General features: G+C 44.0%; 4 protein-coding genes across 4 annotated transcripts; 1 reads left to right on the top strand and 3 right to left on the bottom strand.

Moving 5' to 3' along the window:
* Window positions 1-16,912: 16,912 nt before the first annotated feature.
* BSX (brain specific homeobox) lies at window positions 16,913-18,589 on the top strand. Its single transcript, XM_005142761.2, has 3 exons — window positions 16,913-17,177; window positions 18,031-18,227; window positions 18,344-18,589. Exons 1-3 carry the CDS (start codon window positions 16,913-16,915, stop codon window positions 18,587-18,589), a joined length of 708 nt encoding a protein of 235 aa, XP_005142818.1.
* A 6,431-nt stretch (window positions 18,590-25,020) lies between these two features.
* On the bottom strand, window positions 25,021-39,475 carry JHY (junctional cadherin complex regulator). Its single transcript, XM_034069616.1, has 8 exons — window positions 39,424-39,475; window positions 35,850-36,316; window positions 32,312-32,422; window positions 30,143-30,756; window positions 29,490-29,775; window positions 27,603-27,683; window positions 26,497-26,622; window positions 25,021-25,233 (listed from the first exon to the last, which is right to left on the bottom strand). The coding sequence occupies exons 1-8, from the start codon at window positions 39,473-39,475 to the stop codon at window positions 25,021-25,023; spliced, it is 1,950 nt and encodes a 649-aa protein (XP_033925507.1).
* Window positions 39,476-40,615: 1,140 nt separating this feature from the next.
* On the bottom strand, window positions 40,616-49,680 carry CRTAM (cytotoxic and regulatory T cell molecule). Its single transcript, XM_005142778.4, has 10 exons — window positions 49,632-49,680; window positions 47,747-47,893; window positions 45,966-46,118; window positions 45,641-45,772; window positions 43,191-43,361; window positions 42,691-42,807; window positions 41,938-42,009; window positions 41,434-41,580; window positions 41,016-41,099; window positions 40,616-40,718 (listed from the first exon to the last, which is right to left on the bottom strand). The coding sequence occupies exons 1-10, from the start codon at window positions 49,678-49,680 to the stop codon at window positions 40,630-40,632; spliced, it is 1,161 nt and encodes a 386-aa protein (XP_005142835.3). The 3' UTR covers window positions 40,616-40,629.
* A 1,596-nt stretch (window positions 49,681-51,276) lies between these two features.
* UBASH3B (ubiquitin associated and SH3 domain containing B) lies at window positions 51,277-112,639 on the bottom strand. Its single transcript, XM_005142762.3, has 14 exons — window positions 112,425-112,639; window positions 71,022-71,075; window positions 70,281-70,467; window positions 69,642-69,840; window positions 67,400-67,569; window positions 65,791-65,999; window positions 63,167-63,302; window positions 62,664-62,784; window positions 61,791-61,913; window positions 60,013-60,105; window positions 59,253-59,397; window positions 58,047-58,153; window positions 57,030-57,139; window positions 51,277-56,224 (listed from the first exon to the last, which is right to left on the bottom strand). Exons 1-14 carry the CDS (start codon window positions 112,586-112,588, stop codon window positions 56,087-56,089), a joined length of 1,956 nt encoding a protein of 651 aa, XP_005142819.2. The 5' UTR covers window positions 112,589-112,639; the 3' UTR covers window positions 51,277-56,086.
* Between the last annotated feature and the right edge of the window lie 20,515 nt (window positions 112,640-133,154).

Here is a 133,154-nt window from a genome sequence, read left to right as displayed (position 1 = left end):
CACACTGCACAGGCTGTTACCAAGGCAGGGATTAGCTTAAGGGTTTGGTTTACAAGCTCAGAAACCTGCTTGGACACTGCTGACTCCTTTTGGGGTGTCCTCATCAAGGAGAATTAAATCTTCTTTTCCTTTTCCATGTGTTCTGGTGTCTGTTTTCAGAGATAAAGAGCACTGTGGCTGTTTAATAGAACAGGCAAGGAATATGTAGGTTTGCCCCTGTAAAAACTCCTGCTTTGGAGTATTACCAAATTCCTCTGTGTGTTTGTGTGTGAGAGAGATGCAGAATGCATTTAGGTTTTGATAACACAGGGATAGAGATATGCAGCTTAAGTTTGGGCTTGAAGGAGGTTGGTCCTGCACTCAGTGACTGCTACTGAGGGAGGGCAACCTGTGTGTGCCCTTGGAGTCAGACATGGTTTATTTCCTATACATACTGCAGAATGCAAAGGGAAGGAGCTTTGAAGATGCTGTCACAGTTTATTGAAGAAGAAAGCATTACTGAGGAACAGTTTGTTGGGGTTAAACATTCATGTTTTGCAAGTAAACCCAGGTTTATAATCCACAATAGAATTAAGGATCATTAACCAAGCTGTGCTTGACTTTCCTCCCTTGGAGAAGAGGGAACTCCTTAACCCCAACAGGTGCAAAGGTGCTGTTAACTCTTCCAATTAATCCTTAGGGACCCACACACAGGAATAAAGGGTAAATACACCTCAGGAAAAGCAAGGGCTGGGTGGTCAGTGCTGGGTATCAACAGCTGGTTGTAAGGCAAGGACATGAATCAAGACTGTGATTTATAGGGCTTGCTGTAAAGGCAAAATGCAGCTAACCCAGGCGAGCACGCAGCCTGCTCACACTGAGCCTCAGTGCTTGTCTCCTGTCTCTGGTCAAGTGCCTGTTTTTTCATCACACGATTGACTTTGTGGCTGCTTTTTTCAGGCTGAAAGACAGGAGCACTTGCTGGAGGAGGCAGTCAATGCAGAGGTCCTGGGGCCTTGAGAAAGGAAGGATTAATAGGTTTGCTGCCTTTGAGCTGTGCACCCAGTAAAGGCTTTTACTAGCAGCAAGGCAGCCGGGTCCTCAACCTCAGATCAGCAATGCCTTCAAGGCCGTTTCTGCTAGGATAATACAACCTGTGGTAGGGAGATGCACAGGCAGATGTGGTACAGGCTGGTTTATGAGCTTTTGCAGAAGACAGGGCAAACCTTTGGCCATATCTACCTGTATTTCGTGTATCATGGGGAATTCTTTGCCATTTAGAAGCAGCAACAGCACCTAAGCCTGGTTACATCCAATCGCTTCTGGATTGATCAATAACACTGCTTTTAGTTAGCAGGCAAATGGGTCCTCAGCAGCCCTCTGCTCAGCCCTCCTCGTGCTTCTTACGCTCTTCTTCCACTATCCCACATCATCATCATCACCCTTTTCTATGTTTCAGCAGTGCCAAATTCTATTGTTGGGAATGATTTCCCACTGGGCAGTAGTTTATTTCTGTCATCAAATCTCTGATGAAATCTTTAGACATGAAATATTTAGCCCGATACCAGCAAACTGCACATAGTGTTAACGTGTCACAGGCTGCCTGGAGACAGCATTAGGCTGTAATTTGAAAGTGAGTGAAGTGATAATGCCATGCGCACCGCTTTTGTGAGCGTGCATTAATGCATCTTTTGCCAGGGCTACTCATTGACAGCAAATCGACTCCCACTAATAGTATATGGGAGGGTGGCAAAATTGGGGGTGATGCAGAAAATAAAGCATATTGACCAGCCAACTGCAGTGCCTCGGTAGCCTTTAATCTATTATTGCCCTTGATGGGGATGTTTTAATGCAGCTTTACTGTCAATTGCATTTATAGTCGCGCACTCTGCCTGCTGGGGAGCACTGTGAAAATGGCAGAACTTGGATCATGCTGTTGCTTAGAGCTCATAGTTATTGATTATGGCCGAGCTCAGGAGTCTGGGTTATAATTGTTTCATTAAACCATTTAATGGTTATCAAATATGAACCCTTGTACCGTTCCATTTAGGAAATGTAGCAAGCTTTAAGTTTTATTGCTAATCCATGTTGATCTTATTTTCCTTAAATTGGCTGATGCTCCCAAGTGGTCGCTGTTCCCGTGCCTAAGCTCTCTTGTGTATTGATCCCGGGAGAGCTGCTCTCTCATGGCACAAGTAGATGGGTCTATATGTGAGTGAACCTGCCTTAACAGGTCATCCCAAATGATAACTGGATGCCTGGTCCCCTCTCTGAGCTGTTTTTGCTATGGTGGAGTCACTCCCAGACTGCCCTGGTTGGAAAAGACACCCAGTTTATAGACGACCTTTTGTGCTTCAGTTTCCCATTTGATCAATTTGGAGTTTAGGAAGTGCAAGAACCAGTTATTATGACCAAAATCTTCCCCTTATTCAAAGTCAGGCTGTCAATGCCTGTAAAGGAGGCAGGAAATTCCTCTTCCAGAGTGGTCTTGATGGGTTTTAAAGAGAATGAGAACAACCACATTGTTTTTCTCATATAAACCACAGTATGACTGCATCCCACTTGGTCCCAAGTGTTTGAGGCACACTTAAAAGCATGATAGGCAAAACACAGTCTGTTGCTGCATCTTCTGACGCAGAGCATTTGACTCTCTTCCCTGGGTATGTTATCCTTGACATGGCAGCTTAGAGCATCTCATGTTAGAGGATAGCACAGGGGCATGGCAGAAACAAGGTGGTTTTGGGGGGCTGCTCTTGGTTCTTGAGCCTCTAGAGGTGCAAGAGCTCTTCTTGGATGTTCCTAAATTCCTCCTTATGTCACCTTTCCTCCTTGTGAGCAGCAGATGAAGTCAGGGTTCAGTCTTGTCACTGAAAAGCCCCATAAGAACCAATGGAACTGCAGGACTCTCATCGGCTGCCCCAGGACCCCCTCCTGCCCTCTCTCACACCCTGATGCCTTTCAAACAGCACCCAGACCTCCCGATTGATACATGGATAAAACCAGACAAGCCCCACACTGGGGAGGCTTTGAGGAAGTATCTGGGCATGCATTTGTATTCTGGCTCCATTGAAAGCCTCTAGTCATTGGCACCTTTTCATTAAAACCCTGGATGCTCTGGAAAAGCTGTATCTTAATTTGAACAAACTGATTCCTTTCTTCCATGGGCAGGCGATGGAGTTTCTGCAGAGTCCGTTATCAGTATTCTGTGCTGCCTTCTGGCAGCTGCTCATTTTATGTTGCCTCAACCTATGCTGACCTCATTTCCTAGCACAGAGCAGAGAAGGATTTGGTAAAAATTAGTTATATTAGTAGCTCCCGATACAGCCAGTTTATTTGTGATATGACAAATATTTCAGCCATTAGGATCTTTCCATCTCTTAGCAGCTTAAATGCACTCACTTATATTCCAAATCACTGCTTAATTTAAAAGCCTATTTGTCTAGATTGTTGCAGGCATGAAAAAAGATGCAGAACACTTACCCTTTCAAATAGGCCTGTAGCACAACTGGAGTTGTGCCTGTGATTGGATCTCTCGCTCCATAACTTTACACTCACAGACTAATCACTTAGTGCACAGCAGAAGCACAGCAATTCCACGGAGGAAGAGCGGGCGCGATGCTGAGGATGCAGAGGGTGGATTGCTGCATCCTCCCCTCCGTGTAGTGATTCATGGCTGTGCCTCAGTTTCCCCATGGAAGGTGTTGCTGGCTTTTTGGAGCTGCTCTGTCACCCATTGGTTTGGGAATACTCTATGTGTTAGTACCAGACAATCACTGCAGGGTTAGGGAAGGGCAGGAAGGGTACAAAGCTACCTTATAGTTGGTCAAGCAGGCAGCAGATAGGTGTTGCTTCAATGCTTACATGTTTCCTGTGACCCGAACACATAAACTCACAGCAATGCCTAATGTCTTCAACCTCGCTGGCCTCTTAATCTGACAGTTCAGGAAGGATGGAACCTGTGGATGGATGGAACCACAAGAGAGATGCTGAGATGCTCCATCCCCAGTTTTGTGCCTCCTTGAACTCCTCCTAGCATCCAGCCAGCCCATTTCCCTTTGACCCTTAGATGATGAGTCTATTTGCAAGGAAGAAGGGATCCACGTGTTAACCCAGCTAATATCTACCTCCAGGGCTCCACATAGGGAGCAGCTTCCAAGCCTGTTATTCCTTCCCCTGGTTTTCCATAGCCTCCTCCCAGGTAGGTAACTGGTGTTTCTGGATCACACCTTGCAGCTTTGCAGGGCAAACAGTGCTAGATTTGATGGAGCACAGAGCAATGGAAAGCAAAGGAATTCACCAGCTCTAAAAGGCAACTGCTGAAAGTGTTATTTGCTTAGGAGGGAAGGAGTTTTGCTCGCAGGGTTAGTCCCTTGGGTTCACAGGCATTGCCTGCTGCTGGTGGTTTTGCACAGCATCCTTTATGGTAATTCTGCACAGCATCCTCTATAGTGGTGAAGAAGGAAAGGGATTTAAAGGTAAGACGTTGCTCATGTGCAAGCTCTGGTTTTGACTGTGTGAGCTGGGATGTTTGACATCTCTGAAGATAAGCTCTCTCTCAATGTCTGCTTTTACGGAACATTATGGCAGAGGCTTCTGACTAATTTCCCCAAGGCAACTGAGTCTTGATAAACTCCTGCATCCTTCACAAGTAAGGAGTTATGATGGAGGCATATTTAATTGCTTATCAAGGCCTCACACAACCAGAGGGAACTGTAATTCCTTGCTTAGTTTCACTATTCAACTTGCAAGACTCTAGGAGTTCCAATGCTGATGGAAGTGTATCGATTTTCCTCTATATTGAATGCTTCCAAAAAGCAAACCTCAACAAAAAGACCCAACCCAGCTCCCGGGATGCAAGTCCCATGGTTCCAATTAAAATCACCTGTTAACTTAAAAAGGTCTCTTTTAAAAAGGGTTTAAAAGATTTTCATTTAATTGATTCCATGTAAAATGCCCTTTACAATTACCACTATAAACTACTTGTTTCCCACCGAGTAAGACCCAATTTGAGATGTTTATCAAGACTTTGCACTCTTTCCACACTCCATACTGAGTTCTTAAATTCCTTATTGACAGCTTGCATCTGTCAGCAATGGATATTTTTAGTTGGTTGCAAGAAAGCTTTTAAAAGGCTGTAATGGCTTGATTTTGTCTCTGTGGTCTCAAGCGATAAATCAGCTCTGAATGGCCTCATAAGTGTGGGCAGTGCTGGGTGCCCTTTATTTCAGAGCAGTAAAATGATGTGATTTAACAAATTTCTTCTTTCCTTCCTCTGAGTATTCCCATAAAGGAGATGTTGGTTGGTGCAAAGATCACATCCCCTCCCTTTTGTTCTCTTTTTTGTGTGTGTCTTACTATAAACTTCATGTTTCAAGGCCAGGATGGATGGAGTCTTGGGTGGCATGGTTTAGTGTGAGGCATCCCTGCCTATGGCAGGGGGGTTAGAACTAGATTAACTTAAGGTCCTTTCCACCCTAACTATTCTATGGCTCTGTGATTCTCCACAACTGATAAACAGTGCAGCACTGATTTGGTTCTGCTGAAGCTTTGATTGTGGGGCTTATGTAGAACTTTATCCTTAAAAGGCTGACAATCCCCCCCACAATATGAGACAAGCGTTCTTTTATTAGGAGACAGCAGTTTGTTGTTGGAGCACTGGTGATCTGAGATTAAACTCTGGCTCCTCTCTGCCCTCCAAAAAGACCATGTTAGTGCTGCTCAGCAGTAATGCCACTATTTCTCTTCAATAAAATACACTTAGATTCACCTCGCACGCTTAAACCCAGCCCATCTCTCTGACCCAGCTTTACTGCTAATAAGAAAGCCTCATAAATTACCCCAATTACAGTTTCACAGACACAGAGTTTGTTTCCACACTTGCAATCAAAACTCTATCTGGCGCAGGGGAGAGATGTTAGCTTACAGCCCCTGCCACAGCCATCCTCATTACAAAGCACAACAGGTTAAAGTGGGCAGCACAAAGGTGATAAATAGAGGTGTAATTATGGGTTATTGTAGGAACTTAATTAGGATAGCTGCAATTAGCCTATTTTTCCCGATCTTCATTTAGCAGCTAACAAAATCAAATGGAAAATATTCTAATTTAAAAGGCCTTCTCGACATGGAGTTACTAGAAGAGACTTAATTACTCATTGATAACTATGAGGTGGAGGAGAAATCACTTCTTTTGTGCCAGTAGTAATAAAAGCAAGGCTGTTAGCCACATAAATCATATCCATCAGGTTTAACCCTGGAATTCAGGTTTCAATCCATGTACAAAGCCGGAAGTCACCTTCACTTTTGTGAAGCTTAACCTGGAAAACAGCATCTAAACTTCCAGGGAAAGGTCTTGTTTCTGTTTTCTGGGCCTGGGGAAGGCTGAGCAGCACTGAGGAGAGCAGGGGGTCTTGGTGCCAGCAGGCATCTCCCATCTGCTTGGTGTTCGGAGGCTGCTTAGGGAGCATCTGAATAGGTTTAACACCAGGGATTGAAGCTGAGTCTTACCAAGGAAAAGGGCAAGTTTTAGGAGGCAGGTTTATAGGTGGAGGTTCAAAGGGGCATGGAGAGGAGTTGTTCTCAGTTCAGGTGCTCTAATTCAGTCTTTCTTCTGTTTCTATTGCAATATCTGTGCCCTCAGAGACTCCTTATAGTTCTGGAAGTGCCCTGGAACCAGTGGTAGGCTGGTATGGTAATGACAGCATGAAAAGCCCACTTGTGTGGGATATCCATCCTCTGGACGAGGAAAAACTGCCAGTATGCTTAGTTTCCTTAAGGTTAAATAAAATACCCAACTCCCTGATCCCTGCTGGTGTGATGGGAGCAGGCACAACCCACACTGAACATAGCAGGTTTTGGGGTGTTTAAAGAGCCCCCTCCTGCTAACATCCCTGTGGATTAGGTTGCTCATTTACTGGGCTTGAAAACATTTCCCTGTTCACAAGCTAAACAGATGAGACTCTAAGATTCCTCTCTTTCTTGTTCATTTAGGGGTGAAAAATTGCCAGCAAGAATTCAATTAGCATCATATCTGCTTAACCCAGGCTGGGCTGAGCGCCTTCCTATACCCATACTTCCACTGCATCGTCTTCACAATAGCAGCATCTGCTTTATTATGAGTTGCCTAATTGATTCTGACATGCTCAGTTATTATATGTTAACAATGTCCTCCAGGGTGAATAGTTAGAGGGGAAGGGAGGGGCAATCACAAAGATGTTTTTCTTCTGTTTCTTGGGCCTCCTTTCAGCATTAAAAGCTGTGGCTGACCTATTGCATTGCCTTATTCAAAGGAAGGTCCCTAACTTCTGGACCTAACTTGCAAATGCTGGTGGCAAATTTCCCCCTGGAAGCTTGGTTTTCCTTTTCCATTAGGTTCTAAATGGTGTGCAATGGGCTGACATGTATGGAAATTAAAGCCACCTTTATCATTTTTCCTCTATAGTGTATGTGACAAGCTTGACCAGGCTGGCAGAAAAAGGCAGTCTCCAGCTCAGCAAAAGCAGTTAGAAAACCCAGACAGCATCTGAAGCTCTCAAAGCACTCTACACAAAATTCAAAGCTATCACTGCTTTGGAGAGGGCATGAGGCCAGCAGATATTGCTATTCTGTGGGAACAGTAAACGTATCCCGACTTTTCCTTCTAAGAAAATAGGAGTTGCTGTGTGCTGAGGAGTGAAACTTGTGGTTAGGATGGGATTGCTGATAGAGAGCATCTAAACATCATGGTGATTATGGGAGCAGGAATTGGAGAGGAGTTCAGACCCATCCCTTTCCAAGTGGGAAGTGTAGGTATGTTTGGAGCAGGGAGATGGATGAGGAGAGCTCTTGAGCTGGCTGCTGGTCCTACTTAGTACAAAGCTATTTGCAAGGCAGTGTCGTTATCCTAATCTTTGCCGGTCTTATAATGTGATTTGATTTAGACTTGCACTATAATTTCTGTCTTCATTTATAACTGCTGCAGAGACACCCTTGTAAATCATGTTAGACCCTTCCATCCTTCACAGGACTCAGACCAAAGCTTACGCAGGGTTGCTTGCTCCAATGCCTAAGCCAGAAATGATATTGAAGCCCAATGCTCATGAAGCTGCCTTGTTTGAGCACCTCCTTGTCCCCTGGGGATGTAACAACTGTCCACCATCATGGCCTAAGACTACATGGGATGAAGACAGCAAGCTGCCACCATCCTCTTCAGCGTGCTCACTGCTAGGTAAGATCCGTTAGAGGCTTTTAAAAGGTGCTAGTTCTCTCCCACAGCTTAGGGTGGAAAGTGAAGGAAATGGGACTGGGCTTTGCTGCAGCCCTGCAGGATGTGCTAGAAGTGACTCTTGACTCTTGTGTGTTTCCCCATTGAGCTGGGAGCTGTGTTCGAATCCACTGCTCATTACAGGCACTGCCAATTGATGCTGTGTATTGACCAGGCCCTTCACATCACCGCGATGGGAAGTGGCTTGAATTTTGTCAGAGTAACTTATTAGGGAGCATTAATAAGACTTGTTACCCTAATTGAAACAAATACTTCAATAAAAATCAAGGCTTCAGACATTAATGGATGTGCGTGTGGGAGAGGGAAGAGCACAGGAGTAACCAGGCTTCCTGTCCTTTTAGGATTGGATAGCAATAACCTAACCACGACGACAGCTAAATTAGAGAAGATGGCTTTCCATAATTTCTCCAAACAATCACTTAATGGGAGCGGTATAATTCCACGAAATAGGTGAATGGAGCACTGATCCATTTTATGGAACCATCAATAAACTAAACCTTGCCTGCTTTTAAGATTAAACTGAAAAAAAGGGGGAAAAAAAGAGGGGAAAAAAGCCTACGAGCAGGGAAGGGAGAAAAAAGAGTATTTATCTTTACACATAAAATTTGTGTGCTAGTAAAGTGCAGGCAGTGACAGGAATTTCAATTATTTAATCAAAAAGAAAATGAAAGTGGCTTTAAGTGTTGTGATTTGAGCCAGTGAAATCTAATGTGGGCTCACATTGAATATGAGGAAAATGGGAAGAAAATTAAAGCTGCTCCTACTTAAATCATGTGGTTACAAATGGTAAATTAGTTTCTCGATGTTTTCATTTAAGTGTTTAAGTGGAAGGTTTTATTCTTAATGTAGTGTTGTGACTCAGAATAAAAACCTTATCTGTCTCTATAGCTTTTTTGCTTCCCCCCTCCGTGCTGCTGCCTTAGAAGGCAAAAGGGGGAAAAGCTGCAGCAATATTAGACTGCTTTTGTTAAAATTGGGAGGCAATATGCTTTCACCACAAGCTCATTAAGGTAATAGATGAATAATGTCTATTAAAAATGCACTAGGCTAAATGAATTTAATGTGTGTTGGGAGGGAAATTGCATTTGCCAGAGGATACAAACTGGAAAATTCTCCTTTTTGCACTTGCTTGGAGACTCAAGTACTGATCTCGGTTGGAAATGCACAGACGAGCACACACACAAGTGTGCACACACACGTCTCCTATTGGGACCCTGTGAGAAAGATGGTTATGATATTCTAAGACACCCCCTCAGTTTTGAGGCTCTTTTGTATGATATGTTGTTTCCTGTAATTGTGCTGCTGTTTTCCTCTGTTCAAGCTTATGGCTCTTGACCTGTTGGACTTGTAGGTTTAATTTCCCATCTATAACAACAAACAGCAAGTTAGTTTGCAAAGATGGCTGTAGGCTGCAGGATGCCAAGGACTGATCCCCCCTCCCTAAAGTCAAAAGAAAACTAAAGCACATTTTGGCATTGAATAAATCCTTTCTTTGCATTGGTGAGCCCAGTGATTCCATTGCATTGATCATTTCTAACATCAGCTTTGGAAAGCGGATAGTGTATTTATGAACTAGGAAGCTCCAGAACTCCTTATTAAGATAAGGAAGCTAAATCCAGAGCAAAATAGAATCAAACTTGTGTGCCCTGTAAGAATCAGTCTGTGCAGTTTTCCATCATGCTTCTCCTAAAAGAAATGCCAAACTATATGTAATGATTTATCTGCAAATGAGGGGGAGGTGGTCCTTGGAAAACTCAACATACAGAAGTCTTTTTCTTATCCAGAATGCATATATCCCATATAGAAAACTCTTTAGCATGCACACAAGGTGCAAAACTGATCCCATAGTCCAGTTATGTCTGTCAGGAAGTTACTGCTCCTCTTAGAAGCACTGATAGACTCCAACAATTAATTAAAGATGATCCTATAGTGCTGTACAATTGATGGAATAGTCCCTGGCCGTACATCCCCAGCCTCTCTTTCTCCAGTAACTGAAGAGGGAGCCTGTTAGCTGCTTTAGGTGCCCACACTGCCAGCAGGGAATGGCTGGAAGGGGATCTCTGCTTGCTTTCAGCATGAAAACCCATGGTCAGCTTTTCAGCTGCATTTCTCTTACCGGCTGCTGAAACTGTTCCAATTGCTGTAGCATCCTCCTGTGGGCTAACTCCTGTGCTTTTGCTACACCAGACCCTAAAGAAGCAATGGGGTTTTGGGGGAGCGAGGGTTCAGTGTGGTTCCTCCAGCCTCACACTGTAATAATGAAGTCCCTTATGAGACATTTTGAGAAAGTGCATGTTTGGGACTGCTAATTGTCCAGCCAATGTGACTGAAATGGGCTGCCCTGCTACAACCTTACCATGGTAAGGGGAAAAAGGAGAGTTAGAAAGGGCTGTGCAAACCTCAGGGTCTTTCATGTTAAAATGAGATACCAGAAAGAGCAAGGAATAGCTGGACTGAACCAAAGCTGTGGCTGCCCCATCCCTGGCAGTGTTCAAGGCCAGGCTGGAGCAAGCTGCTCTAATGGAAGGTGTCCCTGCCCGTGGCAGGGCATTGGAACCGGAGGAGCTTTCAGGTCCCTTCCAAGTCAAACCAATCTAGGATTCTGTAATCATCCAAATATTAACTTACTAATTTATTATGAGGCGTCTGCCTGAATTACTTGTTTCAGATGACCCAGCACACCTTAACATCTCCATTTAAAAATAACATTGACAAATGTGACGTGTTTTTAACACTGGACAATATTCTCTTGCATCAGATCACCATTTGAATACCTCATCCTTGGAAACGTACAAAATAGCATTTCCAAATGTAATTTCCACTTTTAAGGCATTATTTGAAGATGCATTTGTGAGATGTTGACTGGATTCTATCTGTTTTCCCCCAGATCTGTCATCCACTTCTGGAGTGCTTAAAATAAAGTGCACAGATACAGAGTAAGCTGAAACAGTCAAGAAGCTATATAATACAGAAATGTTTTGAGTAAAGCGTGTTACTCAGATCTTTCTAAAGTACATTTCTCTCTTTATTCTGAAGGCCACAGCACAGGCAACTCTGACTAATGCAAGTAATGGAACCAATCTCTTCCTTTGATCATCAAAAAGGTTATCTTTTAGTAAACTAGGTCCAACTAGTTTTGCAATCATGTTTGGAGCAAACATGAAAGGAAAAGGTTTAATTATCTTTCACTAAAGAATGATTCCTCCTTTAACAAAATAATCAGCTAAGACAGCATCACTTTGGGACCGTCACTGTGCATGTGGCACACGTGGAGTGAGAGGTGGGTGTACACATTTGTGTACATCCTCAATCTCAGTGTAAGAGGATATAACAATTTGCGTGTAAGGCAGGATGTTGAGACTTGTTCTGAGTGGTTTATAAAGCTACTCTAGTAGAAATTGACCTTTTAATTGAGGGCTGAATGATATTTACAACAGCTTAGTGTAGAGTTTGTAAATACTCACAGATCTTCAGTCATAATATAAATAGAGACAAATGGAGAAGCTTGCTAGAGATAGGAGAAAAGTGGCTCATTCACCTTATTTCTAAGCATTTATTTCTTATGTACATATTGTGATGTTCCAAATATAATATAAAGAGTTAGAAGACTGGTACTCTTATTGCACAGGCTCCCTAGGTTCAATGTCTTATCTGAGTTCAATACAGGAGCTACTGGCTGAAACTCTGACTTGTGTGATTCAGAGGGTGAGACTGGGTGTCATAATAGCTTCCCCTGACCTTGGAATGCATCATTTGTGTGGTTTTTACTTTTAAAGCCTCCAAATGAGACACTTTAAAGCTGGAAAGTAAAGAGAATGATTGAAAAGCAGCAAAGTATTTGTGTCATTTAGATATATATGAGCCACTGGCTTTTGTACAAGTTACTTCTGTTTTCTGCCAATACTATATTCAAAGTATTCCTCTAAGTAGAAAAGGCATATGGGGTTTTCAAGAGGAATGTGGAGCTGCAGAAAGAGTATGAGAAATAATCAAAGGAAAAAGACAAAGAACGGTAGGAAAACAATGGGAGTAAAATAAAGGTTGAATGGATGAGACAAGGGGATTATCCTGCCCCGAAGGTTAAAAACAAGGATGTACAAGGTTCATATGTCATGAAATTAGGGAAACAAGGGAGGTTCTGAGTCATTAAAGCAAAAAAGTGAATCAAACTGTTGGGTAGTGCGGGTGATTGTAACACAGCTGGAATGAAAGGAAGCGAATAAGCATTAAAGTGCAGAAGGCAGCAGCAAAGCAGTGGCTGAGGCAGCAAGAATGGATTTTTCTGAGAGCAAAGGATTAGCAGAGATCCCAAAGTACAGATGGTCTTGGGTGAAATAATCACCTTCGCCTCAAGGGAGTAAGCAAGGCCCATGGGCTGGTCACAGGATGAGGGGGAATGGATATGTAACCAAATGAAGAGTAATTGAAAGCAGGTCCCAGAGAAACTTCTAAGCCTCCCTCCCCATTTCTGACTCATTCAAAAGGAAGAAAGCAGGAATAATCTGGCTGTGTGTTGGAGCAGCACAGATAACCCTGCTGAAGTTGGAAACACATAGTAGGTAACTAGAAAGATCCGAGGTCTTAAAAGAGTCGCTATCTTAGGGGAAGCTTTTAGACCAAACTTATAGATATTAACACATTCATTCTCTCTTTGCCAGGACCCTCCCTTCAGAAATTCTCAGCATTATCAGCTAATGAGGCAAAATTTCAGTACAGAGATAACCTTCTGGATTTAGGAATGAAGCCCCTGAGCCCATGCATGGGGAGATGGGTTTGGGAGCCGTGTGAGGGATATACAGTCTAAGCTCTTACTCTTTAAATATTGATGCCATATCTGGTTTTATCCCTGACATTCTTGCTGTTATTGGTAATGATACAAGCCTCAAAAGTACTTTCCTGTGTCAATCACTTCTTAATGTGGTTCCCTTGCATCAGCAACGCTCCCATCTTCCCCTGGGCTTTTCACCTAGAACTGTAGCCCTGAAATTGCAGTGATGTTTGTGGTAGATTCAGTGACTGTCAGAATAACACAGACCCAGCTTTTAACCACTGTCTTGGAATACAACCAACTGACTGATTACTGCTCTCTTTCACATTCTGACTTCTCTTCATCTCAGCTACAAATGATGGCGAATGCCAGTCCATAGGCTACCATTTTTGGCAGCAAAAGCCAAGGGGTGGCAGTTAATGAGCTTTGGAAGACCTGGATGGATCTTCTGGTGCTGCCATCAACCCTGGTTAGGAGGTAAACTCCTCTTTGATACTTTCTTTCCCCTCCCACCTTCTCACAGCCCATCCTGAAACAACCTGCTAAGTGCTGTAATAGGCACCCTGTCCACTGAGTCCTCCTTGACACTGAGCTGGTGGCAAGGCATGCTTGCTAACACTGAAACGCCAGTAAAGGCTTCTAGTGCAGACCTCAGTCGCAAAGGGGCTTCCCACCACTGCCTTGATGTTATGTCAGCTAAGCTGAGCTTATAGAATCTGTCATCATGAGCACAGCATCCCTGCTCCCAGGAGCCATGATTTTCTGTACTGGGAGACCTGCAGAGAAATGGGAGATGTGGGCAAAGGGAGTTGGGAAGGGGCTGCAGTGAAAGACATGAGTGTTTTTATCTCTGGGCAAAGGCACCCTGTTCCTTCAGGGTGGGAAGTGGTTTTGCCTGAAGCATCATGCATGGAACATTCTCCATTAAGCCATGCTTTGTGTTCAAAAGACCTCTCTCTATGTTATGTGTGTGGCTACTCAAACTGAGCTCTTCAGACCTCTTTCCTGCAGCCAGGCTCCCATTTTGATCATATCGAGGCTGTCTGGTTTTAATTTAACCCTTCCTTTTTGAGTGGATTTGTCTTGAAAGGCATGAAAAGGCTGGGCTCCCAAGATACCTTACCTCTTCAAGAGCCACGGGAAGGTAAGTGCATGTATTTTTAAACTGCACCAAATTTATCCTTAATGCAACACGCTGAAATAAAGTCTCTAACATCAGTGGAGCTGCACCAAGCTTTTAAATGACCCCCTCGGTTTTAAGTCAAATAAATTTCTGGTTTCGTGGGCAAAATTCTCCTGTAATACCTTCAAATGATCTTAAGTGTGCCAGTAATGACAACCAGTGGTTATGTAAGCAAAGCACACGTGTATTATGTGTGTTATTAAATCGTTAAAGGGGGTGTGTGTCTATACATATAGGTGGGTTATGCGTGCCTCTGTTATGCTACCAGCAAAGTGAATAAAGCTCTTTCAGCCATTAGAAATAATGTATATTATTAAAGGGATGAGAAACTAACTCCATTGTAGTGTGGCTACCTGGGTTCACAGACATGTGCCCCTGCAGGAGCCCTGTCTGGGATTCCAGGCTGAGACATTATGCAGTCCCACAATGTGTTTGAGGGAGGATGCGAGAGTGCAGCATCAATGGGTAATTCTGCTGCCCCCTCCATAGGAAGGGAAACACACAGTGAGTAAAGCAGCCAAACCTGCTGCTTCTCCCTGCCTTGCACTGAGCCCAGTCCATCCTGTTCTCCCACCCTTAGTTCATCTTCAACCCAGGTTTGGGGAAGTTTCTGCCAAATCTGGGTAAAAGTGGTGGGACTGCCTCAAACGGGGACCTTGCTCCGTTGAAAGGTTACCAAGGTTTTATTTGAAGACCTGACTCACCCGTGTATTTGGCAGCAAATGGAATTGTTACATAGAAGTACCTATGTGTGCATGTGTTTGGCCAGCCAGTAAAAAGGGCTAATCCTGGGACTGAGTGCAGCCAGGGTTGAGAGTGTTTTAGGGTCCCACTGCAGTGGGAGTCCCTCTGAACGCGGCTTTCAGGCAGGTAAGCTCTTGTCTGAGTCCTGAAGCCCAATCTGGCTGAAGTAACATGTCTTTAAGCTTTCAGATCTCCTTTAAATACATATATATACACACCCAATGATGAGTAAAGCCCCAGCCCCCCCGGAGAAGCAATCTCAGCTGATGAAATGGCCAGTCAAGCAGCTTACATGCCCCTGGCAGCACTGCCTCCATTAACAAGTTGGGTATTAGACCCATTTCATCATTGTTAATTCATTTGCTGTACTCATTTGCTCCTCACAGAAAGTTGTTAGCCTGTTGCATTTTTAACACCCCCGGGCCAAAATCCCGGCTGATGCTGCAATGGGCGTTTTGGGAGGGTATCCTGCAACAGGTTTGTTACTGGCTTTCAACTTTAGTGTTCTTTCCTGGAGAAAAATAGGGAATTGTGTGGCAACACAAGGAGAGGCAGCAAGCTCCATCCCTCCCGCAGCGCTCCTGCCTCTGTGGCACCCGCGGATATGTGTGTATATATATATATATATATATATATATATATACATATATATGTGTATATACGCGTGGAACCGAAGCGGCTGTAGCACTCACTGCCTTTATATAAAGGCTCCCGTGGCTTCCCCCGGTGAGACGTGGAGCGGGCGGCAGCGCTGGAAAAGCCGAGTTGCACCTTCATTAAAGCCGGACGATTGCCATTTCTATTCTTTTAAAGGTTTCCCCCCATCTATTTGCTATTTACCAGCTCATCCATATGGAAGACATGGCTTACACCTCCCTGAGAACTGTACTTTTAGGACTAATTGATTCTGGTAATTAATTTGTTCTACCTGCTGGATCAGATGGAAATGCTGTCCATGTGCCCAAGGATTAGCACTTGCCTTTCTAACATCTTTCTTAATTATCTAATAGCATGGGTTGCGCGAATTCTGCCTCTATTAGGACACTTTTACTATTAACGGTAGTGATTGGAATTGTGATGGCAACTCGATTTCAACAAATTAGAGCTTAAAATCGGGAGATGAAGGAGAAGCGCCTTCTTTTAATTTCCCTGAGTTTAACATCAATAATTAGAGCAATTTTCTGCGATGCGCACCGAAATTATCCCGGCTATGATGTGGCGTATCACCCTCATTTTAGCAAATTGACTCCGGGGAAATAAATGTTACAGATTACGGGGGGGGAGGGGAATAGAAGACAAACAGAACAGGAGAGTTAGCACAACACTGAGTGGGGAATGGACGGGAACAAAACCCCAGCGGGGTAATAACTTGAGCGGAAGGAACAAACTGCAAGGGACAAATTAGGAGAGGAGCGTGGGGCAGCTCATCAAAGCGCAGTGATTTATTCCCCCCCCCCCCCCCCCCCCAGGTTTTTGCCTTCATATGAGGATAAAACACTTGTGTTTGGGAAAAGCTCCGACCCCACCGCTCGCCCCGTTGCGCTGCGCTTCGGGGCTGAGGTGCGGTGCGCAGGGCGCAAGCTGCGCGCCCCCCCCATCACCACCCCAAGCGGCTCCGCACCCCCTGCGCGGTTTGGGTGGCCCTGCGGGCCTGTTCCCCCCGCCCGGCCGATGGCGATTGGTTCGCCGGAGACCCCCCTTTCTCCTGCGCCTCAAAGGCGCGCATCTCCCCGCACAGCCCGAGCCTGCCCGCTGCGCATCCCCCGGTTCTTCCCTTCACTTCTGGCTGGGGGGGGTATTTATTTGTAATTATTATTATTGATATTTATTTTTTCTCCCTTTATTAACAAATAATTTATTAATTATTATAATTCTTTCTATTTATCACCCCCGGCCCCGCGGCTCCTTCGCCCCTTGCATCGCTCTTTCTCAGCCCGCCTCGCTCCCTTCCCTGCTGCCCAAGGGGACCACAACCGAAATGAACCTCAACTTCACCTCGCCAGTGCATCCCGTCTCCGCGCCCAGGCCCACATCCTTCTTCATAGAGGACATCCTGCTGCACAAGCCCAAACCCTTGCGGGAGGTGCCCCCCGAGCACTTCCCCGGCTCCTTGGCCTCTCGCGTCCCCCTCTTGGACTATGGGTACCCCCTGATGCCAACCCCGACCCTCCTGGCGCCTCACCCGCACCCTGCGCTGCACAAGCCGGAGCATCACCATCACCCCTATTTCCTCACCACCTCGGGTAAGTGCAGCCCTTCGTGGGAAGGAACCTGAGGAGGTTGTGGCCAGGCGGAGCCGGGTGGGGAAGAGAGGCCGCAGCCCCGGACGGGACAAGCCCGTCAGTGCAACTTTCTGCATCCTTCAGCTGGATCCGGGCTGCGGTTTCGCGTTCCGTTATCAGGGAAAGGAGCGCACCGAGCTGCAGGTTGCCATCCATCCAATTGCCCGATATCTCGAGGGTCTCCTTCTCTTTCCCTTTATATCCTATTTATTACTTTTAATTACTTTTATTTTCGGACGATAACATCTCTTTTTCCTTGCGTTATCCCTCCAGACAGTGCCCCAGCTTTGATTTTTCCACCTCCAGCAGCACCGCTAAGGATGCTCTGGCTCCGCATCCCCTGCCCGGCCGGAACCGGGGGCTTTGCCACTCTTCCCCAGGCTCTGAAAGGAAGGAAGGAAGGAATTAATCTCTCCTCCAAAGTTTCTCACTGGGCATCCCAAGTGAGATGCGAAGTTGTGCAGCAGTGGAGCCGGGAGGACCGTTCTCTTCCCAGCCTTTTCCAGCGCTGCCCTCGGTTTTCCTACTTTCTTTTCGTTGTGGTTTGATTGCCAGGAGAGTGAAGGATTCCCTGTCCGGGCTGACCGCTCCGGTTCTGTTTAAGACAGCACTGCCCAGACTGCCTTTGTTTTGCTTGGGGAGGGTTCAGCAGGGGCGAAAAGCTTTGGTTTTAGTGCAAGAAAATGCCCCCAATCAATAAAACGCCCTTAAAAACGATATAAACGAATAAGTCATTAAAAGCTAAGGGAGGCAGGGGGAGAGCCCAGCACCGGGAGCCGCATCCCACCCGCATCTCTGCCGTGTGTCCCTGCAGGAATGCCCGTGCCAGCCCTCTTCCAGCCCCACGCTCACGCCGAGCTGCCAGGCAAGCATTGCCGTCGCCGCAAAGCCCGCACCGTCTTCTCCGACTCGCAGCTCTCCGGCTTGGAGAAGAGGTTTGAGATCCAGCGATACCTCTCCACGCCCGAGCGGGTGGAGCTGGCCACGGCACTCAGCCTCTCCGAGACCCAGGTACCGGTGGAGGGACTGGCATCTGCCTCCTTCCTGTCTCCCATGTAGCATCCTCACCTTTTCCTTCTCGTTTCTATTTATCGTTATTATTTTCCCCCTCCTGATGCTCTCTCCAGGTGAAAACGTGGTTCCAGAACCGGCGGATGAAGCACAAAAAGCAGCTGCGGAAAACCCAGGAGGATCCCAAGCACCTGGGAAGCGAGGAGAACCGGGAGCAGAGCTCCCCCGAACCCGAGCTGCCAGAGGCGGCCGGCACCGAGCCCCGCAAGGGTCCTCCAGGCCCATTCCTGCTCCAGGACCCTGAGGATGAGGTGGACATCCTGGAGGAGGGAGACCTCTGCGCCGGTCCCCATCGCCTCTAGTTGTGCAGGGGCCCGGGGTGGCTTTGCCCCGGCCCGGCAAAGGGCTTTGCCCCTATCTCCTAGCCCTGAGCAGTGCCAGAGGGGAGGGGATCACGTTTTGGGGAGGAGGTGGTGATGCGGGAGGAGGCAGTAATGCTCCGCGGTACCGTCGCCTGCCCCTCGGCATCACCCCGACAAGTCTAGTGAGGGAGAGCGGAATAAGGCGAGTTCCCGTTTAAATTTCCCCTTTTCCCTATGAAATCTGGGACTTCTCTCCGTTCCTCCAACTTTCCTCGGTTTTGAAATAAATGTGCACCCGTGGCAGCGTGTTGTGGTTACTGGGAGCGGTGGGCAGGTCGGGGTTATCCCGGCTTTATCCCGGGCACAGCTTCCAGGACACGAGCATCCTCCAAAAAAACCCCAAAACCCTAAAAGAAAACAATGATAGAAAAGCCCTCAAAAGAAACAGGTAAGACAAAAACTACCGTTTGTTTAATTCCGATATAGGGAGGGGAAAGGGGGAGCACCACGAATAACTCGATGATTGCTCGGAGCAGACGCAGTCCCAGCGAGCAAAAGGGAACCGCTTGGAGAACCACCTGCACCGGTGATTCCAGCCTGATTCCTTCTCGGCTTCCAGGTGCGAATCACTGTCCGGATACTCCTCTTTTCCTCCCAAAGATGCCCCAGAGCTGCGTTTGGTTCCTGTTTTCCCCCTGCCTGCGTTTGCCCTGAGCTCTGTCTTGCAGCCGCCGCTTTGCCTTTATCTTCCTGCCAGGGAAATGCTTTTAATTTCCAGGTAAATTAAGATATTTAAACTGTTATTTATTCCCCCCTCTTCTCCCCCCTCTGGTGAGCTGCTGGTTTGGGAGCGAGGCGGAGGCTCCTCATTTCCAACGGGAAAACTGGGTTTTTCCTCGGGTAAATCCTGGAGGAGAGGCTGTGCTTGCTCAGACGTTGGCTCTGCAGCCCCTGCTGCACCAGCAACCCGGTGGCTTGTCGGTGTCTCCTTAGGTTATTTAATCTTGTTTTCCTACCTTTATGTTAAATTTGGCGTCATGAGCACTTTCGGTGCTGGTTTTGGATTATGGGATATGCGGTTTTGTGAGGAAAAAACAGTTTAATATATAAAATACAGGTTATTGTCATGTGTAAGTTTGCTTCCTTTTCGTGGGTTTCCCTTTATGCTTTTTACCCGTGAAATAATAAACATCACACCTTAGGAAGGGAAAAATACCAAATACCCAACTGTCTGCCCATCAAATGGCTGGTTATCTTTTACATGGTCTTTAGAATTACTTCCAGAACAAGCATTTTAATCATAAAACTTTGTAAAACGCCACCCATCTCCCTAGAAATGATAATTCAGAAGGCAAAGCAACCGATTTCCCCCTAAAACCTTGGTGGGGTTTGAAGCGTGGTAGAGAGCTAAGCGCAGGGTGCAGCAGGACATTTCACACTGCTGCCTGGAAATGCTTCTCTTCTCTCTCCCCTTCTCTCATCACCTACTCGGGAGGTGATGGAAACTGTCTGGAAACCCTTTCAATTCGATGCCATCCTTCACCTGCATCCGTACTCAACCACCCAACACGTATTTGGTTCATTTTGCTCTATCAGCCTCCTGCTGATCTCATGTTTCATCAGGAACTATTAAAAGTGATATAAAAGAGAAGCTCTAACATGATATTTAGTGATGTTTTCTTTCTGACCATGTCTAAAGCTGCTGTTCATGGCATGGTATCAATATCCATCTCAGGGCAGATAGCGCTCTGCTGCTGGGGTCCTTTGGTAATAGGGTTGGGCAGCAAGGTATTTAGAGAAATCCCTTTATTTTAGTGAAAGGGAACATTAGGAGCAAGTGTAAAGATGTAATAATCTAAAACAATTGCACCTGAATGAAAAGGGAGATTAAAAATCCTGTTTCATTACATTGGTGTGTGTGATTTCATTTTACTTGTGTAAAGAATTGCTTGTTCTCTCTATTATTAAAGGCAAAGGTTTGTAAAACCACTTTGTTGGAAAGAACTCAAAGAAAAGAAGGCAGGAGAAAGTAAAAAGTAGAAGATTAAGTGAGAGAAGTTTTAGGGCAGAGATGTGTAAAAGCAACTTTTCCCTCTGTGCATTTACACCTCTCTTTGGCAAGGCATCTAGTGGATGTAATGAAAGTAGTGGTGTCAGCTTGTGGGCACTGCCAGGCTCTGCCCTCCCAACACTGCTCGAGGTGTGTGATCAAATGCTGTGTAACCAGGTAGGTCCCACCTCACCAAACACCCACAGAGTCAATGCTCATCTCCTCTGCAGTAGCAGGGCCTGGGGCATCTGCACATTGATGGTGTTTACAGTCTGATGGGGGTTCCCAAGGAGGGAAGGATCCTGGGATTCAGGTGTAGGCACGTCCAGGAACCAGGTCTGCAGCACAGAGTGCCCCAGTGCAGGCAGTGCTGCAGATGGGAGTGAATGAGGTCAGGACAGGTAAAACCCACAGGTATCCTCACCTCAGTCCCCTGGGCAGGGCTGGATTCATGGGACTCCTTTATCAGTGAGGTTCCTCTGAGGCACAGAGGTGTGACAAAGATCCCATTCTCCTTTCTGCCACCAGCATTATCACACTCAGGATGTGCCAGGACTATGAGGAAGGGTCAGAGTATGACTCAGATAACACTTAAGTCTCCTGCCTCTCCCCTGCCGCTACAGGAACTTTCTTCTTCACAAAGGATTGATGCTGGTCAATGAAATCAAATCAAATCCACCCTCTCTGTACATCCAGGCACCTTGGCTAACATTTAAGATTCCAAGCATGTTTGAAATGAAAGCCACTGATGGCTAGCAACCTCAGCAACAAATACATACAGAATGTGAACCATGCAACCAGAGGCAAGGACACTGCGGTGGTATGCACCGAGCCTTGCAGTTAATGGGAGAAGGCTTTGGGAACAGGCTGCTTATCCCAGAAAGTCTGATCTTGTTAGATCTGCTATGACTGCTGGAACAAGCCCTTCAGTGCTCCTATGGCACACAGAAAACTACCCCCATGGTACTACCTGCAGCACTCTGTGCTCCTGATTATGCAAAGCTCTTGCTGAGCTGCAGGGTGCTTCTTTAGCATGTGCTCTATCCAGGTTTTGGGCTCAGCATCACTTCTGTTCAGAGCAGGCTCTTCTGTAAGGCAGGCTGCTCTAACTCACCCTCACCAGCTGTCACAGTGGAGGCTCACTGCCTTTCTCCATCACTGTGGTTTTGTCCATCTAGAACTCTTTCTCACACCACACAGGCAGTCACCAGAGTTGGTCCTTTCTTCACATGTCTGCTTATTCTCATGCAAAGGGCACTTAGGTTTGGGCAACATGCAAAATAATGATAATTAAAAAAGGCATATTCTTTCTGCTGTTATAATTTAATGTAGAACTGGTTCTTGATGCTAATGGTCAAATGCTTGGCTCTTTGGACATTACAGCTTGTTCATGCCTATCTGAAGGATTCAATGACTGTAGGAGTTAGACATCATTTCGTCTAGTTTACAGTCCTCATCTTTGCCAGTTTGTATTTAGAGATGTAATGATGGAACATAGTTGATTTAATGTTTTTAACTGTTAAACCAATGTTTCTGTCAGTCAGCAGCCTATAAGCCAGATGTTCATACCTTTTGTGAGATGATTGTGGGAAGCCAATGTCAGTTATCTTGGAAAGAAATGTGATGGTGATTTCATTGCAGCATCATTGCTCCTAAGTAGAAGTGAAGGTGGATTCAGCTTCTATCCTTCCTGAACCTAAAATATCAAGAAGTGGCAGTAGAAAGAGCCTGGCAAGTAAATGCTGAGTTCTATTGGGTAGCGTACACAATTCCTGCCCCTGTGAAGGCAGCCTGTGCTCATGGTAACACTGTGATAGCTGGAGCCCTGGGACTACATCAGGCAGGTTCTACTCCAGCTCAATCTCTCCCTGAATACTTAATGCAAAATTCAAGGCCTATTTCTTATTTAAATTCCTTGCCTTCCTAATTTGAAAGACATTAAGTTTTGGCCTTTGCTTTTAAGCAGATGGATGCTCATCATTTACTTGTATGGTCCCTTTTTGTGCCACCGTATCTGTTAGGTGCCGGGGAAATTTGCATTAGTATTGAGGCAGATCAAAAGATTTTCTTTTGACATATGCTGCAAATAATGTCCTTTTTTTTCTGGGAGGAAAAAAGAGACTCCAAACCAAACCAGTCCTTTCCAAGCGCTCTGTGACATGATCACAATCTGTGCTCATAGAAAAACACCTATAACCCCCCCCGATGCAGCATCATATACGTGGCTTCTAGTTAGCGTGGGGTTAGTATTTGAATGTTCCCTAAAAGTTCATTGTCTATTAAAACCCCCCAAATGGAACACATCACCCAGCCAGAAAGATCACCCTCATTTCTGGGAGCTCTAAGAGCTAGTAGGATGACAGAGAGGAAGGTGATCAATTAAGACATTAAGCATTTTGCACCACATGGACGCATCTGCATGTCAGCCAAATAATAAGGCCATCAGCTCATTTTCAGGGGGCTGTTGCCTACTTCAACTCAATCCTCAGATCAAAGAGAAAATGTCTGCTTGCATTTTCTAATCAGAAAAGGGATGCTAATTTAGGTTCCTTAATGTGTGGTGATAAGAGACTTCTTCAATTAACTGAATTCTATAGCTCAGAAAATAAAAACAGGGGGATACAAAGGGAGTCAGGCTGGAAAGGCAGAAGTTCTCATTAAATCAAAGGTCCAATATTCATTACCTCCAGCATCTGGGGCTAAACACTAAACATGGAGATCATCAAAGGGGGTTTAATGGGTTAAATTGAGAATATAATCTAATTAAAATATTAGATACAAGTAAATAGCTCTTTGATATTCATCTGAAGGTTTCATTAAAATAGGTACTTGAGGTTTGTATTAAAGGGGGATTATCACTTTTAAGCAGAAACAACAAGTTGAGGTTCCCTAATAAGAAATGCTTCAAAGTGTAACCATTTGGTTAAAAATATAAAAGTAGAAAAGCAGCAACTGGCAGAGCATGGTACCATTTACCCAGCCTCGCCTGATGGATCATACCACAGGCATGCACATTCTACAGCAAGGGGGCAAATGCTGTTCCCAAAGGCAAGCAGAAAGCAGGCTGAGGCAGAGGACAGCTTTGTTCCAGAAGCTGCAGTGGCCATTTGAAGATGTCTATGGCTACACTTCTATATGCTTCTTCCATCAGATTTCCCCCAAAGCTTATGTATGTGACAAACTTGTGCCTGCAAAGTCTAATGGTCTCTGGGGTGGGTGAGGAGGGCTTGAAGGAAAGGAACATGTCTGTTTCCCATCATGGAGAGGTGCAGGATATTGGTCACTTCGACTGGAGACCCTAACACAGGCTGAGGCATCCTGAGGGCTATAGGATCTAGATGAATTTCCCCCAGGACTCTCTAAAATGAAAGGTATATATAAGACTTTTCCAGCAATATATTTCATACCTCCAATGCCTTGACTTCACTGTACAACTACTGTAAAATCATCTTTCTGGTGAGACATCCAGCCCAGGTTAACCCAGCAATGTGTTAAGTCTTAACGCATTTCGAGCTTTTACCTTTAACTAAAAGTGCACCTAGAAAGAGAGAAAGCCATTTCACAGATATTCCCTCTTTTATTCCCCACCTTTCCTTTCCATTGTGAGCCTCCTTCAGGGAGACCCAAACCCTTTTTTCCTCCCAAAGACTAATTCTCTCTCCTCCCATTCAAAAGGGGACTTAATAAATTGGATAAAGCAATTACATATAACCACGAGGTTGTTGGGGTTTTCATGTGTGTTTGCTCTTTTTCTTTCTCTTTAGCCTATTTGCTAAGATTTTAGTGTGTTTTCTTCAAAATTCCCTTGCTCTAATCACATTTCACATGTTGACTTAATTCATCACTTACTAAGTTAAAGAAATGGAAGCATCCTAAGAAACCCATCTGTTTGTTGTTATTTTGATAGATTTAATCTGTTCAAAGCTGTTTCCTCTCAAACATGTAGCTCTCAATTACCCTTAGTTACTCAATGTATATTCCAAATGCTTCTGGCTAATAGCAGATTGTCTGCATCATCAGCCAGGGCTTCTTTTGAATTCTCTTGCCCCACATGAAGCTTCAAAACCTGGGTCTTGCTGTGACAGCTATTCACTAACAGAGTAACAGTTGAATAATGAGTATTGTTTCATTACCCACTGCTATGTTTGGTGCACTTCAAGAACAGAAACATTGCTGGTAGTAAAATCATCAAGTGAAACTGATGTTTATTTGTAATGCTTTGTAGATATGCCCATATGTTTGAAATGCCTAAAAATGCTCCAGCTGTGACAAGCCAACAGGTGATTAGTCTGCAAGAATGGAATGGGAAATCACATGTGATGCTCATAGTTCATAACTAAATGGTTAAGACATCTTAGCCTTGAAGATATCCTGAGTAATGTCAAAACACTTGTAAGATACGAAGGTTTTTGAAAGCAGCTACAACTTGCTTCTCCTTCTGGTGTCTGTCCTGCAAAGTTTCCAAGGATGCAATTTGAGGCAGAATGTCTCCATTTAAAGTCTGTGGCAGAACTCTTTCTTCTTTCACCTTTTCAGCTGATGGTTTTGTTGTGAAAGTCTTTGGTCTAGGAATCTTCTTAGCATATTCCAGTGCCTAAAACCAAGAAAAATGGGGTAATTGATTAAGAGAAAACCTGACCAATACTTCCAAGAAAACACAGGTATTTCTTTATCGAGTTAAGTTATTAGTTCTCCTATTTCCCAGGCTTGTTTCTGCCAATGTTCAATACTAGATGTTTCAGTAGCTACTGCAAGAAACCTCTGGAGTGGGCAAATCACCACCTCAGGGTGATTTTCTTTCTGACACCACTGGAGAATACCTTAAATACTGGAACAGTGTGTTTTGTGTAAAACCAGATACCTGTAAGAGGGTCAAATAGCACAGAGTGATGCATGCAACTGGAAGGCAAGGGAATGGGAACAGTACTACAGACATCCCGAAACTGGGAGCACCCTGGTTTAACCTGGGACACCTAAAGAATTTCAAACCCCACATAAGTGGTTTATGTGAGGCTTGGAAATGAATGCAAGTAACTTAGGGATTAAACTGATATTAAATGCCAACACTTGTTTCCTGGAGCCTGCAGTTCTCCTTCATCACTGTGGAGGAATAGCTGTTAGCATGCAGGTGAGCTCCTGCAGGACTGATGGATATATACTATTTCCAGAGCTTTATTATTTCCTGCAATATAGAAAAGGTGCTGCCTTTGCTTGTTTACGTGTGCCACTGTCATGTAGTCAGTTGTTGCTCATTTGGGCTATTTTTGAAGGCAGGTGAAGGCTAAAGTGATGTTGTATGGGCTTGAAAAATAAGACCAATTACTGTAGCTATGCAACTGAAGTGAAAAGAGTTTGTGAGTGAGACTGACAGGCAGGTGGATAATAGACTAACAAGAGGATATCTGTGGTCCATTAGAAGAGTGCACTCTGCAGTAGTGAGGCCTCTACTGCTGATGTGAAGCAGAGCATGTGCTGCACTGGGTAATGTTCCTAGGAGGGTCCCACTTGCCTTTGTTCCCACCCTTTCCCCAGGAAACCATCACTGGCTGTTTAAGCCACATTGAGTGCTGGTAGCTGGATGGAGTACTGCTCTTGTTCCATTTGGTGCACCCTCATGAAGAGCAAGGCAGATGCATGGACTGGAGACTGCTGTTGGCAAAGAAATCAGCAATGACCTCTACAGCCATAACAGAATAGATGAGCACTTACCAGGATCCCGTAATTCCTTAGATTCTTTTAAAAGGAAGATCAAAATGGAGAAACCCTATTAGCCTACAGTGAGTTAAAATGATGCTTTAAATCCACGCAAAGCCCCGAATCTCTCCCTGCATGCATTTTAAAGGGGCTCTGTTCTTACCTTCTGTCTTGACACTGAAGTTACGCCCTGGGGTTTTGTAGGTAACCTCGGAACTGAAGCAATGCTTTTCATGTTGCGTTCCTTAATCTGCTTTGCATATTCCTTTTGTTGCTTCAACTTCTCTTTCTGACAAAGGCAAAAGGTATATGGTTAATGAAATATCTCCCTGGATCCATGAATGAGACACTTTCCCACCAGAGTCTTCCATTTACACCTCTGTTGCTGTTTAACCTGGCTATGTTATTGACCATTTCTCAGCAGAACACAACAGGAAGCCCTGATAAATGGCACAGCTTTCTTAGTCACTCTTCGTTTTTAAGAGCTTTTCCTTGGACCATATTGAGGATAGAGCTCAACAGAATTCTGACTGGTTTAAACATTCTTTATTCTGAATGTTTAAATCTATCTGTTCACTTCTAAAATGGCTGTGCTAATTTCTGCCAGGTTTGCAATGACTTTTGCAAGGAAGAAGAAAATACAGGGGCAGTTACTCCAAAGGGATGGTAATTTTACCATTGTGCCTACCTACTGTCCTACAATGTCTCTATAAAGAATGCCATATAAAGCACCTCTCGTTACATTAATAGCATCTCAAAGCATGCAGGATGGAGTCTGCAGCACCTTAGATATATAGCTGTTACCAGATCCTCATTACCCCCAGAGAACAGGCCAAGAGATACCAATTGTTCAGGTACTTCTTCTGAGCAATCTGTTTCCATTTCAATAGGGCCATGCACATCCAGCTATTTCATTCTTGCCTTTACATAACTTCTTTTACCTCCACTTTGAAGGTTAGGCAAACCTGCTACATTGGGAATGAGGCTGCAATTAAGCCACATGAATGTATAAGTTACTCATGCAATTAGCCCTATTGAATCTTGTCAGCTACTCACTGTTTCTGGAACTACAAAATTAAAGGGTTAAAATGATCCACAATCCCGTTGTCTTTCCTCCTATCCAAATCTCCCTTTAGGATCTCAAGCTAAACCTACAGTTAAGGCCATGAAGTACCCAACAAACATAAGTTGCTTCTCAGCAGAGATTTCTTTGCCATTCTCCTCTATTTACACAACTGAAAAGCAGATCATATAATAGGGACTGCTTACTTTCTCTTTGATTGCTTCATAGTCAGGTCCAAGGCCTCCAAGCTTCACATTCAGGTTTATGTAGGCTTTTGAGGTGCATGGCTAAAAAACCAAAGAGCAGTTGTAGGTTTTCCATTATGTGGTTTCACAGCAGCATAATTAAAGCAAGGTTTGTAGTGGACACCCAAGATAACAGCAGGATGCAACTTGTAGTCTCAGTCTTACCTCTGACGTGTCTCATTTTAAGGATTGTAAATGACCAAATGATTGAGTTAATTGCACAAGCTAAATTACACTGTATTTCCTTTGAATCTAGGTGGGTAATTGCCAATCATCCAAATCAAAGAGCAATACTTTCTCAGTCAAGAAGATGATCTTTTACGAGCTTTATTTTTAAACAGCTTGAAGTGACCCATTTGACTGTTATTAGAGTGAAACTGCAAAGAAACTGTCACAAAGAAAAGCAGATAAAAGTACCCAATTTGGGTAATAATAATTAGGCAGTTGTTATTAGTGATAGTAACCCTTCTTCGTTCTCCAAACTGCAATAGGAAATTGTTCACTGGGAGTTGAAAAATACATGCCTTGCACCACAGCAAAAGCTTTACAAGTGCATAGGGAAGACTGAAGGTGAGTGATAGGTGATGCTATTTCAGTACTTCATGACATTCCAATAAGGACCCCAATACTTCTAGAATGTTTTTAATCTCTTTCAAATACACTAGGTTAACTTTTAGAAGTGGACTTGAAAACTTGACAGTGGAAACTGCTTGTGACCAGCTCTGTAGTAATTTCAATCCCAGAGTAATGCAGAAACAGCAAGAAATCTATATACAAATAAAATGTGCATTTCTTTGAAGGGCAAGTTAAACTCAGCTGCAGAGATGCACTATCTGATGTTGGTTTTGGTGTCTATTATTGATACATTTACGCATAACTCCTAAGGTAGTGGGAAGTGTTAATCACAAAAATCAGGGTTTTCTCACTTCATGCAATGACCATGAATTCATTTGTTCATTAGGAAAAGCTGGATATTTCTGTGAGCAGAAACAGCCTTACTCTTGTAGCATTCCCCACATACAAAGCGTGAGAAAGCTACTGAAAATACAGGACAGAAACAATGGTTTGAACAGAAAGGGAAGGAAATCTGCCCTTCAGTTACTATCATAATCCAGCTAATTCTTCTCAAAAGCATTCAAGCAGCAATACACAACCTGCCTCCTAGATGAAACACATGAGTAATTATTCCAGCTTAGTTTGTCTGCCCTGAGACTTGGGGCTAACTTCTTAAACATTTAATTTGTCCTGGACACAGGGATATCTTTATGCTGTTCCGCTGTGTCTGTGTTAACCGGTTGCTGAATGAAACTGGACACACAGAAAAGACAAAAAGAACCAAGTTTTAATAAGGACCAAAATGGGATCATCAGGAGACTTGTAATAATGTTTATGCCGTTAGCTTTACAAATCCTCTAAGTTTGTTGTTGTTCACTTTGATTCCCTTGGAAACCAGGAGATTTGAGCTGGATAGCAAATGAGCGTGACCAGGATAATGGTTTGCTCAGATCTGAGGCCTGGCTACCTGCTGCTTTATATAAATAGCTTTATTCTAAATCATTTTATCACTGGATAACTTAAAGGACAAACACTGCTCTGTGTGTTCTTAGAGCTAATCAAGACTGCAAGTGACATAGGGAGAAGTGGTGGTAAACTGCCTTGCTCTTTAGACTAAAATGATTTTAGTGTCTGTTTCCACCTTTGCTCTTTGCATTTTAACGTGTGCTTTCTGTAACATGAAGTATTTCTCAGTCCCCATTCCTTTTTAAGGTTTTTGGGTTATTAAAGACAAAATTCAATCAGAGGGGAAATAGCAACGTAAAACCATCCAATCAACACCTATTTGCTCACCTTCTTGCTGACTTTAGGCTGGTTTTGCTTTTCTATCTGCATGATGTATACTTCTGAGTTGCTCTGGGGTTTTTTCACTTGATTTCCTTTAACACTCTCTGGATTTACCTCTGAAACACTTTCTACCTGTGGGTTTATGGGTGGAAGTAGCCTGAAGAAGTGCCTGTCAGCTGAATGGACGTCTGTCAAATGAGTATCTCCTTGGTGATATCGCTCCATCGTTGGTGCAAACTGGGAGGTTGTACAAGGGCCTGTTGGTGAACTGTGAATAGAAGATTGAGGCAGCCTAAAAATAGAGAAGGGGATGAATAAGAATCTTTATCTTTTATAGCAGGTAGCTCAACCAGCAATCTGTGCATGGAATGATCCTTGTATTCTGGGAACATGATGGTGTGGAAAGATGGGTATTCCATAACGATTGACAGTGCCTAATGGGATGACATCTTTTGACAAGGGCATGTAGGGATAGGACAAGGGGCAATGGCTTTAAACTGATGTAAGGGAGGTTTAAATTAGATGTTAGGAAGAAGTTCTTCCCTGTATGATTTTGTACTTTGGCCTTTAAAATATTTACTTGTCCATTTCTACTTTTTCTGGACATCATAGTGTTCTAACAATACTGTTTCAACACTTACATCCTTACCCTAAACTACTGATAACAGTTCTGATACCTTTTATCCACACAAATGTGTCTTTTGCAATCCTGAAGTGACTCTTGATCCTTCACCAATTCTTGAAAATTTGCATTAAATGTAGATGGAATGTTCCTCTGATTTGGATGTGCCTGACCATTGGTACTATTACCTCTTGCAAACAGCTGCACAGTGTTGTGTAGATGTTGCTGGCCTCGTGGAAGCCCATTTGGACAATTATGCTGATATTTCCAGCTCTCCTTACTGGTATAGGCTGGAGATATAACCTCTGCTGGGTTAAATGTATGTGATTTTGGAGGAAAAGGATGGGTAAAGGTGGTAATATCCCGATTGACAAGATGTCTTGAACTTGGGGAATTATTTAAGCAAGTATCTGAATTTGCTGCTGTATTAGTGCCAGGGCCAACAGAAGGACTTGGATGCAGTGCGCTGCTGTTGTCTTGCTGCACTGCCTGTGTGGGAGAAGTCTGAGATCCTGGTGTTTGGTGGTGCAAAGGCCTCAGTTCTGCTGGTCTTCCTGGCTGCTGCTGGCTGTCATTCCTTGGGATAGCTCTCTCTTTGAGTCTCTGGTTGGATTTGATGTTATTTCTCTGGCAGGACTTAAGTGGGTGAATCTAAAACAAGTTATCAGAAGTGGGGTGAATTTCAGTGGTTGCTATTTCATATGCTCATTAAGATCAACAGTAGACAAGTATAGTGGTAAATTTGCCTGTCACAATACCTTTCATGTAGCTGTATCTTAAGCCTCATCAAAATTAACTGATTACATGCTGTTTTGACTAGATTACATCATGTTCTATGATTTTCACTCCAGACAACATTCTTATTTTAAACAGACTGACGTCAGTGATTGAAATGATTTCATTTCTAAACCAAAACCTCCTCCCTGCACTGTATCCTGCCAAACATTAGCCAAATGGTAAGAAACAACATCAGCATTTAAACACACCAGGACTACTGTTTAGAGCTAAACTGACATACTCTAAGCCTGGAGTTTAAAATCTGCCATGTTCCAATTACAGCATCAGGTGTTGCCCATTTTGAGGAAAGACAGCTTTCCTTCTAGGGAACATACAAATCCATTCTGAGTCCATTTAATCTTTGTCAGTGCTAAAATCCTCCGTTTCATCCTCCTGTCTCTCTCTAGGGTTCTTTTGTTAGCAACACTTGCAATCACTACATAGCATATGCACTCAGAATAACTACTTAATGGTAGTATTAAATCCACATACAGACCACAATGTTTTGGTGAAAGCCAAAAAAAGCACTGGGGAATCCTGACTCCTGGTGCCAGGATGATGCTTTGTTATCTCGACCTCTGCTGTACTGATTAATGTTCTGGCATACTGTGCCCCTAGTCAAAAGCATCAACTGCTGCCAGACTGGGAACAGGCCAGTGTTTTCTCATTCAAACAGAATGAGCAGCCCTGTAAAACACCCTCCTCGTTCTAAATACCACATATAAAGCACATCTCTCAGTGGACAACAGCATAAAGTCATGTTTGTTCTTTATAGAATTGCAGCTTCCAGTCTTAGAGGAATTTAAGCAGTCTGCCTGTTTTAATTCAAACACTTGTAATACAGAGACAGTAACTAGGTTTTCCAGTAATAATCCCAGTTGGCTTGCAGGTCTGGTTCTGAAGTTCTTGGTTTTTCATCACTGATGATAAACTGGTCTCTTTTATTGCTCTGAAGACTACTCCACTGCATTGATTTGCAAGCACACCTATAGACTTATGCATACAGAGGAGGTCAGTGGAACTTTGCCTGCAGGTAACATTTGCTGTTTTCTGGTATCTCCTTTATGGACATGGAGATTTAAGGGGACAATTAATGCAGCAGTGGTTAAGTTCTAGCCCAGAATCCTCACAAACCCTCAAACACAACCAGGTACTAGTTTGTGTGTTTATATCATTATCAACCAAGTAATGTTGTAAATAGGTAAAAGTCTTTGAGCTCCAAATACCTTGGAATTTGAGCTCTATTTTGTCTTTAAATAATTCAATATATAAAGCAGCATATACATTAGATTTTGGTGATCGCCTACTGATATATATCTAAGGATTTATTGTCAGTAATCGATACTTTGAATTTAATGAGATTACAGCTTTAAATATTCAAACTTCAATGCTTCTACATGTATATTATCATGTTACATCAAAACAGAACCTTGGGATGCTGTGCTTTCAGGTACCATTTGTCTTCAGGCTTGATTTTCACAGTCTGGAATGGTAGGACTCTCTTAAGTGGTTCCTCATCAACAGCTTTAGGATCTGCAACCTGAAAACCCAAGAATGTTTATGGCCACAGCCCAACCAGATGAAAGGATTTAAAAGTCTTGGGGAAAGAATGAGGAATAATTTGCCTCCTATTAAAACCAAAATGCCAAAGTTAGGCAGTATAGAATAGAAAAGAAGAAAATGAAAGGCAGAAAGGGAAAAAAGGAAGCAAAACCCCAGTAAACAGTGATGTGGTAGCAGGGAATGTTCATTCTACTTCTAAAAAGAACAGAGAAAAATATGATTGCAGGAAGTATGAGCACAGAAACCTACGTGTAACTATCAAGATTCTGGGCTTCTTCATTTATAAGAGATGATGGAAAGATGGGTGGATGTTCCTAGTAACAGAAAAGCGACCAGACAGTCATCATGGTCCAAGCAATCAGCCAGTATATGAAGATATTGATGGACGATATATGCCATAGCAAGCTCTTGAGCAATGGTCATGTATAAAAAGATGACAAAACATAGTAATGTAGGAAGAAAAGTGCAAGGAATAGCTGCACAAATGCAACATCTAATACAGATAGCCTGGCAATGATATCAAACAGCCTGTGCACAATAGCAAGCCCATAAACAAGAAGGACACCTTCACGTGGCCACAGTGGTGACAGCACAATGGCTGGAAATCAAATCTGAGCCATTTTGGAGGGTGGCTGCTGGCACTACAGATTTCAAAGCCAAGCAATACCCTTATAAATACAGCCATAATGAAAGTTTTTGCTGAAAGCATCAAACTTTTGACTCCAATCTATAAAATTCCAGGAAAAAACAATGGTTTCTTTTTATTTATTATTTTTTTTATTTATACCTGTGTTGTCTAATTACTATAGCAGGTATGACCTCAATTTACTGTGCAATCTCATCATAAAGAGTCTACTAGTTAGCTAACTATGTGCTGGACTCATGCTTGTGGTGTAGAGTGCATGGCTGTAGAGTGACACTGGCTAACATGGGAGAACTTGTACTGAGAACATATCTGTGGCCAAGAGACTTAGTAAGTGAAATCATAGTGGTGAAATCAGTGTGAAGGAAGTGTTAAACCCTTCTGGGAAGCTGAATCTCTCAACTTTAGGGGTGAGAGATTAGGACAACAAGGAGAAGGTATTTAGGGTTTATTGCTGAGTTTTCTTGTTGCTCCAAATGGCAATGCAGGTTCTATTGGTTGTGACCAGAAAAGTTCACAGATTAAAAGTTACCACACAGCTTTCCTGAACCTGTGGATAGATAGAGCTTTGCAGGCAGTAGGATGTTTTTGGTGGAACCAACTGACTCACTGGACTGATAGTTTACTAGGCAGGTAAAGCATACTTCTACATTATCTCTTTGAAAGAGGAACAGGACACAACCTCTGCCAGCATTTTTTGTGAACTATTCTATTAATACCAATCAAATTGAGAAAATGATCAAATGAAATTGCATTTTGAGAATCATAAGCTGTGTAATGCCTATTCTGTTAAATTGAGGCCCATAATTGCTTCTCTACTGAAAAGATACAACAAAGACAGCAATCATGGCATGTCATTATCCCAGACTAGAAAACCAGCCTTTGCAGTGAGGACTTCAAAGGCTTGTGGTTCTCGAATTGCATTTGGCTGCTATTGTTGAAGCGCAGGCAATCTTGATTAGGTGTTTACACTGAGGTAAGGCGCAGTGCACAGAGAGTCTGAGTGCCTTGGTCTAGAGCCATTAAAAAATTGTACATTATGTTCCTTGCTTTGAAGTAAGGGGCTTGTAGGTAGGAAAGCAACTCATATTGAGTACAGCTGAGCTAGACTGGGCCACTGCTTCTGTCTCTTTCTTTCCCTCTCCCTCTCTCTCTCAAAGAAACTCATCATCAGGTTCTTAAAGAATCAGGCAACACTGCAAAGAACTTGATGCTTTATAAAATGCTATATGAATTAGGAAATACACAGATCAACACACATTTGTGGTATGTTTTGGTACATACATCCTGCTGTCTGTATGCACAAGGATTACAGCTGTAATTTTGGCAAGAATAAGGGTGTAATGTTATGTCAGTTGGAGAAAGATGCATGCAAAGTACTTATTTCACTGTAAACACTACTTTTGCTCTGATCAACAAGATGCTTCCATCAGGCTTTTTTGCACCCCTTCCAACAGGATGGAGCAATGGATGTCTCAGTTAGGAATGAGAAATAAGTACTTCTTCCTATTCCTATCCACAGCAATTACAACAGTAGCTGACAGCAGTCAGGGATGCTGTTGTGGGTGTAAGAAGGAAAGAAACACCTTTCTACACGCATGCTGCCTGGCTCCTGCTGTCACAGCTCTGCTGCCCCTGTGGCTACTTCACCAAGGTAATCTTAGAATATAGTCCTGATTTTAACATGCTTCTTTTTGGTATTACATATCTTCAAACAGTGTCTACACAATCGAGTCGTGATCCCTGGCTCCAATACTTACATAGAAATAATCTCCAGAATTCCCCAAATAGTAAACATAATCATATCAACACTGCTTTAATCAGCATCAATCTATACTAATTATTTTTACCATCCTCCAAATTAGAACTGAAAAAAACCCAAGTGCTCTTAATAGCTCTGCTAGAAAAAAAGCTTGTCCACCCTAACGCTCATTGTAATGTAGTCAGCAGATGCCCTCTAATATTGTGTCAACTGTTCATTAGCCTTGGAAAGCAGCAGTGTCACTTGAAGCAGAAAGTCTCTATAGTTTTGCAAGTTAAGATATGCTACAACTCGTGGAGTCATTCAGTGACTCCCACCTTCTCATTATGCATAATAAGTAGCAAGTAAAAGCAACAAACTCATGTATAATCGTTCATTAGGAACTGTAATTACATTTCCACTTAATCCTTAATAGAAGTTGTCTGACATTTTGCAGTCAATCATAAGAAAGCTAGGCTCTTCAAGTCTAAGGGCTGTACACGACTTGTATCTGTTGATTTCAAATATAAGGCTTGGCTTGGCTGAGAAAGCAAGTAAGGGGTTGTCTGACCACACAGATCCAACAGGTATTGAATATTCCTGCATATGTGATCCTAAAAGACAGTGATAAGCAAGAATGTGCATGGCCTTTGAAAGCAGTGTGACCACAGAGTTGTTTCTGGTTCTTAACTCATTTGTAACTCTTTTGTTATGACCAGTGTGGGTGGAAAACCACTGATACATGACAGACCACCTCTGCAACATGCTTCATGGTCAAGAATATATGCATCTTAAGCAGGCTTGTACCAAGGCCATCACTGGAGTTGTGAGTAATCGAGGACTTGTCGATTATTCCATTCAGGATGAACAAGAGCCTCACTGGAAGTCCTAAGTTATCAGTTGCATGATAGGTTGTAAATCTACTTAATTCCCCTATAAACCTGATCATGCAGGTATTCTCTTTTAACACTAGACAGTCCTCCGTTTATACCAGTTATAAACCATGTAAAAGTTACCTACCTGCTTTTGAAGAGCTTCTTGCTTTTTGGTGTGCAGCTGAAGATAGGAATCAATCTCTGGACGTAATCCTAAAGTCCGTTTATTTCTTGCCACAAAGTCTTTTTTGGCTCTTTGTGGTTGATCTTCTTGGATCTGAAGAGGAAAATCACCTCCATGTATCCTGGAACTACCTTCACAATGACAGTTTTCTGCTGGTTTCTTCCCTTTGGTATGCAGCCTAAAGGGTTCATTGCTGACCACAGCATTTGGTTCATGAAAGCTTAGTGATTTTGTACCAAATTCTGACAATGAATCCTCTGACTTTGCCTCCTGTTGATTCTTGTCTTCTTTGAAATGGAGGTAAAATGGTTCTTGTATAAAGTCCATACTGCTTCCTTCAGCAACGTGACAAGTGTGAATTACACCCTTTGTGTTCTTCCAGTTAGAATTGTATTGGGCTGAGATACGTGTCCACAGGCCACTGCTTCCTATGTAAAAAAGACGCACAAATTTATTTATGTATAAATTGCATCAACTCTATATTATTTCAGGGTGCAATTTGAGCCAACAAATGTCCTGCAAATATGGTCAGATGAATGCTTTCAGTGCACACAGCATGGTGAGTGCTGGGAGGAGGTTGGAACAGTTCTATCCAAAGATTCTTTAGCAGAAAACTAGGTAGGACCTCCTCTTCAGTTTGAATTTGAATGATAAATTGGCCCAACATTACAATCTTTATCCTGAATTCAGCACAAATAAATGAGAGAATCAGTTAAAAGATGAAATGACATTGTGCTGCTTCTGTTGTTTCCTTTAAAATGATTTAGCCTTCAAAAGAATGAGTATCTGTTGCTCATTCGTCAAGGATTCTGCTGTGGGAAATAAAAGTGGTATTTATTGTCTATTATTTATTACTTATAAGCTTATTATTATTTATTATTGGTAAAAGTGATATACTCCTGATAAAATCACTCTCTCAAATGTCAGTTTGAGACTTTTTAAGCAACAAAAGCCTCCAGCTCTGGGTTTTTATTCTATTCTGACTCCCATAAAACATCAAGATGTTTCAGTAAGGAAACTCTCTATGAAAGACTTAAAGTAACTTCTCATTTAGAAGCAGACTGTAATTGAGATATATATATACATATATATATATATACAAATTGGCTTCCGGAAGATGTGCAGGCAATGGCAGGAGTAAGGAGCATGGGAGGAAAAGAGCTTTTAACACTGTTTTTCCTTAACTGGACTTGCTATATAGCTCTGGTTTCTTGGGCACTGACAAACGGTGAGCCCTTCAGAGTGACATTTATAGGCACTGAAACCTGGTTGACTCTTTAGACCCTGTTAAAAGAAATGTACTGACCTGCTGGATTTTCCAAACTGTGGCATAGTTAATGATGTTAACATTTCCATAAATCATTAATTCATCCTTTCTGAATTAGTTACATGCTTATGCCCACATTTCAAGTGGCTTCTAATAATACAACAATCTGTTTCTCTAGCAATGCTTTTCATTTCAGGCAAGCATTAGTGCTGTGGTATACTCTAAACTGGAGATTAGATGGTTTACACTGGTGAAAACATTATTATTCCTAGTTGTCATGCACCACAGGTAAAGAGAAATAGGTGACCATATTTTGAAATGAGTACAGAAGTATGTGATATAATTGCAATGATTCAAGTAACAGTATAATGCTAAAGAGTTCTATTGTGTTGAAATGTGTGCACAGCAGCTCAATTGTATTATGCAGGCCAGGTCACCGCATGGGAACAAAATGAGTGTGAAGAGCTCCTTCATCTCTAATCATCTGCACACAAAAAGTGCACCTTTTATTCCTCCCCCGAACTTGATATAAAGGTTAGATGGACTCTGTCCTCATGAACAAAAGTGTTGTATGTAGACAACAGATGCAGCGGTTCCTCTTCAAATTCCGAGGTTAGTAATGGATGTAGAGAGGGGGTTTCATATGTATATGCTGTGATATTTGCTCCAGTTAATGGACTGTATTTGAGTACTTACTAGGCTAAGTTCAAACAAAATAAAATCAAATTTCCATTTAATGAAGAGCCTCACATTCAGCATAGTATTCAGTCAAAAAATGACTAAAAATTAGAGCATGTTTCTAGCACAATTAACATCATTTGCACTCACAATAAAATATTCAATAACTGGCCATTTTGCCTGTTGAGGAGGTGAATAAAAGCATGCTATTAATCATTTAGCCTTCATTTGTTTGCCATTTTATTTTAAGTAGACAATTAAATTGAAACTGCGCATTATTATTACTTCAGGTTTAATTTAATCCCTTTAAACTTGAGAATTATTCCCAATTTATTCAGTGTTAAACATTTTATGCATATGACAGCAAATTGAATTGTATTTGATGTACTGAACGAGCATTTTCTAAACCATGTTTAAAGGTGACAGTAACCCTGGAAATGTTCAGTTTAGATTTACACAGCTATAAGGACAAACTGCACTCGTGCAACCCACCCATTTTTGCCTAAGAGGAAGTGGCTCAGTTTGCTCAGCACAGGTCTTTCTATATGGAAAGAGAAGAGGATGTGTTGGTGCTGGTTCTTGATTTCTTTATTGGCAAAGCCTGCCAAAGCCTGCTGGGTGTTCTGGAAAGCAGAAAGGAGACTCTCATTTGTTGCTCTAAGTTAGTAACAAGGATTCTATACAGCAAATGCATCACTTCTTGCTATAAAATCTACCTTAAACCATTAGTGGTAACAAAGCTAATTGAGTATGAACAGCTTATGAAAAAGAAAATGAAACAACACAATTTTAGCTGAAAAATAGAGGTGAATGGAATTTTACATGTTCTTATTTGACTTTACACCACCTCTGACATGTAAGCTATCAGCAAGAAAGTGTGTGACAGCAAAAACACACTTTCTTCTTAAATCAGGAAGAGAGCATTTAGATGCATTTGATTGCATTTAGATGTTCCCAAGTCATCTGCCCCTCTAGACACTTAGAAGACAGTGTAGGAACGTGTGTGTGACACTGCCACAGTGAGTGGCAGTGATTTGAGAGGAAACATACACTAGTTGGTTTCAGTGCTTACAGTGAATTTCAGTGCTTACAGTGGGGTGTACACGGATGGGACCCATCCCTTCCAAGCTACAGGGTGAGCTTCACTTTAGTACATGGGTGACTGTTAAGGTATGGAAATGCAGAATATGATTTCTAACTTTTCAGGGTGTTTTATCACATGAATTTACTGTCTGGAGGCCTTTTACACCTGGGTGGACACCTGTATCTACTGCTCCCATCACGGATCAGAGGTGGGAGATGGCACACACCGTGCAGCCCAAGAGGAAAGCCCAGCACCAGCAAAGAACCTTGTGTTTGAACTGCCTCTCCCTGAGCAGTATCCACATCCTGCCATGAGCCCTAGCCCTGATGCTCTCTCCGGCCTGAAGGCAGACCTGCTGCCCCCTCTCCGAGGCTTTGCCCCCCCCAGTTCCCTCACCCTAATACCATCTCCCCAGTCCCCTCCAGTTCCCTCTCCCCAATCCCATTATCCTTATAGGTCTCGGCTCTGCCCCAGGACCCTGTCCCTAAGCGCGGCCCGATGCCTACCGCTCCGTCGCGTCTCGCCGTTGCCATGGCCACGCCGGAGGACGCGCAGCATCCACCAACAGCGAGGGAGGAGGAGGGGGGAGCTGCAGGACAAAGCCACTTTAAAGTGATATGAGATTTATTATATCATATATAATAGCAGCCACTTCAAGGGCATGTATTTAATTCAGTGTCCAAAACCGTCTTCAGCTTCTGCTTACAGTGAGAAATAATCATTTCTAGTGAAGAAAATAAACACATCTGTCTGCTGTAATGTAAATTCTCTTTATTTCAGTTCAGTTTTATCTTTCCCACATAGAAAAGGTTCCCGGTGATGGCACAGTGGGACTGTGCAGATGTAAAGTCTCATTGATTCTCCTAGATTGCCTGCTGGTAAGCAAGTGACTGTCCCTGGATGTGGGGAGTCCTGTATGTAATATCACCTTCATGTTTGATAATCCACTTCTGAAAACTTCCATAGTCTCAGTGACACCCCTGGAAGTTTAGGTGATGTGGGAGTACAAATGTAGTACCCAGATGTTCTGGTTTCAGAGCCCCTTGCAGACTCGTGCTGATGCAGTCTGGCATGGCACAGAGTGATGCTATCATTGTACAGGTGAGAAACCAAAGCAGGAGTTCTAGCAAGGGGGAACAACCTTGGGGTATTTAACTCTTTGGACACCAGGATGCTTTCCTCCTTGGTTAAATACAGCTGGATCTCCAGGTTTGGGGTGAAAATAAGACAATACAAGTCCCAGTAGGTCTGCAGCTCCCAGGGTTTCCTGCTCAGTCCCATGCTTGCAGAGTTACATGAATGTCTTCATATCCTGCAGTCCTGGGAATACCTGCATGTTCCTTTGCCAAAACCCTCAATGCTGGTACGATCTGAGACTGGATTGATGAGCTGGTTATTGAATGGTTATTTAATGGTTATTTATTATGAGTGGTTATTTAAATCCTTTGAGGACTACAGATAAATCACCGTCTTCATGGCTAATAGGTTTCTAGGACCACCCCAGTCCTATCTGCCTGCCCCACCATTTAAAGGAAAGCAGTCCCAGGTGGCTTTTGGGTTGAGGGTAGCTGTTTGTAGTTCTGCTCCTTGAAATCATATTGGTACTTGAATGCTGTAATATGAAGATCAGGAAACACTGGTGTTTCTGCACACTGTACAGATTTACTATTGCTATACATCTGTTTCCTTTCCACATCCAAACAGTTTCTCATTTATTGCAATAGTTTTGTCTCAGGATTCTTCTGCATTGTTTCCACATATCCTGCTGTTACATATTGCATGTTGGACTTCTGATTGACACCTGAAAGATAAACACACATTTATTACTGATTTTGTAAAGGGGGGTTTGTGAACCTGTTGGAAATACATATGAATTAGTGTTATAGAGCAATAAAAGATGACATGCATCTCTAGACATTGTTAGGGCATCCATCGCAATGAAGACTGGGAAGCATGAGGTGATCTGCTGCAGGTTACATGATACTCAAGGCACTATTTTGCACTAGAAGTGGTTTAAATGTCTTGCATGTGTATTCTTACATATGTTCAGTTGCAATGCTCTAACAGGAATTAGTTTACATCGGTTAAAGCTCATTACCGTGTTCGTTCTTCTCATGGCCTGGACTGTCTTCATTAGATTTGGATTTATAACTCTCCAAAGTCTGGTCTGAAACATCATTTTCTGCACAGAAAACAAATGTAATTAAGATAGTGAGATTTTCCCATGACCATTGCTGACTGTCTGCATTGAGCATAGAGAATCTGAGAGACTAGTTATAAAAATGGGGCTTTAATCCTGTTTACCATCTAAGAAACATCCTGAAGACAACAATCTCATGGGTTTTTTTTGTGACACCTCGTGCAGTGGCCTGAGGCCATCGATTACAGGGACTGTTCAACTGTTGTTTGCAGTAAGTCATGGTCACTGTCTATGGGAGGAAGACATTTAACTGTGACAGTCTCCTCAGCTCTCCAACCCTGATGAATTAAGCAGCTTGAACAGGACCATCACCCACCTCTCTTCCACACTCCATGAGCTTTCTTCAGCTTCCTCACAAAAAGCAGGACAATGATGAGCAGCATGAAAATCAGAGCAGCCACCAAGATGGGCAGCAAGAGGTTTGTCTCTTTCTTTTCCATGCCTTCAGATTTCACATCTCTGTCTGTAAGAGGGGAAGGTATTTGTGTTGTTAAGTGGCTTCCTGTGAGTCTAAGCGTTATGAACAGCAAATCCTCAGTGTCTCCCACATTGTTGAACTCAATGGTTTCCATTTCCAGCCAAAGTAAAACAAAGCTGAGCTCTGACTCTTTGGTCATTTGGGGGGTTTCCCTGCCCATCAGTTTGTTCTCCTGCTTGCAAAACCAGGAATGAGCATGTATCCTTTGCCTTAAAGTAGATTTAAACTGGTTTTTTGGTATTCATATCCCTGACTACCCTTTTACTGACTTCATAGCTCCCAGTGGTGCAGTCACCCCATCCTTTGCCACCACCACCCATGCCTGACAGTGGGAAGTCATACCACTGGGGACATGGGAACTCGATGAACCAGCCAATCCTTCCTTTCCTGCTGCAGCTGGTGTAACCTCAGACCCTGCACAAACACAGAGGTGAGCTCTGGCTTCCTTGCACGCACAGAAAACACATCCTTGGGTAATGGAACTCGATGTGTAAAACTAAAGTGTCTACCAAAACTTGACATTCATAAGAGATTTCTTCATTCTCAAGACCTATTGAAGCATCCAACCTCCCTTTCTAAGTATGTTTATCAACATATATATGATCTGTTTACCAGATTGTAGCCATTCTCTAGTGTTTGTAATCACTGATGTAGCACTTTGAAACAAATACAAACAAAGAGTCCTTGCAATGCTAACACAACCAATTGATTTTCTCTGCAGGGCCTGTCACACAGTGTCCACCTCGGTGGGTTTTGGCCAAGCGATTGGGGCAGTGGAGCTCTTAATTCAGCTGGAAACAGTTCACTGACTGGTTCACAACCTGAACCGTTGTTGCACAGTGCCATCTAGTGCAGCCGTCCAGAGGAAGCCCAGCCTGGCCTCACACCATGCTGCAATAGTGGCCCATTTGGCTGCTGCTGCTGTTCTGCATCTAGCAACAGAGATTTTGCTTCCATAAAACTGAGTTCTCCTCGCACAAGCCAGAAACGCTGTGATTTATGTTATGTGCTTGTTTGTAACGATGAATGTAACGCTGTTCTTGGTAGCATTTCTGTCCTGGTTTGGTAACTTGATGTAACTAAGAGTAAACTTACAAGTAGATGTGACGTCTGGTTGGAGGGTTTGCTGGGTTGGTGTTGCTGCTGAGCTGGGAACTAGTGGATCCTCTGGTATTGCAGAAGTGATGGTTGGTTGGTCAGATCCTAAAGGAACTTGCCCAAACACAAGACAAACCTCATAAGACACACTTTGCAACTGAATTGATGCTTGAAACCACGACAGATTGGTGCTTAAACCGTGACAAAAATGAAACCTGCCCTGTATGCTCTGTGCTCTGGGCTGTTTGGGTTATCCCACTGGTTAGACTTCCAGTCCTACCCTCCCACCTTCAGCTTCCCTGTCCGCTGAATGTATTTAACACTATGAACAGAGGGAAGACCTAGGCATGAATTAAGAAGAGGCCAGGCAGCTAAAGCCTACCTGTAGTTTGCTCATTCTCAGAGACACGTGCATCCACCTCTGGGTTAGATGGTGCCGGATTTGAGAGTCCAGAGTGGTAAAATGGGATAAAGACTGCTGCAGGAGCCTGCAGTACCTGTCCTAGCAAGGTCCTCAAACTGGAAAGATGTCATCAGCTTCTCTTCTCTTAGTGCTTGGTGGTGAATGATGCAGCTGGCTGTTGAATTGGGCCCATAAGCAAGGACTGTCAGCGTGCTGCTTGTGGTCCATTTCTTCCCATCAGCTTCTAACTTGTGCTTAGTGTCACCTATATACCCATTGGAAGAAAACATTTAAGTGCTTTCTAGTCAAGAGCAATTGAAAGAAAAACCTTCCAGACACAATCTGCATTACTTTGCTGTGCTAAAGCAGCACCTGGGCACAAGTGGTTCATTGTGTAAATGGATTAAATGGGGCCCAAAGGCAGCAAGGTCATGTTTTCTGCCTCCTCACCGTTAAAGTGCAGACCTCACTGCCTCTGCTGGGTTTCACAACTGATGTGGGGAAATTCGCCTGCATTGCGATGTCCAGACACTAAACACCAACTTTTGGCCCTTCTCAAATGGGATGAATTGCTCTGCTCTGTGCCACAGCCTGTGAGGAGCCTCAGAGCAAGGACCTGCTGTTTTCCAACATGACTGAAATCTACCAAAGTTCTGGCTCTGCTATGGAATAACCAAAAGCATTGAATTTGTGTCTTAAAAGCTGTGCATTTGCTACCCCAAACACAAAAAGCAGTTGTGCAATATTTGTGCATACTGACCAACACAAAGGGAAATTGCCTGTGAGATTTTCCTGTTCATAATGTAGAGGTTCTCTGGAAACAAACTGATGTTTTCTCCTGATCTGTTACCCTTGGCAATAGATTATTGGTAAGCCCAACTTTATAAATGACAGAAATTCATTGTTTCCAGTTTAGCCTTCACAGGTAATTTGCTGTATCACATAACCTGCTATTTCTCAACCCTTTCCCCCATCCCCAGCAGGGTCATGTAAGAGCTCAAACGGATTTCAAAGTGATTTTGTTAGGAAGGAAAGAGTCTTTGCCAGCAACAGCTCAGTAATTACAGCTGGGTTGCCCCTGCTGAGCCCTGGTGGAACCGAGAAGCTGCCAGTAATTAAGGTGTATTAGCTATTTAGTGACTGATATAAATATTTGCAGTAAATGATTAAAGCTGGGAATGGGATGGGAAGGAAAGGGATAAAAGGGGTGGTTCTCAGTCACTCAAAAAGGAAAGGTACACATGGAATGTTTGAGAGGCAGTGATTTAGGATGGGTCGCTCCCACTTGACTGGGTTAGTGCTACAGGGCAAGCAGAAGATGAAGGTAAGTAGGTTTTTGTTAATAGAAGTGGACAAAAGCATGTTTGGCTTTATGTGTTCTGGGAGGTTTCTCATGTGTTTCTTACAAATAACATACTTTGTCAGGCCAGGACTGAGGGGGTTTCAAGTTTAAGGAAACCCAGCTCTTCCCAAACACATGCAGGAGTTTAGAACTTGCTTTTCCAAGCCCTATACACTGTTCCAGGGCACCTTTTCCCCTGCAGTCACAGATAGCTTTCTGCCCTGGCTTTTATGTGGCTCACTTACCAGCTGCACTGCTTCCCCTTAATACAGCTCCTTTAAGCACAGGGCTTTATGTGGTTGCAGTAATGCCTGTGGATCTGGCAACATGGGTTTATTCTTTAGTCTTGATTTCTAGCTATATTCAAGCCAGCACACTTCTCTGCTGTTTTCTAGAGTTCTTAGTTAAAACAAGCTGACTGGGGGTGTGGGGGAAGATTACAGGTTAAGCTTTGAACATGTTGCTTGATGATGCAAAACACAATTAAGAGCTGGTTACTATGTGAAAGTATGTTGCATTTAGGGGTATTTTCCTCATGCTTTGATACAGATGTGCATTTCCTCTCTGCTCTGCTACAGGTAGCTAATAAGATAGCTAGTACTAGAACACGGCCATTGGAACAGCTACTGATATAGCACATGAGTTAATTTGAGCTATGTGGTGACTTTGTTCCTCCTCACGTGTGTCCATCCAGCCACATGCAGACCTCTCACTGGGGCAGTGTTGTAGGGTGGTGTGGGCTCCTGTTTCCTGAGCTCTCTTCCTCTGTCTGCTAGTGGCTTCGAGCAGATTAATATGAGAGAGGCTGATAGTGTGTGTGTGAGCTGCTCAGCAAGGCAGCTTACAACATGGAAAGAGTTAAAATGGGTTTGTTAACTGACTTTATATCCAGGCTTTGGAAATTGTGCTTCCAGAGTTTGAGTTTCCCTTTATTCCACTGGAATATGACTCCTGACTTTCAAGGGGTTTTGGTACCAAGTGTTACTGTTCTGCACTGAGTGTGAGCAAAGCAGATGAGCTGTCTCTCTTGCACAAACACTAGAATCCAGTGCTGGGTTTTCTCCCAGCCTGCACCATGAGGCCAGGTTGTACTCAGTGAGTGATGGTCCCAGAAGGTGTTTTATCCTCCAGTATGTTCAATCAAGCCCAAGACTGATAAGAAGGAATTATTAGTAATCAGTCCCTGGTCCTTTAATGCTTACCAGGGAGTTCTATCCCGTTGTCCAACAGCCAGGTGATCCGGGCCTGTGGTTTGCATCCTTGGGTATAGCAAGACAGTATAACACTTCTTTCTGTGTCTCTGGATACTTCCAGTACTGGATTAGAAGGAGCAGCTGCAACAATAAGATTTTGAATCAGATATAGAGCATCTTTCTACTGGGTTTTATGACTGGCTGCATACATAGCATTGTTGGGGGGGGGACTGAAGTAGGACCAGGATTATGTTGTGTAAAGCACCATACAATTGCATATAAAAAAGTGGGTCTGGAGTTGAGAAGCTGGGACAAAGTGGGTGAAAGAACTTACCTAATACCTTAACAGTCTTGTTCTTGCTTTTGAAGGGGATGCCATAGTAGAAGCATTTATATACACCTTCATCATGCACTGTTACATTAGACAGTTGGATGGATAATTCATCCTTTGAATAATGGATAAGTTTGTATCTCTGATCTCTTAAAGCTGTAAGGAAAATAAAAGCCAGTGTGCTATGTGTGTAGGTACAGAAAAGGAAGACAGATAATCAAAGCATTAATGAATGAGGACCATTTTCTGTCTGGCGTTTTTTAACCCATCAGCATTTGACATAAAGGAGCAGTTCCAGCATGAAGCATTCCTTGCTGGTGCTGCACTAGTACTTAGGCAGCAGGAAACTGAAGAAAGGAGGGTGTGATGCCAACAGAAATATGCCATTCTCTTTCTTGCTTTTATTTTGAAGTGGATCTTAATCCAAAGCAATTTGGGTTCTTTACATCTCTAGATAGATAAATATAAGCAAACATTGTGGGGTGAGGACATGATGTGTGGTCAGAAAACTAGTATGATCTTTGAATATAGAACATGGATACATGAACTGAGGAGCTTTCCCTTCCTCATTCTCCAAGCCTTTATTTGGTCTTGATAAAAATCACTTCCCTCTTTGGGTGCATTTTGTGATGTGTAAGTGAACACTGTGGCCAGCACACACCTCTTATTAACTGCTTAATAACTGGCTGGTTTGCTTCCCTTGTATTAGTTTAATTGCCCTGATTTTGACAACGGTGTCTCCTAGGATGTTTGCATTCTGCTGTGCAATCCCCTTTCTCTTTCTTGACTTCTTGTTTTGCTTCATGGATGTCCCATGCGAGTCCTCAGGCATTAAGTCACATGGACTTTTCTGACAATCACAGCACAGAAAGTGTAACTTTCTGCCCTTAAACTGAACTGAAACTGGGCTTGTGTACCAGCCTTTAGGGAGAAAAGACTTCAAAAGCTCTCTTTTTATTCTAAAGCTGGGGTCTTGTAAAAATGTGGAGTTGGGAGAAAATCCCAACAGTGTTATAATGTATTGAAGTGATTAAATACGAAGGATTTTGATATCACCCTAAGGCTTGTAGGTAGCTGGTAATATATTTAGCTTCAATAAGACTGGAGGGAACTGATTTGTGAAGTGGTTTATTGGAGAAGCAATGTGACCAGCACCGCAGTGGTAATTCAGAATGAAAGTGTCTATGCACAGTGTAAATTCTGGCCTCTCTGTAAATGAAGACTGTTTTCTTTTGTATTGCAAAAGGAATATATTCAGTGTGCCTGACTTGGGTCCAAACGCTTTGCGAACTGTAGTCCTTGTGGATGTTATATCATGTGTTCAACTGTGGACCAACAGGCGGAGAGATACAGATAGAGACATAAGGTGTAGGGAGTGGAAGGGAACACAGTAATTCTAACTTTGGCTTTATCAGTGCATTTTAGAAATCACTGCTTGTTTCCTAAACATTTCCTCTCGATGTACTACATCAAATCCCCTGACGAGCAGGAGAGTACCCAGGGCTTTCAGGCATGTCCATCCCTGTCTCTCTTGTAAGGTAACAGTGTGTTTTTGTGCTAATGCCTTGGTGCTGGTGGTAACTACAGCTCATTGCTAAAAGCTCTAGTGCCAGAGCACTCTTGTGAGGGTTTCCATTTCATCAGCTTCCTGCCACAAAGGGGCTGAATGTAAAACCAGTGTTGGGTAGGAGGTGAGTCAGACTGGCCATGGTAGGAGCTGGAAAGCCCTATGAGTGACCCTCCAGCCCCATGTGGAAAGTGTTGCACTTGCTTTTCACACTTACCCCGCTGGGTGTTGAGGAAAATGGCAAACCCATGAGGGTTTAACCACTGCCGGGCAGACCCATCGTCACTGCTGAGGGTGCAATGGAGATTCAGGTCCTCTCCTTCCTTTAGGGTTATGGTTTCACCTCCAGCTTCTGGAAAATCCCCTGTCAGAGATGAGGTGGGGGGTAAGGGAACAAGTATTGAAATGTGACATGAAGTAAAGCAGCTGTTTCACACACAGTATTATGTCAACTTTCCTTCTTGCAAGGGTGTAAAGGTTCTTCTTGCCAGTATCATTGTACTGATATAAATAAATGACAGTCATTAGGCAGGTCATCACAGCCACTGGGTGAGACTTGTACCAAAGGTTGTGATCTTTACCTGCTAGCACAGCCATGTTTAGTTGTTAGATGTTAATTCCATGAGTCAATGAAGAATTGATAGCAGACCCATTTAAGGCATATTCTGCCTGTATGTTAACACAAACGTTATTACTCATTATTCCATGCTCTATTCTGGAGCTGTTAAACCTGATTTACAAGCATGTGTGACTGAGCAGTGATGGTCTAGTGTGAAGCATCCCTGCCCATGGTAGGGGTGTGGTGACTAGGTGATCTTAAGGTCCTTTTTAACCCAAGTCATTCTATGATTCTATGGTCAGCACCTCTGAAAAATGAGGCTGTCATTGTGATGCTGCAACTGCTTTGAGCAAGCTATCATAGGGTATTCTTGCTGGACTGAATTCTTTATCACTAAAATCAGAGGGAGGACTTGTCTCCCTGTAAGACAGTATTTCCCCATAAGGACCTGTTGCCATGCCTCACCCTGTAGTTGTGCAAGCATGACAAGAACTGATTTACCATCACATATGGCTCATCAGTGACTTTGGTTTCTCTTTGTTCTTGATTCCACCTCCATTTCCGAGGGTTAGTGTCTCACCTTGTTTCTCAGGGCTTGCCCTGTGTGTGGGTTGTTTGCAGAGGAGCAGTAGAAAAGGCAAAGCTCCTTGCATGGGTTCCATTTGTGAAGGCCTGTGCCATGAGGTGCATGTTGGTAAGGTAGTAGAGAGCCTTGCCTGTGGTTATCCATGGGGCCCTTTTATAGTGATGGTTTCCTGTCACTAACAGCAGTGTGGGGTCTTTCAAGTCACAGCTTCTGAGGTGAGAGCAGTAAGACTGAACAAGAAAAAGAGGGGGTGTTTCTTGCCTTTCTAAAGCAGAGAAAAGCAGCCCCCAGAACCAGCATATACGTAGCTTCCATGGGCTGGAAGGGACCTTAAAGATCCAGTCCTGTTGCAGTTTAGATGCTGAAATTTGATGTGGCAAAAAGTCAGGAGTGAAATCTGCAAGGATCCTGAGCTTTAGATACCCATCTTGCTGCTTTCCTTACTGAAATCTTTCCCTGTTCGACATGGTCAGATATTATCCTCTCACTCTCCTGTGTGTGAAGGACAGGAGATTAGTAAAGGAGGCAAAAGCTACATCCTCTAGTAAGGAGATTGAGTATTTAAAGGGTTTTCAGTTTTCCAAGTACTTTGCAAGTGCATTTGAGATTGCTCTAACTTCTTGCAGTAGTCTCTCTTTACACAATACATGAGCAAAGGCAGACACAGACATCCATGTCATGGAAAGCAAGCAGTGCTCCACTGTTCAAACTTAAGGTCTTTGCCACATCAAGTATGCAGTAAGCTGTTAGGAGGCAAATCACTCTCATTGACACTGGGTTTAGGAGTCAGCTGGAATTCAGTGCTTTGGAAATAGGGTGACAATCTGGCATTGTCAGCAAGAACACAGCAGCAGCAAAGCTGCCTTGCACACGATGTGCTGGAACCCTGGAAATGGAGTTCTCCCAGCTGGACTGCTGGCAAAGGGGAGATGGGTTAAGCCAATGCATATTGCTTACCTTGCATCAGGAACAGAGCTGTGATGTGCAGCAGGCTGGTGAGAGTCATGCTGTGGTGTGGGCTGACTTCCTCTCTCTGCCGGGGCTGCAGTGTGCAGCAGGTCTCTTTTCAGCATGGGGGGAGCAGATTTACCATGACTTCATCATGGGGTCTCTGCCTCCTTTCCTTCTCTCTGCTGTTCCACTCTCCTCTCCCCCATCCCACGTTTCCTACGTGTTGGTGACTGCTGAGAACCTGGTGAGCTCACAGGTCCCTAAAATGAAACTGGTGGGTGACAGCCCCAAGGGTACATAGCACTGCACCTCTTCCAGCTCTCTCTTGATCAACACCCATACAGGGAACAGGGGGAGAAATGTACACGTAAGGGTAGCAGATAAAGGTTAAGAGAAACATGGGCCTATGGGTGTACTGTGTGCAGGGTCTAATTCTGAGGATGGCAGAGACACTGCTGTTGTGTAGTGATTGCTTGAAGACCCATCAGTTTAAATCCCTTGGAAAAGACTTGTGTGTTGCTCTGCATCTTGTACTGCCACAGACAGGGGAGGTTTGTTTTGCTCTGATTGCAGGGACCCTGGCAAAGCAGATAACAGAGGCAGATAATCATCTGTGTGTGGTTTGTGGCTTTCCAGGGAATGATGAGTGCTGGTGAGGTGGCTGTGAAAGGTTTGCTGAGCACCAAAGCACAGGGAGGAGGGACGACTGCATCAAGGAGGTCCCAGAGGATATGGGGCCGAATCTGGTTTCCCATGTCCCCTTACAGGTCCGACTATAGGGACATAGCAAAGCTTTTTGTGTCTCTTGGTGTGTGATGTCCAGTAACATCACAGGGTTTATCCAAGTGTACTGTAGGCAGAGCCTTGTTTCATGATGTAGCCATGTGTAGCTGCTTTCCAATAAGGTATTGGCAGATCCTCTAATTCTATTAGTGTGCATTTTATTGATAATAGCTGTGGTTTTTATGTTAATGATAATATAATCAGTTTAATGGGGAAACAGAGCCGTAGGCCATGAAATTTAATGTGCACACTTGGTCTGAAAAGGAAGTCTCCCTGGCTGATGAAACTCCTGCTGGATTTATAAAGCTCATACCACAAAAGATACGTGGATATGTGTTGTAAAGGTAAGCACTGCTTCGGTTTAAAAGCTGTGCTTCCAGTTCCACACGTCTAAACCTGACAGTAAAGGGGAAAAGAGCCCTCAAGCAGCAGCAGCGCTGAAGTCGCACCTAACCCATAGGGAAAGCCGGACTTGAGATGGTTTTGTGCCATCTGCTGACGAATAAATGAACTTCATCTCCCGTGGTCAGGGAGTGTAATCCAGCTCAAATTCCCCTTTCTCCTTGATGCTTCTGAGGCTTATACGCATCCAGGCTGGCATCCCGAAGGGGCATGTGGCGAGGGCAGCATTGCAACCCCAACTGAGAACCAGCCCTGACTCCTGTTTCTAAGTTCCAGTTTAGCTGTTCTCACCCAGCACAGATGGTTTTCCTACCTCCATCCTGCTGGAGCCACTGATAACACGGCTCTGAGGTAGCCCTTCATCAAAGGTATATTCACTCTGCCAAAATCCAACAGGCTTGGGAGGCACATTCAAACAGAGGAGCAAGCTTGGCATCTTTGTCAAATCATCTCTGACACATATGTGTCCGACTTCAGAGAGATCCATTTAATGTCATAAGCAAATTAAAATGCAGTGGTTGTTGTAACAGTTGTTAACACTCGAAACTGAGATTTAAAAACAACCAACCCCTTCCCCAAAATAAAAAAATACAGATGTCACAGGTAATTACAGCGATTTTTGGCAATACCATTATTGTCTCTTGAAACGGCAAACATTATTTCTCAAATAAATACAATCTGCTCACACGTACAAAAACATAAGAAACAGATGAGACATCAGGTTTAAGATGGAGGAGAAAAGAAGTATCTGTCGATAACATCGAGTTTGAGGAGATGTCCACAGAGAGAATCTGCAGAAAACACATCTGAATGGGAAGTAATTTTGTTATGAAGGATGTATGGTTCATGACTATTCCCCAGGGAACCAATGTGTGAGGAAGTGGTGAGAAGTAAGTAGAGTAATTTAGAGTGTATGCAGCCAATTCCAGCTACTGCTTTTGTGTTGTTCGGTCATTCACTGTTTCAAGCACGTCTGCTGCCACTATAACTTCGTGTATAGCTTTGATGCTCAAGTAATTCCCTCTATGCTTAGGCCTTTTTAAAAACAAAGGACAAAATAAACCTATTAAAGCTTCCTTTCTATATATTTCAGTCCATTTTCAGTTGTGGAGCAGTGCAAGCTAACTTCCAGCTCCAGGTTTGAATGAGGGTTAGTCAGCTACAGCTTAACTCAAGTATCTCTCTTTGACATGAATATGAATATAACCAGACACTAAATCTTGCCCTGCTTCTGCATGCATTTCTTAAATCAGAACTGGAAGGGCTCAGCCCTGTGTATGAGCCTTCAAATCCCTCGTTCAGTCAATGGCAAAGGAGAAGCCTTTGCACAGTTTCATCCCAAGCTTGAGGGAATAGTGAGGAATCTTCCTCTTTGTTTCCCTGGGCTCTGGATCATGGATCAGGCATTTGTAAGGACCCACATGACCCAGAGAGAAGTTTACAACCCTCACATCCAGTGCAGTGCACAGGAGCTAAGTGAAGAGGCTCTTTGTTACAGTGCTGAACCCAACCACCTCCCCATCCTCTTCTGACTCTGTATCCAAGAGCTGCACATTAACGAAGACTATGGCACCCACATCCCTGAGATATTGCTACCTGAGGGGCTCAGGGCTGCAGACTGAATAGAATATGCTTGGAAATAGTGCTTTAGCATCCCTTCTACTCTCGGTTTTGCACAATTACAGCTTGCTTTGCCCTAATTCCTGCAGAATTCTCGTAAACAGCCACTTGTTTGTAAGTTATCACTTTCATAGTAAGGTTGGCACTGGAAGCTAACCCCAGAGGAGAGGAGGGGGTTCCTACCATCAGCTGCCTTCTGACGGAGTGCAAAAGGAACTATGGTTTTTGTGAAGTTATGGCCTGGATCCTCAGTTTGTATAAAGCAGCAAAGCTCTGTTGATTTGAGTATGCAGTGTCAATATACCCTCATAGAGAGCCTGGCTCTTAAAATACTTAAATCAGAGGATTTAAGTATTTGGCTGTCACTGCCACTGTGCTAAATGTAAGGGAAATACACAAAACTTTAGATGTGGCATCTGCATTAAGGTACCCCCGGGCAGAGTCAAGCTTTGTGGGATCAAACCTGACCTATTTTAAACACTGGGTTAGACCTTCTGATGCTGCACATCATCCCGTTGTCTGCTCCTGCGCTACAATGGGATGCTACACTTTGGTTCTCCTGTTTTTCTAGCCCACCCCTTAAGTTGCAGTTTATGAAAATACTGGATGAGCAATTTGAAGCTTTTTATTCCTTAATGGGAAGAGAGGGGAAAATCTGGGAATTATTTGCCTCCTGTACCCTAATGAAACTCCTGGGGTCTGATGAAGCTCACAGTGAAGGCAAGGAATAGACTTGCATGCACTTTAGATAGATTCAAGGCTAAAGTTCTTCTGGGACAAAACACTGAAGTGACATTAAATACACATTAATGAGCAGCAATGGAGTGAAAGTGAAGCAGCAATTGTTTTGTATTCTTAAAATCTTGATGAAAAATGAGAAACGAACACCTTTTTCTTTTGCTGCAATGAGCCATATTGACATGGGACTACTCAACACACTACTCCTGTGAGAAATCAAAATGCTACAAGAAAATAAGGTTTCTTCTGAGATTCTTGACACCTGAAAAATCTAGTTTGAGATGAGACTACAATTGTCAAAATACTTTCTCAAACATCCAAAAATATATATATATATTTTAAGAGAGTATTTTAACATCTACCTTCTCAAACAGAACATTCTTTCCTACCTTACTTGCTATATGCAAAGATCAGCTAGTACAATATTCAAATTGTGCATTCAGGTTATGTTCCATCTCTGTTTCATGCTCCTGTCTAAATGAACTCCTTATAATGCTGTTTAACTGCAGCAGGACCTGAGCAGCCTCTCCTGTTTTGTATAGGCAGTATTTGTTGCCTCAAATAACATCTTCCTGGCCCAAAGCATGAAAGGAAAAGCAGTGCAGAGGATTACACATGCATCAGGAACCAAATTAGTTCTTGGTGTGATTGTCATCACTACTACTTAGTTTTACACCCTTTGCAAAACTTGCAGTGAGTAAGCATGGAGGAAAGGCTCCTCAGAACGCCTGTACACAGCCAAAAATAGCTTAAATTATAGTTAAAAACTAACGTGACAGCAGCATAACTGCATGGGAGCAGTTTCTTCTGTCATTTCCTAAGTTATCTCCCTGACTTTTCAGTATACATCCCTGGTATAGCAATGCACTTACGAATGGCCTACTGTGTATTACATAGTCATAAAGGTATAAACAATGGATTATTGTTACAGCTCATGGCACTGTACATATTGCACAGGATGAGCGCTCAGCTAACCCAGAATCCGGTGTCATCTCCCTGGCAAACTCAGTAAAACCAGAGACAAAGCTGAGCTAAACCCTTTTCAGCACGGTTACATTGCAATTGCTGAGGGGTTTGCCTCACTGAAGAAGGAATTGCAGTTTAGCACTTCCTATTTGTTCTGACTGCTGAAAGTGCAGCTCGGTCGTATCCTGCTGAAGCAACACAAAGCGAGCTTTCATTTTGCTATGAATAATAAGCCATTGTCAGAGCTGGCCGGTATAAACTTCTGTGCCACACAAACCTTTCAAATGAGAAGCCTAATACTTCTTGCAATGGAAAAGCTGGACAGAAGAGAGGTACCTAGGATGGTGGAATTTCTTTCGTGGTACTTCTGAACTTGCCTTTGATGCCAGTTATGGGAATACTCAGACTTACGGCCCAAATCAAGCAAGCAGTATGCCTAAAGCTCTTTCATCCCCATTTAAACACATTTTTAAGTACCTTCTGAGAGCAAGTCTACATGGATAAGACCTGCAGAAAAGTCTGCAGGAACTTTTGGACCCAAAGTTGATGACTTCAGATAATATTAATCTAGAAGAAATCTGCTTTGAAGCCAGTTTACACTCATAGCTGCCCACTGTGTTGGATTTTGCATTCTCCTGTGAAGCAGTTGGTATTGGCATCTTGTAGGCTGTTGTACTAAGAGGACATCTCTTGTGATTGCAAAGAGTTTAGGTACAGATGGAAACCCTTCTCTTTCCCTTCTCCCCAAATCCTACCCCTTGCTCTACTGGATAAGCAGCATCTTAATAGGCCAAAGCACATTGCTCCTGTATTTAAGCATACTGATTTTTCAGCTCTGCTTTGTCTTTATGACTTTATAACTTAGGAGTTAAGGGAAAGAAACCAAAGTGTGCAGCAGAGGCTGATTTCAGCATCTTTCCTATTTCATCATTACCTCCTGAAGAAAGCTGCTTACTGCAGAACCTCACCAGGCCTGACAGAGAAGCTCACAAGGGACAGAAAGCCACCACTGTAAATGACCAGCATAAAATCTCAGTATAAAAGGGAAAACCCTTTCCCAAGGTCTTCTGAAGGGAATTTAAATGACAAGAACAATGAGGCTGGCCCCATGCACAAGGGTGGATTTCAATAACCTAAATAATAAGAGAAAAACCCCAATAACAACTATCCAGATCCTTCAGGTTTGGTTGGAAAAGGCTTATTTCATCTCCACTTAAAACAGACTGCTCCCTGTCTTGGTTCACAATGGTGCTGTCTTTTGATGTGCAAACTTCACCTGTAACTGATGTGGAATCCTGAATTCTCTTCTGATGTGGATCAGCATCAATCAGTCCTTGCATCCACAGTGCGCCCGACATGCCAGCTAACACAGTGCTCAAACAGAGGGGAGGAATAATCTGTTTCTGCCTGCAGAGGCAATGCTGGACTCTCATTTCTAGCTGGTGGTGATACACTTTATGGAAGGTGCTGAGAATCTGTGGGCTAGGATTAAAGGGGGTGTCAACACATCATCCTGAACACGCCTGCTAATGCTCTGCAAATGTAGTAGTGAAACAAACCCCCAGCATCCTGAATGCTCAACTCTTACATAGTGCTAGTTGTTTCTAACGTGGTGCAGAAGGCAGTGATAGTTACTGGTATTGTTAGAGCTCCATTCAAAGTGGGAAATCTACCTGAGCTACTGACTAAACAGAGACTCCCTGATGTGCAAGAGCTTCAATCTGCACTTTGTTTTTTAGCCTCAAATCACTCCCTTTTGTATTTGCCTAGTTGTAGTATGTGAGAATTCTTGCATGACTGTGGCTGGGTGAGATGTGTTATAACAGCTGTTTGTGTGATCCACTGAACATATTATGACTGGCTGTTCCCCACTTTGTCAATAAACACAAGAAAGAAGAGCATTCTCCAACGCTTAGAAGGATGATGGGTTTTCCTTGCTCATGTAGCTTTGACTATTCTTGTAGTAAGGTTTCTCTCCAGTTAAAGCCTCCAGTTGGTCCGTGTGTAAGAGGGAGGATGGGGGGGTCTGTAAGCTGCCAAACACCTGTATCTCCCAGTTCTTCACAGGAACAAAACCCCAAGTATGGAATCTGTGTAAAGAGAGATGGAAATAAGGCATTGAGCAGGGATTGATCTGGGCAAGGAGGAAGATCCCCTAAGTGCTGATGTCCTGCTGTGCTCCTGAAGCATTTCACTGCCTTCTCTCTCTTTCCCTCTCCCCAAAGCCTATTGTAAAAGGTCTGCCAGCTAGACTTCATGCGCTATTCTATGTGTAAAACACTAAGAAAGACAGATTACACCTTTGTAACATAGCTTAAATATGCACCAGTTCAAATCAAAGATGCCCTGTTGGCTGACATGGTCTAAACCCTGAAGGCCAGGACAGTTTATGGGGGAGATATATGAATGTACTTATGAGTACCCCAGAGAGCATCTGCAAGGCTGGCAGTGAACACTGCCACCTCCTTAGCCAGTGCTGGAGTAAAGGAATGAAGGTGGAAAACCTCACTATAATTTTCATTCCTTTTCTCTAATGGCTAACAGCTCTTCAGAGCACATGGAGAAGGGGAAGTGCTATAGGGCAGAATCATCCTGTTAACTGCGGTTAGTGTGTTTTCGGCACTGGAGGGCACTGTGGGAGTCTGTACAGCTCCAAGCAGAGTCACTGCAAGCTCATTTGTAGGTGGGCATCTGATCCCATGCTCCAGAAGGGACAGGTTCCGAGAAGCCTTTTAAACCAATGTGCTTTACTCTCCTGACTTCCGAAGTGGACAAAGCTCAGTAAGGGGTGGAACAACCAGACGAGGGGAACACAGTGTCCTCTGCCTGCTTAAACAGACTGCAAATGCTTCCTCTTTGTAAAGCCAGCAAGCTTTACTCCCCGGTGGTCATTACCTTTCGGACCATCTGTACAAAGTCCTTGGAGTTCTGTGGCGAGAGCCCTTGGAGCTGGCAGGTACAAGCCTCCAGGGAGGACGCATGTGCCACTATCAGGATGTTATTTCCTGGAACAGAGTGAGAAACGCAGGCTGAGGAGGGAGAAGGAGCCAGCTTTTAAGGACTGGTGCCCAGGATCAAGCAGCCCATTTAAAATGTTTGAAAATGGATGAATTAATGATATCACAGCAATTAAACCATGTGTAATAGGAGAAAAAAGCTTGATTTATTGACATACTTGGAGCACTTCTCAATTTTCAGGGTAATGGTTACCTTGGTTTGAAATCTTAGTTCCTGAAGGAAACAGGAATTCCAATGAGATTTCAGCTGTCTTGTGAACCAGCTGCTTTTTTCCTTCCCCAAAATGAATTCTGATCAAAGCAAGCACTTTAATTTCAGTTGCTGGTTTTCCACAGTGACACCTTTAGGTTTCCACTTCCAGGATCCTTTACAACCAATGCCACACTGTGTTATCAGGTCTGTGTGCAAGCTATTAGAAGCTTGTAAGGTAGAGGCAGATCAGTGAAATAGCAGAATCACCAGGACTTAGAAACATCCTTTTCCTTATTATGAATGAAAAATAAAAGCTAGGGTTTTTTTTAGTGCAAGAACTGCTCTATAGTATCAATGGGCAATGTATTTCAGAGCTCAGACAGGGGATGGAATATGCCCCATCTGATGCTGGTGATAGACAGCAGAGTGCAAAGGCTTATTCATTGCCTTGAGAGACAGCTTGCATTGGGTACGGATCCCTCTTCTGCTACTGCCATAAAGTTTATGGACCTTTCTCATAAGCTGAGCATGTCTGGACTCGTAGTTCTGATGCATACAGAAGTTTCTCATGTTTCTGGGAGAGGGGATGAGAGATGCTGGTATGGGGATGTACCTCCTTGAAGAGGGAAAGACTGGTCAGGAATACTGGCATTCACATCCCAAAGAACCTGTCTTGTTTTTCACCCCAATGGTAGCACTCACCTTTGCCTTTACATTCACTGATGATTTCTTTAGTTACTTGGTAGCTTCTACTTATGTATGTATCATAAGATTCGGAAACCACTAACTTGCTGACAGGAATATGAGGTCTGTGAGCAGAAAAAGAAGTACAGTAAATTGGAAGAAGTGATCAAGGTTTAAGTGCAAACTATGATTCACCTGTGCATTAAGTGCAAGCTAAGTGTCTGTTTCTTTAAATTCACCATATCTCCAGAACTGAGCCTCATGTCAGGACCACTGTGATGATTTTTATACTTCAAGATCAAGATGTTTGCCTTTCCTCTGCATAAAGATATTTCAGTTAGGTGGGAACAATAACTGCTTCCTTTACTGTGGACCAGTTCATGTTGGCAGCAGAGGGCATGCTGGTTATACTTGCATTACTTCTGCAATGGTTCTGCTTAGAGGGAAAGGTAGATGCTGGCTCTCTTCACTGCTTATGCTTTGATGGTGAAGGGCAGAGGCAAACTGCTGCTTTGGCCATCTGGAAAGCTGCATTGCTGGGAAATGCCTGGAATTAGACAGCCTCCTCCCAGGCCAGGAGGTTCAGTGAATTGCCTGGCAATTGTACCAGCTGGAATAGGTGATGTGCACAGAGAAACAAGGGATAGGAAGCAGAAGGCTGTGTTTTCCTGCTGTGGTGGAAGGAAAAGGCCTAGCTTTTCTCTCCATCCAGTGATCTGACATTGATCTGCAGGAATTACCCTTGCTGAGAGGAGCAAGGGACTGGGCTGTCTCCCAGTCCCCACCTAAGCAGTGGCCACAGAAGAGCTGGCTCTTTTCTTGTGCTGAGAATATTCATGATGGGCTTCCCAGAAGGCATGTGTTTACTGAAGCAGAGCCTCCTGTGGTCCAGCTGCTCTGCTGAGTGTTAGCCACATGATACCCTTTCAGGGATAAATACAGTGTAGGGACTTCTATTTAGATACCCTCTTAGCATTGGAATTTCAGCTGCAGACACAATGCAAGTGGTTTATGCTATAATTAGTCATAAAAAAAACTGTATTTTTATTTTCTTTACATTTTCCCTTTTTTTTCTTAATGTTTCAACTGCTTATTCTCAAAAAACTTTATTCTAGGAGCCTCAGCAGCTCTTCCAGTCACTGCTTCAGTTCAAAATCTCAGCAGAGCACTTAAAATACAAAGGCCAAAAGCAATGCAAGACCCTCTCACCCCCCTTTCTGCTACCTGTAGGTTGTATCAACGCTTAGAGTAGCTGCAGCTAAATCCACAGGGGGTATCCAGGCAGGTAGCGTGTTCCCAGAGACCCACTTGGTCCATTCAAACAAGCCTGGCTCTATTCGGATTTTCAGGTTGTTCTCTTGTTGCATACCTGGAAAAGGGAGAAAGGAGACCAGGTGTCAATGAAAGCAGCAGGATTTTGCACCTTTAATACTCCAGTCTGATTGTAAATTAATTTCTTTTCTTATGTAGTCAGTTGATTAATAGTTCATGTGAAAGATAAAGTATTTAATAGAAGTACTTGGCATATGATATGCCAGGGAGTTTAAAGCTATGGCCTGCAGCTACATGCGATATATTGACTGTATTTTGGAGCTGGTTTTCAATCATTTCCAGTGCCAGGGCATCTCTTAGGGAAACACTATTTCCCTTCCTAGTTTCTACAGTAAATTACTGTGGGTAGCAAGTTTTTAGAGGTAGCAATTGTGAGAGCATGAAGCAATGAGCCCCTTCAGGAGCCTGAGCAGGCAAGGGCACAATAAACCCAACCCTGACCACTGGCTTAAGCACTTATCACATCATGCAGTTAGAAAAGGGTTCCTTATGGGCAGTGTTGCTCTATTTTAAACTATACTCCCTTGGAAATAATCCTCACCCTAAGTTATTATTGACCTTGGTATCTCTTGCCAGGCTCCCTTTTATATTTGGCATTGTTTTCCATAGAAAGTGAGGAGAACGTAGCCTTTCCTGCTCATTGGGTTCTTACCTTTCAGGATATTGTGTGCTGTCTGTACACACCGTAAGGATGGGGAGCTGTAGATGTAGTCTACAATGGTATTAGTTTCTAGCAAGGCTTCACCTGCAAGCAAGTTGCGACACCCATAAATAAAACCAGACAAATGGCATTGTAACAGCAGCACACAGGGTATGTGCCACAGCTTCCCAGCTGCACTGCTTGTGTTTTGGGAAATATGTGTACCCATCACGTTTTATTTCAGTGTAGGGCACTGTGATGTGCACAGCTGTGGAACCAGGATTCATTTTCCTATGTGTGTCATAACCAGTATGCAAAGAAATCACAGCAGCTCTTGCACAGTTTCTGCTTCTCTTGCATTTAGCCAAGAAGAAAATGGTGTGGTGAGAAACTGAAGAGCTTGAATTTAATTTCGTTTCATTTATAAGCTGTAAATCAGAATGATTCAAATTAACTCAAACCCAACTTGATTCAATTGGCTCGATTCTTCGCTAGTATAAATTACCATTTCATTACACAGGTGGAAGATCACTGAAAATGAGATAAAAATCAACTCCACTACTGGGGTTATTAATATTCCTGCAATGACTAAGGGAACCAAATGAGAACAGGAACCTGTTCAACATTGCACAGACTTGTAGTAAGAAGGAGTTATAGTTTTATTATATTAGAAGAGGCAGGACAAAGAAGTGGGAGCAAGAAGGGGTTGTTAACCTTGGCTTCATCTGTTTAACGATGGCTGTAACCATGTCAAACCAATCCATAAATCTCTTGAGAGAAGTGGGGCAATTTAGGAGGAGAGGCACCTCTAACAGCCCTCCCTTATGGGGAAGCTGCTCATTTGCTTTAGTCATCAGAGGAATTACAGCTCCAGCAACCCTCAAGGTCGAGTCTGTGCCACGGCAGCGGCTGCCTGCAGATGGCTGGCATGCAGGTCGGTGCTGCCTGGATCACGTATGCAGTTACGTACTCAGACCCATTTATACCAGCAAAGTGTGCTGTGATTGCTCCCAGATCTGCCTTCTGTTATGTGCAGGCTGCGAACCCTGATGCCATGTGGCCGGGAGTCTGAGCATCCTGCTGTTGTACACTGATTTATTTCTGTTTAAAAAGCAAGTATAATTTTAGCTGCCCTAGTTTCAATGTGACCAACACCAAGTACTGTAAAGGATTTGAATCTGAGAAGATGCTAAGTACTGCTCAGTGAAGTTCATGTCTCCTTTAATCACAATGCTCAGTATGTGCTCTTTGACTACCAAATGCTTTTTTATCTGTACTCAGACCAACAGGCTCAGAAATCAGGGACAAGGATGGTGAGGTGGGAGAACAGTGGAAATAATTCAGACTGTGTTTTTGCCATACAATCATAAAGCCAGGCTGATAAAAGTGTACTGGTGTAGCAAACTGCAGGTCAGAATTCAGGCTTTTCAAAGTCAAGGAAGAAGCATCTTTTGCATGAGGTGACCATCATACTGCTGCATTTCTCACCAGCATTGGCAATAACAGCATCTTCCACTGTGGCACGTTTACAGGGTGGTAGCAAGTGCTCTGCAACTGCACTGCTGATGGCTCTGATTTCATACCCTGTCCCAGATTTTGTGCTTAGTTTTTGCTTCAGCTGAAGGAGACAAAGTTCCCTTTAATGAAAGAAGGGGCTTGCTGGGGAAGGTGAAGGAAAATAGCAAAGGTTCTTGACACATCTAAACCCCATTAGCACAGGGTATTCACTTTATTGCTGCCTTGCACTGTCTCTGTTCTGTGGATGCTTTTGTCTGCTGAGGACCACTTACCAACAAGCCTTGCCTGTGTACAGCCCAGCACGGTGATGGGTGCATCCTTCTCATAGTCCCTGAACCCACCGCTCCTTTGAGGTAAGCTGTGGGGCATGTTCAGGTTACTGCGCATGTACCTTCCTGTGCAGGAAACATTAGAGGCGGTTGCTGGAATTAACTTGATCAGAGAGAGGCAGAGAGCATCACGCCTGTTTCTACTCTTACCACAACATCTGCACCTCATAGGTGCTGCCTAGACCTGGCTATGGAGCAGGTTTTCCCATGTAAAGCTACCAGGAATCTGACAAAGTGCAGTTAAGCAGCTGGATCAGTTCAAAGTCAAGCAGAGAGCTTGGCTAGTGGTTGTAAAGTTATCTTTAGATTTCCCCGAAGGAGAATGATCTCTATCCCACAACAAAAGAAACCTCAAATGTTACACTTGCACAGGAGGCTAAAACATCAGAGCTCTTCAAGCATAATTTAGAAAGAGGATAGCTCTAAATCATCCTTTTTTCCATCAAAAATAGAATAAATAAAAAGACTTTGACAACTTTCCCATCAGCTCTAATGCCAACAGAGCCTGAAGTTACACTCTGTTAACTGCAGTCTGAAACTCAAGCATATAACTGGGTTGCAAACTCCACTTTATGCCCCAGAGACACCCTGACCTGTACGTGTGGTGCTGTAACTCTCACTCGGGACTGAGAGCCAGCTGTGCCAAACGTTTCCCTGCTGGTAGGAAATGTTTGCACTGGGTACTGACTACAAACATCATTACTTCACTTCCAAATGAAAACACTCTCTGATGATGTTACTTTATTGTAAACCTTCCACCATGCTCCTTCCTTCATCTAAGCCTAGAGCTTGAGAGACCCATGAGAGCCAGCTCACCTTTGGCATCAAAGCACTGTGACAGCCAGTACTTCCCAAAGACGACATCCATCCTTTCCCCATGTCTGCAGACAAACAGGCAGCGTTTCTGAGGCCCTGGCTGGCTGGTTATTCTCAGGGGCTGGAAGAAAAATGACAGGATGCTTGACCTTCATCAAGGTGCAAGGGGTTTTCTGAGCTCTGATTTATTAACAGGAGTCCAAACCAGGCACCTTTTGCTTTACCTTAGTGCAAATGCACAGGAAACTCTTCAGTTGGTAAATTGAGGCTGGTATAAAACTGCTGCAGTGAGCAGAGGATGGGGCCCTGCTGCCCCATGCTAAAAGCAGGTTTGGGGACACTGATGTCTTCTGTGGTTATGGTGTTATCCAAAAGCTTGTAGAGAACTTTAACTTGTACCTCCTGATTCAGGCAATGAAAGGAGACCATGCTGGGGAAAATCCAGTTGCTGGAAACTTGTCCCTAAAGCTGTGTGTGATCTATGTGTGTATGTGGGTCCCTACCTGCACATTCTGGCAGATGATAGTGAGTGGCCCCGTGTCCCCAGGTCCTTGATCTTCCTGCTGTCTTCTTTCCAGAGCTCCATCAGTGAAGGCTTGGAGGGATGGGGAAGATGTAGTATTCAGAATTGAGTAGGACCTGCCAAAGATAGGAAGATGTTGGCTTTGGGAATGCTCTGGACTGCAAGTCCTGAGGCTGCACTAAGTACATATCTGTAGTCTTCAGGAACTGCTGATCATTACTGTAGTCATGTTACTACATTATTACTTGTACGTTAGTGCTGCCTAGAGGGCACCTTGCTAGATGATATACACACATGAAGAGAAAGAAAGGAAAGGGAAGAAAGAAAGGAAGAAAGAAAGAAAGAAAGGAAGAAAGAAAGGAAGAAGAATGTATATGGTCATTTGCTCTGACAGAAATAGTTTCAGTGCCTTAAATATGTCACAAGTTGCTTCCTGACTAGCACCTAGTTAGGATGAAATCTCATAGGGTTTTCATCGCTGTTAAAATAACACCAGTGGAACAAAAATGGGTCATCTGCATTTTTGTTAAGAACTGATTTTCTGTGGCATCATATCATTTGAACCAGTTTAAGGAAGGAAAAAAAGATACTACACTGTTTGTGGTCCCTTATCTGGTGGAATTAGGAGGTGAGGATGAGACTGAGGTGCCAGCTTATTTGGTCAGGTGAAGATACAGGTTTCCAACCTATAGCACTGATCAGAGATCAAGTGTTTCTCCTCTCTGTTACTAGCAGGTCCAGCCCTTGGCATGAGAAGAAATCATGCAGGGATGTGCCACTTATGCTAGCAAAGAACTGTAATTTAGGTGTATAGAAAATCCTTGGGGTCTGCAGAATTGAAGTGATATCATTCCTATTTTTAGTCAACACAGAAAGGGTTCAGACCTGAAGTCTCTCAAGACACAACCTGGTTTCATGGGCAGTAACTGCCTTGAAGGCAAAGCCTCTTCTGCCCTGTTAAATCAAGCTTGTCTTGGTGTGGCAGCCTGTTGTTCTGCAGCTGAGGTACTGCCCTTCTTGTTGTATGTTTGTACAGTGCTGGCCAGAAGGTCTGTGTGCCTGGCAGAGCTCTTGAAGCAATAGTTGGTCATAAAGCCACGTCCTGCAAAGGCCACGGTTCAGCTTTTGCCTCACTCGAGCAGTGCAACAGGGCAACCTTTCCATGGTGAAACATGCAGAACCAGCTAAGTTTTCTGTGTAGGGATTTTGTATCCTCAGATCAAGATGCACGGTACAGGCAAGGTGCTGCAGCCCAGAGTGAGCTGGGGTTTTGTGATGGTCTCAGTAATGCATGATTTTCACTTGCAAGAAAGCAGTCTCTATGATTAGGAGGGAAAGCTCCATGGCTGTTATTTCTCTCTGTTTCATCCTCTGCAGGGAGGAAATGGGACATGTTTGCGTGCACAGAGGCAGCACAAACCGGCCCCTGGGATCACAGCATCACTTACAGACAGCACCTTCAGTCCCAACACTATGAGTTGGGTATATCTCCTGCAGCAAGGTGGTTCTGCAGTCCTGGTGAGTACTGCCATGCTTACTTTCATGCTATGTGCCATTCTTCTCTTACCACAAGGATCCTATTGTGACTATCATGGTCTAGAGAGCAGCATTGCTTAGGTTCTCCTTAGCTTGCTATATTGTTTTGACTACATGACATTCCATAATCTAGTGTTCCCTGCAGGAAGTCATTGTGTAAAATGAGGCTGTTTCCGGGTACGTAATAATGTTTTTGATAAATGCTCCATATTGCATGTTCCAGTTGGTGATTTATAGGCTTTAGCAGTTAATCAGGGAAGGGGCATTTCCTTTCTGTGGCTGTCTGGAGGCAGAGGTGTTGGAGTTACAAAACATTTGGCTTTCCTTGTAGTTGCTGTTGCAATAGTAATTCTTTCCCATGCTAATCCCTAGGCCTCAAAACTGTCCCAGGCACTGTGAGAAACAATGCACTAGAGCAGGCTGCTGCAGTATATGTGGTCCTATGACCAATCTGGATGGCAAATGATAGGGGAAGAAAGGATGCTCTTGCTGGATTTCATAAGGAGGGTCTCGATCAACTCCTGTCTTCACACAAATACTCTGATTTACTTTATTTATACATCTTGATTTTAATTTCTTTATGCCCTGGCTATTGGAGGCCTTTCCTTACTCAAAAGGTGAGGTTTGCATTCTCACTGCAGCCAATGGCAGGCTTCTCTAATCTTTCTAAGTATCTTAAGAAACATTGTTGACCCCAAGTCCTTTTCTCCCAGGGAATTATACATAGGAGATCTTGCTTCTCAATTTAATGCTCAGATCTAAGCCTTCCTGATCCTAGTCCCACCACAGAGGTGTCTATAAGGCAGTGGCTCTACCACGGCCATCTGCTAACCAGCAGCAGTGATCCCATGAGTTGCTGTAATATCTTAGCTAAATAAATCACATTGTCCTCTAATCCCATGCACAGGGATAGCATCTGCTCTTCCTTTGCTTATGAGATGGGGCTTTGCGTGCCAGTTTGTTTCCCCCAAGTGACCTCTTCAGCATCTTCACTTACCCAGGTGAAATCACAGCTGCTGTGATTTCCTTTTGGCAGCAATGGAAACAGGACTGAGCAGCTTTACCTACCCATGAAACACCCAGGTCCCACATTCATCCGCCTTCGTGATGTAGTTCTCAGGCAGTAGCCCAGAGCAGCCAGTTGCAAGGGAGATGCCATAAATCCAGCCCTCACTTGTACTGGTTTGTTCCACTGGGGACATGAAAATGAAATCCCCTGGAACCAGCTCCAGTTCGTCATCGTTTTGGGGGGTGTAAGGATAGATCACTTGCAGAGTCTGGGGGAGAAACAGAAATGAATGAAAGGATGGTAATGGAAGAGAACCTTTAGCTGTACGGGGCAGGAACACTCCTAGACTGGATGTTTAACCTTAGCAAGGTGTGAAGAGCTCTCCCTGTAATGCATTACGTTGTCTCTGGCCAAGCCTAACTTCTGCAACAGCCTCACTCCAAGAAAACCCATATGTGCTGAGTGCCTCTGATCTAATGGTGTCAGCCCATTTGCTCACCAGTCCTCCTCTACACTATTTGTGGCATTTTTCAAAGGAGGATGGAAACTAGTCACTGTCACCTGATAGCACAAGGCCAGAGCTTTCACACATGGCTGCCTGAAGCTAGATATGCAAAGACATGAGCTGGTTTTCATCAGCAGCTCCCTTTGCAATTAGTGATAGTGTTGACTACTTGCACCTTCTAAAGGACAAGATGACACTTTGGATAGGAAAGGAGGCTGTCAGGCATGGGGAGCATAGGCTGGGCCAGAACACTGTGCATGAAAGACTTCAGCTCTCCAGAAGCTTTGGCATCTGTTTGTGTGTCTGATTGTGGACAATGTGCTTTGGTGGGATAATCACCTCAACCTTTAGAGTCTGGTTATCTGCCTGAGCCTCAGCAGGCACCTTCTGGACGTTCCCTCCTCCAGAAGCTGATTCATCTCATCCTGAGATAGACATCTTAGATGGGTCAGATGATTCACTTTCTGGAGGTGCTTGTTTCTCTGCATAGAGCCTCAGTGCAAAGGGAGCCTCAGACTTAAAGGTCTAACTTGGGGATATTCACAGGAATGGGAGGTGAATCTCCTGTGTGGTTTCTCTATGCCCAAGATCCCAGTTTATGAAATGGCAATAATGTTTATTTTGTTGGAAAACATTATTAAGAAAACTATATTAAGACACTTGGATACTGCAGTTACAGAATACATCAGAGTAATTGAAGTATGCAGGCCATAAACATGATGAAACTAAATGCTGTGATTAGTGATAATGTCAAGTCTGTACAGGAGAAATGGGTAGTGGTCAGTTTAACACACCAGCCTGATTCTTGAGAGATCAGACCAGCTTACACTGAGCTTAACAGGACAGTCATTGTTAGAATTAATGAATCCAGCAGGACATTGCTCCTGCAAGAAGCAAGAAAGGCGGTGGGTGAAACAGCAAGTCTAGACAGTATGAATAAACAGCAAAAGAAAAGGCAAGATGGTCTAAGATGACTGGTAGGATGTGGGAGTTCTATATTCTGGGTGTCCTTGTGGGACAGGCAACTCCTTAATGCCTATCTAGTCTGCATTGGGTATTTGTACATGGGGATGCTCATTCAGCCTGCAGCTTGTGAGCCCTCTTTAGCTGCACAGGTCTGCTGGGTGCTTTTGTGGGGACTGAAACGAGCCCCATTGATTTACCTCGTGGTTAACAAAGCGTATGTCTCGAGAGAATATCGCGGCGACCCAGTCACAACCCAGCTTGACGTCAATGTTCTGAGCTAGCTTCTCCAGCGTAGGCAGGTGGCTGGTCTGGAAGTGATAGGCCAGTGTCACATGGAGCTGCTTCTTGTGGGGCTCCACATGGACATCTGCAACAGGGAGATGCTGGTTAACAAGGGCTGTGGAGATTAGCAGCTGTTGGAAGGTGTAAGGGTGTCTATCGCCTCTGAACAGGGGCTGGGAGCCCAACTATTAAAAGACAGCTCAAGTGGAGCAAATTTAGGGCTGCTGCTGAAAAGGCTTTGGGGAAGTCAGACCTGATGCACCTTGGATCACATTGTGAGACATTTGGGGGCTGATTCAGGTCTGATTCACATCTGGGTGGTAGAAGAGGCGTCGTTGCCTACCTGTCATTTGCATTCAGAAAGCAAAGGCTTGGATGGTGTGGTAACAGTTATTGCCATTCTGACCCAGGGAGGGGGGTTCTGCCAAGAAAGACACTTTTCCAAGGAAAGGTGTCACCTTTGTCATTAGCACCTTCCCAGAAGAAGCCAGGTTTTTACTCCCCCTCCTTTTGTTCTACAGCTACAATTATAAATCCATGGGATTTACAGTTGCAAGTTGATTACATCTTTTCCCTAGATGTTAACTGGATTGCCAGTTTACCCACTGAGGGTGAGGTATTCCAGAACTGTGGAAACAGACATTGATATGATAATGATCCTGCAGAAAAAGAGCCTGTATTAGGAAAAGATTCTAGAAAGCAAAAAGGTGAAAGGACGTGAAACACTGGCACTCCTCCAGTCAGTGTGGAAATCATGGCATGCATTATTTGCATGTAATTAATTCTTGCTTATTCAACCAAAAATTGCTATTAAATTTGAGTGATTATTCAGTCAAAATTGCAGCTATTCAGAGGCTTGGCTCCAAGTGCCAGCCAGGGGTAGCTGGGTGAGCTCATCCATCTCTTTTATTTTGATCAGAGGGAAAAAATATGCTCTGGATCTTTGAAAAAGCTCTGGAGACTTTAATGTGATAACCTGACCAAGCTGTGGACTGCAATGCAGCAATCGGCTTCCCCTATGAAAGAGCCAATTTGGTCTGAATTGGAGCAATTGCAGGGGCAGACACATGATGGAAGCCACTGAGGCTTCCTTCTCCTGGGTCAGTGTCGTTGTGGAAAGAACTACCCCTTTTGACTGTGCTGGTTTGGATGGGAACACTTGTACCATGCTCATGTGGCTGCAGCAGTCTTTGTTGCTGCCTGATGTCTCTGTGCCTGTTGCTGCTTTTCCAAATGTGCATTTGTAAGGAACCAGCTCTTTTCTCCCTCTTCTAAAGGGAAAATAACTTCTAGGTCACTGTCAGGTGAAAGTATTTCAGATGTGTGGTGAACCTATGACATGTCTGTTTCTCTTCCTCTGAACCAGAGGCAGGGACCTGCAGATGTTTGCATGGTGTTATGGGCTGCCTGTCGAGCATGGAAGGGACTTGGAAGTTGGCATATGTTGATGCATTTAAACGCCAGAATAAGCCTGTGGTAATGAAGGACTAAACTGCTTGTGTTGTGACTAGTCCAGGCTGAACACTATAGTGATGGAAGGTGGGAGGATTAGTCAGGGAGCTATTACAGTGCTTCAATACAGTTGTGACTTCCAAGTCTAGAGGTAATCTGTGGACTTCCAGAGAGCCTGTTCAGCAGTGGAGGCCATTAGAACACAGGATGCTCTGGTTATTTCCATCCTCCCAGCTCCTGATGGGTTCCCCCCTCTAGGAATAGTAGAGGATGAGGCGATGGAGCCAGAGTTGTTACTACTGGGATTTGAAAAGGGCCACTGGGGTCTTCCCTTTACACCTCAGAAAAGCAGTGAACAAACAGAGCCTTTACATAGCTGAGGAAAGTTCTGTGGCAGAGGCTTGAGCGGCGCAGGAAATGCTCAGCCTTGCAGACAAAGCATCTATCTGAAAGGTTAAGGAACCACCAAATGTCAGCTTCCCTTTCAGGAGATAACACTTGAGACCAAGTGTGAGGTGATCTTTCAACTGAAAAAGCACTGAAACCCAAAGCACCAGGGGGGTGTTCCTCTGGGGCTCAGCCTTCAGGCCACTTGCATATATCAGATCAGCTTTAGGAGCTTTGTTTCTTCCCACCATCAGACTGAAAATGCCCAATCCTTGATCCTGAGAGTGAGCTCTTTGTTGCCACCACATAGTCACTCACCTGCTTTAGAAGCAGCCTCTGCAGCAAAGTCTGCAGCAAACTTCTTGAGCACCTCTGCACTTTCTTCCTTGACAAAAAGCCCGATGAAGTTTGAGGATGTATAGAGCTCCAGAGGCAGAGGGGCAGGGAATTTGCATTTCCATCGCATCACGGTGGCCTGCAGAGCTTCAGTGAGAGCATCGACCTTGCTGTCCTCACACTGCCAAAGGAAGCAGGACAAGCTCTGTAGTGCACTCAGGGGAGGGGAAGGACTTGGATGGTCTACCCCTGCTATAATGCAGTGAGGGAAAACCATAGGGTCATAGAAAAAGGCATGTTTAGAAATCCTCTGCCTCTCCCATGTAATCAAAGCAGGATCAGCTATCCCCAAATACCTTCCCTAACCTCACCCCATCTACTTTCACATTAGTGATGACTGGAGATGATGAAAATCTTCTCTTCTGCTGCTGCTCTTCCCAGAAAACAACCCTTTTAAAAGCCAATTACCTCCCCAACAAGCCCAGGCATCATCAGCTCTGGGAACAACCCCCCAGCTCCCAAGCACAAACCCTTCTGCAGTGACTGAATGCAGCCTGAGCCTGGCAAGGGCTGCTCATGAATGCATGCATAAAGGCAACGGAAAGAGGAGCTGTGCTTTACCATAAAGAACTGGCAAAGGGTGATATGTGGGAAAATGTTGTGAGCTTTGTTCTTCCCACAGATCTGCTTTGACTGCTGCCAGAACTCAGACAGCTTCTGAGCCAGGGGCCCGGTGGGGCGCAGGTAGAGGACGTACTCCCGAGGCAGGGTGTCATCGAGGAATGGGTCACCCACATGGGAAAACAGCCTGAGAGGGAGAAAAGTGTTAGATTGAGAGATAAAGACTCTGTTTTCCCTCCAGCAAAACCAGCTTCCCATGTCCTCAATTCCATCTGTTCTCCCCTTATGGGATAAATCAGCTCCAGCAGGTCAGGCAGAGAGGTGCACTGTCTCACTTGCAGCCTATTACCACTGCTAAGTAATACAGAAAATAGGTTTTTACTTTCAGACTGAGGCTCTGAAGATCTAACCTGGGTCACTGCTTCTGCCTTTCGGTGTCTAAAACACAGGGAAGAGAGCACTAGAAATTGCTCAACATCTTTGAAAAGGCAGCTCTCACTTTCCTATTTAGGTGCTAGGGTACAGAGAGTAGTGGTTCCTTTCCCTCATTCTTCTTGCTATTACTCGAGATCACACTCTCAAACAAGGCTTGTTTCTGGACTGCTTATTTATAACACTTAATGTCTCCCTCCTTTCTCTAGTGCCCCTGTTTAAACATTCCACATTCTTATGGCTGAAACCCTAAACATAAAATTCACTAATTCCTTTGACTCTCTATAACATTTACTACTTCATACCAACCAGTCGCAAGCTGCTTGTACACTTCTTCCTCCTGTCGATGCCAGTGCTTTTTGTCTGGAGAGAGAGCAAAAAGAAGAGTGTTTCAGTGATGCTGGTTATATGGCTGTAGTCACATCCACTGCTGGAACCTGGGTCCTTGCTGGGGAAGGATGTGTTTAGGAACCTGTGGGACATGCTTTGCAGGATTGATTCTCTCAGCCCTGGGGCTTTCAGATGTGCTGTCAAGGGGCAAAGTCATGCAGCATGTTCAAAAGATGAGATAGAGACTTCTGGGCTTTCCCTGCTTGGCCCTGGTGTACTTCTGGGTGGTGAAGCTCCGACTATTGGCGTTTAATGACCTCTTTGCTCAGCATGAAATTCGCATGTTTGGGTCAAGTGCAAACATTGCAGTAAAACTGAGGACAGGAAAGAATCAGCTGCCACCAGAGGGCACAAACCTGATTTCTCTCAGGTTACAATAACCTGCAGTCAGTTGCTAGCTCCCTACACTGAAAGGGCTCTTTTGCTTATTTCCCTTTATTATGCCCATAAATCCCTTTTCACTCCAGCTGAGAAGACCCAAGTCTTCTGCTCAGCAAGTTTTCCAGTTGCAGAACAAACCTGCTCAGTGCTGTTTAACTTGTAGCTATGGAATAGTGTTTTCCAGAGGCTTGGCATCAGCATTGAAACGCAGCTGTGGCTCAGCTCAGCTTTGGAACACTAGAGACTGCCAAAATGGAATTCACCCAGAATCCAAATGGCATAAATATTTAGCACAACTTATGAATGAAGGAGGCAGAAAAGGATAGAAACATTAGGGTCATGGGGCAGGAGTCATGGCCTCAGTTGGGTGTCAGGAGGCAATTCCCCATGAATAGGCAATTTCAGAGCTTCCTACTTAAGGGATGAAGGGCAGTATGGCTTTCAAGAAGTGCTAGAATACAACCAGTTGTATTCTTCTGTTGCTAATTTGGCCAAAGAAGCTGACTTCCTTTTGCTCTGTGGGTTATAAACTGTGTCTCAAAGCTGCCTGATGTTAGTGACAGCAAATCTGACTGAGGACAGCAGAACTGCCAGTTTACACCATCCGGCCTCGACTTGTAACCTAATCTTACTAAATATGGTATGTTACAGCTCGATAATAGTGTAGAAGACCTGCTGACATCTTTAAGTTAGGGTGAACATGCCGGACCAAAGGGGTAGGATCAATGTTCTATGCACCCTGTGTTATTTGCTGCAAGAAGATGCTGCTGGTTGGTTATAGGAAGCGTGTCCAAGTGAGGGAAAGGGGTCAGGACTCCAGGGTCCAACATGTGGCTCTAGGATTAGGGCAGCCAGGACCCTCCAGCATTGCCTATTTGTACCCATAGTGCTGTGTAGGATGTTCGCTGTGCTTGTGTCACCTGTTCTGTGTGCAATGATGACTTCGAAAGCACTGATAACCATGCAGGAATCCTCAGTGTTACCCACCAGCTCGTAGACACATGTTGTTGACTCAGCTGTGTTTCAGCTCTGCCCTTGGCTTCCCCACCCCTTGAATATACATATTTTTGTTCATTTTGAGAGTTAAGAGGAAGGCAGAAAGATAATGCTGCAAAAAAAGGGCTGTGTTGCAAATGTGTGATTATGAAAATACTTCCTCCTGAAGCATTTTTCTGCCCTTATCTGCCAGCATTCATTTGAGCTCAGCAGTGTGCTTGTTCCAGCACCTGCCTTCTGGAAGGATGGATCTTGTGCGGTCAGCATCGTAGTTTGGCCTGTTCTATCTCGCTGACCTTTCCCTAGTCTGGCTTAGATGCCTTATGCAAAACAGCTTCTGCTTTGCTTTGAGAAGTAGTGAAGAGCAAAGAGCTCTCCCCTTGCACAGGCTGGGAACCTTCCACTGAGGCTGCTCCTTGAGCAGAGCAATGGCTGGCTGTGGATTTTCCCTACCCCGGTTCCATTCTCCACTTCTGTTCTGTTGCCTTTGCTCATTCACATCCCCTTTTGCCTGGGTTGTTTATGCAACTAAACTGTGACTCTCCTGACCATCCTTCTTGAAGTGCATCTGTCTGAGGCAGTGCATTACAAACACCCTCTCAGTAAAGCTCTGCCTTGGAAATGAGCAGTTTCTCCTGCTGCAAAGTGAGGGCAGACAAGCTGCCTCTCTCCTCATCTACTGTCTCCAGACCCCAGAGCAGCTCTCGGAAGGAGTCATGCACAATCAAATAGGACAGACGGTTCTGCCACCCACCCCTGTTGACTTGTTTGTTTAATGAATTGATGTTTCCTTGGAACAAACAGCACAATAGAGCTCTGCTGGAACCAACTGCAGCTCTTTCTCTGCTGCCTGTGTGCTCCTGGGACCCCAAAGGGTGTTAGAAAACATGAGGCTGGGCCCCACACGCATTTGCTTGATTTCAGAAGGTGCCTATCTCTTCCATGGGGACAATAAACTCCCTTTTCAATTTAGCTTTCAGTGCAAGGAGGAAATACTGCATTAAACAAACAAAAGCCGGAGTGTATTTTTATCATGGGACCTGAAGCTGAGAGACTGTTATTTGTTTCTTATTAATTCAGTGCTGGGAATGGTGATGATGACTGATAGCCTCTGCTTAGTCACATAACAGGGCATGTACTCCATCCCTCCCTAATGCCCTCCTCTGTAGGCACCAGGCAGAACATGGGGAGGACTCATCCCCAGATGCTCCAGCTCATAGAAGAACTCTGTGAAAGTTGAGTGCTCAAAACTAATCACAGCTACGTTTGGTCGCTTACAGAAGTGGCCTGATTTTCACAGCTGCTGAGTGCAGTGGGAGCTGGAAGTCATATTCTGGCCCTGAGAAAATCAGGTCACTTAATTAGGTGACTAGCTATAGCTGAGGTGCTCAGATTTACCCATGCTGGGTAGCAGGCATTGGCTGTGGTATTGTAGCTGGTGGTAAGAAGTGGTTTTGGGATGCAGATGCACCAGGAAAGGGAAAAATAAGCCAGAATCTAAGTTACTTTTCATAATCTGTCAAACTGATGTTATACAGCAACCATTTCTGGCTATGCAACAATTGCAGCTGGATTCAGATATGAGGTGAAGAGCTTTGTGCAGCATTACTTGTCCCTCAAACCACCCAATTCCTCCATCTCTTTAAGTTCTGCTGTCTCACTCAACAGTGCACAGCAACACATAATAGCAATTTTGAACAGGCATCAAGGGAGATGCTAAGTCCAAGTGCAGGTCTGAAGATGGAGGGTTTAGGGAAAGGGAAAGAAGATCTTAACATCAGTGTATCCAAAACCACTGCAGGTATTTTAGCCACCACAAAGAATCAGATGCTTTTGGTTCTTCAACCTCAACCTTCACATTCTTCAATGTCAGTTCCCAAGGAAAGTCTTCCCCCACTGAATCACTGGTTAAACAGTACCTATATACTGCCAGGAAGTGTCCCAGCTAAACAGTTGACCTCTTAGCCTGAAACATTACAGCAGAAAGGTGCTGCTGCCCTGGCATACATATTAGTGTGTAAATGGTGCCCATTTTAACCCCAGCCTGCTTAATGGAAAAGCACACAGCTCTGCATGCTACAGAACTTAACTCATTACTGTCAAAGGATTTTTGGCTTCCTGCATTTTCAGGGTAGGAAAGAAAAAGCCAACAGGGTTAAGTTGGAAACAGGTATCAATAAACATAAAGTATAATGGCAAAATCCCATTTACTTCAGAGGAAATTACTGTAATGGGGAATGATGCATTGACCATAAAGAGAACCTTCAGTCTCAGAAGCACCACACAGAAATCCTTCCTCTGTGAGTGCTCAGCTTTCTTATTCTAGTCCAGCTTAAGAAAGGAGGGGGTTTATGGCTGCCAGTGGTGCTGTAGTGCGTGGGATAATGAACTGCCATGTGGAAAGTTAATGCAAACAGCAAAAGCATAAGGGACAGTGGTGAGCTATTCGGAGATACTTCTTTATCTGCTCCTGCATTATACTTTTTCACTGGAAAGATATGCAAAGTTTGGGGTGTTGATGCCCACAGCAGAGATCGGCTGTGTGGAAGGTGCTGTGGATGGGGAAGATGAGTGAGCTTGTGCAGTGTGGCCATACAGGGTCCTGAGTGTCCATTACAGAGGTAGGTACGGAGATGTTCAAGCCTGGAGCTGGCCTTTCAGGCACATACAGAACAGAGACCACTGCAGGCAGCCTCCTCCTCACACATTCAAATACACCAAGGCTGAGTCACAGAGCTGGTCTGTACCCTCGAGTCCAGACAGCTTGTTTGTTCTCCAGAAGCAATGTCCAATCCATATAAAATTGGCCCCTCTGGCTGCTGCTTAGGACTGAGTTTCCCAGTTTCCATTGGCTCTCCCTTTGCTATAATAAGCAGATTCAAACCCTGCCGTAGGCAGAGCTGACCTGTCTCTGTTGTAAGGGAGCTTGCTCTGCTGCGTGTTGCTGCTCACAGAGGCAGCAGAAAACACTAACTGAGCCTCCACCTCAGATCCACCTACGAGTTGTCTGCCTACAGAGGCACCGAGGGATTTGTGAATGAGCAATGGAAGGATGGAGGCAGCCTGTAAAAGAAAGGGAGTGACTAAATCTTCCCTTTCACTATGTGCCCCAAGCTTAGACAAACTTCTTATCCGTGAACAAAACCCCTCGGAGGGATGAATTCATCATTTCAGTCTCTGGCCCATAAAATATTTAGCTGTGTAAATAAAGATTTTTGGGAAGATGATGGAAGTGTTTGGCTCCCCTCATCGCTGGGTTCAGTTCGAAGGGCTGCCTGACATGATAAGATAGGAATTATGGATCATAATTGATGCCAAATGAGTTTGCAAGAAGAATGCTGCCAAATAGGACTTTTTTCTTAGGATTATAAACTAGGCACCTTTATTTTTGCTTGTATGCGTGTATAAAATATGTATTTATGGAAACATAATAAAATAGAGATATGTATAGGGAAGAAGCTAGAAATCCTTTACAAACAGTACAAATCCTAGCTTTATGTGAGATGTGTTTCCAAATGTTTGTGATTCCAAATGTATGTGTTTCCAACAGTCCCTTGCCCATCAAAGTGACCTTTACATATTCCTTAGTTTTTGCAGTTTATACCCTTCACAGTACAATAGTGGAAAGGTATCTATTTTGGGCTTTCAATAAACAATTGCACATTGAAGACCAATTTTGCAAGCAAAATTCCTGTTCTTCTAGTTTAATTCTTTGATGTAGGAAAAGATACCCAAATTCCAGATAACCGACCATGTATCCCAGAGATAGCATGTTCTACACACATAAATGGCCACAGTGAGATGTTCTTTCCAACTGGTTTTTGATGTGGGTTATTCGCTTGTGTTCCTCTGAACTCTAAACATGCAAAATTCAATTGGTCACCCAGAATCATATGATACCATTTCTGTTCTTATTTGGGTGACCTTACTTCTATAAATAGGGACAGGACAGGAAGATAGCACTAGGGATCAAGTTCCTGTTTAGGGCAGGGGGTTGTGTGGGTTCCCTTTCTGCAGTTTGTTCATGAATAGCAAAAGCAACCTGGGTGTTTTTGAGAGACAGAAAAGATGCTGCCACAAGTGCATGGCTGAAGACTTCATTTTCCTTCCCTTCACTGAGCTTTGGCTCAATCCTTCAAGCATTACCTCAGCTTATGGTTGGTTTCTGTGCTTGATGGTGGACATAAAGTCCTCCTCACGTTTAACTGAGTGACTCTAATAGCAGTCACATCCTCCACGCAACGCGAGTTCATTGCTATACACAGAGATCTCCTGAGGAACATGCCGTTCAGTACAACATCCCCAATTTAGGTCAGTGAATGCTATAAGCAGATCTCAGCTATGTTCAGACTCAGGTCTTGTTTGATATACAGGAACTTTCAGAATACAGGGAGCTGCCTGGCTGCACAGTGGCTACGGAGACTGCAAGACTTCAAACTGTGCTATATCCTGTAGGTCACATAAATGTTTATAGAAGATGCCTGCCTGAATGAGAGGGGCTCGGAAGTTCTCTTCCTCCTCCTTCCCTAGGGGTGGCTGCTTACTCTCAGCTACTGAATACCAAGCTCTGGTAATAGGAAAGAGAGAGAAAAGGGAAGCACCATCAGCAGTAAGTTTGGGAGATGCGCTGCTATGTGTTTCTGGTTTCCATAACTTAAAATGCTCATTTTTTGAGGCCGGTCCAACTGGCAAACTGCAGCCTGGCCACATGATGATCATTTTTAAGTGCAAAGAGTGAGGGTTTGGGCATGTCTCTTTTACGTTTTGTTTTGGTTTAATAAAGTTATGTAAGATTCCAAAGGCAGATTTCCTCCCCTTCTTTAGAACATGTGCACTAAGCCATTCCCCTAATCCTGTGCTTGTTAAAGCAAAAGAAGAGGGAAGTACAGACTCATAAAAGTCTGGGATAAAGGCAGGAATGTAGCAGCCATTTACCATTTTTAAAGCGATACACAGTTTTAAAAGGAAACAGGATATTGTTTTCTCTAGAACAATAACAGTACAGCTTTTTATGTGGCATGGGCTTAGATGTCAAAGTCCTGATCCCGCAGTTGCCAACCAGTCCAAGAGGTCCCCGTGTGATGGAGGCGGAATGAGGTGCAGGTATTTTGGCTGATTTGAATTGGTCACACACACATCAACATTCCCCTGTCCTTTTATTCCGCCCTTCAGTTTGAGATGCACAAACTCGCTATTAGTTATGCTTACTAGTGACTTCCTACTTCACTTCCTTAAGCTTTTCTCCTTATGTGTGAATCTAGAAGGGCTCAAACACAAAGCAGCAGTCTGAAAATAACACAGGTCCTGAAGCTGGAGATTGAAGAAAATGATGACTCACAATTCCCTAATAAAATCATTAGGAGCTGGCAGCACCTCAGCTGGCTGATTCACAGAGGTTGGAACTTTGAGGCACAGCAATCACTGGGAAAGGGTGACAGGTAATTGCTGCTGTTCAAGGGTTTGCAGGATGCTGAATATTAGTGGAATAGTCAACTAGAGGTAATACAAAATCAAATAGAAGGTGATTATAACTGGGGCACATTCAACAGAGTCTTGTCCCCTTCAAATGCCTAATTTTAATATTAGCCAGAATGCTGCAGAATGACCAAGATATCCTTATTCATATAGCGCAGTGCAGGAGAGCAGGAGCTTTCATCCCAATACTATTAATACATTTTTAGCTAACCAGGAAGACAATGTCTTTGCAAAGAGCCAAGTTAGAGGTTGAAGTATGCTCAAATGTACCATCTGGAGTTTCAGTGATAGCCAGAAAAGGAAGCAGTTGTCATGCTGATTGGAAATAAATAAGTTCCCTTGCAGCATTTGAGTTAAATTCCATCCTTTCTGCTTCCTAATTGCTCTTCATCCTATACAGCAATGAGCTGGGATAGAATAGAGACTTGCTGCATCTCTGTTGTCCGTATGAAGGTCCTTGTATCACTGGGGCCTCTTTCCCCCATCATGATCTACCCCACATCTTGCCAGAGCAGGAAGCTGGGCCAGGTGGCTGCTGATGGCACGTGGTGCCCAGTGAGTGCTGCTCGACACGTGAATCCCAGTTGTCTCGCTGCCACTTGATGAGCACCTGCCTCTCCATCTGCCACCTTGCCCCTTATGCCCAGTGGCACAGCTTGTCTTTGGTACCTGCAGTGCCCAGCTTCGTAGCACCAGGACCTGCTGCTGAACACTTAGCAATAGGCACAGCAATGGAGCACACCCCAGTTCAGAGAGGGTGAGATGGGAGGTGGAGAGACAGTCATGCAGGTCATGGAAGAGGGCATGGGTTTGCTATGGATGCTCTGCCTGGCTCGGGGCACCCTGGAGAGACAAGCCCCTGGTACCTTAAGGCAGCCTCACTTTACCTCTGTATGTAGAATTTTTCAGTATCATGCAGATCTTTGGGAAGAAGGGCAGTAAAAAAAGCCACAATTGCACTTTAAAGTGCCGGTGTTAACATTTTCCAGCTTCTAGGGGTTTCAAAACAGGAAGTTTGGGGGTGGTGCAGTTGCACAATTTGCCAGAAAGCTGCTGTTCTGTGAAGCTGGTGACAGTGGGCTCTATGAGAGCCCTGCAAGGCCCTCATTTTCTGGGACTAATTCTCAGTGCGATGTGAGGAGGTTTTGATGCTTGGCTCCTATTAGTAGGATTTGTGTGGTTTTACCTCCTTTTGACCTTGCCTTGCTCTCCAGAGACAGAGTGAACCTTAGAGCTAAGGGGAACTTTTCCCAGCCCGAAAGAGAGGAAGCTGGTAGAGGTAGACCAACATCAACATGGTATAGCTAAAGACTGAAACCAAAGCATTGAGCTACTTGGTTTGGATCTTGTGATGAAACTTGTGATGCAAACTTCCTTCTAGCTTAGACTCAGGTCTTTGTATCAGGGACATCCTCAGAGGAAGAATTTGAATGTTGCCTGAACTTGCTCTGACTTGACAGCAATGAGACTGGGACTATACTATCCACTTACATGCAGACCACAAGAACCCATGAAGTTCAACAAGGGTGAAGCATCAGGTTAGGGCCTGCATAGCCAAACCCCATTCACTGTTTCAGGCCCTTTCCCACTCCATAGGGAAGGGACTATATCACAACCAAATCCCACTGTGGGCTCCAAGGTAGGGCTTCATGGGCTTATCTGGAATTTAATATTAAAGTTGGTCAGTGCATGAGATGGAGTAACTTTCTACCAAGAGGGAATGTGATAGTTAATATCAAAGCAGTGGTATTTTGTGGTTAGTCTGCATATCTGTTTGCCAAAGATGGAAGCATTAAGATGTCTTGAGAGCTGGACTCTGCTAGCTTAGTTTGGTATTCTCTGCACCTTATTTTCTTCTAAAGTAGTTATTTTCTCTTCATTATGGGCAATTTCTGTTCGTTGTGAGGAATTTTACACATTGTATGTACAAACGGACTCACAACTTTGCTGAAAAGGCAAACCCCAGAGCTGGAAAATGGGAAGTGGATGCCTAGTGAGAAGCTAACCATGACCTCACACCTAAAATAGACTCACACAAAGCAACGAGAAGGAAGTCTAAGAAATTAAGGAAGGTGGAAGGAAGAAGGGTGGGGTGCTGAGATAGTTGGGTTAAAGGCAACAAGCGATGCTCAAAATAGCCCTCTGCACTAGACAGCTCTGTTCAGGAAATTTGTTAAGCTTGCTGTTTTCAGTAACACAAGTATTTCAAAGAAGTATTCCTTGCTTATTGCTTCTTGCCATCTAGGCAGGACCACATTATGTTATATTGGTATGGGAGACCTGGGCAAGTGCTGCAGGAAAAGGAGGTTTAATGCAGTGCATGATGAGGCACACTTGCTACTGACTCAAGCCCCCCAAATAGTCTTGGGGTTGAGACTGCCCTGGTACTAGAAGCTCCGTATTGGAGTGACAAGTCACACAAAGGTCTCAGCCTCTTGCCTGAACAGTGTGGTTAAGCCAGTAAGCTAAAGGTAATGTCAAAGTTTCCATTGGGGTAAATAAGAAGTTAGCAACCTGTGGTCTGAATTTCAGCTTTGGGTAACTATATTTGCTCTCCTTCAGATTGCTTTGTAGTCCTCAGCTGATACCTGCCTCTGCTAGCTGTAGGGAGCTGTCTAAAGTAATCCTGCAGAGCAGGACATCAGGAAAACTGCAGTCAAATGGAGCTGTCACAGAAACTTTGGGAGGAGGTTTTTAGGTTAGCTCAGCTTTTGCTCAGCATCTTCTACTTCTTGTTGCAAATGTGGATGCTTTTGAGAGTCCTGTACGCAAAGTAAGGTGGGATATCCAAACTGGAACCAAGTATTGCTGCATTACTATCTGTCCTTTACCAGCCTTAAGCAGCAGAAGCTATAAAAACACACAGTACAATTATTGCACTGTTATAACATGAATGAGAAGCCATAAACTCTTGGCCAGATTTTAATATCAGATTATGTATTTAAATGACCTTGTAGAGTCTGGTTAAGTAATCTGGAAGTGGTACATGAGGTCTAGCCAAGAGTCTCCAAAGAGACTTAACCATAGAAGGGTTAAAAAAAAAGCCACATTAAATATGTTTGAAGTCTAAAAGGGAACAGGAAATGAAGAATTGTGATAAACTGAGAAACAATGAGATAAAGAATGATCCAAGAATGTAATGAGAACCTATTTCCCTGTGTACTTTCCTGATTTTCTTATGGCCTGTCAGTTTGAACTGTATAGTCCTTGCTCCTGTGACTGATCATATTCTTGAATAATATGTAAAGGAAATGGAAAGGCCTTAATGAGACCTGGTTTTAGTAATTATCCCTACACCACAGAGTACTTACGCATATGTTTAACTTCAAGCATATACTTATAGATGTGCATGAAGATCATAGACACAGCCTGGCTTTTCCTCTGCCTCCTCTATTCATACACTTGGCCAATATGACTGGTGGTGTTTTGTGATCGCTTGGATAGCTATATAGTGGGAGATTTGGGGCTTCCCTTTAGTTTGAGTTTTGACCATAAGGATTCTCAGATGTGTTTTCTGAGCATGAAATGTTTCTTGTCATGATTTATAATTTTCCAGTCACCAAAGGCAGCTAGCACCTCTCCTTAGCACTTTACCAGAAGCATCTCCCATGTGGAGGCATGCTTCATCCCATTGCCAGGGTTGTGTAGGAGGCCAACTCTTGGAAGCTTGCCTTGAAGACCTTGTTATCCAGATTGATCTTTTCAGGCAGGTATTGTTAGACAGACAGACACACATACACATTAGCATCACCTCATTTCCATAGCATAGCTCTCCCCCGCGCTGGAGTGAAGTACTGCTGTGGGGGTGTACTTCTAAAATTACTCACCATGCAAGTCTTTTACAACTGATGCCCATCTTACCCGCCTTGTATTGTGTGTCTGATCATCTTGCAGCATGCTAAGGAATGCATTTCTTTCCTTAAATGCAGAAGGAACGGTAACAATCTTTCCATCACGCTGACAAAGCAGTGTCCTGTGCTGTGTGTCACTGATCCATTTCAGCTCTTGCTAGGCAGGCAGCTGTCACTAACAGCAGCATTAGCAAGTGCAGCACGTCAGTGGTGCTACCCACTTGCAGCGCTGATACTGCACAAGAATAGCTGTGCTTGCAGTGAGACCCCCTCCCTCTTACCCCATCCACGTGGGCTCTTGGGAGATGAGATAAGAAAGAGCTATAAATTAAATGACTGACACATGCTTTGTGTGGATAAGGGTTGGTTATAGAGTCCTTTTGGTTTTTAAAGACTATTTTGGTATGGTAGAGGACCTAGATTGACATGAGCTTCTTTCTTGGTAAATATTTAAGAGCTGCCTTGTGAAAAGTGGCCAAGAAAGGAGAATACTGGGTATCAGTTAAGTATTTGCAGTAAATTTTAGAGACTAATAGCAAGGCATGTATGCAAACTGTGCATATAAGTGTGCTGTACAAGGTGAGAGAGCCCTTCTGGAGTCCATTATTCCATTCTTCCAAAAGGCAAGCTTGTGCCAGTGTGTTTAACAGGAATAGAAAGCTGCAGCCCTGCTTTATCCCTGTCCAGTATTGCATCCAGAGTCACTGCCCATCTGAGCTGCTGCCCTACAGTCTGCAGCCAGAGTCAGCTGCAGGCTTGGCATCACCAAACCAGGAGACAGGCTTAGAGACCCTCAGATTAAAGCAAAAAATAGGAGTTGAGGGTATCCTGGGAACACATTTCAAGCTCTTCTCTGCAGTCAGGCCTTCCTTTAATGTAGTTCTCAAAGGAGCTGAGGCTCACAGGACTGTGCTGCGTGCATGAGTGTGTCTGCAAGCCTCTAACTTCCTACAGTAACTTCTGAACCTACTAGTATATTTAAACCCAGCGTGACAGAGAAGTAGAGCTATCAAGGGTATTTCATGTATTGCAGCTTCTGTGAAAATAGGCTCTTGGATAGCCATAAGTAACCTTAGGAGTGCACCAGCTGGAAAAGATGTGCTTTTGTGCAGACATTGAAGCATGAGCAAGATGAGGACTGTACAAGAGTTCAGATCTGAAAGTGCATCAACTATTCCAATACCACTGCCACTGTTGCAGATATATTGGGAAAGCTTTTCAGAAATCACTATCCCAGGAAAGCCAGAAGAGCAGAATGTGAGCTCCAACGATACACACGGGGCTGGGGGATCCCACAGCTACACGGACCTGGAGGAAGTCAACACATATTGCAGGGTAATGGCCTCCCAGCTGCAGATCTGCAGCTCCTGTGCTCCCAATGCTGAAGGCTGCTGTACCCTTTCCTTGGTCCTTCCCTGTTCTCTGACCCAGCTGCTCCTGGTGGCCTCTCACTGCTCCTCATGGGAAGCATGGATAAGGAGGTTCCATGAAACGGGAATGTACATGCATTGGTTTTCTCTGCCTCCCCATGTCCCTCTCATCTGTGGCAACGCATGATATCAGGCCATAGCTGAAAACAGGCCTTTCTTGGTGCTTTCCTTCTTGGCCCTTCTGCAGTTTAGCATTTAATGCTTTATCTCTGCAAAGCACATTGGCAAACAGGTTTCTATATAGGGTGTGATACATTGCACAAAGTGAGGCTGAAGTGAGTATCAGGGAAAACTCTTGGTATGATACAGACCTCAGCACCATGTTTTGCTGCTCAACACTTACTCTGTCCTGCACTAAGGTTTTGGGATGTTTACGGATGCTAAGCCCATTGGTGCATAGGTTCCTGTGTGGAGACTAAGCTGCATAGGAATTACTCCAACCTGCAAGACAGAGAAACGTGCAGGGTGCTAAGCAGCATGGAAACCATGCGGTTTCCAGAAGAGCTCAGCATTAGCCTAATTTTGCTCCCAGTGGTATTGAGTGAGGCAGAATTAGGCTAGAGCTGAGCTTCTCAAAGCTGTATCCTATCTTGCTCCTGTCGTAGTTGTCTAAAAATAAGGAGTCCAATTAAATCAACAGCAGTACAAAGTATGAGGGAATGTATAATTAATTAAAGAAATCAAAGGCTGTCTTACAGCACTGATCAGCATTTAGTAATCCTGCCACCAGCTCTCACTCTTCATTCTTCCTTTTTAATCAGTGATTATTGTTGTATCTCCATACATTACGATCACATATTCTGGTAGTGTTTCAATACTGCATTCGCTGGGAGCAGTAAACCCCATCACAGGAGGAAAAGGAGAAACCCCATTAAAAAAGGAATGAAGAAAAGAGCTCCAGCCCTTGTCCTCACACTGAACTGGAGCCCTGATATTGGTGAAGGATTTGCTCACTGTGATAGTCAAGACCTTCTTTTGCAACACAACCCTGATGAGAAACTAAAGCCTGAGAGAGAGAAAATTGCTTGTCCAAAGTAATCTCTCAGGGCTATTTCTCTCCCTATTACAGTTGTTCTCTATCTAGCACTCTCTAAACCAAAAATGGGGTGTTTTGAACTACCAAGAGAGCCTAAGGCAGCCACCTGTGTGCACAGGGCTTTATCACCTCCCAAACAAGTGTTTCACACTTACTCTTCCAGTGCAGTGTGAAGGGAGCTGGAGAGGATGTGTTCTTCTCAGTTACCTTGGCAGGCAACCCCAGAAACTGTGCTGTATTCATGGCAAATCTGCAGTTACTCCATCTGGGTCGCCAGGAGTGTAATCTGGCTTATATTGAGTGCCAGCTGTTAGTGGGAAACAGCAAGACAACATGGAAGGAGAATCCATACAATCCCATTTTGGTGGCTCTTTATTGGTTTATACCTAGATTTCTCCACCTTTCCTTTGTCTAGTTGAATTTCAGGTTGAATCTGTTCATTTGTGGCAGTAAATGAGGACAGTTAAAAAATCTCCTGATATGGCAGGAGTATAAGGATGGAATTTTACCTCAGGGAGAGGTTGATGGGGATTTGCTGCAGAAAACCAGCCATGGTGGCACCATTGTGGGTCCTTCCAGTGCAGTGGTGATGGCATCCTTCACTTTAAATACAGTTATTCATACTGCAGGTACCTGCATCTAGACTTGTCTTTGCAGTCAGTGCAAGCACTAGTAGGGGATGTTTACTTTTGGCAAGGGTAGGCATATAAAATAGGCCAGATGACTCATGGTCTATAAGTGCCTGTTTCTCCCCATTGCCTGGAAAAAGAGTGAGACAACTAGTCCAGACATGGGCATCACCTATTGACATGTAAGGTTCTATGAAAGTACTCCTGCCCTTTCTTTTCTCTGTCTCCTATTGATGTGCTCTACTCTTTTCTATTGTATGCTTAGATCACAAATTCCCCTCGGCACTGCAACCTCCTGTGTGACATCAGTGTGATGGTATCTCAGCATCTTTCAGCAGTACCGTCACAAAAATAACAGCACAACACTTTCCAGTTAGAATATACCAACAGGCAAAAAAATCAAGCAGACTATCCATAGTGTGATCTCTATGCTCTTAAAACTGTGGAGGGGTAAGATCTTTCACCTTAAGCCCTGTAAGCAGCTTTTACATATGACTCACAGTTTCTTTATCCTCAACTAAATACCCCTTGTAAGAAGCCTGATAGAAATTATTAGTAAAAGGTCACCCATCTGTAGGTTTCAGTGAAGTTTAGCAGGAACTTAGATTCCTGCTGCAGATTGGTGTAGAACAGCTCAAAGAGGACTAAAAGGGATAGCATTCGTGCAAGGATTTCAAAGTGATGGCTTTACTTCTTGTATGTGTACAGATGTCTGCCCTGGGCTATAGTATAGTGGTATGTCTGTTAAACAGAAGGGATTCTGTTCAGTTTGAAGTATAACTTCAGATAGGTCCTGCAGTGTTGATTTGCAGCATCCTTTTTGGATATCCAATCATGTAAGAAGGAAGAGTTCAGTACTGACAACCTGGCTGACTTGTCTATTACTGTTTAGTGTATTTCTGATGGATCATCCCAACAGATAAGTCTTTCAGATAGATTCAGGATTCCAGGATACAGCCCTACTGCTGCTAGATTTAAATATAGAGATCTCTACCAGGGTTGGTTTCTTATATAGGGAAGAGTAATTTTGACTCCTTTGCTGTCTGGGCACTCATTTCCAGTTACAGGCTGCTGTTCTGAACTATGCATTTGAAGTTATTTTAGACATGCATTCCTCCCCTGAAGTTGCATCTCTCCCTTTTTGATGCATAATTTAGCTTTTAGCCTCTTATAAATTACATGCCTAAAGAACTGCTGATGCTTCTGGGCAAAACCAACAATAATAAAACTGCACAAAGTATTCTTTGTGCAGACTGTTCTGGATATAAGTACATTTATGCTTCTCTGAGATTTCCCTATTTCTGTCTCTCAGATGTTTACATGAATACAGGACTTCTATTGTTTGGTAATTCACCAGTACCAAGGGGATGGCATGAATTCCTGCTGCTTATCATCCATGTAATGAAACCACAGTTCTTTGTGGTACCTTCATGGATGGATGGATGGACTATGGGTGGAGCAGAGATTAGAAGCAGCTTTTTTCCTAATGGAGGAGCTTCTTCATTTCAGGAAAGTGAGGCCAAGGAGAACTCAGGGAGAAACATGACTATAAAAGTTGTGAGGGGGCTTGGGGAGCTAGATTGACTGCTGGATTTGGTTCTGTTTTGCTGCTTGATGTTGACAAATCTATTTATTTCTAGGTGCATTTTAGACTGTGCCCAAAATAGAGGTAGTGAGGTCTCTGGCTGCTGCTGCTGCTCTAAGTTACCATAGATTTCTTCCAAAATCTGCTGAAGCCCACAGAAGAAAATCCCTTACAAAAGCCTTTGGGGCATCTATCTGAATTGGCCTGACTCTTTCAGGACTGGCCAAAGGATTGTTTTATGTGTGTGCTCCATTTCAACACAGAGGGGAGGGATCTGCTTCTCTGCATTTGGTTTTATCATCTGTAAGATGGAGGAGGGTTTTGCAAGCTGTGGGCTGCACAAGGCAGTGTGAATTGGACAATGCATCGCAAATGCCACTCACTGAGGTCCAGCATCTCAATGGGAACCTGAACACAATCACCTTGATTTTCAGAGAAGTGGCTCTGAGGATCATCAGGCACTCAGTGTGTTTGTCAAACCAGGTTGCTTTTGTTTTCCTTTGTAAGGATCTTGCTTTTTAACTTAACAAATCCAAGTCTGAATGTCTTTGGCACTAATATTTCTAATTAAAGGTGTAGGCATTTTGGATAAGATCCCACAATATTTGAAATGCCTCTGCTCCCTACTGAACTTGGCTTAAAATTAGTAATACCAAGTCCAGAGTTAATTAAAACCACAGAATACAAACCTTCTGTTGGAAAAACAACTAGAAGGACTAGAGCGAGAAGATGGCTCTGCATTGTGTGCAATAGCTTATTGTAACTGAGTTCATCCATGCTGCTCTGCAGGCTAAAAGAATTAATATAAATTGCCTGAAGATATCAATCCAAATAAAATTGAGATACAGAGGGGGATGGGAAGAAAGGTTAAAATGAGATGTTTTTCTAAGGATTGGAGTCAACATCAGCAGGTTTTTAAGTGTGTAATTTATAGGGGAAGTGACTCAAATGAAATGATGCACTTAAAAAAATCAGCGAAGTGTTGAGGGCATAATAACCTTTGAATAATTTTCAAAGCCCTTTCATATTCATACTGTTTGAGTTCCTCAATCCCATAATTTTACTTCCTTTTGTTTTTTAATGGCACAGCTCCTAATATCAAGTCATTATTTCAGAATCAATGAGTTTCATTAGAAAAAGTAAAGTCAATCTATACCCTTCCTGGCTGGCAAGAAAAGCTTAAAAATCAAGTTTTAATGTTCTGGTTACTAAATCTCACTGCATTTATGTCCATTTCATGAGCTTCTGTCCAGTTTTGCAGTCCTCTATTGGAGTAGGTGCAAGATGGAGAGGAGGTCAGAAGCTCAATTCTTCCATTGATCAAACTCTGTGGCAGTTCCCCACAGGAATTACTAATATATGGCTGTTGAAAAGAGCTGAAAATGTTCTGATTTCCAACTCGGATTTATTTTTAGGGAGCGGATTTTCCGATGAAAATGGAAAATTCTGATGTTCTTCTACTGAATATTTCAGCCTTTCCTTGCCTTTGTAATAGGACTTATCTTTTGGTAGAGGTTTCTATAGGGTCACCTGGAGGCAGGCTGATGTTGTTATCCTCCAGACTATCTCTGGTGGAAGAAAGGTAATGCCACTGGATAACCTCCCTTCTGCCTTTGACCCAAGGATTTTAAACACCCTTCACAAAGGGCCTGGAACTTGCTTCAGAAGGAGTCAAACAATAACCTTTCAATGGATTCCATCACTTCCGTAATAAACAAAACAGGATTCCCTTTCAAGCTTATCTGTATGCCAAGTTCTGTGGTTACAGCACAATAGCTGTATTGTTCTGGTATGCTGCAGGCTAAAATGTATTTTGGTAACTGCTGCTCTTTATAACACAATTGTCTGATGACAGTTATTCTAGCAAACCATTAACTCCTTCAGTCAGAGAGGACCTCTTCCAAGCAGGCTGGATAAGCCTCAAGAAGTCGATTTCTCCCACTGAGCATTGAATAGAACAGAAAGTAACATAAACCTGGGACTCTCAATATTAGATAACATGTAAATTATGGTGACTCATGCTGGAAAATCATAGACAAAAATTGCACAAAGACTTATTTAACCACCATCTTATGATTTATCTTTTTTTCCTCCTGTACACGGGTGTGTGAGATATACTCACATATACTTCAGAATAATGCTACTATTCACACATCCCCCCAGCCTGAAGCTGTCTTGGAAGATATGAGATATAATATACATATATATATATATATTATATATATATGAATATATACCTCACATTCCCTACTGAGCATGAATGAGCCCTGAAGCAGTTTAAATCACTGGTACATTTGTGACAACGCTAATCCCCACAGTTAAACGCTCATGACAAAGCTTGCTGGTCTTTTCTCAGGTACCTGCTTGCTAATGGAATATCCCCATTTCACAGACACAGGGATAAAACAAGAAGCTATTGGTGATCCTAAGCAGCGTGAAGACCAGGGACAGATTCAAGGTGATGGTTTTCCAGGCTTCCCTCCTGTAGTTTAGTTCAAACTACAAGAACCACACAAGCCTCCAAGAGCTGCTTGGAATAAAGGCCAGAATAGGCAGAATATCTGCTCTTTATAGCAGGAAACACTGAGAATAAGGTGTTTTTTTTTCAGTGTGTGTGTGGTATTTTTGTAACTCAAGCTCCATCACAGTCACATTCTGAAAACAAACCAAAAAGAAGAGCTAAATACATTCACATGAGTTGGAGACCAACTCCAGCACTGACTGAGAGTTTAAGCATAGGAGATATTCATTTCTCCTGAATTAGTAAAGCCTATGCTAACACCCTAAGGAGAATGCCAGTAAGGAGAGAGAAAATAGCTTGGTAAAAACAACAGAGAAAGGTTTTCATTTCTGAAGGACACAAGTTCATCAGTAAGTGCTAGAAACCATGTGTCTGGATTCCTAGAGAAAGGCTGAAGGAGTGCATTACACTGTAGAGAAGGACTTTCCGTATTATTCATCCTGCCCATCTCCCAGACAGCACAGAATTGTTCCTGGTAGCATCGTCTCATCTGTTTTCTTCACTTCAGTATTCAGAGGCTTGAGTAACAAGGCTGGCCAGCCTCACAATTAGAAATGTTCTTCCTAATATTGCTGTAATTTGTCTTTGCTTATTTTCATGCATTAGCTTTTATGAACTTCAGGAGGCAACCTTAATAGCATTCCCTTCTGGCTGCTTAAGGAAGGAGGGCTTTTTTCGCATGGATTGAAAGCAGGGTTTGAAGCCAGGGTCCTCAGAGCCAGAGCTTTGGCAGTCACATCAAGGGAGTGTGTGTCCGCTAACTGGGAACAGCACTGTCAGTCCTATGTACCAACTGCTTCCCCAGTGCATGATGCTCCAGCAAGGACACAAGATTCATATCCCTATCACTCAGCCAATGTACATTTTATTCCCTCCATTCATTCACTACAGCTGCTCTCTGAATTTCCTTGCTCTGTCAATAGCTCACTGCTGTAGGTACTTCAGCAGAACAGTCTTTGATGATTTACTTCCCATGCATTCCGAGATGGGAATTTACAGGCAGTCTGGAGCTTCCTAAATCAACCTTCACTTTAAAATCACCTTGCTTTGCGAAGCTCTAAATTGCTTAACTTCTTTAGCCCCCTCTGAAAGCTGCCTGAAAGACTTCCTTAGTCAGAGCTATAACATCCATCCTCTCCGTGCTGAAAAGCAGCCCAGCGTGGGGTCAGTAACTTGCAGAGGGAAATAAACAGCATTATACATACATAGGACATTACAAGGGTTAATGCTTCTGTCTTTCTAGGAGGCTGTGTGGGTGGACAGGGTGCAGTCCTGCACTCCCAAACCCATCTCTGTACAGTTCTTCCCTATTTTCATTGCATTTCCCCTGTCTGCATTCACATGCTGTTACCTCTCTGTTATTTAGGTGGAGCTTTTTGTAGTAAAGAGCATCGATATATGTATAAACAGTGCTTACTAGCCTGTGACCTTGATGTCAGAAGGAGGCTTTTTGGTTCTACCAGCATATGCATTATTAATGTAAATATCATAATGAGTTGTGAGGAAACAGAGTTTTCTTCCCTTGGACTGTGGTATATAAAGGTCTGTGAAGACAGATCAAGCAGCTTCACTTGTATTTGCTGTGTCTCAGCTAGAGTGCCTTAAAAATGCTGGCATATTCAAAACGTCAATGGATTTTCCTATTAACTCCAGAAATGGCTTTTTGAATGGTGAGCATTTTTCATATGCAATCAACAAAACCTGATTGTGGTCGTGCTGTGTGGGCACTAGCAGGCTGTGGAGAAAGAAAGAGTATGTTATGCTCAGCTTAGGTTTGAGGGAGGCAACTCATAAACAAATACACATGAAGAGCCATGCACAGCAATGGTATCTTCAGCTTTGAAGTGGCTGTCAGGGATGTGTCTGTTCTCAGTGAATGAGGCTGGGTGGTTGCTTCTCAATCCAGGTCTCAGCCAACTGCAGCTGTATTTTTGGATCCCATAGGAACCTTCCTGATAAGGTTTTTCACAGAGTCATTGCTCTTTTCATCTTGTAGCATTGCTATTTTCCACATTCTCTCTGAAAGTAAATCCTATTCATATTAAACTGAGGCAAAGCTACATATGCTTTTTCTTTGCTTGTTTAAAAGAGTTGTCAAATTGTCTGCTAAGAATTTTTCCTAACACTTTTACTTGCCAACAATAAGAGGAAATAGAAGGCAAAGAAGTGTGGCAAAATGGAGAAGGTCAGTATTGAGGTCTGTGTAATTTACTCTGTCTCCTGCAACAGCAGTCTTTGTACCTGGGTACTGCAGTGATTAAATGTGTGATAGATGAGGGGAGAAATAGGCACTGATGCTTGGGTTCATTAAGGAACATTGTCAGGGCTGTAATTCAGGCTTAGGAATGACTTCTGAGTTTGAGCTGTAGACAGATAAAGATGCATGGAAAAAGCCACTAGGATCCCATGGATACGATATGTTTTCATGCTAAAATAAGAAGTATAGAGGCCAAGAGTCTGTCAAACCTTCTGAAGCATGGAGGGTCCTTCCTGTCACCAAAGGGACAGTGAGAAGCTGCTCAGGTATTGTTGTAAACTGATGTTATGAAGGTACTGATAAAACAGGAATTAGAATAAGCTGCCACAACCCCCCAGAAAGTTTGATCAAAGCCAGCTCAATTGTCTGTATTACACAGAGAAGCTTAAAAGACAAGAAAACCCCAAGCTTGTGCAAAGGAAGGGAGAAATGTAAAGGCTAAAGGCTGCTCTAACCACTAAGTATCAACTTCATTGCCCACCCACCTCCCACACAGAGCTAGAAATAACTTTAAATAATTTATTTAAGTGTGTCTCTATTGCAGTTACATATTTAATGACTTAAAGGGACAGTGTTGCACTTAGGAATAGGTTTGGATTGTCCATAATTTGAAGGTAAGCATTAGTCCTGCACCCTATTTTCCAAGAGTTTCAGAATGCTTTACAGCACAGTGGATCGAGCTCTACGTTGCCATCACAGGCAGTCATTACCCTTATTAACAGAGAGAGAACCACGGCACGAATAGGTTTAGTAGCTAAACTTCAAACACGGTAATTCAGTGAGAGAACAAGGAACAAGCTAATTCCCCTGTCCTGCTTGCTGAATGTTAGAAGAAAAAGAATATATCTCATATTTCTTCTGTTCCCCATTGATTTCCTGCCTCAAGAATTGTCTTTTCATAGATAACATGTTCAGGGACTTAAGGACAAAAAGTTGAGCAGGAATGTTAGTAACAGCATGATGGGGACATAAACTATAAAGGAAGAAAAACAGAAGCATATAGAGTAAAATTTCATGTTGGAATTATTTAATCTCATTGGAGATGAAAACATCTGACTTAGTATTATGAATTTTATTAATCATGGTGAATAGTTCACATCTTTGGATCTCTATCCTTACTGATAGAAACGACTGCCTTGATAATGGTCACAGGTTGGTCCAGCTGCTTTCAGGGAATTCTGATTTTCATGTTGGGCATATCAATGCACTTCTAGAAATTAATTTGGCTTTTATCAGCATAGGAATAATCCTATATTATGGTCCTTTTTATGGTCCTTTTGAACTTGCAAAGGGCAGGAAGCTGATGAACCCACGTTCTGACGTGCTTGCTGTTTTACCATACCATGTTGCATGATTCGAATGAAAGAAAAAGAGCCCAAACCTCCAACAAGCTGAGTTGGTCATTTCTGTGCTTACAGCTTGCTAGGGGTAGTACGTTCCCAGAAAAAGGAGAAAACTTAAACTTACACTTCTAGCATCATTTTCCCCATCCCCCTGAAAGAGCTCAGTGCCCTCAGGGCAGGATGCTGCATTCCAGTGCAATGAGGCACTACAGAGATTCCACAGCACAGATAACCTCCCAGTGCAGTGCCACAGATGAGTCCTTCAGTCTCCAGCTATGGGTGGAGTTTTGGCAACCCTTTACGGAAATACTAACATACAAATTCGCACAAAGTTCCTCAAGTCCTGTGAAATTCCTCTTCCCTTTATCCAAACACTTCCCCTGCTCTCACCAGTCCCTTTGCATGCCTTTACAGCATCCCAAGTGTCCCCTTTCTGCCAGCAGTGAATCCATCTGACTTGTGGAATACCATCTTCCTCCATGCTTAGATAAAGACAACTATGAAATAGATACTGCCCTTGTCTGTAGGCTGGGATATATAGTGGGTGTCCCCATACTAATATAATTGCCCTCAGCCTTGTGGTCTGGACCCATAGGGGAGTCTTGCCTTGGTGAGTACTTTCTTCTTATAGTTGTCTAGGAAATACTCAGAGAACCACTTCCTGTGCTATTGATGGCGTGAGATGAACAGTACTGCTAGCTTTGCACTCTTCTGGGCCTCAGCAAACAGCATGTGCTACAACCATTTTGTTAACAGAGGGAAAATGATGATCTTTAAAGCACCATTTTCCCCTGTATAAATACATGGTGCAGAAAACAGCCTCAGGGCTTGACGATTATCAATGACAAACCCAAGCCCCCGAACAAACCCAACAGCTTCTCATTTCCAAGGAGTTATAGAAATGCTCTTTTAATGACACAACACCTGAACTACATCAGTTGCTTTTCTGCTGATGCCTACCTACAACGAATCACTGCTCGGAGGGAAAGCAGGAAGGGAGGAGGGAGTCAAGCCCTGGCATCTTGCTTTAATTTCCCTTTCTTAGTGGCAGATGGTAGCTTTGCAGGGGTGTTAAATCTGCTCATAACTACTAGGGTGTTGTTTCTTTGAATGCTCCATCTACTTCCACAGGAACAAACCATCAATTCTCACTGTAACGTGGCACAACCCAATAGTCAAAAATGATGATGTGACTGGAAAAAAGAAATAGAAACAAACCACCTACATCCCCCAAACCTCTATCAAATAAACAGTAAGAACCCGGAGTTGTTTACCATACGTTCTCCCATCTCGTGTATGCTGCCAGTTTCAGAGCTGAACCTGGTGTGCTGTTCCCCTGAGCTTTCACAGCCAGGCTCCTCAGGCATGCCAAATACCCAGGCTGGGAGAGATGCTTGAAAGCATCCCTGAGCTGCTGTTTGTTCAACCCCTGCCCTGAACTACTCACAGCTTAAACAGAGAAGGCAGAGCATGGAGTAAACAGTATAGCATCCGTGGTACCTCGTAGCATCAAAAAGGGACCGGGTCAGATGTACTGCATAGGGCTCAGCCCTTGTTTTACTAAGCTTTCCTTTCACAAAGAAGTGTAATTTCTGCAGCAGATTGTGTGTGGGGGACACACAATATTTTCTCACTCACATGACTTACAGCTTCTCTCCAAAACTGAGAAGTGACCTGTTTGTGTGAAGCTTTTTCCATGCTGTCAGCAGCTGAACCTCCTCTCTACTACAACCACTGCACCTGCGAGGAGCAAAACCACCAGAGATCACAGCAAAGCAGCTTTCAGATGCTGCTGAGCTTTGAGCCCTTACTTGGATTTTATTCTGCCTTCCTAGGACTGCAGGGAAAAGTTTCAGTCTTAATCCCAGCATCTGGTATGCATTTGGTCATAGAATAAAGGTTCATTCATACTACACAGGCAGATTTCAGTCTTTGCTGTCCAAGCGCTTCTGCCCAAAGTCATCTGGGTAGAGTCCTTATCTCAGTAGCCTGCAATTGTCCCTGAACCTTCTGGCCTCTCCTGTTTTGCCAAGGATCATCTTTTCCTTGTGAACTATACTCATGGAAAATCCTCTTGTAACTGAAGTGATGTGTTGTGAAGAAAGAAGGGTAAAAGTGCAGCTACCATCAAGTCGTAGCATGATTTCATGACCCAACTAAGGGTCCACACACTGCCTGTTCCTTAGGGGACAAACCACAGCTTTCAGAGCAAGCTCCGCTCTCAAGTGCCTGGGACGAATGAATAGACAAAAGAGACACCAAACCAAAGTAAGGAGTTTTCCCACCCACATAGCAGATACAATGACACCTTCTTCTGCTACCAAAAGATAGCCCAGCTGTTTATTAGTCTTAGTCACTTTTAAAACATAGAGGCTGTGACCTTTCCACTCAGGTCGAAGGAAATCGAATGGCAGGGATCCCAGTGATTTCACAACTTGGCTCTGGCTCACATTGCAGCCTATGTTAACTGCAGGACAAATCCGGAGGTCCTTCCAGTTTCTTGGTTGTGCAGATGTAAGCTCACATGGGGGTTCTTTCTTCTGGATTAACTGCACAGACCAAAAGTGCACTTCGCTTCCAACCATTCCTGTATTGTTTCCCCCCACATTCAATTAACTGTTATCATCCATCCAGTGATAACTCCAGCTAAGAATCAAAGGATTTGCATATATCACACTTTTACATGATTCTGTAAACCGGTTTATAATTGTTCATCCCAGAGCTGGCTCAGGGAAGAAACACATCACTGCACTGCCTGATAAGGGGCTCACTCCTGTTCCGGCTGACTAAGTTCTGAGGTGTTCAACCTAGGCTGAGCTCAAAACACTTTAATACTGAAGTCTTACACAGCCATTGCTGCAGACTGGAGAACAGGGTACACTGAGCAGCAGGAGGGAGACAAGATTCTCACGCTGCAACTCTAACTCTTCTTGTTATCTAAAAGGAAGAAAAGGCGATTTCCCTCTTCTATTGAATGTCTTTTTACTTCCCATTAAGAGAGAACGTAGCTAAATAATACCTAACAACCTCTGTTTGGCTGGATTCTTGCAGTAACTTGTGCCCTTAGCTCTCTCCATGTCCTTCAAAACTCAGTAAGATTGGACTCTTCTGAAATGGCATTTGCTATTATTTCTAACAAGTCAGAACTGTGCTCCCACTGATTTTCATGTGTCTTTGCAGTATTGTCTTTGAAATTTCCCCATAATATGCTCATGGCCTCGGTGTGGTACTTGATGGGGTTACTGCAAGCAGATGCCCAGCCCAAATGAACTAAGGATTTAACACCCATCCAAGGCTTAGATTAAAATCTATCTGACCTAATACTTTCTGTGCTGTCAAAACTTATACTAAGGTTAATAACCAAGTTTTGTCAAATGCATTTAAAAGAACTAAGGGCATGCATCTCCATGCTTTTCCTCAGGTCTATCCATTTCATTATACAAGCAGTACCCACACAAGTGGCTGAGGAATAAAGGGCTTAGGTGTCTGTGCAGGAAGGCAGATGTTTGCCTTTCTCCCCCCCAGTAAAATACAGTCCTCTCTGCTCAATGTTATTTGAGTTTGGATGCTTCTCACATAACCAGGCGTGTTCAACTAAAATAAAAGCTTATGAGTCTTGGGCATCCTCTGGAGTTGAGTTAGGTGGTTATTCAGGCAATCGGAGATACGAGTTTAAAAGAGGCAAGATTGTGCTTAAAAACATAAGCAAACCATCTCAAGTACTTTTCAGAGAATGCATTAGTGAGTGGTGGAAATTACTGGCACATCGTGTTGTGGTGGGTAAAGTATGAATGCATTAAGAAAAAGAAACTTAAATTAGGATCAGCTTAATGGTGGCTTTCAAGACTTTTGGGCCAAATGCAAAGTTTGGCTCAGGCAATTTCCAAGTTGCTGACTGGTACAGACAAAGTGCAGAACAGCTTTAGTGATGTATTAACCTAAATGAACCTTTCATCTAATGGGCTGTGCAAGTCTTGTATTTTTATGTGTGCACACTAGAGGAAGGGCAAGCTGTTATTCTTTATAGCCTGGACAAATGATTTCTGACATCCCTCACATCATAGCAGGCCAGGACTGATGATCAAGTCCAGTGTGATAACAGTGGTAGAGCCCCACTGGCAGCAGGGGATTTGGACTGTTCATTTACCACTGTGCAAATGTGATCAGAATTAAGCCCATTCATTTCCTGAAACCACTGGCTCACATCCTGTATATGTTCAGCCATGCAATGGTGTGCATCTCTTAGATGAAACCACAGAACATGAGGCCTTGCAAGGCAATATATACACACCACTTTCCCCAAACCACTTCTCATCTCAGTAAGGGTGACTTGCTGAGTGTCCCTGCCCTATATATTGTTTGACAATAGCCTGCTGTTAATCCAGGCCACAAGTATTTCAGCCAAGCATGGCTGAAATGTAATATACGGTACAAATGTAAGATTTCATTAATCAGGCATCGAATTCCCATGAGTGTGGTCAGGAAGACATACCCCATTGGAACAAATACGCTGTAGGACAGGTATGTGTTTCTAGTGCCAGCACTTGCATGTATTTTGCTTGTGGTTTAACACTGCAGACCCTCCACAATAGATAGCTGGGTGGTTGGGATGTGTTGTTCAGCTGTTGTAAGAGGTGTTTGTCATCAGTCTCCAGGCTCTTTTCTGACCTAAGAAGCTCTCATGGCTTCTACTGCCAGTTCTGATGGTTTGGTTTGGTTTGTAGAGAGAAAACAAACACAAACTCCTCACACTGGCCACAGATTGCTGCTGACTTCAACTGTACATACCCTGTATACTTCATTGTATATACTGTAGGAACGTATGCTTGTGTACGCATATCTAAATATGTGCACATGTCTGCATATATATAGTAAGTAGGTATAATACTGTGTATTTTTACAGCTACCAGCCCTAAGTAATTTTGGGGGTTTTCAGCACTATAGATATGTTGTATTTGAATAGATATGTGATTGCCTTCAGATATTTTTGTGAGCTAGATGGTTGCAGAGATGGAAGAAGGCCTTTCCTTTCCTTCCCAGATTCAACAATACACAAGAGACAAACTGCCCCTGTGTCATTCAATGACATGTTCCCCAGGATGGTAGGGGAGGCAAAGCAGGGAGCAAACCCCACTACCAGTGTTAGGGTGTCGGAAGGGGCCTCTGCTGTCTTCTAGATACTCTGTCCTCCTATTATGGCTTGTAAAGGTCATGGAAATGGGAAAAAGTCAGAAGTGCTCCTTGGGAGGACACCAGAGTTCAGGGGGGTGAATTACTGTTTCTCTCCTGCATCAAGGGAGAGCAAGACACAGAAATCCTGTATTTCAACCTTTCTTTTCACTTAAGGAGGGCCAGCAAACTCACCTGTCACCAAGAGCATGTTTCTGTAAGCAGAGCTAAAACCAAGAACAGCCACTGGTGGCAGATTTACAGCTCCAGATTTCTGACCTTTGTTTCCTGCCCAGAGCAAGGACAGTTGCGTGCTGTGCTCTGTCTGACATGCTCCTGGGAGTGGGAAGGGATGGAAAGGAAGCCAGGGACTGTGTTCCTGGGATGCATTCAATGTGCTGTGAGCTATTGCATCGTGCAAAAGCAGAGATCCTGAGAAGGAAAACAATAACGTGCAATAGCCCCAGCAAAAGCAGCTGTTGGAGCATGGCTGGAAAGTGTTAGCATGATGGGGAGGAAAGGTTTGCCATGTGCTGTAGCATTAGTTAGCATGTGGGGAGGAAAGGTGGTGAAGGACAGGTTCTGCAGCTGGACAGGAGGGCATGATGGACACAACCCTCTCCACATCTGCTCTTATTGTTTCCCCAAACGTGGCTCACAGAGACAAAGCTCTGCAAGTGTGTGAGCTGGCACTGAAAGCTCAGTGGAGCGACAGTGGCACAGAGATGGATGCTCACAGTGGTTCAGAACCCCCCTAAAAGTCAAACTGGTTACTGGAGTGCTTTCTGAAAGCTTTAACTGGTATCAGTGAAGCACATCGCCCTCTGATACCCAAGAGCTGGGTTTCCTATGGCCATTGGCTTTATGCAGCTGTTTTGAACACGTGCAAAGTTGGAAAACGACTGCTATTCTGACAGGCTGCCCACTGTGCTTAGCTTGCAGAGGGAGGGACAGAGCAAAATATTTCTCTACCTCAGTCCATCCCATTCACTGAAATCAATGGGATGTAAACATGTGTTTAGGGCTTTCTTGAATGCGAACTGAAATGTGTCCGTCTCTGAATGTCTTAATAGATCCCATTCAGCCATCAGCATAGAAGGTTCATTGTCACCAACTATTGCAAACATTTACACGTTCTCTTCTCAGCCCTGTCTTCTCACCAGCTGAAGCCATGCCAATCTCGCTGGCCAGGCTAATCACATTTCTTGGCTGAAGCTGGTTTATAGATGTCTTGGATATCACTAGCACACAAGTGAGGGAGGAGAATCAATGCTTATAACCTGATTCAAAGGCTGCTGAATCCAAGGCTCTCCAAGCCAGCACGTTCTGAATGAGGCTAGGCAAAGATAAGCTTTGATAGTGATTGATTTTTGAGGGAAAGGAACTGCATCTTCTGCTAGGTTTGAAAATGTGTTGTTTAAAATCAAAGGCAAAATCTATGCAGGCTTGGGGAAGGTGACTGTGTCCATGCAGAGGCTGCAGCAATGAGACGCAGGCAGGCTCCAGTCTCTAATGAAGAGAATTGAGAGGGGCTGTACTGAATATACAGAAGCACTCTACTGTGAGAAATGAGACGGAGAGAACTGATAATGAAAATGAAGAACTTCCTTTGATTATTGCTTCTCATTTCCTACAATGCAATCTACATCTTTAAAGAAAGCTCTTCTGTTAGATGTTAGATCCCCTCGCCTCCTTGTGGTTTGAAGATCTTAAGCACTAGTAATGAAAAAGAAAGGTTAACCAGAGTAAGGTAGAATATAAACCTCTTTTTTTCCTGACTTACATGTGACATTAATGCAACGTAACACCACATGTATGAGTTTCTTCCATTTCTGTTGTGCATGAATTTTCAGGGATGATGAGTATGATCCATCTGGGATTGGGTGTGTGAGCGCTCACGAATGCCTGTTTTTACATGTTTAAAACTGAAAAATCGAAAGCTGATGTTGAAAACAGAAGCTCGATCCTCTTGTACTTGCAGTTTCCCTATATGTGAAATGGGGATGATGGTAACACTCATCACCCTGCCTAGTGATGGTGAAGAAAACTGCCGGAACTTTCTCTGCCTTCCTTACAGCTCAGTGGGTGGCAGAACATTCACAGTTATTACAGGGCAGTATCTGTACTTGAAACCCTGCTCCTTCACAAGTAGCAGATCAGGGACCTAAGCAACAGCCTGGGCAGGGGATACAGCCATAATTAGAGCCAAATAATGGAATGGCACATTTCAGAGCAAACAGGATGCGCATACACACATAAGAGAAAAAAACTTTATTGATTAACACCCAAGAGGAAATGAAATTAGAGACACTAATCCAGATAACCAAATCAAGCAGTTCTAACATGGGATGGCAGTTAGCTACAGCAGCAAAGGACTATCAGTCAGCACAACTCCACCTTACACCACAGTACTTAAAACCAAAAGAGTTTCAAGGCCATGAGCTAGCCATGCCTTTACGTGCCTGGCTAATGTCAATTAAAACCAATGCAACTGTTCACGTGTTTGAACTTGAGCAACACGTTTGAATCCTTTGCCAGGCTGGAACCTAATTTCATCCTGGTTTTCCACCTTGAAAGCAGGGCCTGGAGGCAAAGCCTGTGGAAACCTGTGTGGTTCATCAAAGGATGATGCTCTTGCTGCCTAGCGTGCTGCTGCAAAGCCTTCAACTTCAAAAGCCATGGGGATGTTTGTATGCTCTTAAACTGCTCTTCATCAGTGGAAACAACTCTGCCCAGACCTTGCAGGGCTGGGATGCTGATAGGATTTACCAGTTGCTTTCACCAAAAAGCTGTAGTTTTCAGGAATATTCATTCCAACCGAAAACTTGTGTCTGCTTTGACAGGTACCTTGAAGCAAAGGGACAATTATCTAGTCACAACATTCAATCCCATTTGCATAAGCTCATCTAAATTGTTCAACTGCTTCTAATACTTTTGTGATTAGAAATATACTCCACAAATAAACTGACTGCGTGTTCCTGACAAGACTAATGTGTCACAAGAGAGGGAAAGATAAAGCAGCTTGGAAAAAGGATTCCTTCCTTGCCATTACGTACACCCAACGTATGAAAACACAGTATTTCGTGTCTGTTACTGAAATGAAAGTCACATCAAAGGTCCTTTAAGGCTTGGGGATATAGTGCAGCAAAACTGAAATAATATTTAATAGGTGGAAAGTTGAGTTAGATGCCTGGAACTGCACCTAATTGCCACATAAGAGTACGTTCTTGTGTTATTTATGGCCTGATGGCAAATCCAAATGACTGAGTTCTAAACCCAGTACTGCAAGAGAGTCTCTTTGTATCCTCAGGCAAATTCCTTATAACGCTTTCACGCTTGTTGGGAGGTGTTTAATTTGCAGACACTGAGCATCTGCAAGCAATGGTTTTCCAAAGTTGTGGCTGGCTTCAGGTAATCCGTTTGGGACCTGTGAAAGAGGCTTGGTTTCCAGACACAGCAGAGCATTCACATTTCATAGTTCACTTCTTTTGGTGTATCAGCTATCATTTGAAAGGAAAAAAAGCCAAAACCTTGTGCTTTTAGGTAACGTTTGTTCTCCTAAGCCAGCAGCTAAGCAGGCTGCTCTGCAGCAGCTCTTGCTGCATTGCTCACTTGAGCTTCCTGTTAGATCTGACAAGGTTTTCCACTGACCTTTAGATGTCAGAAAGGATAATAAACAGACCTTTGTGACTGTGTTCTCCCCACTGCTCCCCATTCACATAGAAATAAGATAGGGTGGCTGGAGTTGCGTGCTCTGGCATACAGTGCCCTCGTCCCTTCCCATATGCACATAACCCCACTGGCCATCAGGAAGGACTGAAATGGTGTCTCTGCCACCCTTCTCCCCTAGAAAGAGCTGCTGACAGCAAGTATGTAAAATCCTTCAGCTGTCATCCAGGGAAACCCTATGAGACCTCAGCAATCTCCTGCTGTTATGGCTGAAAAGAGGAATTTTATCTCCATTTGTCAAGCAGGCTGGTGGAGCACTGGTGGGGGCGAACGGAGGAAGGAAAGATCATTAAGACATGGCAATCCTGTTCCCATGTTAAGGGATCACTCAGCCTAACAGATCCCAGTACTTCCAAATGTAGTTTTGCCAATCTGGCCTCAGGCTCTCGCAACTTGCATTATCCTAAAAGACCCATTGATTTCTTCTTACCTGTCGTCATGTTTTAGCTGGGCAACCTTGGCTCTACCCTTTCAAAGTTCACTTTGCAGAAGATGGGCCTATCTAAGCATGAAGTGCAAGCAAAGAAACCAGCAGCTGGTCTCAGGAGTTTCCTAGGAGAACATGACAAGGATCACAGCAGGCTGCCCAGCACCCTTGGTTAGGCTGACTCACACAAGAAGCCTGGCGAGACACGTTTCTTGGACACTTGAGTCATTAAGACATAGCCTAGGCCAAAATCACAGGGGGAATGCACTAACCGATGTTCCTCACCATGCATCTTCAGAGGAGTTAAAGGCTGGGTATAAATGATGGCTGGCAAATATTAGTAGGCATATGGAAATCAAAGAAAACCCCAGTCACACCATGCATTCCTAACATGGCATTCTCCCCCTTAGAATTCCCAAGGACTTACAGTCCTTAGATCCTGATGAGGACCAGCAATTCTGGGGGAGGAAGCAGAGGAAGTTGGAAAAGATAGATTGACCCCCAAAGTCAGGGTCTTTATAGGAAGTTAAATCCTCCCTCAGTGATGCATCTAATGAGCTGCTCTGGGAAGCTGGAGGATGAAATGGAGAATTCTTACAAAGCATGACCTTCCCATTTGCAAGTAGAAAGTTTTACGTTAGGGAGAAAAGAGGAAATACCAGGGGTGAGTGGGTCATTTCCCCCCAAACCTGTGCTATTTTTATCAAATCAAAGTGAGACTTAAAATACCCTCATACAGATGGTTTCAGGTTGGCGTAAGGGGTTCAAGTGGTGCAACTTGTCCCACACAGAAGACCTCTTGTACACAGAGAGGTTTCAACAGGATGGAGGATGGATGCTCCTGAAGCAGTGAACCTGTAGTTGTTGTCATACTGGAAGGAAACAGCATCAGCTGTCCTGCACCATCACAGCACAAGCTGTGTGCATGATTGGGGTCTCTGTAGACCCATCCTGACTCATCCTTTCCCCAGCCTGCTGCGCTTGGCTGATGTGCTTCAAACCCAAATAACCAGGGTAGCAGGGAAGCCTCCTGCAGCCCCATGCCCATGAAACCTTACTACATGCACCAGCTCTGGAAAGCACTGTGAAGCCCTGGTGCTCCCCAGGCACACAGCAGCAGGGCAGCAAGTGCTGCAGCACAGAACTGGAGTCTTTACTAAAGACTCTGCTGCCCCACCATATAAATGCACTGTGAATAGGCACGAAACACCTGAGGTTTGTATTTTCCCTCCCAGAGGCTTTGATACTGATTCTTATTTACACACAGGCTCTTTGCATTACCTGAATGGTGTGAAAAAAACCCATTTCTCTAAAGGAAGCTTTCATAGCAATGGAAATTGGGTTATTTCTGGGTATGATCCTCAGCTGGTGTGTATTAGTATGGCTCCAACAAAGTAAATGGTGCTGGGCTGGTTTACACCACCGGAAGGCTTTGCCCGTTAGAACATGAATGCATTTATGATATAACTACGCTATGGGAAGGGTTGAAGAGACTGTTAAGGGAATAGAAACATGTATTGTAAGGTGCAGCTGTAAGTTAGGTTTGCTCCAAGGCTTGTTTCCGTTGCTCATAGACTAGTGTGAATATGAGCCAGATTCTTGTTTAGTTTGGGATTTCTTTGAACTGACTGTAATTTATCCATGGCTGATATATTGTGATTTGACACTCACTAAGACTTGGCAGCTCCTCTCAGGAAGAAATATTGATTGTGAAGAATAGATTCAATATAATAGTAGAACAAGGGAGCAGGACATCATTGACACCGTTTACAGCCTGCAATTCTGGAGCGCCCTTTGTCTCGAGTGGATGGCAAATGTTAATGAAGGTGCCCTCTCTGGCATCGAGCAACTTGATGTATTGTCTCATCTGAAATGGTTCTGTCTGTAGAAGGGGAATGACACTTATTCCAAAGTAGCTGTTCACAGCAGTGCCGTTCCCATGCAGCTGTGAATTTCACCCATCAATCTAACTGGCTGTAACTATGGGTAACGACTGGGAGTACAGGATTTTGGAGGCAGTGCTGAGATCACTGCCTGTCAGCAGGAGATGATACTGTCTGCTTCCTTATGTGGCCTCTCCCTATTCACTCTAGGGCATTTGCTCTTTCTGGCTCCTGTTTACATTGCTGGCTCCTAGAAAGGGATGATGTTTTCCTTCTCTGTTTGCACAGCCCCCCAGCACAACAGGATTGTGGTACTTAGAAATCAGGCTTCTACTCACTGGTGCAAGGGGAAAATGGCAACCAGTGTTTCATGGCAGCATAAACTCAGGGCTTGAAATTTGCATCATGAAACCTATTCAGTCACTGTGAACGAGATGAGGACCGGCTTAGAAGAAAAACAGTATCATTGATCTATTTGAGGTATTTCCAATGCCATTTAATGCAGCCCCCTTCATGCTTGGTAGAACTGTATGAAGCATCTTGATCTCAGTCATTCAATAGAAGCACGTGCTCAAGGGCTTTGCTGAATCAGGCCATTAATGAGATTTGTGTCGTGTAGGAACTTGCTCTATTTCATTAGGTGGAAGAGAAAGAAAACAGTCATTTTTACAAATCAGGAGATGAGAAATCTCTCTGAAACACACCCGCCTCTCCCCCGGCAAGTACTGCACAGTCACCAGCCATGAGCTATTCATTCTGCACTACCATGAGTTGCAGAGCCTAGCTAATACTACATGAAAGGGGAAAAAGTGGCACTTGCCTTGCATTAATAGCAGGGGGCTGATGGGTAGGAGTGAAATACACTTACAACCTCTTTGGATGTCAGGCTATGGGAGGCCAAGGTATTTATCGGAGTTACTGATTGTGGAATATGCCTCCGCATTTGTAGCACAGAAGACAGATATCCCAACATTTACACAGGGCTGCTGTTTGCTCAGCCACATGCATAACCTTTCTCTAGCATTTTCCTGCTAATCTCCTGCTGGCAAGGTATTGGTGCTGGCAATGATAGCAGACTTCAGTCTCAAGGACCTGAATGTGGTGTCTGGGGAAAGCAAAGACATCAGACTCATCTCTTGTCACTCATTGCAGGTTCCTGTTTATAATTGCTTGCTTTCTGTCTAAATACTACCTGCTGCACGGTGGGTGATAGAGACCACTCAGGACCTGACAATACCTGCTAGGTACTGTCATATCTGCACATGCAACTCTGCTCTCTGTGCCAATCTTTACTCTTTTGGGAATCCCTGTAAAAAAAGGGGCTTTCCAGGGAATGGAGGAGCAATGGCTCCTGCTGGCTGGCTGTGTGAGATCGATATCTCTTGGCTCCATACCATGAGTTGTGGGTATTCAGGAGTACCTTAAAACTCATCTTTTGTGAGTCCTGGGACTTGTCAAAGCTTCAGGAGATCTTAAACACTGCTTATGTTGGCTGTCAGCTGCTTTGTTGCGGTGACTTTAGCAATTCCCTCAACCCATCCTATTATTTCTTGCTGTTGTTTTTTCCCCCTCCACTTTATGCTGCATTCAGTCTTTGTGCACGACTGGGCAGCTCAGGATATGGTAGGGACAGAAAAATGCCAAGCAAAGCCAAGGCCTATTCTTTCCAGGTCTGTTTATATAGGGGGTGAGTAAGACACAGGCGCCGCGGTGCACCCCATTGTAATGCACAAAGCCTGCAGCGAGTCTTGGTGATGGAATCCAAACTGCTGTCAGCTGCTAAACTACAGCTCTTTTGATGACTCTGCTTGTTGAGGATAATTAGACTGGTGCAGTACAGACACACACACGGATGTCTCTATTCTTTTTGCAATGGCAGAGCACATGCTGGGAATCCACTATGAGCACCAGTTAAAACCTGGGGCAACGTTTCTGAGTGTGAGCAAGACTTGAGAGTCGATGATTTGATTTCAAAGGTGACTTTAAAAAGCAGGGCTCATAGGAGCCAGCAGAGTGAGATCTTGACATTTAAAAGCACCAAATGACTAGTTTTTGGGGGTAAACTTTAGCTCATGATCTGCCAAAACCCACAATCCCCCCCTGACTTGAGCAGTAATCTAGGAGTAAACTTCCAGAGGGCTTTATAAGGCAGACTTCTGCAGAAACAGGCCAACATGCTGCCTCTGTCACCAAGCCTCCAAGGGGAAATAATAGCACTCTATGCAAACAAGGCTCCATTCAAACAGTCCATGCTGGCTATCTGGAATCATGAGTTTCTCCAGTGAGCCTTTGTCCTGAGAATCTCACCAGGAAATTTAAACTGGCTCCTGACAGTAGTATCAGGTCTGTGAATTGGGAGAGAAAAAGGGACTGAAAAGGAAAAGATAACACTGGTATCTCTATCACTGATACATAGCTTGAAAGGCAATTGCATGGTAAGGATCAAGTTGCTAACTGGTTTTTGATACAGAAGGCACAAAGGCTCTGTCAGTGACATGTAGGGTCTGGCTTTCTGAAGCTCCTCTCCTTCCTAGTGTAAAGGGTAGGATCAAGCCCAGGACCTTTGCTCCGAGACACAAAACTCATCAGAGAGAAGCACAAGCAAATGTTTTCTTGTCACCATGTCATTTCTAATACCAAACTGAACTAAGTACTCAGGGACCAGGAAACTTTCTGACATCTCTTTGAGTGTTTGCCAAAGTTAAAACACATCTCAGAAATCCAGGGACTGCCGTCTTCTGGCTGACTTCCACTGAGCAAGGAACTCGCTGCATATGGTGATGTTACTCAGACATTTCCATCTGAGATCCCAATGAAGCATGGTGTGTGAAGCCGATGTAAATGTGTGCTGGTTTCTTTCTCTCCTCTGAGCTTGCCTTCTGGGCAGCTAGCACTTCTGCAGCAAGTATTGCAGTGACTTGCTGACCTTGGCTCTGCTGTGAGCAATCTTTGTATAAGGATTTTCTGTCCCTAAATCATCTTCTCAATACTTTTGGCAGCAGCATCTTTATCGATGTTGGACCTGAATATCTGATTGTTCCACTTCTCCCAACTGTCAGATATGATTAGTGCCAGTTATGTATACAGATTGCAGAACTGCTGCGGAAGTATGGACTGCTACTGCTGCCATTATAATTTGGAGTGTGATCTTATCATGGGAATGACTCCTTCAGCCTCTGACAAGACAACGTCTCTCTCCATTTGAAAATGTTACACAATGGCATGGAAATGGATGTTCCACTTAGACCAGATATCTAACTCTTGTGATTAAGCTAATAGACTGAAACTATAGATTTAGGTGCAAGTGCCAACCTAACTACAGATTTGACATAGATATTAGGCTTCTCTGTGCCTCAGTTTCCAGACAATACAGTGGAAATAGAGAACTCTTTATGCTTTATCACTTCAGATCTTCGAAGTAAAGGAAGTGTCTCATAGATAACTCTCCCACACCAAACATGCTGGAGCTGTTAGCACATAACAGTCTGAATACTGCAGTAACCATCTCTCTGTCCCACAGCAGAAATGTGCAATAAAGCCAATAGAAAAACGTCCATACACAGAGCAGCCATGGGTCTCAATCCCTAATGTATGTTAGCTCCAACCCTTCTCCAGTGCACCTTCCCCACAGCTGCTAACTCAATTGCAGTATCCATGTTCCACTGCGCAGTGCAGACCTGTTGGATCCCTTCCAGCACAGATGTACCAAATTGTTATGAGGCCTCAGTGCTGAACCCAGGGATTGCAGTACATGAACTAGACCAGTTAATTGCTCAGGCTGTTGCTCAAGTTACAGTGTGGAATCTCATCCATTAAACCCCTGCATGAGCTAAGAGCTGTGCATCTCAGAACTGAGAAAAGCTCCAAGCAGCGCATAGAAAGGGAAGGTCACAGTAGGGAAGGTAGGTCTTGTCCAAGTGATGTGCACCTCTAGTGAGTTCTTCCACCTTCTCTATTGGTAAACTGGTCACAAATGCTTCCTACGAAGTTCCTAATCAAAACCATCCATTGACCTGATTGGTGGCTGGTATGCAGTACTGGATGTGGAAGTATTGTGGCTAGATGGTTTCTCTTCTGCGTAGTCCAGACAGAGCATATGGGGAAGCTTTTCCCCAAGCTAAACACCTGGATTTTCTATTCAATAACTAAAGATTTCCTCCAGTGCTGTTACCAAACCTGGGAATCCACTTTCAATGCAGCCTTCTAAACTGTTGCTTCTAGAAACATTGACTTCATCACTCAGGATGGGGTTTCCCTCCACACCCCAAGCCAGCACAAGTCTCTGTGAATCATGGAAACACTTCTAAAGCTTGAGCTCAAGTGGGACTTAGGGGATGCCTATGTTTTGGGCTGGTCCTTTGTAGTAGGATGAATTTCAGCCAAGAGTACTTGTACAAAACTAATACCCTGCAGGCAAGGCCGTGAAGGAACAGAAACCACTTCAAAATCGAAAGATTATCTGCAGCACTTTTCTTCCATACAGTATTTTCCCAAATCCAGCTCAAACCCTAGAGGGATGAGAGACTTCACAGCCTTTCTGTGCTATGTTGCTAAGTCTGTTACTAGGCAAAACATGTTTAAGCAGCCTAGAAAACGTTTTCAAAACACAAGAGAAGGTTTTACTTTTTGTAAACTGGATCTGAGATTCTTTTCTTTGACAATAATGAAACTCTTAATACTCCTCAATTCTCCTAGTTACTGAGAAAGCAAATCAAAATCAGACCGGCTTGGCTCTATTTGGGTGCAGGGGAAACCTTGTGCAGCTTTGTGAATGAATTAACTCCTCTTCATACCCCTCCCTGAACACAGACTTAAACCCAGGTGGTCTTTCGTAGGTGGGAGGAAGGAGGAAATGTGTAGCATAGGTGAAGTTGATTCATGCTAAACTGTACAATATTCTTGTCTATCCCATTTTTATGGCAGGGAAGTGTTTTCAAGTATGTCTAGCATCAGCAGATCCACTACACACTGAACCAGCATTATGGACTTCTATGTAGAAGATGGTCCCCTCTTTTCAGGCTGAGATGATGGGAAGGAATATCACTTTAGTTTTAGAAAGCTTTGCTACCTGTGCCAAGTACAGTGCTCATCTCCGGGCTTATCACACAGAGCATGGCAACCAAAAAAGCATGATGCCTCTAATTTAAGTGCTCTGTTTTATGGACACTGATTTACCCAGTTTGAGTAATGACAGGGGCCAGAGAATTATCTTCATTTTTCTAGGCCTGGATCTCTTCTGAAACAGCACCTCAGGGCTGTGGCTTGAATTCAGAGTTGCATGCAGAAACCCAAGTAACATTCGATATTCTATATATTTATCTATTTGTGCCCATATGTGCACCCAGAATTGAGACAAAACAAAGTAGGATTTTTTTCTCATCCTGGAATCTCATCTGTCTGTTTTGGGGTTTGTTTTGGAGGAGTTTAAATCCTGACATGAAACTTTAAAACCTGTGAACCACTGAACGTGCTGATTCTGGAGCCACATTGATTTCTGCACCATGTAGGCTACAGGTTTTCTACTGCTTAACCCTGTACTAGTTCCACCAACTTAATTTTGGCCAAAGGCCTTTCCCATCCTGACACAAACTCACTAAATTTCCCTGTGTTTAGCATTTTACAGCAATACACATAGATCCTTTTAACTGCTTGTACATACATAACAGTTTTAAGTGATTTCAATTGAAGCCCTGTGGTTTCCATGGCCTGTAAATTGCATTGTGCTTCCCTTTCCATTTACTAGGAATACTATCAACACCTATATAGGGATTATCACACAATAATGAGAGGTGCTGGCAGTCAGATTAGATTTGTGTGTGCAACCACTGACAGTAGATCCATTATTCTATGATTGTATGATTATGTGCTGATGTACAATATTTTGGGAACAGTAGTTGTGTGAAATCTCTTCCTAGATGAAGCCTGTTTTGTGTTAAGGGGGATCTGGTTAGATTTTGTGTGACCCCAGGTGGAATAAAAGGCTTGTCTTGGTGCCTGAATTGCAAAATGGCAATCGTAACATCACTTTTGCCTTCCTTCCTTCCTTGTTTAAATCAGAAACTGCTTGGGATACGGACAGCCGCCTCCTGTGCGACCAGACAGTACGTAATGTAATGGGATAATTACAACATAAAAAGGTAATGACTGTGTGCTGATGAAGAGAGAGAAGTAGAACAGCTCTTCATTGTAATAGTCCAAAGCAATGGCATACTACAGTGGTTTGAGCAATTGCTATCCACAAGTAAGTGCATCAAAGGTGGTTTATACCACCCTGCATCACCACGTAGTTCAGAGTAGCCCAGCTGAATGGAAGCTGTTGCTGAGAAGGAGGAAATATTCTGACAGACAGATGTGGACCTCTGAGTTCTTATTACTATTATAAACTGTAACCAGGGAGAATCAAATAATGAATGATTTCAGTTTTGAACAGACAAAAGCTGACCTGCCCATTGGTAGGGGTGTGAGGTATGTGAAGTTATCGAGCTGAATTAAGTTAAGCAATGCGAGTACTCCCCAGGATCTCAGTACCGTCTCTAGATCTCGTCTAAAACCAGCATTATTGTCATCACCAGGTAGCTCCTGTGCCTCTTACCCTGGCTTCAACTGTTCTCTCTGTCCCCTGCCCTGGTCAATCCCCCCAGCTCAAACCAGAAGCCAGGAGGCCACTGACGCCAACAGCAATGACATTTTGTGACACGGCTGACAGACCAGTCTGACAACTTGGAGCTTTGTTTTGCATAAGCCATCCAAACAGATGGTCACCACTTCCAAGTACCAGCCTGGTTTGTATCTGTACACAGCATCTACAAGCACAGATCTGAAATCCCCTGTGTTGTTGAATTCTCTGCCTCCTGTTGGAGCTGTGGCTTTGATTTAGAAAACAGGGATGGGAGAGTTTTGGGAGAAGATGCAGAAGGGCTTTACTCTAAGGCTAATTCTCAGTACCAGTTTGGGGGGACACAGTGTTTTTACCTCCTTGGCAACCCGCTATTCTTTCTCACTCACACAGAGTAATATGCTGTGAGTTAAAAAGCAGCATGGGGAGGCAGTGACCTTTAGGGAATGTCCTTTTGCCATGCAGCCCTCTCTCATGCTTCCAGACCTGTGTGCCATTCCATAGTGTACCCTCCGTGGGTTTTGGGGTTTATTTCTGTCTTGCTTATCCCATTTTCAGTGATGAATTGTTTGTAGCATTTCCAGTGGGCTGGAATAGCCACTATGATGTGAATACTTCACATCAGGAGCGTGGTCCCCCTCCCAGCAGACAGCTGAGTTATCAAACAGGGTTCTATTGCAGCACCTTGCATTTAATATCAAGATAATTTCACCCATCTGGCAGGTTATATTTGAAATAACTACTCTTTGCAGTTGAGGATGTTTTGCGCCTTTCTCTGGCTTGCTCTCTGTGTTTAACCCTTCCTATCCTGCATGATGAAGCTTTCGGTCCATTTATGTTCAATGTTAGCGTTTTCTTGGGCGAGAATATGAACCACAGATACAGTTCCTCAGCTAACTGATGTCAGCCTTGATGGCACTGTTGTACAGGTAAAGAACTAGTTTCATTCATAGTATCAAGCTGGTTTTTCCTCTGGCTACACTGAAAGATGCAAATCTGTTTCTCCAGGTGAGCAGAGCATGAAGTCACCCATCTCCTGCTTATCTCCACTTGCATGCATTGTATATAAATGCTGTATGTTGATTTCAGGAGATAATTATATAGATCACTGACAGGCATAAGGAACATAAGTAGGACAATAGAAAACGTATGTTAGATTCTCTGTATGTGCTAGTGGATCCACACCAATTTCATGAATCCCCAAATGACATATGTCCTTAAAACTGCATGTGTGCATCTCTATAGAAGAAACCTGCACAAAGACACTGAAAAACCATTGGGGTCTGACTGGTCTCAACAGCAAGGAAAACTTAAACAGATCAAGGAATCATCCGAATCCCGGCTGGTTTCATTTGCATCCTTAAAGTGCACAGTCCCATTTTGGGAGTCACTATGCTTAAAACTGGAGAGTCATTAACTTATCGTTAGGTTGCTGCCTAATTAATCGAAAGCATTAGCGCACAGAGGGAGATTACACCAGGGCACTGCTAAATTAGGCAAGAAAAACCCACCACTTTGGACAAAAGACATTTCCTTCTATTGCTCTGTTCCTTTCTGGTTGACCCGCAGGCAGATTAAAGGAAACCTCCCTGGTGACCGAGTTAGCCAAAGCAATTGCGCCTTTAGGACCCCCTATTTTCAAAGCCTTTTGGAAGGAAGGGCTTTGATTTCAACCATTCGCCTCCCTGGCGCTGCCCAACTTTCCAGCGCTGAGGGGACGGGACCCGCTGCTCCCAGGGACGGCACCTGCCACCCCCCATCCCCCGGGTGTGGGGCCACGCTCCTGATGCTCCGGAGCATCCCTCGGCCCGTAGCGCATCCCCGGACCTCTCCGTGCGCGCATCCCGGGGCCGCCGGAGCTCCCTCCCGCAGGCTCCGGCTGTGGCAGCAGAAGCAGAACGGCGGCCGCTGCTTGCCGTAGAACCGAAACGGGGCTGGTTGGTGGCGGTGGGGAGGAGAACGAGCCGCGGGGAAGGGGCCGTGCGGTGACTTACGCCCGGGCTTTGGGGAAGCCCATTGACAGCAGGATCTCCAGCGACGAGCCATGTTTGATGGTCCCCGAGCGGTGCTGCCGGTTCCGCCGGGGGATGACTTTGCTGTACAGCTCCTCTTTGGCAGCCATGGCGTGCGGTGCGGGCTGCCCTCGCTGGGCCATCATCACGCAGCCATCGCCGGCCGCGCAGGGCCATGCACACCCGCAGCGCCCAGCGCCCCGCCGGGGGCCGGGGCAGGGCCCTCCTCCTCCTCCTCTTCCTCCTCCTCCTTTCTCCTCTTCCCCCTCCTCCTCCTCGCCCACACGTGCGCTCCCCACGCCGCCACCGGGGACTTCGCAGCGGATCGGAGAGGAGCCGCTCTTCCCCTCCCCTCACCCCCCCGCTGTTTTAAAGCCGCCTCCGGGTATGGGGTGTAGCCCTGGCCGCAGCCAGACCCACGGGGCTCCGGTGGGGGGGAGTTCGGGGGACCCGGCGCTATGGGGCTGACCTATGAGGGATGCTGTGAGCTGGAGCAGATAGGAGGTGAAGGTTTGGTTTATAAAGCGAAAGCACTTGCACAGACAATTACTATTTTTATTTTTCTGGGTTTTAATCATTTTTATTTCTTCTTTGTGCAATATTTACTGACCTAACTGCCCAGGAGAGAGCAGAGCGGAGGCAAGAGTGCTCCAGGACTTCAGGGGCTCTGTGCACCACTCGCTGCAGCTTTGATGCTTTAGCACTAGTGGTTAAACTAGGTGTAGTTAGGCAAAAGAATTGTGCTTTAATAGTTCTACCTCAATCTTAGGTTTCTGCATCCTTCCGGTCCCTCTCCAGGCTCTCAGTTGGGATATACAGCCTCAGAGCCTGTCAGTCTCACGGATTGCCCTTCCCAGTGTAAGGTCTGCTGTGACTGAGCCCATCTCCCATGCAAAACTGCCTGTTTATCCTATGGGCTGAGTGGGACAACTGCTGCTGTCATCCTAGTTGTATTTCAGCCTTCAGTTTGGTGTGTTCGGGCTGTAAACCAAGGGGTTCATCTGGCATCCTTCCCTCCTCTCCCTGCTTTGCACTTCACAGTTGAAGTCAAAGACCAACAATGACTGATAGAGAAAACTTCAGTTCCATTCAGTCATTTACTTCACACACTTTGGTCTTTCATACCAACAATTTCACCAAACTGTCACAAACTAGTATGAAGCTCCTAGAAGGAATGGCATCCCCACTTTAACATAAAACCTTGATCTAATACCTTAAACTTGTTGTACTCAGCTGAGATCACGTATTTGAAGCAGGAGGAAATCTGTGCATTTTAACTGCACAATGGCCATTTTAGTATCACAAGTTTGCCTTTAATCAATTCATTGAGTAACCAAACCTCAAACCACTAAAAGAAATAAAAAACAGGTTTATATAGAAATTTCATAAATTATAATGAAGGCAATTTTTAATAACATGAATTATGGGTTACGTTTATTAGAACAAAAATAATCTATCTTTGCCAGGACATGTATTGCCTACAACTGTTCAAATAAAGTAGGTAATTACAAAAGAAATCTTCAAGACAAACTCATCCCCAGCCATGCTTGTAGCAGCATAAGGATAGAGCTAGCCCTGGACCTGGGAAAGGAGAAGGTGAAAATCCCACATTAACACTCCCACCTCCCGGACAAGCAGTGCAGGTGATTCCCAGAGGAATCTGATCAATGTGCTGGGATTTGCAGCCAACAGAAATCTGTGTGGATTGTTGTATTCTGACTTAACGCAGTATGTTTTGCTCATGCATGGTGGGTTTTTTGTGTTCCAGTTGTATTACTCAATCAGGAGATAACAATAAGAATGCAATTTACTATGGAAGTAGCTTCCAGGGGCTTTGCCCAGATGAGAATCCCTTTCCTTTAGCTGTGACAGATTCACAGCATCAATGACAAGAAAACCCACATTATAGAAATGATCATGTTGAAGTTTTGGTGCTTGGATGAATTGCTGCAACTGACTCCACTGGAAGCATCAAAGATGTTGCAACAAGCAAGGAGGAACAGGAATAGGATGTTTACACATCTGCATGTGTAGTCTGTCAGTGAAACTGGCTGCATACTGGCTTGGGATGATTTTCCAACCTACCTAAGAGACTGCCTCATGTTCTCATACCTTCGCTGAGTGCCTCTGCATTTATTCTTCCTTTACATTAAAACCCCTATACTGGGAAGCAGCCCTCTTTTTCTTTCCCCCAACAGTTAAATATAGGCCTTGAAATAATGCTTCCTCCCACCTATTTCTTTTTGATTGAAAGCTGAAAATGAAAGCTTAGTGATGAAATAGGAGCAGGAAAGCAACAGGCTTGTCTGTGTTCTCTGGGCTCTCCTGCTGTTTTCCTGAGTGAAACTCGAATTTATCCCTTTACCTATGGGAGAATGTGTTCTTAGGGGATTATTTATATCACTTCCTTCAATGTGACACAGAATTAATCGGGGGTAGGGTTTAAAAGTGCCACACTGGACAGCGAGTGGGAGTGTTGCTGTATTCTTCAATAGGAAGAGGTCAGGCTCCTAAGGAATGTGAGTCAAATTTAGCTGTCTTGATGCTACCACCTCACTTTTGCATGCAAAGGGTTTACCCTCTAACAATGGAAGTGCTCTGAAATAAACAGCACAACAGCAGGAAACGGAGCAGGGGTTTTGCTTTCCTCCTTCCTAACTTCCCTGCCTTTAAAAGGGAGTCAGAGCCCTTCGGAAAATCCCTGTTCAAGGCTCTGCTTTTGAATTACTACCAATTGAATTGCGTTGTTGCCCTGGGGGGAGGGAGAGACGGGGACAGGATGTGGAGCTCCTCCTAGGCCAGCACCTCCTTTGTAGCAGCAGCAAGGGGAAGACTGTCCCTTGTGCCTTGGAAAGAGAAGTCTGATGTAAGGCTAACATTGAGTAAAAGCTGAACAATGAAGGACACAGCAAGATCACTGTTTCCAAGACTTTGGGCCTGATCTTGTGATGCTTTGCGTGCTTAAGCCATTTGCCATAGACAGACATGGCAACTTCAGGCCCATTGGCAGCTGGGGGCAAGCAGAGCTACAGCCTTACCCCTTATCTTGCTTTGGCACATCCATCCTTTGGGTTAGCAGCCTGTGTGTTGAAGTGGTGTCGACATGCCTTTGGGGCATTAAAAACAAAACCGAGTCCACTCTCAGTGCGTTTTCCCCTCTTATTTTTGTCTCACGAGTTTCCAAGTGTCAAGAAATGGTGATTTATCACAGAGAAAAATGAACAGCTGCCTCTCACTTGATTCAGAACAGCATGAAAATGGAGTCAAAGCTATTAGTGAGTTTTTACAAAGCTAAGACCAGAAACTTCAGCAAAGTTCAGCCCATTTCCCATCTAGCTGGTGATTGCTCTGTGGGCAGTGTGTTATGACTGATAACACCCGTCTGAGCATGTTCGGAACAAGTGGGAAGCCTTGGTGGAAGTGGAAGAACAACATTCCTGAGAGAAGCTTCATTTTAAAGCCTAAACCACCTTTGTCCAGATATTTTACCTGTCTGAGCTTCGATAATTGAGCTGGATTGAACATTTGTTCATGGTTCCCACCCATAGGGGTAGTTTCCTTCCTTTGCTAAGCATCCATCTGCCTAGGTACTTACATGAGCTCCTCTTCTCTCATCACTGCAACATTCAAGTCCCTCCAGAGTATTTGAAAATAGAAAGAGCAGCTGGTTTATAGAAGAACAGCATTTTGTACTTTGTCCAGAAGGCTGTGAAAGGACTTTCTCACCCTTCACCCTATTGACCTCACCTCAAATCTCCATCATGAGATTTGGGCTCTGGGAGGATGCATTAGGACTGCAGAGCACCCCCAAGGGACCAGGGATATTTTATCCATTTCCATCTTTTATTGCCTTGAGGCTGGAACTCCAAACTCTGCTGCAGACATGGAGGTGTGGGGTTGGATTCAGCCCAGGGCTTGTCACAGCACTGTTGGCTTCATTAGAGAGCAGCTGGGGCCTGGCCTGGAGGATGCGAGCTGGCCACAGGCATAGGAGAATTTGCTTTTCTAGCTCGGATTTCCTTCTATTTTGGAGCGTATTTTCCTCATTGCAAACAAAATACACCTTAATTTCATCATAATCCCTTCATTTGTGCACAGAGCTGTGGGACCAAGGAGGATGGTCAGGTGTGAGCTAAGAGACAGCATCCTTCAGATACTTCTCTTTGAGAGCAGAGGGCAGCAGATGACATCTTGCCTGTCAAGCCCATTGTAAAAGAAGAATAAAGTAACATATGTATTGTCAAATGGCTTGAGCTATTTTTGGTTAGAAGGCAACAAGAGATTCTGTGTGAGGAAGGAGTCCTGGCTGGATGTGCTAGGAAATGATTTACTGCACACACTAACTCTTCTGCTCTGGAGTTTCTCTCAGCTTGGTGGCCCATAGAGGGTACTTGGGGTAAGTGACAGTACAGTATGCCTGCTGGGAGGGATGGCAGCTTCACTTGGCAGTCTTAGCAGAATGGCCTGTCATGGGTCATTAAAAACCAAGCAAACCACAGATGTGGGAGTAGTGAATAGCTGGGGCTTTGCAAAGACAGCCTGTACCCTCTCCTAACCTGTGAGGTAGTGAGTTCTTTCATATACACAGCAAATAGTTGCATGCATCATCCTTTTAGCTTCTCCTTGCAGACTTGCTGCACCAGTGCAGCTGACCAGGGTGAATGCATGTACAATGTACTGTGAAAGCTGCAGTGTCTGCTCAGTAACATAAGTGGTTTCAGAGGGAGCTAAAGGCACCAGTAAATGAGAACGTCAGTATGAAACCCACTTAGGCTGGGCTTGAGAAGCATGGTGAGCTAGCTGCTGCCGTGGTCTGCTCTCTGTAATCCTGGCCTCTGTTAGTGGAAGAACAGTTGAGCAAACAGAAGATTAATAGGCTCCCAACTTGGAGCCCATGTGCAAGAAGCATCTTGAGCATTGGCTATCTTATCTATCGAATTTCATGTCTGTTTCTGCTACACTTGTATGAATCTAGTTTATTACTGTGATTATTTATTTGCTTGGGAAGGAGCCAAGAAATAACAAGATACAATAGAAAACTGCTGGGATTTCCCCCCTCCCACACACAGTAAAACACGAGGAGCTGCAGGAGGTTGTACAAAGTCTGCAGCTTCCTGCAAAGGCCTTTTTGGGTTTTGCTTTTGCTGTGATTGTGTCTTGGTGTGATCTCTTTCACTGCATCCCTCTATTGCTAAAGGGGCTCTTGTTGATGACTTCAAGAAAGATGCATTTCTTGGATATAATATTGGAAAGGAAGGGAACAGGGTGTTTGTGATCACTTGAAATCTTCTTGTGTAGGGCTGTGGGTATGAACATTGGTGATTTGCTTTGGTCTCAGACAGTAACGCACTAAATCAATGGAGTGACACCAAGCGTTGCTTTGGTTCCTTTTCTTGTTTCTCTGTAGTTCTTCTTGCTTTTTAACTTTCCTCTCTTCAGATACAGCCACAGCTTTTGAATGGAGAAGAGTGAAAGTGTTTACAAGCAAAAGTGAAAATGATTAATCAAGTTTCACTGAGTTCAGTGCAATAGAAATAACAAACCAGCAATGAAGCTGCAATAGCAGATAAGCAACATGTGTGAAAGAAGCTTCTAATGTAGTCATCAAATATGCTTCAAAACATAAGAGACCAATTTTTAATGTTTCTGATAAGAAATGTATCTGGAAACCAGCACTTTAATAATGCACATGGTTTTTTAAGGAAGAGGATTGTTTTACATGCACGTGTATGTCTGCTGCAGAGATATTTATGTAGCTTGAGAGGAACTTAAAGATGTCATTTCAATATGAATGAACATCATCCAACATCCTGCTTCAGCTGCAAGTGTTGGCAATTTATTTTATATTCAAATCTTCATTACATAAATGGCTAAAAGATAGCGGCTGTTCTCGGTAAATTAAATTCTGCTGCATGTGGCTCCATGTGTAACTCTTTGCAATCATTTACTGCAATGTTACATTCATCCTTGGAGTGTAAATTTGTGTGCTGCTTTGATTTGAGCTGCTACTGTCTTTATATGAGTGAAGGATGCAGGGAATTAAATATGCTCAGTCAAAACTCATATCTTATACTAATACTAATACTTAGCATAAACCTTTCTCTTGTCATCCACAAAAAAGCGTAATTAAGATCTACTCGTTAAGGCCACAATACTAAAAGCATACACAATGTTTAACTTTGCTCTCAGCATAGCCTCATTGTACTCCCAGCAATGAAATTAAGTCCATGCATCAGGGTCAGACTGGACCAGGGGCCCAAGGTAAGACTTGATGCTTTACTCAGTACAGCACATAAAAGTAAGTGTATTGCTTTGTCAATGCTTTTTTGTGTATCCAGCTCTGCTAGCGTGAAGTATCTTGCAGTCATATTATCCTACTTGTGTTTCTTGTTAGGGTTTTGAGGGGTAAACAAAACAAGGCAAGCAAACATGGAAAGAAAAGAGTTCCTGTTTGCAAATAGTTTTCCATCTGTTTCTCATTCTGTTTGACTCCAGGGAACATTTCCACACTGTATACATCTCATCTTAAAGAACACAAAGTCTGGATGAACACTTTGAGCTTCCTACTGCTGAACTGGATTCCTGTTTCACTCAGATCTGTGTAGATGGCCTGTGGCCCTGCAGGGATCCTTGGTGTTACTCCGAACAAAAGCAACCCCAGAGTAATTACAACTGAGTTCTAAGTCGCTACCTGATAGAGGAGATAGTTCCTGGTGCAGGGGCTGACACTTACTGTACACCTAGAAAAGCAAAGAACCACTCAGAAATAGGAGGGAGAAGGAAATGGAGGTGTGATGGAGGGTTTATCTAGACATGCAAAGGCATCCTGCAGATTTTGTTTGACAAAGAGGTTTGGAATCATTCTGTGGCATCATTAAGATGGGGAATTGTTGTTGGTTCAAAGTACAGTCTGAAAGCTCATTATCTCCTGTAAATCTGGTAGGACATACTGAAGACGAAGTCCTTAGTGGCTGGATTCAGATTCCTGCTGTAGGGTGTAGCCTTTTTAGGGGCATCCTGCCAGAGCAGCTGATGAAACAGTTGAATTTAGATAATCACGAATATGGATGATTACAAATGTGCCTTCGTGCAGTCCAATTGAATATAACCTTGGTTTTAAACGACAGCATTTGTGTACGTATTTGGAGACGGTGACTACAACGCATCTTGCAGTTAGCCTGAGCTCCCAGTGGCTGGATTTTGGTGCTGCACTTCCCTCTTGTGTTTGCTGACAATACTGTATTTCCTCCCTTCCTGCCTGTAAGACATGCAGAGAGCCTCATGTTATACCTTGTATACCATGTAGCCCAGGCCACAAGAAGAGAAGCTGCCCTGGGACAAGTCCATGTAAGGGGATACACCAATACTCCACAGAGGTATTGCAGAGCAGGGAGCTACCGTGGCATACATGGAAATTCTGCTTTGCTTTGGAAAGATGTATTGCATTCTGGACAAGATTTGGGTACTTTTTTGACAAAGCAAAGAACCTCAGCAAACCCAAACACATAGTTTTACAGCAGATGGGGCTCACAAGATCAGGCATCCTCATAGTATATACAGACAGATGCCTGTCTTCCTCCCTCAGCTCTGGATTTGACACCATAAGGAAAGCAGACATATGAGCTGGGATCAGCTTCCCTTAAGTGTACTGAGAGGGACTTCTAACACTGAATATTGTATAGAAATAGTTTCCAGTCATGTCTTGAAAAGACTGGGAGTTTCTCTGCTGAAATCTGTCTCTGTGGTGAGATACAATTGCCTGTTCAGCTAAAGTTCTTCTAGGGCATTTAAGTATGGACTTTCTTTCTATTCTTCCTGTACAAAGTAGGTTTGCTTGATGCTATTTAGTGTGTGCCATGCTGGTCTCAGCTATTGATTTGGAGCAGGGGTGAGGAGGAGGTTGCCAGGAGGTCAGGTAAGGAATGAGGAGAGCACTTGATTTTAATGCAGACCTCAAATGACTTGATTCCATTTATCCTCCTCCTTGAAAGCCTGGCAGTTATTTATTACAAAACAAGGAGGGGGAAAAATGGATCGAGGTACAGTCTCTATGTGAGTGAAGATGAGGTTTTCAGACATGATGTGAGACCTTTGATCGGACTGCATCAATATATTTACCTGGAATGGGACTGTGAGCCACATGCTGCCTCAAAGAGTACAAGGTGCTTTGGTAGTGGTGGAGGAAGGGATGTGTTGTCTTACTGATGAATTGGAGGTGCATGAGAGCTTTCAGCACAGAAATAAGAAACCCAGACTGAATTAACTGGCTTCGTTCATCTGTGCTCTGATTCAGGCTGGGAGTTAACATTCAGACTCAGTCAATCCCACTGAGTTAGGACTGAAGATTCTTATTCCTTACACTTTTTCCTGTTAAAACAATAATGTATTTCTGACCAGGAGCAGCTGCGTTTCAGTAGTGAACACACATGATTACAGATTCATTCTGCTTTGTGTGCTGAATCAGGCTTTTCTATGTGACTGGATCATTCTCAAGAGATCTCTTGGAAGTGATGAATGTGCTGGTTTATGCTGGGATAGAGTTAATTTCCTTCCTAGTAGCTGGTACAGTGCTGTGTTTTGGATTTAGTGTGAGAATACCAGGACATGAGCCAATGCAGAAGGGGAATTGAAGGAAGCAAAGAGTTAACTTTTGGGCCAGATTCTTCACAGGTGTTTGGTTATAACAAGTAATGAGCAATCAGGCACTCAGCAGAGCCCAGAGCTCTGCTATAAAGATGAGGATAGAGGCACAGCAACTGTTGTGGTGAATCAGATCTTCCTGGCTTTGGAGAGTGGAAGCTCACAGTAAGTCAAAGTGAGGTTTTGTTGGTGGAGCCTTGCCAGGTTTTATTTCATTTCTCATAGTCTTGTTAAAGCATGAAGAGGAAAACGAGCCTTTAAGAGTGGGACAACTGTTAATCAGCTGGTAAATCTGGGTGTGGGTTAATGGCTTTTCCATTGGAGAAGGCACTGTGGTGATTAGAAAGCTCATTTGTAGTACATGGTCATAACAAATACAGGCGTTATTTTGTTGCATGCAGACTGGGTCTAATGCCTGCTCCATGAAGGAATTGCTAGGATGAGTGTTACTGGAAAGCCCTGGTTTCTAGCTGCTGAACAAGCTACTGGGGTTTGGGATTATGGTGTAATTGGTAATGGGATTTCAGCCTGCAAACCCTACCTGATAGCTGAAATTTACCCTCCCAAGTGTTTCCAGGAAGGTTTTTAGTGTGTAAGGACCCTTCTCATAGTGCCAGAAATGGAGTTTCTTTCTGGATGGCTCATGGAAGATTAGTGGAAGCTGCTCTGTAATTCTCACTTCTAATGGGCTTTGGATCAGGATTCTGTGTTCTTGGCCTTACCATGTCAATGCATTGCTCACTCACATTGCTCTGTGTGAATTCCTGCATCCTAGAAGCATATAAACTGGATGAGGTTGCTTGCTTTGGCAGCTCATTAGTGCAGTAGTAGTGAATGTACTTAATTAGTTCTTATTCTGTGTCTGAAATTGCTGTCTAGAATATCTTGTTCATCCTGTGAAAGGCAAATACAGGCCACGGTTGTGATGCTGAAGGGGCAGAAGTGCAGCTCTCGGAGCAATTACTCATGAATGTCTGCTTCACCTGGCAGGGTCATCAGTTCCAAGCCAGTATAATTCGGGGGGGGACGGGGGGGACAGAGTTATTCCTTATGCAGTACAGCTGAGTGCAGAGCCCAAACACTTGCTAACACCAGCACTGCCTGGACAAAAGGTTCTCATCTAACCAAAGCAGTAGGGCCTTAAAATGAAGATGACAGTCCAAGCTCAGCAATTGATTTGGTGCCTTAAGCTGTGAAATACATTGGTGCAAGAGAGAAGTGTTTGGCAGGGGAAGAGTTAAGATCCTTTTGTTTCCTCCAGCTACTTTCAGCTTCTTGAGAGCTGAAGGTTTGTGTGGGGTTCATGGCACTTACAACACACTGAGCTGTCAGCTCTGTGTCATGGATGTGCATTTCTTCAAAGGATCACATCCTTCCATCCTCTGCAACATCATGGAGCAGAGGAGCTCCTTGTCAGAAGACCCCATTCCTAAGGGACAGCTTTGATGTGCAGGCTATGTTTGGATGGGTTATTTAATTCCTGGCTGTAGAAATGGAGGCCTGGCAGGTCAGTGCATATGTAGGGAATATGGGAGCACAGCCAAGGTGCAGGGCTGCTCCAGCTTGGAGTAGTTTTGGAAGTGTTTTGATAACAGAATAGAGCTTTTTGCCCCATCTAGTGGGTACACTATGTATTGAGCCTGGAGTTGTAATTCCAGCATTTAATTTACCTAATGCAGCTCTCAGTCCCCAGTTTCAGCTTTGCCTTCCGGCTGTTTGAGCAATGCTCACACATGTTGAATGCACAGAGAGAGGCAGCTCTCACACAGAGCATCAGTTATTGAAAGGAAGCGGAGAGGACAAGTTGGTCACATCCCTGTTCCTGGGCTGCAGCTTTTGTATCAGTGCTGTGTGCTATAAGGGCTTTTTCTCTTATTCATGTTGCAGTTTTAAATGGTGCAAGGGGACTCTTAGTGTGTGATGGGGCTTTTCTTGGCATTTATGAGAACAAATAAGAGCAAAGTAATTGTCTTAATTGTTACGCAAATCACTTGGATCCAAGTCGAAGTATGAAAATGCTGGCACAAAATTAGCCTTGCTTTCTTGGGAATGCCATAACTATACTTAATGTCTGAAATACCCTATCTGACCCTCACCATTGCTTGGTATTTTGCGATACCATTATGGAACTGACATCTGGGACATAAAGGCTCCTCTCCATCTTCCTCTGCATCACTGACCCCTCTCCAGAATTCTCTGGACCATTATGGAGCTTGTAATGGTCCTGTGCTCCAGAAAACCCCTGGCAGTGCCAGCCTGTAGTGGTGCCAAGATGTGAATTGTATGGCAGCTCTGCCATTTGCCAGCAGGGAGAAATCATTTTCAGACCTCAAGTAGAGAGAAGGGTATTTCTTGCAAGGAATTCTGTAAACACATAAAGCTCCTGGGCCAAAAAGAGGTTGGTTTATACTAAAGGACCATCTGGATTGAGGTTTGGTAGAGGGTTTTAGAGGGAGCAAACTGCATAATCAGTGAGGTGCAGGGGCTGAGGGTAGTGACTGTCTTACAGGTGTGGTTCGGAGTGCAGCTTCACCTTGAAAAGCATGTTAAGGACTCTGCTGTCACTGGAAAGTAACAGGAACTGTCTTGAGACACCTCTGACAACAGAACCAAAGTTCATAGTTCAGCTGTGTGCTTTCCAAAGCTTCCCTACCCTGCTAACAACTCGCACTTGCACATCAGGTGTCTTTTCTACCCAGCAGAGTGCATAGAGGCTGTGGTATTATGCACAGTTGCTGATTCTTTGTCTCTCGATTCCACCAAGTGGGAATATTTCCTACCTTGCAGAGATTGAGTCTTAATTTAATACATGTAAAATATTATTACAGTTCTTGAATAAAAAGTCAGAGTAGTAAGGGAACAATTATTAATTCATTTGCTCTAATATGCTAAAACAGATAGTCTTCTTTCAGGCATACTTTTAGTCTGGTTAAGTATTGGACACAATACACCGTAAGGGTAATAACAGTGTTTCAAATAGGAAAGAGCTAGAGGAATGAGGACTTGCCATTATAAAGTGTAGAAACTCTGGATTTGTTCTGGTTATGCTAATCTTCCCTTGCTGCTTAAGTCACCTCCTCCTCATCTTTAGAAAGCAGTAATTTGCTGACAATGACCTGTGCCAAGGGTGGTATTTCCAATTGTTGCCTGCAGGAATAGGGAACTGAAATAACATTAGGCTCTTAGAATGAGATGAATTTGTACAGGGACCCTGGATCCTGTGCTCTATTTCCAGTGGACCAAAGGCTGATCTTTGGGAAGGCATCTGAATGTATACCTATGCAAACTATTATTGTATTTTCTAGGTCAGGGGAAGAAAGCAATTACTTGCAGATCAATAGTGTACACATCCTATATTTTTCCCTAGCATCATGGTCATGCACTATACTTGGACTAGATGTGTTATTGATGTTAGTGCACACTAGCACACACATGCTTGCCTGCACTGTGTATCTTGGGAGAGCCAGATGCAGCACCTGATTTGGGCTGCCTCCACATGAAGCAGGCATAACTCTGGTGGGATATATTCCATGCAAACCTAACTGTTTTGGAAGTTTGAGAGGCAGAAATCTTTGTCCTGTTGTTGGGATGTGTTAATAAACTCTTCACACATGGGTGGGACTGCAAACAGCCATCTCTTGGAAAAGGTGATGAACGTCTATGGTTGGCTGGGATTCAGGAATGACAGGTTGCTTAAATAAGCCTGAAGTTTTATCGCTTCCTTCCATCCAGATGTGTGGCTAAGGAGTGATTTTTAGAAAGCCTGTATAGGGAAATAAGACTTGAACAAAGTAGCTGCTGCTGCCCAGTGGGGCAAGTCTAACCTGGGATGTGAAGGGCTGAAGTCCAAGTCTGGGTCAGAAAACAGAACTAAACTTAAGCATGGTGTTTTCCAAACAACAGACTCAGTCACAAGGGTGTTTGGCTGGATAGGGGTCAGTGTGTCTCTGAGACTTGTGGTTTGGCCCCAACAGAGAATATCTGACCCAATATCCTTCACAACATCTTTGTGTCGTTCTGACAAACTAGTATTTCTCAATGGAAGCTGTGATAAAGAAATCAGTGCAGCTGTGATAGCTACTGCCAACCACAAATTGCCTTGCAACTTTTGATGATGGGGACACAGCTGCTAACAGGAAAAGGAAAATCCACAAGGGAAGAGAGGCTTTGACAGTGGATTTGCATTTAGCTGGGGTCTGGAACACTCATTCTGGATTTGGACCAGTTCTCATATGTTGGTGGACAATGGGTTCAGGTCACTAGCGATGTCTGCTGGGATTTGGTGCCTCTCTTTTGTCCTTGGACATCCTTGTGAATCTGGGTCATTGCTTCCAGCAGTTGCAGGGGGCATGAAACCAGATAGCAAAGAAGGTTATGATAATAATAACAAACCCCTCTCTGTTTCATGCTCTGATAAAACATACAGGACTCGAGGGATCTGCTTGGTCAGAGTTCAGTTCCTCACGCTTACAGCCAACTCTAGGACAGGGGTGTAGTTTAGAGGGCTCCACAGAATATCTCATTCATTCCTTATCATTAACACAGTACTGGGATAGTGCACCTTGTCTGTACAAGCAGCTACATCAAAAGCCTGCAAACCTGAAGGAAACAACAGAAACAGTGGAAAAGACATTAATTCTCTGCCTCAGAGCATAACAGATGGGTCACTGTGTTGTAGGTCATTTCTGGTATTTGTGGCCAGCATGAAGCAGCCTTAGAAATGACAGCGTGAGGTAACTATAAAGCTATTGCATGTAACCACAAATTCTTCTGACACCAATGTTGCAGGTTGTCATTCTCCCCGTCATCCTAGATCCATTGTAACAGGTTTCCTTGCAGAGTATAACGAGATATTGTCTGTTCTTAGGAAGTTGACTATAAATAGTTCAGAGAGTGGTAGGCACAGCAGAAGCAATAGCCTTCACTTACTGGTGGGTAGATGAGGAACACAGGGGTGGCTAAGGGTTGTCACTTGAAAGGTGTAACTGTGGATACCTTTCAAGCGTGGTCCTCTGGGATGTATTCAAGGTCATGCAAGGAGTCTGTAGCAGAGCCAGGGCCTGCATCCAGATCTGCCGAGTCTCAGTGTGATGCCTTAAGAATAAAGGCTATCTTTCATCTAAATTAAAACCCCACAATTTTATAGAAGCTTCAGGGCCTCTGTCTAATCTATTCACACGGCATTCATCACCATGGCATCTAGGTGCCACTCTCCTCATCTCTTAACCTTGCCAGAGTCTATCATGAATATTCCAAGCATCTATATGGCTTTCCAAATGAGACGAATACACTCTTCCACTCTCTGCCTCCACTCTCACTTTACACAGCCAGGCTGTATGGCTGATAAACAACCCCATCCGTTACAGCATCCATAGACAAAACACCAAGAGGATGTCCAATTAGCAAATATCGCACTTAGCCATATTTTGGAGCGTCTCTTCTCCCTTCCCCATTAGAAGTTATGCACTATAACAACACGGCCTGTCACTGTGCAGCCTGCCAGCTGCATAAAATCAAGGCATCGGGCTTCTTTAATTGAATGCATAATGAGGTGACTGGCAGGTTTAATTAACAAAACTCATCCTGTGTATGCACCTGGAGGTGAAAATAAGTTTAATCAAGAGGAGTTGGCAAGTGCCAACAGCTCTGTCATGTTTTTACTCCTTCTCCCCTTTCCCCCCCTCCCCTTATTTTGGTTTGTTTCAATGAGTCTTTGTATTTGCAGAAATGGCTCTGGGTGCTGATTAATTATCTTTCGCCCAAGATTGATGAGTTGTTGCTGCCTGCCTTGTAATGAGAACTACTGCTCCTGGAAAAGCTGCCCTGGAAGCTTTAATAATCATTCTGCCTTAGATAGGCTGCTATGGCAAACGTTCAAGGCGCCTGAATGTGGTCCTGTTGCAATAACCCTTGAGGACCTCATCCACAGGGGGAAAATGTGTTCTTAGAACGTGTTGGCTGATATGTTATCACTAAGAGAAGGTGGGGTCCTGCTGAAGATAGTGGTGTGTAGCTTTCTTGGAAGTTGGAAGATTGAGGCAGAAACCATAAGAAATCTAGCTGCTCAGATTGAATTATTTCTGATACGAAATGGCAACTATAGCATCCTTGATGGGACCTCTGTGTTGGTTAACAGTCATAGCTTGAAGGTAAAAAATGCCTGCTTTCCTCCTTGAAGACAAGGCTGGAGGATATATCCTTATGCATAAGGTCACTCTGTGCTATCATTCCCCCTGTCTACAAGACAGGACATTCTAGTTCACTTTGTCCCTTGTGAATCCAAGCTAAAAGTACAAAGCCAGAGGGCAGAGATGGAGAGATGGACCAGAGGTGATGATGGGTGAACTCATTCCCCCTTCCTACCAAAGCGTGCCTGTGGGTGTGCCTGTGATAGTGCTGCTGAAGTCCCTCGCTCCTTTGCATGTGGAAGGTATCTCTCAAGCCAAGTTCTAGCAAAGGTTGTGGGTGTTCTACAGGGAGGTTAATGCATTCAAGCTGTCAAAATATTCTTCCTGCTATTCACCCAGTTAACATGCCCTCTCTTTCTTTTGCCTGAAAAGGCATTTGCTATGGTATTCTAATACATGGTCTGTGTTCAAGATGTTAGTGACAGCTGTTGTATGACTACAGGAAGGAAATTATGACTCCCTAATGATAACATGTCACGGCATGTCTCTTTGCTTTTCTTTTCCTTTAGATGTACATTTCTTCTGCCAATGTCTCCGTCATTGCACGTATGCAGTTAATTGTGTATCAATGACATATATACCATGTGTTGAGAGCAGAGCTTTAAAAGAGAATCCTCTGAATGCTTCTACCTTGTCTTGAAATAGTGCGGAGCTGGCAGGGAAGATGCCCCATGTGGTAACCTGATCTTTTGTACTTTGGGATGCTTCATATCTAAGCATCAGTGTTGCCATCCGGCTTTCCTTATGGGTGATGGAGCTACAATATGCTCAGTTAAGGATCAAGTGTTCAGGGTAATGAATGCATGCTCTCAGGTATACTGTCAGTTTCATCTCTTACATGACTTTTATGGCTTTACCCTGACAAACTCTGCGAGGCCTGATAGCTGTTGGAGAGCAATCCTGTTAAACACATGGAGGGATGGGCCACCATAAGCCCTTCTCTGCTGTGTTTCATCTCTGACCGAATACCTACAGCCTTTGCAGGGAATGTTGTCACAAAACTCTAATGAGAAGTGACCAAAAAATGTCTTTAGCATCTGCTTTAAGGAACTTACTGGAGTGACAAGGATGTTTAACCTAGTTTGTAATTCCCCTGATATGGGAAGGTTTCTGTGCCCAGGCAAAGGCCCAGAAGGGTCATGCATCATTTACAACCCAATGTTCAAAGTGAGGGGCAGGCTGGGGGCAGATGGGAGTGAAAATGTAGGCTTATAATTCTCAGCTCAGCAGGAGCCACTGCTCTGCACAAGAGCAAAACCCCACTGAGTAACAGCTTCTGGCAAGGGCAGTGGTTCTTGGCTCCCTTTTGCTTCCTGCTGTCATGGCACTGAACTTCCAAGGGACCTTGTCAGGCTTTGGGATCACCCAGAGCAACCCAACAGGTATAATTTCTCACAGTTGAGACACAGTGGCCCCTGCTGATTTCCAGTTGCATCTAGGAGGCAGCTTGTTTGCCTTTGAATGGTACGTTGTTGCTGTTCAGTATTGAAGTCTTTGCCATGGTGACCTTTCAAAAACACTTGGATTTGCTTTGGGATTCCTTGCTTCTGTGAGCTCTGAGCTGTATATGGCAGGTCAGTTTGGTGTCTCAGGTGGAAGCTTATGGAAATCTGCGTTTATCTCCCAGAAGGGATTTTCATATTGCATGCAGTAGAAGAGCATCAGCTTGCAGGAAGGAAAAACACACTATGGAAGTTGTTTCAACACCTGGTAGCTGTGACAACCATAAAACCCCGAGCAAGCTGCTTCCCACTCTATTGCTTAGGAGAGCAGCATCCATGGGAATGACTGTACATCCTGGCTTCCCTGAGACCTCCTTCTGACACTGGCAAGATGCCATTTCTGTTTCAATGAGAAAACCCAGAAATCACTTGATCAATGTCACTGAGATATGGGTGGAACTCATCTGTTTGTAGATGACTTCACGAGGGCTCTGCACAGCACAAGCTTTGTTCTGTAGACCTGTCCCTCTGCCAGGTTCTAGCTTTATGTCCCGAAGGTTGGTTTTCCTTGGGAACTGATGCCAGGAGCGGAGTAAAGGCAAGCTTCCCTTCATCCTGTCTGTGGTGGTAGGCGCATGGAAGACGACACAAGTAGAGGGATGTGCACAGGGGATGTTTTTCAGCCTCTTTTGCCCGTATAGTCTAAATAATCAGGTGGCTGGGGAAGGGAAGGAAGAACCTTCTTGCTGCTCTGGGTCGTGGCAGCCACAGGAGGTCAGTGTTGTACTGTGGATATGGTTGGAAAAGCCAGCATGGTCTTGGAGGAAAACTTGACCCAAAAGGCAGGGCTAATTCATCTTGGGCACTTTTGGGTAGTTTACCCCCCTGCTTTACTTGTGTGTTCAGCAAAACCCCTTGCTAAGTGAGGAATGCGTTCCTGGAAGGAAAAGGGATTAGTCACACATAAAGAACTGCAGGATGGGCTGGATTTCACACCTCTGCAGGCACAGGGTGGATCGGACACTAGATGTCTCAGCTCTGAACAGGTCCTGCGAGCTGCAGGCTCTCCAAATCACTGTCCTTTGGCCCTGCAGCCCCAGACAGCTGCTTGGTGGAGGTGAAGTGGTCTGGCAGACGTGGTCCAGCTGGAGCAGAGGGTGTCCAACAGCCCAGCGTGCACATGTGGCTGCAGCGCAGGTGGCCTCCTTGTTGGCAGCTCCGCTTCAGTTATCAAGGCTGAAAAGCCTTCTATGGCTGATCTCAGCTCCTCAGCCTGCAGTTCATCCTTCCAGGGTGGTCCGGGGGCAGGTTGGTGCAGGAGGAGAGAGGGATGCTTGCATGGCTACTGTCAGGGTCAGGTATGGCATTCCAGGAGCATCCAGGCACTGCCACCCCCCAGGGCTGGGGTTTGTTCATGTTTTAAGGCCCATTCCTAGGGAGCTCTGGCAGCTGTTTGATGTGGGCGCAGTGCTTTTAGAGAATGGCTGGGACAATGACAGAAGTGAAACTCAAATATTCTCCAGTAGGCTCTGTGGTTCCTTCATTAGAAACAGACAGATAAACAAACAAATTACAGCCCATTATGAGCATGTCCTTTAGTTCCTCTTCAAACAGCTTTTTGCTGTTTTAAAAAGCCTTAAATAAGGACACAGCCTCCTGACTCTTGGCTGTAAACTGCTGGATTTAAGCTTTCCTTGTGCCTCTAGGTCCATTGCCTTTGCTGTCTTCTAACTGTCTGATGTGAGCTTTTAATTCGTTTGGCTTTTCCTGGTGAGAGGCTTCAGAACAAGATTCCTTGTGTGCAGTCTTTGATGTTACATCACAAAGAATCTCCCCTTTTCCCTAATGCTCTGCTGAACCCCATAAAAACAATAAAGAAGTTTTCTGTAACTAGGTTGAGAGGAAGTGGGGTGACCCATGCAAATACTTTTTGTGTCGCTTACAAAGGCTCAGATGCTATGGTGATGGGTTCAGCAAAAAGATCTGAACTCATTTAGACAGGGCTGAGCAGAGATGGCTTTGCATTGCACTGCCTGAAAGGCAGAGGACACACAGCCAAGGATATAAAGGTGTCCCTGCCAAGCTAGGTTAATACAGTCCATCCTTGCCAGAACAGTGTGCAGACCTGACCAGTTTGCTGTCTCTTCTCTGCACCCTCATGGCTATGCCCTGGTAACACTGATTTTAAGAATGCAAAGGACTTACACCCCTTATGAAAGCATAAAGTGAAAACCACTGTGGAAATTCAGCTGGAATTTTTCTTCCTTCAATAGTAGATGAAGAGCTGGTTTGCTTCATTTGACACTTAGTGGCTTCTGCTTTATTGTTTTGCTGACACCAGACTCCTGATATTAGGACTCTGCCCTTGTTCTCCATGTCTTGCATCTTCTAATGGCTTTGCATTTGGGCAAAAGGCATTGGAATTGTCATTCTTCCCATGCACAGGATTCTTAAGGCTGAGGGAAAACAATTGTCTTCATCAGAGATTAAAATAAAGCTCTCAGTTTGTATACCCAGTGTCCTTGCCTTCTGGATTGGTGGCTGGGGACATGGAGCTTTGGAAGTATTCTGTTTGGACTCCTGCTTGTAGCCTAAAACCAAACCAGGTGCCATCAGTGTACTTCAGCTTCAGGAAAAGGCTTTGTTACAAGCGTGTTTTTGGAGAGGTGAAGCCGATGTGCTGACCCTTTTGAGTATCATCTGATGCATGCACCATGATTAGAAAGAGCAGGGAAAGTCAAAACTAACCTGTGGAGGAGGCATTCTAATGAGCAATTATTATTCCCTTCCATTGACTTTTGCAGCAAGACTCTCCGTGTGTTTAGTCTTCTCCAAAGAGCATGCCAGATGTTAGAGTGACTTGTTAAGTCCCTGAATACTGTTCTCGCTGGCGTTCTGAACCATTGTCGGGTTTCTTTTTTGTAGCTATTAAAATAATTGGGCCCCGAACATTTTGACCTGATAACGCAAAGGAATCTTGGCTGGCTTTCCTAGGGGTCACGTTTGTGAATAGGCAACTCGGGGAGGGGATGGCAGAACAAAGGAATGCTTCTGCATGCAAAGATCTTCAATAACTTAATCTGAGGTGGAATCATGTGGCTTCAGAAATCATGCCTCCTGGCAAAACCTGACTTCTGCATTTCAACATCCTGAACTTTAGTCTTCAAGGAAGCTTTTGTGCTGCTGGGCCTCTGCTGTTCTCCCAGAAGAGGGTTCTTTAGCAATGATTGACAACAAGGCCAATTCTACCTTTGCACGATTTTAATATGGGGAGAGCAATGAGGAAAGCAGACATCTCTTTACAAAGTGACTGAAGCCCTTTGCCATCCCTGCTCGCACATAGGAATCTTAATTGGATTAAAATACAAATCTGTATATTGTGATTTTGGATGCTATGGATCCCACCCTCCTGCTTTTAGGCACATTGGCCAAACTCAATGAAGTGCACGGTCAATGTTTTAGCTTTGCCTTTGGTGTCCCTCGGTTGGAGCTCATTAAGCATTCGGGGAATAATAATTCTGGGACTTGAACTTTGATCTGAGGAATCTGGGAAAGAAAGGGCCGGAAATTGCAGCAGCCTGATTAGCTACCCCAAGTTGATCAACTTTTCTGCCAGATGCAGGCAGAGCTCCTAGAGGCTGAAAGACAATAGCGGGAGCAAGGGAGAGCTGCCTTCGCCGTGTTGTGTCTGCGCTCCTATCACATCCCATTACTGTCTCTAATGCAGATGGCACTTTGAACCACTTCACACACACCCGCAGCCAACTGGAATCTTTATCCAGAATCTCTGTTTGGCACAAAAACAATAATAATTTTATTTCTTTAACCCTAAATATTTGTTTGTTAATTTTGAGGCATTTGGGAGTTGTGTGGTTTCATCTAGGACTGGAAACACCAAAAGTCTCTTGAGAGAAGCTCAGGCAAAGCTCTGCGTGAAAGGGCATCTTGAGCCTCACTGAATTAGTGAGGCTTTCAGAGGGGAAACGTGAATTACAGTGCGGCAGGACCAGTGTAGACTGCACATGCACATGATGAGCAGTACTTTACTCCTCAGGAGGAAGCTAAATTGGGGTATAAAACCTAAACTGCTCCATTCAGAACAAGGCAGAGTGCGTCTATTTTCATTTTCCCAAAAAATGAGAATTTCAACTTGCATTCAAATACATGTTGTGACAACCTGAATTCAATGAGGACCCAGCTTTAGCACTCTGCTGTGTCTGACTGGGAATCTGACACTGGCGACTGAAGAATCCCAGCTGGAATTGAGTGAGGAGTGAAATAAAGTTGTTGCTTGCAAAGCAGTTTGAGACTCGTATACCTTTCATAAAGTAGGAGGAAGATGTACCTGCTGCCATCAAAACACCTTGAAAACACTTCAGGATTGAACCCTGCATCCTTGGAAAGCTTTCCTTATTGGTGTCACTGCTCCTGAAAACTTCTTA

The sequence above is a fragment of the Melopsittacus undulatus genome, chromosome 15, assembly GCF_012275295.1.
Source record: "Melopsittacus undulatus isolate bMelUnd1 chromosome 15, bMelUnd1.mat.Z, whole genome shotgun sequence".
Classification (NCBI taxonomy): Eukaryota; Metazoa; Chordata; class Aves; order Psittaciformes; family Psittaculidae; genus Melopsittacus; species Melopsittacus undulatus.
The sequence above is the reverse complement of the archived record's forward strand: the minus strand, read 5'-3'. Positions and strand labels throughout refer to the sequence as shown.

Excerpts from the sequence above, each read along its gene's own strand:
- BSX (XM_005142761.2), top strand. The coding sequence starts at position 16,913 with ATGAACCTCAACTTCACCTCGCCAGTGCATCCCGTCTCCGCGCCCAGG. Across the intron at positions 17,178-18,030 it reads CTATTTCCTCACCACCTCGG|GAATGCCCGTGCCAGCCCTC; the intron begins GTAAGTGCAGCC and ends GTGTCCCTGCAG. Across the intron at positions 18,228-18,343 it reads TCAGCCTCTCCGAGACCCAG|GTGAAAACGTGGTTCCAGAA; the intron begins GTACCGGTGGAG and ends TGCTCTCTCCAG.
- JHY (XM_034069616.1), bottom strand. The coding sequence starts at position 39,475 with ATGCTGCGCGTCCTCCGGCGTGGCCATGGCAACGGCGAGACGCGACGG. Across the intron at positions 30,757-32,311 it reads TGAAAGCACAGCATCCCAAG|ATTCACCCACTTAAGTCCTG; the intron begins GTTCTGTTTTGA and ends AACTTGTTTTAG. Across the intron at positions 25,234-26,496 it reads CTTCAGTGTCAAGACAGAAG|GCACTGGAATATGCTAAGAA; the intron begins GTAAGAACAGAG and ends TCTTGGTTTTAG.
- CRTAM (XM_005142778.4), bottom strand. The coding sequence starts at position 49,680 with ATGACTCTCACCAGCCTGCTGCACATCACAGCTCTGTTCCTGATGCAA. Across the intron at positions 46,119-47,746 it reads TTTCCTCAACACCCAGCGGG|CTTTAAGAGATCAGAGATAC; the intron begins GTAAGTGTGAAA and ends TTTTCCTTACAG. Across the intron at positions 43,362-45,640 it reads CAACGGGATAGAACTCCCTG|GTGACACTAAGCACAAGTTA; the intron begins GTAAGCATTAAA and ends ATGGGTATATAG.
- UBASH3B (XM_005142762.3), bottom strand. The coding sequence starts at position 112,588 with ATGATGGCCCAGCGAGGGCAGCCCGCACCGCACGCCATGGCTGCCAAA. Across the intron at positions 69,841-70,280 it reads CCCTTTGCCAGTTCTTTATG|TGTGAGGACAGCAAGGTCGA; the intron begins GTAAAGCACAGC and ends TTCCTTTGGCAG. Across the intron at positions 56,225-57,029 it reads TTGTACAGATGGTCCGAAAG|ATTCCATACTTGGGGTTTTG; the intron begins GTAATGACCACC and ends CTCTTTACACAG.